Source organism: Neovison vison, chromosome 13 (assembly GCF_020171115.1).
Source record: "Neovison vison isolate M4711 chromosome 13, ASM_NN_V1, whole genome shotgun sequence".
In the NCBI taxonomy this organism is placed as follows: domain Eukaryota; kingdom Metazoa; phylum Chordata; class Mammalia; order Carnivora; family Mustelidae; genus Neogale; species Neogale vison.
Window position 1 is genome coordinate 10473084 of NC_058103.1, and position 144076 is coordinate 10617159.

The window sequence follows — 144076 nt, forward strand, 5'->3', positions numbered from 1 at the left end:
CACAGCCCCGGCTGACCCTGTGTACCGGAGAGCCCACAGAAACGCCCTGGGGGGGTGGAGGTTCCCCCTTGTCTTCTCTAGGTTCTTCTGTCCAAATAAATCACCATCACTGTCAAGGCCAGCAGGTGTGGTTGAAGGGATGAAATGGGACAGGTGACACTCTCCGAATGGCAGCGTGCCACCTTGAGCCCTTGACCATCATGCTGTGGTTACAGGGCATGCCGAAGCCGGGGGAAGGGTGTATGGAAACACTATTGTTTTTGGAAATTTTTATTAGTTTGAAATTATTTCTAGGAAAGGAGGAATCATGCAAGCCCAAACACAACAGAATGACATATTTGAAGTGCTAGGGGGAATGTGGTGACAGCTTCAGAAAAGAAAAAAGGAAGAAACAAAACAATCCTTCAAAAATGAAGGCAAAATGAAGGTTCTTCTCCAGACGAACAAAAGCTGAGAAAGTTCGTCACCTTCCCTAAAGACAATTTTTAAGGCTGGAACGAGATGATTCTAAGGGGAAATTTGGACCTACGCAAAAGAATGAAGAGTCCCGGAAAAGGTATATATGCGAACAAAGAGAAGACGTTGTTTTTAAAAATCTTAAAAATATAATTAACTGTCTAAAGCAAAACTACTGATGGGTTTGTTGCTTCAAGCTCAAGAGCTTCCTTTATCCCTGCTCCGCAAAAACTCGGTGTGGACATGAAGTTAAGCTTTGTCAGTAGAGGGCGCTAGAGAAACATTGCCAGAGGAAGAGGCTTACCCTCCTCATTTGGGGCAAAAAGCATTAACTGAGATAAAGAATTGGATGGATAGATGGATGGATGGATGGATGGATAGATAGATAGATAGATCAATCGATCATTGTATATGGAAGGTATAAACATACCTGAATTCTAAAAGCATCATCTTGCTTAATAAGAAAACACTAAATGCATTCCCACTAAGGTCAAGACTAAGATAAAGCTGCATTATATTCTGCACCATTTCCCATTGTCCTGGGAGTACTAGGCCATGGAGTTAAACAAGAAAGCAGAGGGGTGGAATAGGAAAAAAATGAAATACCACACTCCTTGCAGATGGTCTATAATCCACCTGCAGAACCCTAGCAAATTAGTGATAAAACAAACTCATGTGACAAAAGAATTCAGCAAGCCTGAATATATACAAATATGAGCTTTCATATATACAAATCATGACCAGTTAAATAATAGAGGAGAAAACTCAGGAGCAACCTCCGTCCCAAAAAATACAACACTTAGAAATAAACAAGAAATATGCAAAATCTACATTGAGAAAATTATGACAGGACTCCTTAAAGATGCAAAATTAGACTTGAACAAATGGAAAGATATGCCTTCTTACATAAGATGCCTCAGCATCACTGGGCTATCTGTCTTCTCTGGCTTCATTTAACAATTTGATGGTATTTCAATAAAAATACTAGCAAATATTTTTTTCCTCTGGAGACAGATAAGATGATCCTGAAGTCCATATAGAAAGATAAAGGTAAAGAGCCAGGAAAACACTGACAAGGAAAAGATGGGTGGGGGTGGGGAGGAGGGGACCAGCCTGAGTAGATATTAAAGCAAACCACACAGATCATCTAATTAATTCTGCGGCACTGGAACACGAATCCACGGGAGGTCCAGTGACACAGGTTCAGGAGACTGGAAATAGACACCAGTACACATGGAGATTTAATATTCAAAAAAGAAAGACTTTTAAATAAATGGTATTGGGACAACTCGATAGTCATTGGGGAGGGGGAGATACAGAAGACCGTTCTTCATATTATACATAAGAATAAACTAAGAATCAGAGATTTATGTGAGAAAAAAAAAAGAAGCTACAGGAGTACAAGAAGAGGGGGCCTGGGTGGCTCAGTCACTAAGCATCTGCCTTTGGCTCCAGTCATGATCCCAGGGTCCTGGGATCAAACCCTGCTTTAGGCTCCCTGCTCTGTGGGAAGATCATTTGCTTCTCCCTCTCCCACTCTCCCTGCTTGTGTTCCCTCTCTCACCGTCTCTCTCTCTCTGTCAAATAAAAAAATTTTTTTAAAAGAGGAGTACAAGAAGAAAGCACCAGTTAATTCCTCTACAATGTAGGCGTAGAAGGTTTTCTGCCCATGACTCATAATCCAGATGAAATTAAAGATTGGCTAGTTTGACTACATAAGAAGTATTTTTTTTTAATTGTCTGCTCAAAAACTCATGGGCAAAGTCAACAGAAATGAAAACTGGAGAAAATATATTTGCAAGGTCCATCACTGACAAAGAGCAGCTCTTTCTCATCTGTGCTGCCGGAATATATGAAAACACATTCAACTTCATGTCTAATTTTTAAAAATGCAAATTAAAACTTCACAGCAGTGCCATTCCCTGCCTGTCGGATTGGCCAAGCTGTGAGAGCTTCCCAGTGCACTGCGCTGACGGTGGGGAGACCACGGGGCACGCAGCGCCCTCTGTGCTGTAGGACATTGGCGGTACATAACTTAACTTGCTTCCTACAAACTGATGCACACACGGGATGGCTTCAGAACAGAAATAAATTCTTTTCACAGTTTCGGAGGGTCAGAGTGGGAGCGTAAGGTGTCAGCGGGTTTTTTTTCCACAGGAGGCTGTCCTACAGTCCATCCTGGGCCGATCTCCTAGCTCTGGGGGCTGCTGGTGGTCCCTGGCGTCCCAGAGCTTCCAGACACGTGTCCTAGTCCCTACCTGTCTTCTCAGGTCTTCCTTCCCTGGGCCTTTCTCTTGTAAGGATAGTTTGCCACTGCCGTTAAGCCCTTGATCCAGAAGGATCTTAAGACCCTTAAGCGCCTGGGTGACTCAGTGGGTTGGAGCCTCTGCCTTTGGTTCAGGTCAGTATACCGGGGTCCTGGGATTGGACCCCGCGTTGGGCTCTCTGCTCAGTGGGGCGCCTGCTTTCCCCTGTCTCTCTCTGCCTACTTGTGAACTCCGTCAAATAAATAAATAAAATATTTTTTTAAAAAAAAAGACCCTTGCCTTATTTCCATCTGCAAAGATGCTGTTGCGAAATAAGGTCACAATCCACAGTGACCTAGAGTTAGGACGTGGACAGAGCTTTTCAGGGACCATGATTCAACCCAACACATCTAACAAAAATACAGATGTATTGACTTGGGGCCCAGAAATTCTAGGAATTTAACCTAAAGACAAACCTCTTCAAAATGTCAACATAATGACAGGCACAAGAGCTGAAGAACCATCCCAGATCCAAGGAGACCAAGGCGATGGGCCACCAAATGCAACAGATAGCCCCTGGCGGATTCCTAAAGTGCAAACAGAAACGCCAGGAAGAAAAAAAAAGAAGAAAGAAACACCATGAAGGACATTTGTGGGGCAGTTGGCAACATTAGAGCAGGATCTTAATAGCTTCAAGCATTGTAACAATATTACATTTTTTGGATTTGATCATTTGTTACTATTTATGTAAGAGAATGTTCTTATTCTCCAGGATACTTAATCATTTCACATGGTTCAGAATAAGACAAGGGGGGGGGTGCACCTGCACACACTGAGAGAAGAGAATTGTCAAACACATGGAAAAGGTTTAAAAGTTAGCGATTCTGGGTAAGGGGTTATAGAAGTTCTTTGTAGCTATTCTTGCAATTTTATTTCAAGTTTGAAACCACTTAAAGGTTTTAAGGGGCACTTGGATGGCTCAGTTGGTTAAGTTCTGCCTTCAGCTCAGGGTCCTGGGATTGAGACCCACATCGGGTTAGTCTGCTTCTCTCTCTCCCTCTGCCCTTCTCTACTCATGCTCTCGCTCTCAAATAAATACATACAATCTTTTTTTTAAAAAGGTTTTAAGTTAAAACCAGAAATTAATAATTAATGACCAACAGCATAAAAGGTAAAGAGGGAAAGGCTATAAACCAGACAGATTACAGTTAAGAACAGGTGTGTGCACGCAGACAAGCTGTGGGTGTGCGTGTGTGCACGTGTGTGTACGTGTGTGCGGGTGCGGGAGGGATGGAAAGGGGCTGGATACGTAGTGAGCACCCTAGAAGTGTTCCACTTTTCAGGCAGTCGCCCTCCCGACTCACCTAAAGGCTCTTTCCTCCTCCAGCCCAGGGTCCAGCCTACGCCCCTGTGTCCTGGGTGCTGAAGGCTGGACCGGAAACCTCATGGGATGGCGACCCTCCTGCCACCCTGGGAAGGCAGCCTCTGAGGTTGCGAGTCTGTATCTCAGCTAGGTGAGCTCCCTCAAGATTTTTGGTAACCAGGCAACCATCCCTTCCCATCACCACTCCCCCAAGACCCTTGCATATAGCCCCTGGACACCTGGACAGTCTGTCTGTCCATACCCCTGTCTCAGGCAGGGCCGGGAGTCCTGCTGACAGCAGCCCCCGTTGGTCAGGCCAGGCCCTGGGCTGAGTGCCTGGCACAGACATCCCGTTCCTCTCAGGGCTGAGCAGCGTGGGCTCCCAGCGTCTGCCTGACTTCCTGGCCCAGGAGAGAGGGGCCCGGGGCACAGGCAGGGGGAGCTGTTCTCCTAGGCACCGGGTGGAGGAGGAAGCCGACGTTGGGAAGCCTTATCTTCTCTATGTCGTGCCACTCACCCACCCAAGCTCGGCTCTTGATCCCACGCACACACAGAAAACTCACAGCGGCCTCTCCCATTTCCTCCTCTGTAAAGTGCCCATCTGGGGGCCGCGTTACCTCTGATGTTCCCTCTGGCTCCGGTGTCACACAATGACAATCATTCATTAGCGCATCGGGCCAGACCCCAGGCTTGTTACCCACACTACGCCATGCACTACAGGTAGGCAGCAGTAAGAGCTCATCACGGGAGCCCATTTTATAGATGGGAAAACCGGGGTAGAGTGAGGTTGGGAAAGTAGTTCAGGATTCACAGCTGGGAAGGAACCCCAGGGACGGTGGTCGCACTGAGTGTGGCCTGCTGGGGGCAGTGCAGGACTCCTGTCCTTGCCAAAGGCACAGAGCTTCTGAGCCACACTTCCTGAGGGCCAGCTCCTTGCTGGTTCTGGGTGCTGCTGGAACAGTCATAAAGCAGAGGCTCCATTCTGGCCCTTCCATGGCTATGGGGCGGGGGGTGGGGGAGAAGAGAGCACGGAGAGGCTGAGCTGCATTTCCCAGTGAATACAGTGGGGGAACCAGGGGGGGCTGACGGAAGCCTTCACACACTTTCCAATACATTCTGCCGCCTTCCTTTGGAAAGAGCCATTCTGAAATCCTGGCAGGAGCCTCGCAGAAGGTCAGGTGCTATACGGTGACTTCTATGGGGCTCTGAAGCCCTCCAGGAACACCACGCTCTGGTGTTCAGCCCGCTGGTTCCTCTCAAACATTTGGCAAAACTGAACAACCCCCCTCCACTACCCACCCCCGCCCGGTCTGCAGGAAGGAACCCCTCCTCCGTGGGCTCCAGGACAATGCAGATGGGAAGGCCATGGCTAGCTCCCGCACTGAGCCAGAAGCCCATCTGCAGCCCTCCCCTTGACCTCATCGGGTAGCACTTTTCAACTGAGCAGGTGCTGCTGCAAAGGAACAGTTGGGAAACATGTTGGGGCACTGAGGTTTTCACAGAGATTTGAGGAAATGCAGTTGGCATTTAGTGCATGAGGGTCAGACATGCCAGACATAGTGCAGCACCCAGGACCGTCCCTCACAAAGAAGCAGCCCAGGTCCCACGTGACAGCTGTCGCACCGCACATCCGAACAGGGGAAGACCCCGTCCAAAAGTCATCAGAGTCCAGACCTTCACAGTCCCGCGGATGTTTGACTTCACATTAAAACACAAATTTCCCCCAAGGTTTCCACTCCCACTGACACTCCTGTGAAGACAACTACTATGTAATCAGAGGAAGATTTGCATTTTGTTTCTGGGAACTTTACCAAGCGTGATTCACGTTGCAGGAAACCTTATGGCTGCAATTGGCAGGGTAGATCTCTGCTCCTGCCCCCCATGGGGCTCCCAGCCCTGGGTTGGGGGTCCAGGGGCCTTCACACGAGGTACCTCACACGAGGTACTCAGCCCCTGGAGCAAGTCCGCCCCACGAGGCGCTGGATCCTTCCAGAGCCACAACTGGGGTGGAGAGGCAGGAGTTCTCATGGTAGAATTCCAGTCCCATTCCGGGGTGGAGAAGCAGCTGGGGAACACAGGGAGCCTGTCTCTCTGTCTTTGATTTTGCAGAAACACCACCTCCAGGCAGGGTGTTAATCAGCAACAGTCCCTTGGGGAGCATCCTTTGGAATAGCAAATATTTGCTGCAAACCCTAACCTTTCCTGTCTTTTCTCTGAGTGACAGGCCTTCCCGGGCACCAGGGGGCTGCTGGCTGGTAAGAGCCAGGAGATTAAAGGAGACCTTCAGAAGATCCAACCAGCGAGGTACGGGAGAGAGATGTCCCTGTGGGCTCTGGGTGGGTTCCAAGGTGAGAGGGCGAGCCCTCAGCCTCAGACTGGATGGGAATGGAGTAGCTTCAACATGTGTTCTAGCCCCAGGGCCCTTCCTTTGCAGGACTGTGGCCAGAGGAAAAGGCTTCCAAGGCTTGAGACTTCATGCCCACAACATTCACTGTGCAAACCACACTCACGTCCCTGGCTTTCTTCCCTGAGGCTCTGCTGCCCAGGGGGCTAGCCTGCCCCTCCTCCAGGACAGGGGGCAGGGCTCCTACTCCAGACACAGGTCTGGGGAGTGGCAGGGGAGCAGTTGATTTCTTCCCTCTCGGATTTTATTTAGGTTGATGCATCCTTGGCTCACTTGAGGGCCCCTGGGTGCCTGGAGACGGGAGGGACCCCTGCAGACGTTCTGTTCTGTTCAGCAGATGGACGCAGCCTGTTGGCGTTACATGCAACTGTCCCATACAGGGATGCCCGTGTATCCCGGGATGGCCACTCCAGGCTGGAGGAGGAGTGTCAAGGCAAGACTTAGCGATCGGATGGGGTGATGTCTTCTGGGTGTGACGGGATCGTTTCCTGATCACTGTCACCAAGAGGAGTGACTCAGAATTCAGGAGCAGTCTGCCATGGGATGATGTATTCATTTACAAAGCACGGCCAAATACTATCGTATACGGAAGGCGCAAGCCTGGCGTAGGTCTGGCACGCCCCCGCAGGTCCTTACCCTGCACTTAGGACACAAAAGTGACCCGCCGAACACAGACTGCCATTTAGAATCGCACAGCCTTCCCCAAACACACACATTTAGGAAGCATGGCAGAAGCATTTCACCCAGTAAGGGCGTGATCTTGCGGTTGCAGGAGGAGTGGGGCCCTGAGTTCTAGAGGTCTCGGTTAGCACCAACAAAGAGCCATGTGCCGAGCCCCAGGCTCACTGCTGTTTTCAGTCCTGCACGGACGTGGGCACAGTCCCCTGCATCAGGGAGCACAGGCCTAGGAACTTCTCTCGGGCACATTTTCTCCAGGTGGCCTGGTTCAGAATGAAGGTCTCTGCCCATGGGAGCTGCAGCTTCCCCTCTCCCTAGGGCACTGTGGGTTCCCAGAAGACAGAGAGGGTGCTGTCAGCTGTGGGGACAGCCAGGTGGCACCGCCAGGCCCACAGGTGTTTATTCGGACAGGAACCATGCAGGTGCTCCAGGGCCCGGGGAGCGTGCACGGAGTGCAGAGAGGGGAGGGGCGGCTAGGATGGGGAGTGTGGGGTTTGGAGACATCCACAGGGCCGTAGTGAGAGCCAGGGCCTGGTTCACAGGCACTGTGAGGTTCAGCTTCAAGCATCCCAAGGGAGCTTGGCCCTGACCTGCTGTGGCCAAAGGGAGAGTCTGCCCGGGTACAGTGGAGGCAGGGGCCGCATGTAACTGGGCCCAGGCTGGGTGGAATGCTGAAGGAGGAGGGCGAGGGGGGAAGGAATTCTGATCACAGCAAGGCTCAGGCAGGTTGCTGTCCAGCCCAAGGTTCAAGGGCAATGAACGAAGTGGATAAACCCAAGTTTGACCTCCCCACTCCCCGGTTCTGCTGGAACACTCACCCCGTCGGGCTGGGCCCAGACCTCACTCTCATTAAACCCCACGCCTCTGGGAGGCAGGGGGAGGAGAGGGGAAAGCTGGAGGCCCCTGAGATGCCCCCGGCCTGGCTGGGGACCTGAACAAGAGATTTGTGTGTGTGTGTGTGTGTGTGTGTGTGTGTGTACGCATTTAGTTTTATTGTAACAAAGCAACTTGTACACTTTTAACATTTAAAACTGAGCATCATCTTTCCTTTCCAGTGAAACAAAAAGAAAATTTTAAAAATAAACAGGAACAAATTCCAACCTTCCTTTTTTAATTTTCTTCAGTCCCTGGGAGCAAGTTGCCGTCTTTTTTTTTTTTTTTTCCTTTTGCTTTTTCTTTTCTCCTCTCGTGCTCATTCGCCCTGTGTTCGGAAGTCTCCTTTTTCTCTCCCTTTATACCATGGTTCTCGGCTTATTTGGGGGGGAAATACCTTGAGCAGAATACAGTGGGAAAAGAATCTCTACCCCTTTTTGTTCCAAATTCACTTTTGTCCCTTCCTGTCTCGACGAAAACAAAAACTTTATGGAATCACCACCACCGAGCTCTGTGGGAAAAAAGAAAAACCTTCTGCTCCCTTAGCTCTGCTGGAAGCTGGAGGGTGCTAGGCCCCTGTGTAGTAGTGCATAGAATTCTAGCTTTTTTCCTCCTTTCTCTGTATATTGGGCTCAGAGATTACACTGTGTCTCTATGTGAATATGGACAGTTAGCATTTACCAACATGTACCTGTCTACTTTTTCTTGTTTGAACAAGAGATTTTGCTCGGGGAAATAATGCCGCTCCCTAGGTGAGCAAACGTGACCCCCTACTGGCTCCGGGCAGAACTGCAGCGGGAGGAGACAGACATTGGGACTTAAATACAATCTGTGCCCTCTTTTTGCCAGAGGAGGACTTGGGGCTGAAGGGAGGCGTGCCGGGGGCCTCCCTCGCTGTCCCATGGAGGCCGTACTGAGCCTCCTGCTTCCCTGCCTCCTGCCTGAGATGTGGCTGTGCCGGGCTCAGCCCCAGGTTCCCAGTTCCCAGAGGCCCAGGCAGTGTTGGAGGCTCCACAGACCTGCCACTCCATGCCCTGGGGCCGCCAGCAAGACTGGCCAGGGAGTGGGAGCTGGCGCAGTGGTGGAGGGGGCCAAAGCCTGGCTCACGGGCAGAGGGCGGCCGCTCTCCAAGGAGACCGGATCGATCTCCTCCCGCATGGCCGGGGACGGGGTCTTCACCCTGAGGCTGGGGGCCAGAGGGCTGACTGGGGCCCAGCTGGAGCACAAACCCCTCCTGCAGGCTGGGGGAGCCGGACCCCTCAGGGGAGTCTCACCTTCCTCGCCGAGGATCATGATGTCAAACAGACCGAACTCAGGGTATCCAAGAGGCACTTCCGTACAAGTCCATGACTGAATTTTCCCAATGCCTCACAGGCCTTTATGCTGACAGAGACGGGGGGGGGGAGGGGGCGGATAAAATTCCCAAAGTTTTTGAGGAGATTAATCCCAAAAGCGAGTTAATTCCTGTGGCTTACATCTTGCTCCGAGATGCCTTGACACAATGCCATGGTGCGCTCTCTGTCCGGCTGCTCCTGTCCTCTGTCCCGCCGGCATCTGGCTAATGTCAGAGGATTGTCTCTGCTCGAGCTTTGTTTCATGAACAGACTGCAACATGCATGAAACTGCACAGTGCATCGGGCACAGTGCTGGACAAGTTTTCCTTTGCCGCCTGTGCCCTGGGGACCCCACCTTTCCAGCACCTTCCTGGCACCTGCACCCCATCCTCCCCTGACATTTGGACGCGGTGCATCTATTCGTCCTTGGAAAAAAGCGGGCCTAGCCTCTGAGGTTTAGGGTTGTATCTTTGCTCCTTCTCTGCTTTTGTGACTGGACGCAAGTGACAAGGTCACATGTCCTTGGATTCTTAGTATAGAACATAGGGTCACCCCCCAACACACACACTCTGGCAATGAAGGCAAAGCTCGGAGAGATTAGCTTGACTCAGGCCCGTGATCAATGGCAGAGCCCCAACTCAAACCCGGGCTCCCGACACTCTTCTTTCTGTCCCACCTCCCAAGGGGCCAGGGGATGGGGGAAGGGGCTGGACTCTTGTGGGCAGGGCAGCAGCAAAGCCTGCTGTGACCTTTATAGTGTTCCGAGTCTATGGGTTTTGTCTACATTTCACCATTCTGTCTACTTGTCCTGCAGAAACATGGAAGGTTTCTTCCCAAAGTTCCAGCCAGATCAGAAGTAGGAGATGTGTGAGCTGCTTGAAGGATGGAAATCAGAAGAGTCTTCTCACCCCAGGCTGACCTCTGTGAGCTCTCAGTTACTTCAAGAAACCTGAAAGTCCCCAAGGTTAAGTCAAGATCCTTCAGCAGGGCCCAAATCTCTTAAGTATCAACTGTGACCGAAACCAGCAAATACTTTTGCAAACCATTTAACATCGATAAAATAGCATGTTGTCGTCGAAAAGTTGTAGAAAATCAGATTTAAAATGCAAAAAAAAAAAAAAAAAGAAAAAGAAATAGGACTCAAGTTGTTTTAATAATTTTGAGCTACTTTATTAAAACATTTCACTCATTTAATTCCTCGTATGTGGACCTTTCCCTCTTCCCTCCCAGTGCTCAAGATTTGACCCCACAATGGAACTGGGTCACAGATTCATTAAAATTGCATGAAATGACGCCACTTTCAAGATGAAAGGATCCCCCCCTGGAGGTCATGTGGCCCAATTTCCCACCCCTCATGGGAGTCCCTTCTGGAATATTCCTACAGAACAGCCCCCTCGTTCTCTTTCAGTGCTTCCAATAGTGGAGAACTCCACAATTCTCTAGAAAGCGGCTCAGTCCACAAATGGCTGAAATTCTTTCTGTTCTACACGGCCCCTCCCTGTAATTCCTCGATAATGACCCAGACCCAGACTCTTTGGCCTTAGTTCTGCATCTGGAGCTGCATCAGGGCAAGGTTAGTTGTCTTCCACATGGAGTCCCTCAGAGAATCTTTTCTCAGGGGAAGAGCTGCTGGCATGGAGGGAAGTGGTGGTCTGCTGTCCAGAGCCGTCCTTTGCATCCCGGGGAGCTGGTGAGCTTGCCTGTCCCCTCTGTTGACGGAGGCCAGCAATAGCTCCCCACCATTGCTACAACCAAGATGCTCCGACATTTCTAAATGGCGACGACATCTGACTACAGTCTTGGCCTTATGGAGTTTGATTCCTGTTTTCCCCGTGTGACTGCATTTCCCAAAGCTGAGAGATGTTTAAAAAGGCCTCCACGGAGGCAGGACCCAGTGAGGTCACCAGGACCTGCCTCCGGGCTTTACCCGCTCAGGGGAAGTCAGAAAGAGAAACATGACCAACCTGCACAGTGGCACCTGAAAGAATTTCTGCTGTCAACACGTTTAAAAATGAAGAAATGTGCTGTTTTACTGTCTAAATTGCAAACCATGAAATGATCTCTCCCCTCCCCCCGTTTACTCTGGAAATGTGCACTCCACGAATTGAGAGGATTTCCAGGTATCGGGACACAGATGTTCCCACGATCTTTGCTTATAAAAAAATTATGTCGGTACATCATTTGCCTCGCATGCGGGTTCTGGACAAGAGGCCATTCCCACCATGACAGGCACCCGGGGACCAGGGAGACTCCAGGGACCCGAGGTACTGCCTCAGAGCAGTACGAGGGACCGAGGAACTTCTACAGAAGAGTAACCCAGCCCCTGTCCCCACTGTGCCTGCCCAAAGGAAGGTCAAAGTATTCAGGGTTCCCAAGCGGTGTGGAAACCTCATGGGGGGTGGGAAGAGCATCAGATCATTCAAGAATCATTAGGACAAAACCCATGCTAATTATTTGATTTGAGGCGTGTGTGCTCGAACTGGCTGATGGGAGTCCCCTGGATCCATACCCGCAATGTGGTCTGGGGTCCCCTGGTCTGGTTTTGGCTCCTAAGGCAGTCCCTTGTACAACCTCAGGTCGTTCCTCTCAGCACAGATGAGCCTGTACCACGAAATCTCGGGAAGGGGGGAATGGCCCCACGGGTAGGACCACAGCAAAAACATGTCAAGGGACTCAGTTAATTCCCTCCTCACCACTGCCCCACAAATGGTCTTGCACATTATTTCATTTTCTAGGTTTTGCACAGAGCGGTGGTGACGAAGGCTGATGAAAAAAGAACTGAGGCAGTGACAGGAGCCCTGCGGGAAATTATTGCTTATTCCAGGCCTCCCGTCACCCAAGTGGACCAGACATTTCACTTCATGATCTATAAAGAAACCTCTACAACGTTTCTATTTCTGGACAGTGTGGGGACTCCAGCTCTCCTCTGATTTAAGACATGGGTAAGTACTTAGTGCTCCAGCCGAGGCGGAGTCTGTTGGCCTGGGGTGGCAGAAGAAGAGAGTGTCCCCCTTGTCCTCTGCTGGTCCTAGCCATTCTCAGACAAACCCAACTATTAAATCCAGTTATTTTAAGGAGAGGTCTTACCATCTGTCTGGTATTTTAAGCCTCTCTCTCTGAGCCTTTGTTATTGGCTTAGGACTATCTCAGTAGATACTTTTACCTTTGTCTGTTACTCACGTATCTGACCTTTAAAAAAAATAGTAGACCAGAACTCTATTTCTAGATGAAGCCTTTGGAAGGAAGACACATTCTTCAAGTCAGGGGCTTCGCTCTCTTTACTTTCCTCTAGAGCAAAGGAAGTGTTTTATTTTAATCTATTACAGAACCATTTCTTGCTGACTAAAATAAGAAAACAGCTGTAGGCAGTCCTGACCATGGCCCCAGCCTCGGGCAGCCCTCGCTACCTCGTGGTGGGGCCAACCCTTTGACAGAGGCTTTAACTGAGCCGCAGATCAAGCTCAGTACCTTCATTTCACACAGGAAAGAACCGGGGGACACAGACCAGGTCATGGGTCGTGAGGACATGCACAGGTCCCAGGCAAAAATCTCATCTCAGAGAAAGGAGAACACTTGCCCAAGGTCACCCCACATGGCGTGGCATGGTAGCCAGCGGACTGCCTCTCCTGACCTCAGCCCCCTGGCCCATTTCACTCTTTCCCCCTTCTATCTAAAACACTGATCTAGGGGCGCCTGGATGGCTTAGTGGGTTAAGCCTCTGCCTTCAGCTCAGGTCATGATCCCAGGGTACTGGGATCAAACCCCGCATCAGGCTCTCTGCTCAGGGGGAGGCTGCTTCCCATCTCTCTCTCTCTGCCTGCCTCTCTGCCTATTTGTGATCTCTGTCTGTCAAATGAATAAATAAATAAAATAAAACACTGATCTAAATATACAGGCACCATGCAGTTCCCTGTTACCACTTTGCTTAAACAGAACATAAGCATGGGCTTCATCCCAAGGTTAAAATGAAAATAGCAAATACCTCCAAAATTTTCTTAGTCCTTTTCTGTTACAGAGACAAGAAAATATTTCAGGAGTTAATTCTGAGAAGCATGGATAGAGCTAGCTAATTAGGAGTGTCAAATATGTTGACTAAAAGCCTAATTGGATTTCTGTCTATTTGCTATCCAATGTTTAAATATACCTAAAATGAATTTATTAGTCATCTTGATTAAGAATATAAATCAGAGTAATGTGAATCATACTTAAGGTAGTACTATTGAGCAGCAGTCTAAAGGCTGACATTTCGTCATCCTAAAATCTGCACATTACCTCCTTCCTGAATTCCTCCCACAAGTACTGGCTGAGAGCGGACAATGACCCAGCAATGCTAGGACCTAGAACGAGGCAAACCGACATTCTTAATTGACTTGTTAGTATTCCATCAGTCAAGTGTGTTTGTGAAAAAACAGTGGAAAGATAAAAGAGAGTTCAAATTATCCACCTTTGTAAGAGATGAAATCTAGAAAAGACAGTCTATGAGAACATAATATCCTCTGAAATATATATGGCCAAACCCACCTATAAAAAGTTTCATAGTTATTAAAGGGCTCCTAGGACGTTCAGATCCAACTCGCCCCTCCTCTCCCCTCCCCATGTACACACAAAACAAGGACAGCACATAAAATTATATCTAACCCATTGCCCTGGGAGCCAGAAAATGGCCATATTACCTGCTTAAAAAAAAAACAAAAAAACTTTTGAAAAAAGTTAACACCCATCCCCCACCACATATGCTTGAGGAAGTCCCTAAGGCACTTAGGTTTCAGCTTTTCCAAGTATCTTGTCGTTTAAAAAAAAAAAAAATGCAGACTAATGAAAACTGTAATAGATCTTACCAAAAAAATTCAAGGTTTCAACCGAGGGGGGCTATCAGAACATGGCAACAAGTCTTCACTATATTTACGCGACAGGTTTAACAACTGTTTGGGCACAGACACAGACACTCACCCACACTCACACACTGTCACACACGCTGTCACAACTGAGAACAGACTACAGGGTTGATCGAGTCATCTCATCTTCCCTGCAAAACTCCTACTCAGGCTGCAGAGTCTGGTCTGCTTCAGTCTGAGTGTCTCACAGACGCGCCCCGTCTGCTGGGTTAATGGAGCCGTCCTTGCAGAATAAGACATCCGAACCTAGGAAGTCAGATAATGGAAATGACCTTGGAATGCGTAGGAGGTTATGTCAGAAAGGCTCCATAAGCTCCTCTCTAGTAAGTACAATCCTTTGTGGCCCAGTCTCCATGTCTGCCAGTGAAACCGAGTTCTGCCGGGTCTGTTATTTCACTTGTAACGTGAACTGTGACATTCTAGAACCTGTTCTTAAACATGCAAGTTTCCGTAATGAACAAGAAGATAAAGGAGCCAGCCACCCCTCTTTTGCTGCAGTGACAGATGTCACACAACTAGTCTGAAGGATCTGCGTGGGGAGTTGTTACCCGGAGAACTTTTACTGAGAGTATCAGTCTTGCCTCTGGTGTAAATTGAGATATATGCGGATATCTGTAACTGCCACCAATTTGTTTTTTACTGTTTTTATGTATCTGTCCATGGAAGTATAATCTTAGCAAATAGGTCGACGGTTTTAGAAATCGTGCTCTGTGGGGGAAAAAAGAAAACTCCCGAAAGCAATGTTGATTAGTCATCTTAATTGACAGTTTGGTAAGTAGGAACAAGACTGCAGCTGCTGCCTTGCTGTAACCCTGAACTCTACACGCCGCAGTGACAAAGCACTTGACTCTTCTCCCATGCGCGTGATGGGAAACGAAGCCCCTAACTCTGCTATTGTTATTATTAGTTATTATTGAACAAATAAACTGAAATTCTCCATTTTATTTAAAGCAACAGAGTCAATGCTGAGTATGAAGCAAAATGCTGGCTGTGCCATTATACACCACACATGGTCCCTCCTCATCAGACACTCAGTTCCACGTGACTGGTGCTGACAGTTACATGAAATCCACAAAGAATACTGAATTCACTGAGCCCATGTTGTCCAGTCTCTCAAATCTACCCGTTTTAACTACTACAAAATGAGTAGTTCATCAATTCCATTTCTTGTCCTTAAATGAAAAATGCCAAGAATCACTAAAAATAGCTCAGAAGAGGCCATATGAAAGGAAAAGGGGAAACAAAATGTCCTGGACAAGTCTCCAGCTGAGTAGCTGTCCCCTGAATAATTTATAGTTGATGTTGGTGTGCTTCTCGTTCATTACTTAAAAATGAACTGTCTTACTCTTTACCTGTAGAATAAAAGCTGCAGGAAAGTATTTAAAACTTTTTTCACAAACACTGGTATCTCATTAACCTATGTTTTATTTTGAGTAAATTCATTATTCATTATTTCACATTATAAAAAGTAACCACACACGCATATGCATTCACAAATTAGATCATCTTTATCATACATCAATAGATTTTAAAAAACAAATATTTTCTAATATCAATATAGTTATATGCTGATTGCATTTTGAAATAGAGAAGCTGACAATAGCTTCATACAGTATATCTCAAGAACCGACATTTTAAAATTAAGAATTGTATATGTTCCACAGGCAAATTTGGATGGAAATATTAGCATTAGTACAAATAAATGCTGTTGACATAGCTTAAGCATGATAGCTTGGAATAACAGCTGATTCAAACTAGATTCATCATTTTAAATTAAGTAAGGACAAATACAATCTAAAATGTAAACAAAGTATTTATAAAATAAATTCTTCTAGGAAATGAAATCATCAATCTATTATTTTTAAGGTAGTTGTAGCTAAAAGTTATCAGAAATCTTGATAGAATTTTCATTGCCAAATTGAAATTTCAGAATGTCTAGTTACAACTTTTCACCACAATTGTAGGACTGATAAAATTGCGGACAGCTGTTCGTCTCCTCTGCAGTGTGACTTTTCAATTGGGCTTGGAGATGTGCGAGAAGATGCAATGTCTTTCTTACTCCCCAGACCCTTTCAAGTGATTACCGAAAGCAATTTCAGTTGATTTGGACTTTCATGTAATTTTTGAGTGCTAAAACTCTAGAACAGTTAAATCGATGGTTTCCTGCACGGAGAATGCAGACTGGTCTCGTCTGCAGCAGGGCTAAAAGCGGATTAACTCAAGTTGTTTTCCATTGCACTTCACTATGACATTAGAATTCTGTAACCACATTATTACTCAAGAAATACATAGTATACCTCCTAGGGAATCTAATTTCAAATACGGAAAGTTTATCAACATCAGCTGCCATTATGTGTCTCTCTTTCATTCATTAACCCAAAAAATAAATAAATAAAAATAAAAAAGAAAGAAAGAAAAGAAAAAAGCCCATTGCTTTAGCTTTTGTCCATCAATCACATTATCTCCAGTTGTCTTTGTTTTTGCTTCCTTCATCAAGCAGATGATTTAAGGATTGGATTTTCTCGATTTTCTTTGTCAGGAAAGAAAAGAGGGAGGGGGAGAAGGAGGGAGAAGGAGGGAAAGAGAGAGAGAAGAGAAAAAGAAAAAACAAACCATGAAAAATTTTATCTGTTTAATGCTCACAAATTAAATAAGAAATAAAATCTACTTTAAATAAACAGAATATATGAGGATTCTGATTAAGTGAAAAAGAAATCACACACTAACGATGACTTGGAACTCTTTAATCACCAAACCCTACATACATCTAACATAGCATTCACTTCAATTCAATGACTTTTCCCACTTTTTTGTGTGTAATGACAACAGAAATGAACACAGGCCCAAATATATCAATAGGGCCGTGATGCCTTCCTGTACCTCCTTTAAGACACTGGTACTTCCAAATACCAGAAGGCTCATCTCTAGGACACTAAGAAGCTGGAGAATGTGTTGTGTGCAATTTTTTGGAGAAGCAACATAGAAGTAATACTTCCTGAAATCACTTCATATGCTTATTTTAAGGAAAACGGAGAGATTTTCATTTGGATATAGCACGTCACCGAATCTTGCCTAATACTTTACAGAAACCAGACCAACATAGGAATCAATCCAGCTTTTCCAGTCATGCGGCTGTGCTTTCAGGAGCGAGTCCAGACTAGAACCACAGCATATGGAAACAGAGTTGTGGACTCGATAGCCAGCATCCTGCTAAAAAAAAGCAGCTGTAATACCAACATTTCTTCTCCTTCAGAATATTCAGAAAAGAAAAAAAAAATGATGTGATTTTTTTTAGAGTGTTTCTAGATTCATTTTTTTAAACTCTCAGTTATATGTAATTGATTATATAATTCTATGGATATAATTTTATGTTATATAAAAGATATATCCTGAGCCAGAGGAAATTGAGTCTATAAAAAAGAAAAATGTGCTCAGCAAAGAAAGAACAGATGAAGATAGTAATCTGAAATACAGGAGTATTAGTCTAAATACTAGGTTTTAGCCATCTCTACTTTGAAATGTTCCTATGACATTTAGAAAAATAAGAGAAAGAACTACATTATCGTGTTATTAAATATGTTCTTCGATAGAAGAATTCCAAGCAAACTTTTGAGAGGAAGAGGGCTGAGGGGTGACAGACAGAAGGCCCCTTGAGGGAGGAATCCACCCTCTCGTTGCACAGATGGGTTCCGTGAGGCCCAGATGCCCACCAGACTATACAGAGCACTTCGCTGCCTGCCCTTGACCACAGCACAAGGCGCCAACTCCAGCTCCAAGTTCTCTATAGACCACTACCCCGCCTGCCCTCAAGCCTCAGGACTTTCAAATGGAACTTCAAAGCATGGTCATCTGAGCAATAATCGTAAAGGCAAAGAACCTTCTCTGCAAATAAAAGTACTGTTTGTATTAATGTGCCTAATCTAGAGTATCCATATCATCTTTTATATTTGCTATTGCCTTGTGCTATTATAGTGTCCTTGAGCTCCATTCAGTAAACTCCTAAGTTTTAAATGAATTTGGAATACATCTACATCTATATATACCAAAGGCCAATTAAAATTTAGAAGAAATTATGATATAGTTCAATTCTTTGAAGGGACTAAAGCTTGCAGTTTCTGCAAAAAAGATGCATTTGAGAAATTTCATGAGAAAATCCTCATGAATTCAGTGAAATATGTTTAAAGGGAACCCGAGTCCTATTTAAACTCCCTTCTGATCAGAAGTTTCAGGTGTCTTGTAGGAAAGCACAAAACCTGTCCCTAGGTTTGGGCTTCCTGGCCGATTAGTTCCCCCTCGATACGACCTCTCACCACAGAGATTTGTGGACTCTACCTTGCTAAGTGTTCCAACCACAAGCACCAAAGGCTTCAACAGTTCAAACAGGATATACATAGCGCCCGAAAAGGAACCATGAGGGAAAAGCAGAACAGCGGACCTTTGTAAGCACAAGATGAAAGTGTGAGTACAGTCTGCAGAAATCTCCAGTTTGCGGGGCCCACAGCCCTGGGCTACAGGCTTCAGGAATGTCTCTCCAGGGGCATTAGCTGTAGCCTGTCTCTGAGCACTGGGTAAGGACACACTGCATACGCGAGCCGGATACAACTGTACCCAGCGTCTTCTCAGAGATAAATGGCCTGAATGCAAACACTTCACAGGAGAACAATGGATCTCTGTACTAATGGAAGCCATTTCAAGTTTCTTGTTGATTCCCTAGAGTTCCAGGGTCTTTGTCACATCCCTATCATCTCACATAAAGTAGCCGACATAACAGAGGCACAGGTGAAAATAATTCCTTTTAATTTATACCTTTTCCTCATTACGGACATTGTCTCTTCCTTGGAAAGTATTTAAGTGGGACGGAGAGTGCCTGAGAAAAGAGTAGGACGATCCCCCTGGCCCATCGCTGTGTTACTTACAAGGTAGCCTTTCGTGGTTGCGTGTCTTTACTTCCACTGCTCTTTGGATCAACTGAGTTCCCTGTCCGGGAGGTGCTTGGTAGGGAAGGACCGGGAGAAAAGGAGGTCGGGGTGCTGCTGGCATTGCGGGTGCGGAATGAGTCATCTGAAAGGAATTCAACTACAGTCAGACATGCTGAATGTGAAAGATGAACTTAAGGTTAATGATAGCTTTTTACTTTTAAAACCCATTTTAAATAATAAACAATAAACTGCGCACGTATGTATACACCCATGAAGCCATCACCACCACCAAGAGTGAACACACCCACCCCTCCCTCCTGCACCTTGGCGACCCCTCCCCCACACTCCAGGCAATCTACCTCCGGTCACTAGAAATTAGTTCGCATTTTCTGGAATAGTACATGAATGGAATCCCACAGTACATCTGTCTTCTTTCACTCAGCACAATTGTTTTGAGATGCATCCTTGTTGTGTATATCAATACTTCATTCCCCTTTATTGCTGACTGATATGCCATTGTAGGGATATGCCAAAATTCGTTTCTACATTCTCCTGTTGGTATACACTGGGATAGTTTCCAGTTTTTGACTGTTACAAAGAAGGCTGCTACAAACAATTGTGTACGAATCTGTCTATGAATATATGTTTTAATTTCTTGTCAATAAAAGCCTAGGAGGGAAATTGCTGGACCACATAGTAGGAATATATTTAACTTCATAAGAAACTACCAAATTGTTGTCCAAAGTGGTTGTACCATTTTGCACTTTCACGAGCAATAAACGTTCTGGAGACTGGCTCTGTGTCTTTACACACACGGGACAGTGTTGACTCGTTAGCTCTAAAGATTTTTTTGATTTATCCTGAATGTAAGTCCTTTGTCAGGTATACGTAATACGGTTATTTTCTTACCATCTCTGTCCTGCCTTTTATTTTTTCATGCTCTATTTCAAAGAGCAGTTTTAAATTTGATAAAGTCCAGTATGTTAACTTTTTCTTTTATGATTTAGAGAAAAATTTGTCTATTCCAAAATCACAAAGACATCCTTCTGTGATATTTTCTTCATAAATGTCGTGCTTCGGTTTATCGTGCATGTTGAGATAATTTTGTATGTAGTGTGAGATAAGGACTGAGGTTCAGTTTTTGACTGAGGTCTTTTTTTTTTTTTTAAATAGCTATCCAAAGGACACAAACTTAGTGATTTGAGGGGCACGTGCACCTGAATGTTTATAGCAGCAATGTCCACAACAGCCAAAAAATGGAAAGAGCCCAGATGTCCATCAACAGAAGAATGGATAAGGAAGATGTGGGATATAGATATAGATATTTAGATTATTACTCAGAATATTACTCAGCCATTAAAAAGAAGGAACTCTTGCCATTTGCAACAACATGTATGGAACTAGAGGGTATTATGCGATATGAAATGTGTCAGTTAGAGAAAGACAAATACCGTATGATTTTACTCATATGTGGAATTTAACAAACAAAACAAATGAACATAAGGGAAGGGAAGCAAAAATAAAATAAGATGAAAATTGAGAGGGAGGCAAACCCTAAGAGATGCTGAAGTCCAGGAAACAAACTGAGGGTTGCTGAGGGGGGAGTCTGGTCGGGAGAAGAGATCATTGGTGATGGCATTAAGGAGGGCACTGGATGTAACGAGCACTGGGCGTTATATGCAACTGAGAAATCACTAAATTCTACCTCTGAAACTAATTAAAAAAAAAAGAAAGGATGAATACCCAACTTTTGTAGCAACATGGACGGGACTGGAAGAGATTATGCTGAGTCAAATAAGTCAAGCAGAGAGTCAATTATCATATGGTTTCATTTATTTGTGGAGCATAACAAATAGCATGGAGGACAAGGGGTGTTAGAGAGGAGAAGGGAGTTGGGGTAAATTGGAAGGGGAGGTGAACCACGAGAGACTATGGACTCTGAAAAACAATCTGAGGGGTTTGAAGTGGCGGGGGGGTGGGAGGTTGGGGTACCAGGTAGTGGGTATTATAGAGGGCACAGATTGCATGGAGCACTGGGTGTGGTGAAAAAATAATGAATACTGTTTTTCTGAAAATAAATAAATTGAAAAAAAAAAGCGGATATCCAATTGTTTCAGAATCATATTTTGAAAATACTAACCAATTACTATTGATTCATGTTGGAGCATTTGTGGAAATTCATGACAGTGTAGACACTCCATCTGGACTACTGGAGCTTTCTAGCAAGTGTTGAAATCAAGCAGTTCAAGCTCTCTAAATTTGGTTTTCTTTTGCAAAATGGTTTTGGCTATCCACAGTTCTGTGCATTTCAATTTAGATTTTGGAATCAGCTTATACATTTCTACAGAAAGACTACTGGAATTTTGATGAGGATTCCATCTCTGGATCAATTTAAAAGGAACTGACATCATAACAATATTAAGTTTTTCCATTCACAAACATAATATCTCTATTTAGGTCTTCTTCAATTTCATTCAGCAATATTTTGAATTTTTTAGTGTATATAGAATACACGTTTTGTTAAATTTATCCCTGAAGACTCAGTTTTTTAAGTTACTAAAAATGTTTTTTTTTTAAATACTTTATTTTGTAAAATTTAGATTTATGGAAAAATTGAGAAGATAATTTCCAACCACCCCCTTAACTCAGTTTCCTCTCCTAAAACTTCACTCTAGACTGTTACACTTATTACAAGGAATGAACCAGTAATGAGACATTATATTACTATTAACTAAAATCCATAGTGCATTCAGATTTCCTTAGGTTTTGCCTACTGTCTGCCTCTGTCTCAGGATCTCATTCAGCATACAACATTACCTTCACTTGTCAGCTCTCCTGAGCCTTTCCTTGTTTTTGGTGACCTTACCAGCTTTGAGAGGTATTGGCCAAATGTTTTCCAGGATGCCTCTCAATTAGAATTTAGAGGATGCTCCTCTTAGTATTAGACTAAGTTGTAGGTTTGAAGAAGGATGACAGAGGTAAAGTGCCATTTTCATTACATCATACCAAGGGTTCAAACTATGATATATTTTATGACATTTAATGTATTTTATCCTAGTTTCATAACAGGTCACTAGAAATAGGATTGCTTGAGTCAAAGACTACTTCTTAAAACTAGGATTCTTGAAGAACTTTACCAAACTGGTTTCCAAAAGGGTTCCATGAAGTTTCATACCCACTAACAATGGATACATTGCAGTTTGTGTCCCTGAATCCTTACTGCCGTTCCCTTTCTATCTCCCCCACACAGCCTTGGATGAATGTCGGAATCAATGACAGGCAAAAGTCACCAAACAGTTAACGATGGGTTCATGTTGAGTAAAAACTACTCAATTTGACCTTCCAAGTGATAACTCTGACCTTTCATTTTAGCTTTATTTACCCTGCTCTTTCACACTTAACTCTGCTCCAGCTGAACTGGCCTCCTGCTGCTTCTTCAAGACACTGACCGTCTTATTTATGACTGGTACTCTGAATAGGATATTGTTCCACACCCTTCTCTGCCCATCAGAAATCCCAACATACCTTAGGCTTCATCCCAAATGACATAAACACCTTGGAGCCTGCCTTAAGTCCCAAAGTAAGTACAATCTCTTCTCTATGTGAATATCTCATACTTTTGTTAAGAGATGTTTTGCTCCCTTTTTCTCTTTGTAGATGTGTACTTGTGTGTGACTTCTTCCTCAGTCTGTACTTCATGAAGCAATATATAACAAACTAGAAGAGGTTCCAATCAACAATACTACCTCTCCCCAAAAATAATATTGGGCCCTTAAGACAGAATATTTTGTGAATATTTTAATATTTAACCTTATAAAAGATTTACCTTATAAAATAAATGATTTAAGACTCTGGATGTCAAGTTTTAGGATTCGTAGATCACATACACACTCTTGACTCTCAAGATGACTTAAGAACTAGCAAAGTAAAAACTGAAGAAATCAGTGCACATCATTCAAACTTGTAAAAAAAAAAAAACCACTCTGAATCATTCTTAATGACTTAAGCAAAGAAATTCCTTGGCAAGAATTGTTACAAGTTCATGAATAAATGTGCTCCTTTGAAGTCATCTCTAAGAGGCCAGATTGGATCCATGCAAGTCTGAAGAACCACTTGGGTATAGCAATAATCATCAGCACCATTGAGCTCCAAGCTGAGCTAATTCAAATTGACTTTCCATGTATATTTATAATTCTTAAAGACACTCTGTATTATAAAGTTCATCAACCCTGAATGTTCCCTTAGTGTCTCCTAAAGAATTCACTGATTTAGGGGTTTGAAGTGGCGGGGGGGTGGGAGGTTGGGGTACCAGTTGGTGGGTATTATAGAGGGCACAGCTTGCATGGAGCACTGGGTGTGGTGAAAAAATAATGAATACTGTTTTTCTGAAAATAAATAAATTGGAAAAAAAAAAGAATTCACTGATTTGCTATGATAAAAATAATCAATAGTTTTATTATGTATAGTCCTCACTTCAAGAATTGTTGAGAACTTTAGTTCAAAAACTTCCTATTATCAAATATGTTCAGGTTTCTTAAGCTATTCGTATTCTATCCTGTAGAACCATTTTGTGTACAGCATGTGAATGTCGATGCTTTAATATTAGAAAGGTCTTCCTGATCTGGCAAATGAAAACATACTGCTCACAGAACAGCCCGTGGGCACGTATCTACTCTTCATGAGAGTAAGAACACAGTAAGAGGTAAGAGGAAGACCGAATACTCAAAACATAACCTGAAAGGGAAATGTGACCAAACTTAAAAGAATTCCAGACCTTTAAGTAGATTTGCTGTTCTTTACACTAAAAACTGACCATAGATCAATACTATTAATTTTTAGCTAATATTCTAATGCAAAAACTTAAAAATAGACTTGGAGCCACTAGCAACTTTTAGCAATGTGTTTTCCCTTCTTCATAGGATAATTCTGTGTTCTATATTATAAGCCAGAGGTCAGCAAACTATTAGTCTGTGAACTAAGTCTTGCCTTGCCTGCTTCTGTAAATACAATGTTACTGGGGCAAAACCACACCTATTCATTCTGTACTATTTATGGCTTTTTGCTCAACAGCAGAGTTGAATAATTGTGACAGAAACTGATTTGACCAAAAAAGCTGAAAATATTTACTATCTGGCCCTTTACAGGAAAAGCTTGCTGACCCCTGGTATAAACATTCAAATATATAATATTGTAAATGTGTGGTTGCGTATGATCCACATGAAGCCCTACTATTTTTAGCTTCCTTAAAAATTATGGCAAAAACTTTTCATCTGTGCCCCAGGAGGCCCTTGGCCTACGGAAAAACCTACCCTATCATTGTCTTTTCTCTCTTTCAAAAGCACTGAATGCTGACTCTTGGCTGTGAAAACAATATGACATAGTCAAGTATTTTTTCAGTTGCTAGGGAAAAGTTTAATTATTTGGGCGTTTGATAAAGATGTAAGGTTAGGAAAAACTCTGTATCTAGAAATAAAGAAGTAGGTCATTTAAAGAAAATAACATTTTACTATATGTAGCAATTTTTGGAAGAGCTCAGATTTCTACTTACCAGTCAGTGAAATCACAGAAGTCTTCCCTAACCCTGAGACAGAAGGCGTATATCCTGCCGTAGAACTTTTACTAGAAAAGAACGTGATTTAGTTTAAAATACAAGTATATGCTTCTTTCACTCGTCATTAGGCACTTGGTCTTTTCTAATCTTTTTTAGTGCTTTCTGCTACTTCTGACGATGCACATTTGCTACTTAGAGTACTCATTTATTGTTTACATCCCATGCCTCCCAACAATTCCTCTGTGTTTAACTTAAAAGCATTTTCTTAAAGTTGTTCTCTTGATACTTAGCTACGACAGAGAATATGGGTAAGTTTCACTGGAAATAACTTGTGTTCAGTTCTAATCTCTTTCGCCCGTCTCACAATCACCCTGTTGACTAGGAACTCCAGACAGGTCTACTGAGAATGTCCACAAACATAGCTGAAAATCTAGAGTAAGCTATCTTTAACAAAAGAAAAACATATTCTTCCCGTGCCATGTTATTTTTGTCAATAAATACTTTTTAAAAAAATAATTATGCTTTTTTTTTTTTTAAGATCCCATTTGTTTATTTGACAGACAGAGATCACAGAGAAGCAGGCAGAGAGAGAGAGGAGGAAGCAGGCCTCCTGCTGAGCAGAGAGCCCAATATGGGGCTCGATCCCAGGACCTGGGATCATGACCCGAACCGAAGGCAGAGGCTTTAACCCACTGAGCTACCCAGATGCCCCATTGTCAATAAATACTTTTAAAGACAATTATGTTTACTTAAAATTAGTTTTGTTGATTGGTATGCAGCTATTATGTTATATATGTACAACACTTATAACAAATTGTGGTCACTGAATTTATGCTGATTCTCTCCTCACCTAACTGTTCATAATTCAGTCAGTGGGGCCAAAGGGGAAACCAGACATTCATCTGTTGTAAGAACTGTTGTGATCACTTTACCATAGAAACATGCCAGTGGCTTCTCCATAGAAAGAAACAGTAGCCACAGCATGTGACTGGATGTCCACAAGGGAAGGGGACATGTCCACACCCACTTGGCGGTTGGGTGGCACATGAAATAGAGTACCACCTCCCTCATAAAACAGTACATGGATCCCGTGATGTCACCATATAGCACCACGGTGATCATTTTTCTAGGATGCCACAATATCCATTCTTTTTTTTTTAAGATTTTATTTGTTTGTCAGAGAGAGAGTACAAGCAGGAGAGTGGCAGGCAGAGGCAGGGAGAGAAGCAGTCTCTCCGCTGAGCAAGGAGCCCAGTGTGGGACTCGATCCCAGAACCCTGGATCATGACCTGAGCTGAAGGCAGCTAACCAACTGAGCCACCCAGGCGTCCCCACAATATCTATTCTTACACAAATCGGTAGACTATAGTTTTTCTCACAGAGAATCTTATAGAAGAAAACTTCCAATTTACTGACCTATACAAAACCCCAAATTAATCCTGATTTCACATAAATAAAGACGTATAACTATAAAAGTTGAGTAAAAACATGAAAAGCTGACAGATCATACCTAGGACACTTGTCTAAGTTGCCATACTTTGCATGAAAAGCTTGATTATTAAAAGACTGGCTTCGAATCAGTTTGGATTTCTTGACTTCTTTGCCTGGAATAATAAGCAGAAGGAAAATGCAGCTGCTCAGCACATCTTCAGCTGCTCCAACCCCATCCCCTCGCCAACCTCCTACCGCACTTTCATTAGGCACAAATGTGTCCAGCTTCCTTTCCTTAGTCTGAGCTAACTGGAGTATCCCCTACCCTACTGCCCATCAAGGACTCCCAAAATAATGAATGATAAGAGGTAAAAGGCATTTTAGAATTTCATCTCATGAAGTGACTTTCCCTGCAATTAATTTTTAGAAAAGGGAGACAGGAGACATAAAAAGAAGTTGCTTCTTACTTGTTGATGGGGTGCTTGTTCCAGAAGGTCCAGGAACAGAAATAGGGATGTTCTTGGGCAGAGTTGTTGGTGTCTTAGTGTCTCTACCTAAAACAAACTCTGTTTTAGATTTTTGTCATTTCCTCTGAGCTCCTAGTCTCCATAAACACAAAAGACAACACGGAGAACATGAGTCACTGTCCCTAGCTAAGCAGCATGCTCTTTCCCAAACGGTTCTTACTTTATATATCTACATATTTCAAACTTAGCTATCAGTGACCAATCTCACAATCTTATTGCTGTTATCAGACTTTTAAGTTTTCCTTTGAAGAATCCGAAGGTCCACACTGACTCACACAATTTATTCATGTATTCCTACGTCGGTACCAAACGAAGCAGCCAATTTTTAAAAACAACTTTTAGAAAATGAAAGAAAGAAAAGCAATTTCCCTCATCAAATCCGAAAATCAGCATGAGCTTTCAGAGTGGCAGGATGCAACATTAACTGTATGCCTTAGCGGTGAAGACACAAGGAAACCACTTACGTTTCTTTTCAAAGGTTTTATCACTCATGGGCCTCCCATCATTCTGTTGTTTCTCTTTCTCTAATTGTTCCTATTATGAAAACAGTATGTTAGCATTAAAGGTAAGCACAAATTGATTCAGAAAACTCTTCTAATGAGAAATTATTCTAAGCTTTACAGATGCAAATACAGTTTGCAAAAATGCCTTGAGAAAGAATTATTTTCTCCAAATTACTGTCAAAAGAAGTCAAGGTTCTTTCAGAACCTTGTTCTTTTACTATCTACAGACTTATAGATAGTAAGACTCCTGGGCATCTGTCAGGCTAAAACAATGAGTGTAGTGTCATTGTTGTCATGAGCTTTTATATTCTAGAAGACATCTTCTAATTCTCACCAGCAAAATATTAGTCATATTTTAGTAACATTTTTCTTTGAAAGGACTGAGAGAAAAAGAAATGGCCTTTTGGATATTTTTAAATGTTTAATTGAAGTATAACATACATAAAGTACATAAATTATAAGTGCATAGCTCAATGAATTTTCCCAAAATGAACACACCTATAAAACCAGCTTCCAGATCCAGAAACAAAATGTTACCAGAAGTCAAAGGAGTCCTTTATCCCAACGAACAGAACAAGTAGGCAAGAAAATCAATAAACATACCAAGTTCTGGGCAAACTTAGCTTAACTGACACATATAAAACACTACCCTCAGGGTGCCTGCCTGGCTCAGTCAGTAGAGCATACGACTCTTGATCACGAGTTCAAGCCCCACATTTGTTGCAGAGCTTACTTAAAATTTAAAAACAAAACAAACAAAAAAACACTACATGTGACAACTGAAGAACACGCATTCTTTTTAGTTGCACATATAAAGAAAAACGGAGAAAATAGACAACAGATTAAAAAAAATTCCACTGGTCTGCATAAAAAAAGAACCAAATGGAATCTCTAACACTGAAAATAAAACATGTAAAACTGAAAAACAAAATGTCATTAAGTGGACTCACAAGAAGTTTTATCTATTTTGCCTCCTTTTCCCTCTATTATCTTGACCATGTTGTCTTAAAGTCCTTGTCTGCTAACTCTAATACCAGTATCATCTCCGGGTCTCTTTCTATCACCTGATTTTTGTCTTGGGTTTAGGTCATTGAGTCCTAAACATTTTTAGAGCCTGCTTATGCTCTATAACCTCTATCCTGAACTTCAATCTTTGTCTCAGAAGACTGCTAAAGCAATGTGATTGCTTTTCAAAAGATTTCCACTTAAGTGTTTAATCTCACAGTACAATTCTTCACAGAGAGATAGAACATATAAAGAAGAAATAAATGGGAATTTGAGAACCAAAAAATACACAGTGGGAATAAAAACAATGGATAAGCCCAGAAGCTGAAATGGGGAGGATAGGAGTCACTGACATTGAAGACAGATCAATAGAAATTATTCACTCTGAGTTAACAAAGTTTAAGGAGAAAAAAAAACCAACCTCACAGACCTATGGGCAATATCAAAAGATTTTACATGTGTAATCAAAGACCCAGAAGTAGAAGAATGAACACATATTTATTTTTTAAATGATTTATTTATTTTAAAGAGAGAGCATGTGCACACATGCGTGTGCAAGTAGGGGGAGGGGCAAAGGGAGAGACTCTTCAAGCAGACTCCCCACTGCACCTGGAGCCGGATGCAGGCCTCAGTCTCACAACGCTGAAATTATAACTGAAATCAAGAGTTGGATGCTCAGTCAACTGAGCCACCCAAGCATCCTGAAGAGCGAACACAAATTTAAATAAATAATGGCTCAAAACTTCCCAAATTTGGGAAATAATACACGTTTACAGATTCAGGAAGCTAAGCAAATCCAAAAACAGATAAATTTGAAGCCAATTATGCTTCAAAAGCTAAAACAAGAACAAAAGAAAAAAAAATCTTCAAAGTAGCCAGAGTAAAGCAACATTACACACAGAACGATAATTCGAATGAGAGCTAATATTTTATCAGATGTTCTGGAGACCAGAACACAATTACAAAGTACAGTAAGAGAAAGGTTGTCAAACCAGAATTCTCTGAAAATATCCTTCAGGGATAAAGGCAGATAATACTGTATTTCAGATTAGGGAAAAACTAAGAAAATATGTCAGAAAATACTATACCCCAAAAACAATTAAAGACAGTTCTTCAGGCTGAAGGAGGAAAAAAGAAAACAAAGGGAAGTTTGGATCCTAAGCAATGAATAAGAGTATTAGAAATGGTATAAATAAGAAACACAAAAGTTCACTCTCTTAAATTCTTCAAAGGCACATATCTCACAACTTAGATCAGTTGTCATGAGATGATTGGTGGGGTTTTCAATGCAGATATAATTCACACAAAACTTTTAACATAAAGAAAGGGTAGAAAAGATCTGCATCATTTTTAAATGAAGTGATACAACATTAATAATAGGTAGACTTTGAAAGGTTAAGTATATTGTAACCTCTAGAGAAACCACTAAAAACAATTCTGAAACAGAGAGAGAAAGAAAAAAAGGGGAGAGAGAAAGAACACCAGCCACTAAGATAAGAATGAAACAGGGGTTTTATCACCATGGATCTGATATACATTAGAAGAATATAAGAGTATAAACAACTTTATAGTAACAAATTTGACAGCTTAGATAACATAGAGAATTTTGGGTAGGAAGCAACTTAACAAATTTATAAAAGAAGAAATAGAAAATCTGAACAGTTTTATATCTATTAAAAAGTAGTTGAATCAATTATCAAAATCCATTCTAAAATGGGCACTTTGGACCTTGACTGTTTCACTAGTGAATTCTATCAAACGCTTGAGGAAAAAATAAGACCAATATTATACAAACTCCATCAGAAAATAGAGGGAGTGGTAATATTACACATTTCATTTTATAAGGCCAGAGTAACTCTAATACCAAATTTTAAAGACTCCAAAAATGACAAAAAAGGAAATTATAGACCAATTTCACTATGAATATAGATGAATATTAAAAATTAGCCAAGAATCCAGCAAAAGAGAAAAGGATAAAATATCATCACCAGGTAGAGTTTATCCCTAAAATATAAGATTGATTTAAGCATTGAAAAAAATCAACGTAATTCAATGTTTTAACAGGGTGAAGTAGAAAAAATAAATATCATTTCTAAATATGCAGAAAGAGCATTTGACAAAATTCAATAATCATTCATAAAAACCCTCAGCAGACTAGGAATAGGAGGGAATTCTCACAATTTGATAAAGGGCACCCACATAAAACTTCTTTGTAATAATATAGTTAATGGTGAAAAATTGAGCCCTTTCCCCTTATAATCAGTAAAATGACAAGGATGATGTCTCTTTCACTTTTACTGAACTGGAAGTTTTTTAAAGATTTTTATTTATTTATTTATTTGACACAAAGAGAGAGAAAGCACAAGTAGGCAGAGAGGCAGGCAGAGAGAGAGAGGGAGGCAGGCTCCCTGCTGAGCAGAGAGTTCGATGCGGGGCTCAATCCCAGGACCCTAGGATCATGACCTGAGCTGAAGGCAGCGGCTTAAGCCACTGAGCCACCCAGGAGCCCCTGGAAGTTTTTTATTATACTGGAAGTCCTAGATCTTGCAACTAGACATAAGAAATAAAAGGCATAAACACTGAATAGGAAGAAATAATCTTGCTATACTTAAAGAGAATGTAATGGCTCATGTAGAAAATCTTATTAAATCTAAGAATTCTAGAACAAATACAAGACTAAGATACAAAAACAATAGTAATTGAGAGCAGCAACAAAATTCTAGAAAGTGAAATTAAAAACTATAATTCCATTTATAATAATTCCAAAAACATAATATACCTAGAAATAAATATAACAAAATACTTCCTAAACTCTACATTTAACACTACCAAAAATCATGTAGAAAAAAGCAAAGAAGATTAAATAAATGGAGTGGTAGACAATGTTCATGAACTAGAAAATTCATTGTTAAGATGGCAATTACCTAAATTGATCTATGGATCAATCCTAATTAACATACAACCTAATAAAAATTCCAGCAAATTTTTATGTAAATGTACAACTGGTTCTAAACTTTATATCAAAATGAAAAGGCCTAGACCAGCCAAAGCAATTTCAAAAAGAACAAAGTTGAAAAACTTAACTGACATGATTTCAAGAATTACCAAAATGTTACAGTGATAAAAGACAGTTTGGAATTGCCAAAAAGATAAACATACAAATCAGTGGAACAGAATAGGGAGTCAAAAGATAAACACATACATATATGGACAATTTTTTTTAAAGGTGCTAAAGCAATTCAATAAGACAAGTTTTCAACAAATGATGCTAGAATAATAGAATATTTAGATAGAAAAAAATAGATAAAACTATTTGAAATGGATCACAGACCCAACTGTAAAACCTAAAACTAAAATTTCTGGAAGAAAACATAAGAAAAAGTCTTTGTAATTTTGGGATAGACAAAGGATTCTTGTAACAAACAAGCAGAAACAGTAAGAGAAAATACTGATGAGTCAGACCTCATCAAAATTAAAAAGTGCTCTTCAAAAGGCACTTCAGTGAAAGATAAGCTACAAACTCCAAGAAAATACTCATAAAATGAATATCTGAAAAAGTAGTAGTATTCAGAGTATATAAAAACCCTTATATACCAAAAATTGGAGAAAAACCACTCATTTTAAAATCTAAAAAGAGAGACCCCTGGGTGGTTCAGTCTGTTAAACATCCTGCCTTGGGCTCAGGTCATGATCCCAGGCTCAGGCTATCTATTCAGTGGGAAGCCTGCTCCTCCCTCTCTCCTCTGCTCATGCGCTCTCTCTTGCTATCTCTCTGTCTCTGATAAATAAATAAAACCATTTTCATGATAAAAAAAATTAATAAAAATCTGAAAACAGATTTCATCAAATAAGAGATAAAGATGACCCATAAACAAACAAAAAGGTGTTGAATCATTAGGCATCAGGGATATGCAATTTGAAAGTCCAATGAGACACGACTACGTACCTACCCTATCAAGCTGAGAGGAGATGGGGTAACTGAAGCCCTCCGCCATAGCCAATGGACATGTCAAATGGCCCAGTTTTTGCTTGTTTTTAAGTCAAGCATGCCCCACCATATCACCCAGCCCTTCCATTCCTGGGTATTCCCCCCACCCAAAAATGAAAATATACGCCTCTCCAAAGACTTCTTCATAAATGGTCACAGCAGCTTTATTTCTAACATTCCCAAACTAGAAGTTACCTAAGTGCTTATTAAGGGATGGGTAAGCAAACTGTGGTGTGTCTGTAATAGAGGCTACGACTCAGAAATAAAAAGGCACGACTCTCGATATATACAACAGCATAGATGACTGTCAAAACAATTATGACAGTGGAAAGAAGCATGAGTAGAAAATATTATATATGAATAAATTTATACAAATCCTAGTTACAAGCTAATTTATTGTGACAGAAACTAGATTAGTGGTCTTTGTGGACTGGGGTAGAAGATATGGATTACAAAAGGGCATGGGGAAACTTCTGAAGGAATGGAAATGGCTGGCATGTTGATTGTGGCAATGGGTTCATAAATTATCCATAAGTTAAAATTCATCAAAATGAACACTTTAAATATACAGTTAATCGTATGCCAATTATATGCTTTTTTTAGGGGCTCTCAAATGTAGTTTTCCTTCTAGTTCATAAAAGAGATTTCAAAGGGTCAGGACTCTTCTTTAGTTATTTAGGAAGAAAAACAGCAGTATGAATTGAAGGAAAATACTAATAAGTAACTCATAACAAAGCCCAGCTAATACTGATCAGAAAAATGTGTGTGTGTGTACGTGAAAATAACGTACCATTTCCATAAGAAGTAGTTCTTCTCTTTCTTTCTCTTGATCCAACAAATCTTTTTCATAAAACTTTTTCTGAAACTAAGTTTAAAGTTTAAAATGAAATTATGAGACATTATGTGAGTTTCTGCCGATTTTCAAATATTCTTTCAGCATAAGATAAGGTGTGTGCTTACCGCATCCATGGACATTTCCATTCTGTCCAGCTCTAACACCGTCTGTAAGCAAAGTGGTAAAAATTATTCAGCAGGAATTAAATTAAATCAACCAATCATTTCTCAAAAATACTCTTCTTCCAGAGGGAGGTTCGAAGAGGAGACTTCTCTACTCTGCGGGAGGCTTAATTAGAAAATCTCTTAAGTTCTTCCCAATTTTACGCTGTATTTTTAACCAGCCTCCTAAGGCCAGGATCCGTTTAGACTTGTAAAAGACTTAGACCTTAAGAAGAGCAAGTCTCCAGGTGAACACACAAGTCCACTGTGAACACACTAAACACACGCAAACTAACAAACTTCTAATAACTCCCAGGGCCACTTCTCTGAGTTTTCAGAAACACAAGATAATTTTTGAGTTTTTTTAATTAGTTTTAACTAACTATATATGAAGCAAACTCTCATTTGGCTTTAAATCCTTAGTTCCTTCCCGCAGAAACTTTTGACCATTATGACATTGTAGCCATTAACCAAGACTTTGCCCTAAAAATATTTCTTGATTTAGTATTTCTCCTTCAGAACACATTAGTCTGAAACAAACTGTTCCAATCAAACAAAGATCCAGCTAACTGAGGATTCTGACTCTGATAGAGGAACAATACTGCTCTCCAGGAGTAACTCTGACAGCTCAAATAAAGTACATTTATAGAGTCCTACACCCAAAGCTAGCCATTGCAAATATAATATTTATATGAAGCATTATTTTTATGCTGCAATTTGTGAAAATATTACAATTTATGCCAGGAAATGTCCTCTTTAAATACAATTACTTCTCATCTTAAAAAACTGACTAGCATAAAGCCATACCATTTTTATCCCAAAGCTTTGTATGGCTTCCTCAGAGGTTCCCATGCCAAGATTTCAGTTTGATAAACATTATTCTATAGAATTTTCATGGGATTGATTGACTTTCTCATGTGACATATTCCTAAAGAGCTCTAGTCCAGAATAACCCATTGTAGATTAATAATCCACTAATTTTATCATTTTTGTGCCTACTTACAGGGTTAGTTTGTATTATCTTTTAATAAATTCATAAAGTTAATGAAATTAATAAAATTAATAAAGTTAATTTTATTAAAATTTATTTTATTTTATTTATTAAATTTTGTTTAATTTTAGTTAATAAAATTAATAAAGTTAATAAATTCTTTCAAAAAAGTAACTCACCCTCTTGCGTTTATTATTTTGAAAGTTAACTCTATTGCCTAAATTTTGTCATTAAAAGCAAAGTTTTGTTATTAAATGGTATTAAACGGTTATTAAATGGTAAGGACAGAAATACCTGATGTAAACAAATACATGTAATATATTTTATTTACATATAAATATAAACATTTATCAGACTCTGGGTATTTCTGGTTAGTTTGGTTGGTAAAAGAGGAATTCACGTTTCTGTAAAACAAAGAGAACACTAATACTAAGTCATCAAATCATTTTATTAAGAAGTTTCTCGTGTGACATCTGGCAATGATCTCTAGAAACAAAAGAAAAAAATCAAAAGATCCTTTTTTTTCTCATCATCGATGCTAAGTTAAAGACATTAATAAATTAATTCTTCCCAGTACAAATCAGAAAGCTGAAGTTCACGTTCAGATTCATGAAAATAACCACTTTAATTTGATTTAATCTTATAATAATATTAGTTAAACATTCAGCAAAAAGTTTCTGAAGACTATAAAATATTTTCAGGTTTGTCTTCACCAACCCAGATTTTTACTGTTTTAGGTTCTAACATCCCCCAGCAATTCATCTGAGATCCCATGCTAAAACAAAGCAACCAAAAACCCATAAGACATGATGATACATTACTGAAAAAGGAATGCCCTCAGGGTAAGAGATCTCTATTCCGGCCCCAGCTCTGCCGCTTGCTAATATAATCTCAAGCAGACGTTTACTTTCTCTAGACCTAGAGCTTTTGCAAATCAAACAGATCATGAGGGCCCTCTCAGGGCTAAATTTCCATGAAGTGTGAATTTTCCTGGATTATAATCCCTTATAAATCAAGTCTGGTGGCTGAAGCATTTGGTGGACCAGTACTTACTAAGAATCTCACGTGTTCCAAGCTCTCCTTCATGGCGCGTGTATCACTAGTAACAGAAGCTGAATGTCTGAGTTCCCTTTGGAAGGAACTTGACCGGCTGCGGCACACATCAGCCCAGCCAGTTACGACTACTACTCGAGCAACGATGTAAGTATTTTGACACATTGCTATCCTGCCACGCTAAAACAGGGACGCTAAAACGGACACTCTCTTCGCGCAGACGTGCAGATATGGTGGTAAGTGGGATACTTACTCTTTTGACAATAGCCAGGACATCCTTATCTTTTTCTTGGCAGAGGAGTTTCCGCACACACATTTCTAACTGCTGAAGTAGGTGCTTATCTGCAGGGATCTTCAGGGTAGCTTTCACTTTGGGCAACAAGCAGCAAAGTTTCATTCTATAACAAATTAAATAGTACTTGCTTTTGAACGCATTTAATAACTAAGAATAGGAGTAACATGAAATTGAAAGAAAGTTCAAACTCTGGAAAGCGTGGGAGTCTGTTTCTCACGTAGCACACGTTTATGGAGTGCCTGGCATGAGTCGAGCAGGCATTATTCTGGGTGTGGAGATACAACAGTGAATAAAACCAACAAATCCTCTGCTCTCATGGAGCTTACACTATAGTATGGGGCAGGGAAAAAAGAATAAGGAATTAAGTAAAATGTCCATCGGAGAATGCTAAGTGCTGTGAAGAAAAAGAAACCAGGGAAAGATGAAGGAGGACCAGAGAAGGGGCATTACAATTCTAAAACACGTTTCAGTGACGGTTTCACTGAAAAGATATTGTTCAAGCAGAGACTCGGAGAAAATGAGGGAATGAGTACTGGGAACATCTGGAGCTTTACAGGCAGGGGCCTGCAGTTTGTACAAATGCCCGAGAGGGGGCGCTTGCCTTGGGTGTCACCCCAAGTTGGCCCAAACTGGCAAGAGGAGGCCAGTTGGTTCAGGACCCTGTGGGCCACTGCATGGAGCCTGGCTTTTCCTTTGAGCACCAAAAGAAGCCACAGAGAATTTCGCACAGAGGAGTGAAGTGATCTTCCAGCCCAGTACCAGGCTGAGTGAGAGGAGATGGTAGGTGGCCAGCAATGCAGGGAAACAACAGGAAGGCTCTAGCGGTAACTCGGGCAAGGGATGGTGGCCACCTGAACTGGAGTGGTAGCAGTCAGGCGGCGAGAAGTGGTTGGACTCCGCGTATCTGCAAGCAGCAGCACGTGCTGAGGGACTGCAGGTGGGGTGGCAGAAAGGAGGTTAGGCTTTGACCTGAGCTGGCAGCAAGACAGTGGTCGTTTGCTTGGATGGAGACCACTGCAGAAGGAGCAAGGGCAGGTGTGAGTGCAGGAGACGGGGTTTTACTTTTGGGCAGACTGAGTCTGAGGTGCTTGTGGAACACGCCACGGAAATGCTCAGTGGGCAGCTAGCTCAACGTGGCTCCCGGCCAGGATGGACGTCCATGCTGGAGACATAGCGTCAGGAACCTTCAGCACACAGATGACAGGCAAGCCATGAGACTGAACGGATCGCTGAGGCCATATGTGCACTTTGAGAAGAAAAGGAAAAAGGACAGAGTCTAGGCACCATCCCAGTCTAAACCACATGCATAAGGAAGCAACACAGAGACTGAAGAATGCCAGAGAGGGGAGAGGGGAGAGGAGAATGCCAGGGAGGGACCGAAGAGCCAGTGCAGAAAATGCTCTGCTTTGCTAAGCTACTACTCTACCTCTCTGCCAGGGCTGGTCTTAGAGAGGGATGCTGGGCGGCTTCTATGTTTTGGCTGCTGTATTCATTCGTTCTTCTGAGTGCTCTCCAGGTATTTTTTTTTTTTTTACTCCTATGCCAAACCCGAGACAACCAAGTCCAATTCCTAGAGTTTCCAGGACGTGCTGTCAGCTAAGCTTACAGTGAAGGATTCTTCATACACAGTAAGATTTGCTTTTTAGTCAAGCAAAAAGGTGAGAGAGGCTCTTCCTGCAGAATTTTCAGCTCCATCCAGCGCAAAAATGGTCTCAAACTCATTCAGAGCTCACCACGGATCCTGGAGATGCTTTCTCCAAATTAAGAGGCCCCAGTTGCCCCAAAGAGAATTTTTTGCATTTCTGGCCGAGAGGAAGACTCCTCTGAATGCTGGTAGTCTTTCCAGCCTCCATACTGGCTAGACTCAGTGAATTCAAATTTTAAACATTCACTTATGGAAAAACAAAAACAAAAGACTACGCATACTTCATTCTTCATAACTCAAGGCAGGTCTGGAAAACCTACTATATTCAACAAAAGGTACAGAAGCCACAGGGGTGATTATCTCTGTGAGAATCCTGGGCCCATGAGATGATAAAGATTTTAAGATTAGGTATCACATCTTTCCGGTAATCTAAATTCTTTATGTACATAATCTCAGGTGTTTATCCATCAGAACACCCTATGCATTGGGTAACTAAGGAAATCAGTGCACAGAGAGATTCTGTAACTTGCCCAGAGACACACAACTAGAATGAAGCTGGAAATCAGCTCAGGCAGTGTGGCTTCCAGAAGCCCTCCTCCTAACGGCACGATCCGGCCACTCTGCCTGTGATGGCTTTCCTTCTATCTACACATCTCTATAGAGTGGGACAAATGCTTCTATATTCAAATCCAGTTAGGATATGGTGTTGCTGGTACCATTCATTGGGCTGGCAGCTGCCTGGGCAGAAGAGTGGAAACAGACAAACTGCTATGCAATGATCTCTTACCCCCCAAAACCAACCAACATTCACAGGGCCATGTTCAATTAATCTTCATTTGGTTTTTGAATTGACAGGTTGCTTTCTCTTGAGGGTAATGCTATGCTTTAAAGTCATATTCACCTGAGTAGAGATGATGTCATTTCCTTTCAAATAATTTTTGTCAACTGCTTGGTAAGTGAAAATTCATCACCCCAGGGGCTGCTTTACTAGAGTCCCAACTTTACTTTGCAAAATGTTAACACCGTAGTTGGACTCATTAGAGATTTAACACAGATAAGATGCACCAAAAAAAAAAAAAAAAAAAAAAGATGCACAAAATACTGCAGCCAATGCAGTGGCATTTTCTGTATTTTCTCATACTAAAATAGAAAACAAAAACTAATCATTTGATTGCCCCTAAAAATGGACAGAACTTCACCAAGCCAACTTTGAGTTGTTTTTTCTTTAGTCTTAGAAGATCCATAAATTAAGAATAGCTACTCAACCTTTCCTGATGCCAATATGTCTACCCAAGTGGCAGGAGAAGCCTGCCAGTCTGGCTTTGACTCCTGCCCTCTCGACCCAATAAACAGAAGACCTGGGACAGTGTGAAAAAAAGATTACACTTCTAAGTCCTACTGAGGCTCATCAATTAGGATTACTAGGAATTTCAGAGTAAGTATTAATTATTTACTTGTTTTTTTTAAATTGACTATGAAAAAGAATTTGCATGCTTGTTATAGTACGTAAGTAGATATATTATAGTAGATAAATTTAAAAGTACAATTTTTTCAAGTATTTCCTTGGACTGGTACCATACCTCACATTTGCCACAGGATCATGTGTCAGTTCAATAGCAGGTAGAAAGAAATATTTACAGAAAAATGATTTGGAGAAGATTTCTATAATAAATTCACAGGTATCCAAAAATCGAAGTCTGTTCCAATAACTTTTTCCTTGGCCCAGTTCTAGAAACAATAGTAACAAAAAAGAGAAGTTTAATTTTTTCCTACACGAAATTCTACGTGACAAAATCAAACACACAAAATCCATGACAAGCTTCTTTGTATCCACAATTTGTTTAGAAAATAGAAGAAGAGAAAAAAAATCCTATTATACACTCCAGATTAGTAGACTCCCAAAATAATGACATCTTAAAAACCAGAAAAAAGGTCATTTTTAAGTATTGAATATACATATACTATTTTTGATCACCCATTATGTGCTGAATACTTCACATGTATTATCACATTTAATCCTGAAAAGCAATCCAATAGGATAAGCATAGATTTATCCAAATGAGAGGAGATTTTCAGAGGTTAAAGTCACAGAGCTGGTAGGTGCAGGATTGTAATTCAAATGCAAGTTTGTGTAATTTCAAACTTTGACGTTATATTTGATCAATCAAATCAACTGCTTTCTTTGTCTCATTTCCATAAGAATCCTATGAAGTGGTTAAAGTCATATGTAAACACTGGATTACTGACAATAATTCAGTTGAACATGAAAGGATTATTTTCTCTCTTATCATACAAATATTCAAAAGCAAAATTCTTAAGATTTAAAACCAAACAGAATGTCCTTACAAAATAAAATTGATTCTAATAGTGAGGTCCTACCACTGAGAAATGAAAATTAAATTAAAACAGAGTAAAAAAAGAGAAAGATTAAAGTATACTGAGCATTGGGGCACCTGGGTGGCTCAGTGGGTTAAAGCCTCTGCCTTCGGCTCAGGTCATGATCTCAGGGTCCTGGGATGGAGCCCTGCCTCGGGCTCTCTGTTCAGCGGGGAGCCTGCTTCCCCCCAACTGCCTGCCTCTCTGCCTACTTGTGATCTCTGACTATCAAATAAATAAATACAAAATGTTAAAAAAAAAAAAAAAGTATAGTGAGCATAATTTTTCTTAAATGGAATTTTATATACTCTAATTTTTTGAAAAGTGGTGATCCATACTTAAAAAGGTAAACTTCAGTAACCAGAAAATCCTATTACTCACCTATGCTGGGTAACAGAGCTTAAGAAAAGCATTAAGACATTATGTCAAAGCAAGTATACAGTAATTAAAAAGTAATATATATGTTTGTGCCACTATTTCTAGAATTAACAGTTCAACTTGAGGTTTATATCTTGATTTTAGCCCTTAGTAAATTAAAATAAATTTGCATTTGTTAATTGACTTAATCTTTGAAGACATTATGAACCACCTAAGCTTACCAGATACATATTTATAGGTACTATCAACTCTGCTCAAGGAAACAAACCAAAAACCCCTTCATTCTGTTAATATTTAAAATAAAAACATAAAATAAATTACTACATTCATGGATATTCTACTCATATTTTAGTTTCAAATGCTATTTATCAGGGTAGAAACTAGACTCTCAACATAATTATTTTAATTATTTTTAATAATTAATAATTATTTAATAAATTTAAATAATTTTAATTAAACTATTTAAATAATATTTTGATAGTAATTTAATAAATTTAAAATAATTATTTAATTGATTATTTTAACTTCTCAAGTGTAGAAACTCACTAAAGTAGGCCCAGACTAATTATTACTTCATTCATCATAGACTGATCCTGTCATACAGACTTCAAAAACCAAAAAAAAATTAACCTACAAAACTCAAACACAAACACACTCTGGATATTTACCAATATCAGCCTAACTATTCATGGCAAAATGATAAAGCCAGACAGAGCTAACTAAGGCCAGTTTACTTTCTGTTTTTCAAAATGAGAGGCAATGATTACTTACGTTCAATTAATTTTTGAATGACCTCATGTCTCTGTTCTTGTTTACGATTATAACGTAGAAAAACGCATAGAGTCCGTGAAGCTGCCTTTTGGACAGGTAAGACATTCTTGAAGAAATAGTTAAGAAAGACAATTAAACCAATCAAACAGCAAAATTTTGCTTCACAAATGAATTTTCAGTTTTGGCTAAAAGCAAGAGCAGTGATGTCTGCCTCTCAAATCACTGTGGAAAGTTTCTTCATAATTTCATGTTAATATCACTCAGGCAAATCAGCTAAAGTATCATATTACAAAGTTAATGCAGTTTGGCACGGTCATTTCCAAATCATCCAGATCTGATTTATATTTGACCTTCTTTCTCTGCTACTTCAGTTTACAAGACATTCTCCCCAAATACATCTTCCCAGCCATTCTCTTAGCCTTTCCCCAGCCTTGTGTTAGGTATTGCATGTTCTTGCAAATACTCATTCAGTAAATGAGTAAATATTCATTTACTGAATGAGTATTTGCAAGAACATGCCCTGTGTCAGATACATCACCAAAACAGAAATCTACAGATCCTGTGACCAGCTGTACTTTTCAGTCCTTCTGGCTTCTGTCTCTTCAGCCTCAGAGTCATTCACTGAGATCCCTGGTCTATCCCACAGATAAAGCTTAGAATCCAAAGGACACCATGTCAGTAACTCTTACTAGTGTTCTGTATTCCTTTGTCCTTTGAATTTCTGTCATACCACTGGGTACAACTGATTAATTTAAGTGAACTCAATCATCTATCTTTACTGGATTTGGGTTCAAATTATGTATTAGAGAAAAATCTCTTAAGCAGATATACTATGTCCAGTATAAAATTCACGTTCACCATCTTGGCTTACATAGAAATACTGTAATATTTAATTCTTGAAGATGCAGGTATTATAATGGGGATCCTTGGAATTCGAGTAAAATAAAACTTTACGTTGCTGGGAGTGTGATGCCTGCTACCTCCTCTCGTGTTTTATACACTATTGTGTGGTGTTTTTAATGTGTTAAATGTAAAAGGAGAATATTCATTATGAATTAGAACAGAAAGTTTAAGAAATGTATATAAACAGAAGCATCACTAGAATTTTAAAAAGATGAATTTTAGGTAAATGAATTAAATAAAAACATGTTACTCTTTTCTTTCATTCTGTGTATACTAGTGGAATTTTGAATGCATAAATACTTTAGTCGTAAGAAAATATGTATATTTTGTACCTCACAGTATAACATAAGTTATCTTTTGGGCCAGAAATCAAAGATAAATGTATCAAAAACACCTAAGGGGCAGCCTGAGTAAGTTGTGAAAATTGGAGCACACTAAGAACGACTACAGTTCTTAGGCCATATTTAATATTAGAGAATGAGCCTGAAAGAGAGAATAAAACCAAAAGAAAACTCAGCAATCTCCACTGGAAGTGGCTCCTGCACCAACTCCTAGTTCTGAAAATTGATCATTGGAGGAAAAAACTAAGAATCACATGAGGAAATAGATTTCAGCATCATCAAATTACCCACGTGGATGAAGTAAAGCATCTCTTCATAGAAGAATGCATGAAAAATGTAGAAGGGATAGAATTTTTAAAAATCACTCTTCTGCAAGTTCTAATGAAAACAGATTCAGGAAGGGTCATCGGCGGATGCCAACCCTAATGGGTGTGAGGTTGATGAGAAACTGGTGTCCAAAGGGTTCCAAGGGTCAGCTCGCAATGACAGTGCCCCTTGCAAGGGAGAAGTCATAATTCTGCCGTGGGCTGAGAGCTGACCACCTGGACAAGCACTCCAAGCTCACTTACAGAGGAACATGTGTCCTCTGTTCTGAAGATGATGCGAGATGACGCAAGATAAAATACAAAGAGCATTTATGAAGTACGCTTGGCAAAAATGTTTAAACCTAAAACTCAGCAAGCCCTTAGATCTAATTTTCCATTTACAGGAAATACTGAGAGTAGGTGAACAAGCTAACCCCGTGAGGCAGCAATGTGACAGATACAGAACGGGAATATCCTACAGGATGACAAAGTCTCTTTCACAATTCAAGGTCGTGAAAAAGTGGGGAAAGGGAGAAAAGGGAGTCTGTCCTGAATTAAAAGACAATGAAGAGTTGTAACAGCCAAAGGCAATGTAAAGATCCTAACTGGATCCTATATGGAAAATAGGATCATATAAAATATGGTCGGGAACAATGTCATCTCCATGGATGTGAACTTACACTGAAGAATAACCATCCGTCTTGTAAAATGCAATGATTCTATTGTGATTATACAGGCGGATGTCCTCTCTTAGAGACGAACATTGAAATGTTTAGAGATAAATATAATGATATCTGTAATTTAAAATTCCTCAGCGCAATGAAATAGAAACAATTGTTAACAATTGTTCCGTCTAGCCGGGTTCTACAGGAGGGTTCATCATAGTCTTTTCTCTGCCTATCTGTATCTTTAAACTTTTTTCACAACAAATGCAGAAAAAAGAAGTTAATGTCATTCCTCAAAACCTTCCTAAGATTCTCCTTGTTTCAGGGACCACAAGCTAGACCCCACATCCCGGTCGTCAAAGTGTGCCGCCCAGGCACCCTACTCCCCAGCGCTCGCCACCCCAGCTTCCTGGCGCCTCACACAACCACACCACTCGCTTTGCCCTTGTCCTTCATCCACATGGTAACTCCTTTACTTTGTTCAAGCCTCTGCATGAAGCGTACTTGATCAGAGAGGGTTTTCCCTGACCCCTGTCTCCACAACAGCACCCCACTCCCCTGTCACTCTCCTCACCCTCTACCTGGCTTTGCTCTTCCTCACTGTACTTTCCAACCCTGACATATTATGTACGTATGTTGCTTGACGACAGCCGGTCTCTCAATAGCATCTCAGGCTGCGTGATAAGATGTCCTTTGTCTCTTTGTTCACTGTTGTATCCTGGTACCCAGAATACACTGCTTGGCACGTAGTAAGCACTCAATAAATTTTGCTGAATGAATGAATGGGTATTATGATCATCAGGTATGGAATTAAAAATATAAATCTTTTCTCCATAGAATACTGAAGCAGAATAATGTATCCCTTTGATCATGGGAAATATGCTATAATAATCATGTATCTCCTTTTAACTGGGGAATTACTGCCTTGTAAAAAAAAAAAAACAGTAAAACAAATCTCTTAGGCTTACAGGTACTTTGTTCACATTTTTGTGATAAATCATTTCTCTTTCTTGAGAAGTGAAATTAAAAATACAGAATAACTATGTGTTCTTAGCTTTGTAAACACAGCATGCCTACTAAATCATCGGGCTGAGATAAACAATTAAGATCAAACGTCACAGCACCTACTGGCATCTGTGAATATATTCACTCCTCCTGTGGGGTTATGTATCCTGTCACCGGCCTTTAGAACAAAAGCTCCCTTAAGAGCAGGAGTCCGTCTGTCTTATCCGCTCCTATATCCCTAAGTCCTGAAACAGTGCCTGACACAGAGCAGGCACTCAAACAGATTATTTCTGAATAAAATAATTCATCAATTCTGTGCAATTTTACGTGAAATTTCCTATGTGGCACACTCACAGACTGTCCTCTGATAAGGAGTCATTGATGTCAAAATCATTTCTTAAGACTGTTACAACTATAATGTGACCTTCCTGCTCTAGGCTATGCTTTGATGAATGAAATTAGCCTGTAGAAGTGTTAGTTCATGAAATGTATCCTTATTTTTTTACTTGTGTTATAAATGACACCTTAATCTTTGAAGCTAAACCTGATTTTGGTTTCCTGAAATGACTGTTCGATTTCATTATCTCCCTTTCATTGAGAACAATGAGAATATAAAACGCTTTTTCAACAGTTTCTAAAATACACATGTTATATAGAACTTTTTCGTACCTCAGAATTGGTAGGAAGACATATTAAATGCACAGTGAACTGTGAGCTAAATAAACCTCTGAAATTGTTGTGTCAAAGGTAGACAACTTACTCTCTGGAGGATTTGAGTACAAACCTTTTCCTTCCTGCCCGCCCCTGCTTTTGACTCTAATTTTAGGGATATCCACAGTAGGCTATCATGTTTTTAATATAAGCTTTAACTGTTACACAGCCACTTTTTAGAGATCCTTTAAAAGAAAAAGCAACTCCACTAAGATTTAGGGACTTACAGGATGTCTTGGCAACATGGCACAGTTGAGGTAGGCAGGCTCTGAAGCCAGGACACATAAAATGTGGATGTGAGAGCACCAGGGACTCCGCAGTCGAGATCAGACTCCTGCCAACCTGCCTTTTGAGAACTTATCAAGTTTGAAGTGATGCTATTCCCACTCTCCTTGGCAATAAATGGAAAAACCTAAGTAAAGGTACCTCCTGTTCATTCTTCAATCCAGCTATGTAGGCAATGTTCAAACACAAGCATTAGTGAAGAAGCAGAGGGAATTCTGAGTCTCCCCCTTGGGGACCTGGAAATAAAACATTCTTCTAGGACCAAATGGAATCAACAGAGTTTGTTGTGCTATTCTGAGAATGGGAAGAATCTGGTAATTCTAAAATCAGGTGTGAGTTCAAAAGAATTAGATGAAAGGGGGGCACCTGGGTGGCTCACTGGGTTAAGCCTCTGCCTTCAGCTCAGGTCATGATCCCAGGGTTCTGGGATCGAGCCCCGCATTAGGCTCTCTGCTCAGCAGGGAACCTGCTTTTTCCTCTCTCTGTGCCTGCCTCTCTGCCTACTTGTGATCTCTGTCAAATAAATAAATAAAATCTTAAAAAAAAAAAAGAAGAATTAGATAAAAGGTACTGCGCTCACATTTGTCATCATGATTGTGAACATTCTTTGTAAGAAACGATAATAAATCTGATCACTTGATATGATGTGTGGCAGACAGGCATATTTCTGTAGTAGCTTCTCATGAGTTCTCCATTTCAAGGAGGCTGCCGCTCGCTGCTCAGCCGCTGTGAGGGCTGGGATCAAGTCAGGCAGAGATGATAACTGAAAAAAGTACATCAGAAGATTGATGATAATAAATCAATTGCGGCATTCAGTCAAACTACCCAGTCTTCTAATACACTGGGGAGAGGAATATTCTCACTCACTTCAGAATCTAAGAGGATCTTAGCTGTCACAGGGAGATAATTATCTGGCAAAATCAAATACATTTCAAAAAAAATCCATAAGTAAAATTTATAGTTACTGAAAACAAAATTTCGAAATAGAGAATGAGACTCAATCCTTCTAACCTAAGTACAATGTGTTCTATTTCACTGTTGGAAAATTTTGGCTTTCTACATTCCTACTGCTCTGTCCTCACCAGATGCCATGCTTGGAATAATAATTAATACTAATAAAAACTGAAAATATGAATGCAAACTCCAAGGACAATAAATATGAATCATGGTAATGGAATTGTAGGGGAAATTCAAGCTGTTGAAGCTTCCACAGATATTTACTAATAAGCACCTGCTATTACGGGGCAAACACTACTTTCAATGTTTTCCACACATTCATTGATTCCCCCACAACAACTCTGTAGAGAAAGATCGTATTTAAAACATTCAGCAACTTCTCTGATACATGGGATTTACCTTGTTTTCTTGAACACTGCTTTCACCACCAGTAGACATAAGTTCAAGGATTTCTGGAAGATGATCTATAAGAGCATCTAGTACCTTTTAATAGAGACATCGATTACTGTTATGGCAACTACTGTTTTTCTAATCTTGTATTAGCCTCGTATGTCCATTTCTGTGCAGAAATAGTATTATTTACCAAACAAAATTCAGGGGCTTTCTATTTTCCTACATTGCCATCTTCTTGCTGGAACGTTTTAGAAACATAATCAACTGCCCCAATCGAAACTACCTTTTTGAAAAGAGATTAGTGTATCTGCCCCTTGATCTAGATCTAAGGCAGCTACATCTATACAACCCATATGCTGAAAACTGCCTCTCAACTTTTACAAAGCAATTTAAGTCAGGTAACACCCTCAGCAATGTGCAAATATTGATGAGCTGAGCTTGGACAAGCTAGTAGTCATTTGGGTGAATAGGATACACTAAATGCATCATCAAAACAAAGAATTTCAGTTTCCCCAAGTACACTCCCCAAATAATACTGACAGAAAAAAAGATACAAAATGTGATATAAAACAGGATTGCAATTATGTAAAATACAAACATTTTCATTGCAAAAAAAATAAAAGAAAACTTAAAAATGTAACAAAACAGAAACAGTGACTGGAACTTTTGTCTGTCTACTTTCTGGTATGTCCTAAATTTTTCTTAATAAACAAATATACACTATTTTAAAACCTAATATTTTTTTTTAAATATCTCAACTTCCAGTCTATGATACAATGGCACCTTGTCTTGACGCCTTTGGGGCTAGTCAGCTGAATGAATTCATGCAATTCTGAAGAAGTTTGGGGGGGAACGGGCATCAATAATATTCAGATTAACATAATTATGATAACTATAATAATTAACATAAAATTAACATAAATGAAGTAAAAACCAAATAGTAAGAAGATATTACCTCCAGTGATTCATCTTGTAATAATGTTATTAGTTCTTTATGAATTAAATATACTCCAGAATTTAGAAGTTTAGATACCTGAAATGGAGCAATAAAGTCTCTCAGATTTAAAACTGTTAGACATCTAAAGGATATAATAATTATTTTATAAAATGTACCCCTTTTAGATACTTCTTCTAAAACAAAACTAGGTTACAATATAAATGTAAAAATTAAATTTCTAGAAAAATTAATTCCATAGAAAACCAGCTTTTTTAGTCTGCCTTATAACGCTCTGTGGAGACACGGGGTGGGAAAGCCAGTGCCCAGCAGGGTGTAGAAAGTACAGGATGGATTCATCAGAGTCATAATTTTAGTATCACAAGCAGTAAGTCCATGGACACCTCTAGCTCATATTTTAAAGTCTTAATAGCAGCCAAGAGGGTCTGACAGAACATCGTGGGCATATGAGCTTTCATCCTGGTCCAGCGCCTCCTGAAGAAGGCAAACACTGCAGAAGGTCGGTGTGACACAGGGACAGAGGGGACTCCGAAACAAGCAAGACACTGAAGATATTTCCCATCAAAGACTTTAATCAGCACCAGAGAAGTTGGAAGGGTCTAATCTAGCTTCCCTGTGAACAAATTTGTTTTTCTTCCTCCAGGCAAACTCAGAACCCCCAATGGTAAATTTCCCAGTTTCTACTTCATCTTTTTTTTCTTTTCTTTTTTGGGTTTGGTGTTTTGTTTGTTTGTTTGCTTGTGTTTACATATTGGGCTTCTGGGTAAGATTTTATTTGGTGGGGGGGAAGGTTCCTGGATAAAGAAATTTTTTTTTTTAAGATTTTATTTATTTAACACATAGAGAGAAATAGCAAGTAGGCAGAGAGGCAGGCAGAGAGAGAGAGGGAAGCAGGTTCCCCCATGAGCAGAGAGCTGGATGCGGGGCTCGATCCCAGGACCCTGAGATCATGACCTGAGCCGAAGGCAGAGGCTTAACCCACTGAGCCACCCAGGTGTCCAAAGAAAATGTTTTTAAAAATTTTGCTCTACAGTGTTGTTTCTGACTTGTTCAAAATACTTTCATAATAATGTATTTCTGAAAAACAAGAATAAAGTTAGGACATGGTAAAATAACTACCAGAATTTAACAATAACACTGTGAAAAAACTGTAAATCCACCAGTGGATTCTCACTACTCAAAAGGATAAACCTAGACTAACAAGCTTTTTATGGAGTAACAGCAACAATCTACCTACAAGGTACAACTGAGAGAACACGACAATTAGCCATCCAGCAAAGAGCTAGATCAATGATCCAAACTTCTACCAGTGAAGTATTTTTATGGACACATTTCAAGATGTTTACTTACAGGGTGTTAACATATTACATCCACTATAAAATGTAAAAAAATATGAAATATTAAAGGGATGGATAAAAATAAACATCAGTAAAACCTCTAATATATAAATACTGCTTTCTCAGATACTAAACTCCCGAAACCATCTCTAGGGACCATTCACCTAGCAAGTCCCAGCATGCACGTAACCAATCTGTGCGCCCACTTAACACACAGTGGGGACTGATGGTTTGAGTGATCTACGCCAGCCAGAGTGCTCTGTTCTTTCCCCTCCTCTGAAAGTGTGTTTCTCTCGCTATATTTACAAAGATGACTTAATTCTGTAACACTGGAATTATTTTAATTAATTATTCCATTTAACGGGAAATATTTCCTAGATTTTGCACAGTGATCAGAAAAACTGTTATTCAAAAGAAGCAAAGACTATCAGCAAGCAGCCAAGAGTTATTTATTATTAAGCAAAATAATAGTGAGACTATAGACGCCTCAGGTACTTTTAGCTAATCTAACGATGCTCTGCTTGCTGTAGGAACACAGTACAAGGAAGGGGTTGAATCTTCTCATTGAGACTAAGAATATTTAGGTGCCTCTTATAAAGAAAGGAAGTATTTTAATATGCCATTTATAAACAGGTGTTTCTGTTTTGAAGTTCCCAAGTTATAGTTCATACATCTTTACTACAACTATAGCATACATGTGCTTACTGGGATCATCTAAGACACGAAGCCAAATTTCAACCTCAAGCGTAACAGTTAATGACATTCATCATCAAAGTTTAAATTCATTTTTGCTCTTACATTACAGAAAGTTGTTGTAATAGCTGAACCTAACAGCTATGTTCATGACACATGATCCATTTGCAGTAGAAACAATAAATTTAGGGTGCCTGGATGGCTCAGTTGGTTAAGCATTTGCCTTTGGTTCAGGTCATGATTCTAGGGTCCTGGGATTGAGTCCCTGGCTCAGTGGGGAGTCTGCTTCTCCCTCTCCCTCTGCCCCTTCTCCTGCTCATGCTCTCTTGTACTCTCTCGCTCAAATAAATAAATAAGATCTTTTAAAAAATTTAAATAATCTGTCTCTATATTTTCCATTTATTCTCAAGTTCTTGAGTTTAGACGCAAAGTTAAATATAAATACTATAAAGCATATAAACATTGATTTTATTTCCAAAGTTGCAATACCCATATTCACACCACAATGTCTGGCTTAAAGTAAGCATTTAGTATATGAATGGGTTAATAAATGATAAATGATTATAATGTGCTTATGTAGATGAATTCTATAAACATACTAAGAGAATTATGGGAAATTTAAAATAACATTAAGGATCACAATATGAAAGACATATGGAGTCTATATCTTGTAATAAACCTTTATAAATAGAAGTGTACCCAGTATCAAAAAATCATCTAGCATACATAAGTGGAATTAACAACAAACGTATTACTTCGTCAGACTTACTTCATAAAAGCAAATAGCAATAGTGTATCTGACTGGTACTTCAGGGTCATGACAAAGGCAGAAGAATGTAGAATAGAGTTCCATGTGGAAGTTTTTAGGATCAACAAAAACAATCATGGCCTGGTGAAGGTGGAAGGGAGAAGATGAGTGGGAAGGAGAGAAAAACATGCATCAATACCTAATATTACAATCATTTATACTGAAATCATGCCCTCTGAATAATAATTTAGATAGAGATCATATTTGGAAGATCCAAATGCATGCATACAGTTCTAGTTTATATATAAAGGTAAATATAAATTACACCAATATTACATAGAACCTACTGTATGTACCAGATGTAAGGCTAAGCAGTAGGTGTCATATATGCCCATATTCTTTAATGCTATCTACTCATATATTTTAAAGTTATAATCAAAATGTTTATTCCATACAAATACATAGTTTATTACCGGAAAGTTATAAGCACAGTTCTTCCGGACTGAGATATACTTCTTCTCCTGCTCTAGGATTTGGGGTGGAATCTGATTTTCATTGTGTCCATTTTCTTGTTGCAAACCCAATGTACAGAGTTTCTTATAAAACTCCAAAAATCTCAAGTGTTGATCTGGAGTAAAAATTCCTAAAACAAATGTAAAACCTTTGTTTAACATTTTAATTGAAAACAAAAATAAAGAGAGAAAAGCAAAGTACAATATATACATAATTGGAACCAAATAGTCAAGTGAACGGCTAAAGATCATAAATAAAGGCATCAGTGAGGAAAGAATACCTATTGTGAAGAAACCCAACACTTTTTTTCACCTGATGTTAATTTTAACAGTATTTTAATTTCGATTTTGATAGCATAACCTACACAATGCAGGAATTACAACTTCATTAATTTCTGCCGCATATAACATACCACAGACCACTAACAAGTCATTATTATAGTAATACATCAGGGTCATTACTGCTGTTTATTGTAAATATTCTAAAGCTGTCTGCAGAAAAGGCACATATACATTTCTGCAGAGAAGGTGCTTAAAAACTCAGGTCTAAAAGATGACAAAGTAAACTCAAAATATTTTTGATCAATGGATTGGTTCCATATTCATAAACTATGTTAGGGAGCCAGGAACTCATCATATACTGAAGTACTTATTTTCCACAGCCTGTTAAAAGTCTACAATATACATTTTCAAAAATGCTTTACTATGCCAGATGGTTATAACTTAATTTATGCTTACATTATTATAGTTAGCTAAGAACTGAGTAATGTTCAAAATGCCAAGTTGTATTATGTTGAGTAATATTCAAAATGCCAAGATGTATTATGCTGATTCTAAGCTGAAACACTCACATGATATATTAATTATCCAGCAAATAGTTAATAAGGGTAACTATGTACCAATAGTTAATATAAATGAACTTCTATTATCATATGCCAACTGATACATATTAAAAAAAATTTTTTTTCATATTCAAAAATTTAAAGGGCCATGCCTACTTCATTCTGTCACTGTTCTTTCAAATAGGTTCCATTGGGGGAAAAGTCATTTTTAATGTGTTCTAAATTAAGCTATCAAAAATTTAGGTCTCTTAAGATTTGACACACTGGAAGGGGGTTTTACAACTGGAGAGCCCAAGCTTAGTAAGCTAATATAAAAAAAAAGGAAAAAATTATCTACAATCTTGAAATTCTTAAGATATATCATACCATATAGTCCATGGCATAGTTTTCCTAAATGGAAAGATAAGGAAATAAGAATTGATTCATCTGCTTTGAAAGATTTTTCACAAAATGATTTCACTAGGGGAAGTATAGTTTGACTTCTGTCATCTGGAAAACAAAACAAAACATACTTTAGATCAAGTCACCCACACTGCACATGTAGAAATTAATACATACACACAGATCCCAGAAAGAAAAATTACTGTTAGCCACATAGTAACAGAAGATTTCTGCCAGCAGTGGTGGTGGATGTGGGGCATAGAAGCAGAGAGAGGAGAGTTAAGATCATCAAAAACTTAGAAGTTTAACTCTATATGAATATTAGAAAATAAAAATTAAAAAAGGAATAAACTAAACTAAACTAAAATTTAAAAAAAAATTTAAAAAAGAGAAATGCAAAAGAAAAACACAGGTGTATGTATCAAAAAGTTCAGGTTAGAAGGTTATTATGGAATTTGATGTACTGGACATCTCACTGTGACAGTAAATAGGTTAAAAAATTATCTATATAATAATAAAAAATTAACTATATTAAAAAAATGAGCCAGAATAGTGGGATCGAATTAATAATAAAAATTGTCCTATGAAGTAAAAAAAAAAAAAAAGATCATCAAAAACTTAAATGCCAGGCGAAGAAGTGCAGACTTCCCATATGCCTGTTTACTGAATCTCTTCACTTTTACTTCTTAGAAGACACTTCCTTAAGAAGCTAAGCGATTTTTTTTTTTTTTAAAGTAGGCTCCCCACCCAGCATGGAGCCCAGTGCAGGGCTTGAACTCACAGCCCTGCAATCAAGATCTGAGCTGAAATCAGGAGTTGGACACCCAACTGACTGAGCCATCCAGGCACCTCAGAAGTTAGTGAATATTTTTAAATACGTCTGCTGGCTATAAATTTCTGATATGTTAGCAATATTTACATCTTAATTCTAGATACTCTGAATTTCCCATAGTTCTCTTAAACTTTCAGAAATGCACCACTACTTTATTAAAGGTCTGAGAGGACTAAGTAAAATGCAACAAGAGGTTTATTAGTATTATTATTCCTGTGACTAATACCACAGTTCAGTACAACTACTGTTATAACTAAACAACACTCATCAGACAAACACTTACTGTATTTCACATAGAATAAAAGCATTATATTAAGTAAAAAGAAAAAGGAGTAATACATGGTCTCTGAACTTGAGAAGCTCAGACCAGCAAAGAAGCCAAGGTGATGACGAATGGTACTGGAGCATCATGTACCAGGAGCGGGAAGGAATGGCAGGGAAAGCCGAGAACACAGGTCAGACCCAGATCTGTGACAACCAAGTGTGGGCAGTGAGGGGAAGAGAGCAGAGAGGATGCCAGGACTCCCAGACTGAATGCCCAGGGTGCCCCATAATTAGGACAAGGAGAGTCATTCATTCACCTCTTTTCATGTATTATAGCTTTTCCCCCTCTGGCCAATCAGAGAGCCTAAATGATTATTCTGTAGCAATCATATGTAATTACTGTCCACACTGCAAAAATCTTTAACAGGCTCTCCTAGTTCAGTAAAATGCTCTTAATCCAAGTAAATGTAATCCTATAATTACACAATAGAGTTTTGCACCAAAGTACTTGATATTTACTCCTCCAAATTTCACCATATCAACATGGTTAATGTTTACTGACAAATTAATGTCCAGCATTAGTCAAAGGTCTAGTCATACACTCACAGAGAACCTGTCTCTGTGATTTGACACAACACTAAGGAACGCCTCCTTACACATTCCCACCCAAGTACCTCATCCCAAATTTCTCTTCCTACGGCCACGAGAGTTTTAATAGAAGAACATTAAGGAAGGGAAACTAATTTAGACACTGTTCTAGTCAGCATCTTTCCTAGGGTCAGTTAGTTGAGCAAGTCAGAGGCTAATTAACAAGCCAAATTCTTAGGAAGGCTTAATGTTAATCACAAAACCTAACGTAAGAGATTCTGTCCTTTATCTTCTTTTATTCCCTATCAGTGACACAAAACAAGGAAACACATCGCTTTCAGAAGCAAACAGGTGTGCACGTGAGACTTACCTGCATCAAATACATCAAGCAGATTAACCAAAGTTTCAAAAGCTGCAAGACGTACGCCGCTGCTCTCGTCCCTAGAGAGCTCTATCAGTTCAGGAAGCACCACACTCTTTGTAAGTTCTGTCCTGCACAATAAGCAACGGAAGGAAATAGCTCAATTCAATAAATTATAGCAAGAACTTATTAAGAACAAGTCATGGGGCCAGGTGCTGCAGAAAACAGGAAAAATCACAAGGACGTGGTTCCTGCTCTACAGAAGCTTGCAATCTGGTTGGAGAGAGTGATATAAACCTAAGAAACATTCATAGTAATTGTATAATTACTTAAATCAATTCTAGTTCTACCAGGATAATATTATTACCTACGGAGATCCTAATGACTAGAAGTTTATACTAGACTTTATAAATTTTAAAGTAGTTTTCCATTGTAAGTAACAAGCCAACAATCTGGACTAGTCAGAAAATTTTAACAGTAGTGATTATAGAAACCTTAAACAAAAACATTTTCTCCAGATGTCGAAGGATAAATTATTTTTTCTTTCACCTAAAACATAACGTTACAGGAACGAATTTCTATATGGAAGAATGACATATGATACTAAATATTCCCTCTAAAAGAATGAAACACAATAAACATGCTTTCAGGACATACACGACATTCATAATATAATCACAAATGGTTCTAATTCAAGACTTGACGTTTCTGCTTATTCACCATGAGATGTTATTACAATGACACACGCTGATAAAGTGGAGGCATATAATGTGGCCAGCTTTCTTGGACACATCACAGAAGATGGTATGAATTATAATCTGATAGCATATGAGAAAGTTAACCAGAGCTGCAGAAAACCTTAAAAAATTCAGGGCAGAACACAAAGACTCCAAGACAGCACTGTCAAGCAGAAGGTGTTGCTATGATAGAAATGTCTATAATCTGTTAAGCAGCCACATATGGCTATTGAGCAGTTAAAATAAGGCCAGTATAACTGAGGAACTGAAATTTTAATTGCATTTTACTTAATTTAAATAGCCAAACATGGCTAGTGGCTACCATATTGCAGCACAGCTCGAAGGACTTGAGTGATCAGAGGGCCAAAAACTGCCTTTAAGAAATTAATCTATGAAAGAGGGGAAGGTGGTCAGAAGTTGCAAACCTCCAGTTATTAAATAAATAAGTCATGGGAATGGAATGTGCAGCATAGTGACTATAGTTAACAATATTCTACTGCATATCTGAACGTTGCTAAGAGAATAAATCTTAAAAGTCCTCATCATAAGAAAAAAATATTCTGTAACTATGTAGGGTAACAAGTGGTAGTTACCATGCTAATTATTACCATGCTAGCTAGAATGCTAATTATTTGCAATGTATACAAATATCAAATCATTATGTTGTACACATGAAACTAACATAATGTCATATGTCAATTATACCTCAATAAAATTTCTTTTCGAAATAGTACTTACTCTTCGTATATAAAATACTCATGTGAGATTTTGAGTAAATTGCCAAGAAAATAACAAATACCCATTTCTTTAGCATACAATTAAGAGAAAGGAAAAAAAAGAAATGAATCTAGATCACAGGTGTAAAGGTTAGCATTACCAGTAGTTCACAAACATTCATCAAACACGGGAAGTAGGGTAGGTAAAGGAGTAAAACAGGAGAGAATATGTTCTGACCCAAAGGTCATAAAAATTTATTTCATACAAATCTTCCTCAGGACTATTTGCTTACCACTGAAAACCTTGAATTTATTAAGAATGAAAAATAAGAGTTTAAAATTAAGATTTCACCACTATTTACAGTCAAAACTTATCTCCATTCAATCTTTCAACAGACTTTCCTTTTCTTCCCCAAAGTAGTACACTGATGCAATCCCAAATTAATTATGTGGATGTTAAAAATAATCAGAAGCAAAAGGTCTTTAACAGTTGTACAATGATTTCTTAATGCTGAAAAGGCAAAGAGAATAAATCAAATCTGTATTTCATTAGTGGTTCCTAGGGCCATTTCAATTTCAACCTACCAACACAAATGGGGACTTCTCCTCTCCCACTAGGTTAAAGCCATGAAAAACTACTGCACTGTGTATTAAAACAGTACTTTTATATGATCATTATCAAAATTTTTAAAATATAAGAAGCATAAAAATAAGTTAAAATAACCTGTAATGCTCTACTTAGAGAAACTTTGAAAGTTTCTGATAATGTATGGTCTTTTCAGACTTCTTTCCTGTTCATATTATATAACATCCTCTTTGGGCTTCAGCTTCCCCACCATCTGTAAAAATGGAACGATACTATCCACCCAAGAGGTGTTTGTGAGGATATTAAGTTCATCCATGTGAAGTGCTTAGAACATACAGTAAATATTACCTAAGTGTACACACTTCGATTATTCATCAATGTTACTATAAACTAGTTCCTTAAACTCATCTCTCAAAATCCAATAATATAGGTAAAATATAAGCAAAAATTTTCCCTATATTGTAGAACTCGAATGGACTCTAAGTTTATGCTTTCCCAGTAGGACATGAAGATGTTCCCTGTGCCTTTGCTAATACTGAAGAATTATCATTAACTTTTCCAATTTCATTGGCAAAGTAGCATTTCACTATTGTTTTTGTAAATATCACATACTATTCAATAACTGTCTGCCTACTTGACTACATCTGTTATCAAATTCCAAGCACCTGGAGGCAGGACTGTATCTTTTTCATTACTACATCTACCATACGTAATCCAGTGCTTACGGTAGATGCTCAATATATATTCATTAAATGAATACATATCTCTTCAACCAATGAGTTTGAACAAAGAGGTTGAATCTACTTATTAGAGACTTGTATTTCTTCTTTAGGATATATATATGTTTTCTTTGCCCATCTGTCACATTATAAAAGTTAAGTGGGAAGAAGGCATCATGGCAGACCCACACTAAGATGCAAATACTCTCTATTAATTCTTCTAAACAAACTGGATTATAGCTGAGTAACTTTTTCAAGAAGTCAATGTGGGTTTTACCCTGCCTGTGCTAGTGTATCTATAATAATATCTTTCTTGATTTTAAATGTAAACTCCACCCCAGCTAGGGCAGAACTCTAGGTCATTATCCTTTCTACTAAAAACCCTTCTGGCATTTCAATAATTGGAACAAAAATCTTGGGACAGCCTGATCCTATGATTTGTGTAGAAGTCTGGTTTTTTCAGCCAAGATACTAGCAATTACAATCTAGCGCTCCCATGACGTCAGAGGAGAGGTGCCCAAAATATAGGGTGAAGGATAACAAGATGAATGAAACAAGCAAGCTTGCCCCGACAGCCAAACCGGAATCTGGGGTCTGGCTGCATGATACAAATCGACCCAGGTACTGGCCATGATTCAGCAGCATCTGATGGCTTGTCTGCTTCAGCGAAATACTAATGAAGATAATCCTGAGTTCCACGGTGGGCCAGGACAGCAACAGCAATTCAAGGAAACTTCTCATTTGTTTGTGCCCTTTCCACTGGCCTGTTTTAAGAAGCCTAGGCTTAAAGAAATACTGGGGACCAATCATCTCCATCTCTTTGTTAAGAAGATAGAAGGTGCTTCTAGTGTTCTTGCTTGGCCCTCCCCCTACATGGCTCCCCTTCATCATTGACCTTCCAATCCGACAAAAGAGAAAAATCATGGGCAGAGAACAAAAACCAATCATCAGTCCCATTGTATCTGAATTCTACAATCCACCTCTGACAAAGGCAATCATGGATCTTCTTTTTGTCACTATAGTTTGTATTTTATAATACGGTGTATACTCTTTTGCATTGGGGTTATTAACCTTAACATACTGATTGTGAGATGTATCCATGATGTCATATTGCATGTATCAGCACTATGTTCCTTTTTCTTGCTAAACAGTATTTCACTGTATGGACATACCGCATTTATTTTTCCCTTCACCTATAGGTAGACATTTGGAATACTCCAGTTTGGGTTATTACAAATAAAGCTGCTATAAACATGTATATATAATATAATTCTTATTGTGGACATAAATTCTTATTTGATTATATTCAAGAATGTGATAAATTTCAAATTAGTCTTTATGTAGGGTATAAGGTGAGAATCAATGTTCACTGTTTTCTGTCATGAATATTATTATCCCAGTGCTGTATTTTGAAAAGATTTTCTTCCTTGAACTGTTTTGGCACTCTGCTAAAAGTCAACTCACCATGTATACGTGGGTCCATTTCTGGCCTCCTCTCTCCCACTGATCTATTTTTTTTTTTTGTATGTATCCTGAAATACCCTTAAATCCATTTGTTAGTTCTAATAATTGTTGTATAAATTACTGAGGATTTTCTATGTAAATGGTGATGTCATCTACAAGTAGAAATCATTTCACTTCTCCCTTTCAGATCCTCAGACCTTTTAGGATTTTGTTTTCTTGCCTTATTGCAATAGCTGGAGCCTCCGGAACAGTGTGAGATACAAGTGATGAAAACTACCCTGGACTAGTTCTTACCTTAAAGGAAAAGCATTCAACCTACCATTAACTATGATGTTAACTGTAGGTTTTTCATATCTGCTCTGTATCAGATTAGGGAAGTGCATTTTATCCCAGCTTCCTGAAAGTTTTTATCATGAGTGGATACTAAATTTTGTCAGATGTTCATAAGCAGCATTTCTAAGTTCTCTTATTTGCCATATCATCAGAATTAGAAGTTTGAGCAACTTCTTCAAAAGTGTGTTCCTCCTTTCCAGTCTGAGCGCTGTGTATGTTCTTCCCCTCTAACACTGAAGGCTATTTTTGTAGGTCCCATATTTGTTTCTTATTTTTCTCTTTAGTCATCCCTGTATTCCATACAGTTGTTCTCCTACAAACAAATGTGCATTACCTCTTCATTATACTATTTGTTATTCATCTGATTATTCTAAGAACTGTCCTCTTTGACCCTAAGCTGGTGCACAATCCACAGTTATCTTTCTAGTGTTGTGTAGCCTTTATTTCATATGGATATGCTAGCTTGACAAGAATCTCTCAATTTTGCCTTATTAATGGATACAATTTCTGGTGCTCATTTCTGATTAAACTAAAGTGGTCAGGGCGCCTGGGTGGCTCAGTGGGTTAAAGCCTCTGCCTTCAGCTCAGGTCATGATCCCAGAGTCCTGGGATCAAGCCCCATATCGGGCTCTCTGCTCAGCAGGGAGCCTGCTTCCCCCTCTCTCTCTGCCTGCCTCTCTGCCTATTTGTGCTCTCTCTCGCTCTCTCTCCGTCAAATAAATAAATAAAATCTTAAAAATAAAATAAAGTGGTCGGTAATTGTTCTCTCGCCAGCCGCAGCAAACAGGAGATTACAAACCCACATCTGCACCATGCTTGGGCCTCCTCCCAGCACTTCTCATCCCCAAATGCCTTAGAATACAACTCCCAATGCAGAGGTGGGCAGCCTCTCTCTTCAATCAGTAGCAATCTCTGAAATGTCTGTTCCCACCTCCTTCCACCCATCTCAGAGATTCTTCTAGCCTTGAGTGTAGGAATTTCCTGTTGGTGGTTATCAGATCCTATCAATAGTCCTGATTTCCAATGCCAAAAGAAAAGACAGTGTACCTCTCTTTAGTTTCATGTACTTATCAAAGGGAGAAAAAGAATATGAATCAGATATTAGCAGGGCTCAGCCATCACACCATGGAAGTCCTATGATTATGTTCTAATAGTATGTGAGAATTCAAATTGAAATGAATATGCATTTAATCAGGCAAATTAGTTTATTACATGAATTCTAAGTTAACAAGCTAGGTAGAGTCTAGTTTTGCTTTTGTAAATTAATCCTTAAGCAATGATCCAGTATTAATTTTCAGAAGACTAATTGGAACATACTTGACCTGGATGGGTTTTTTTGTTTCTTTTTTTGGGGGGGGGTTGTTTTTAAAGATCTTATTTATTTTAGAGAGAGAGTGAGCGAGCTGGAGGAGGGGCAGAGGAAGAGAAAGAACCCCAAGCAGTCTCTCCACTGAGCATGGAGCCCAAGGCAGGGCTCAATCTCAGCACTCTGAGATCATGACCTGAGGCAAAATCAAGAGTCGGACACTTAGCTAAGTCACCGAGGCACCCAACTGACCAGGGTGTTTTTAACAGTGGCAAAATGTCAGATGAAAAAAAATGGAATACAAAAAGATGGTGGTATATTCTCCTGATAGGTTCTGATCCTGGTTAAGGAACACAGAACTGGGCAAGACTGAATTATTCATGGTCTACAATGATCCAGAGTCAGCCTAGCTTTGAAAGATCTATCAGAAAGAAGTTGGTTCTGAAATCAAAATTAGAGAAATGATTCCTCTGTTGAAATGTTAAGCTTCCCACACAACACTTAAATCCAACTCAGCAAGGTCGAGAGGACACAGGACCTGAATCTGTGTGACATTCTGAGGGCATCCTGAAGCCTTAACTACTGGTCCCCAATTGTTTTTTTTTTTTTTTAACAGTTGTGCAAATGGCAACAACCTGATTGTCCCTGCTTGTGAAACAAAGAACCAGATGAAAACAGTGCAACTTCTACTAAAAATGAGTGGTCCAATATTTTTTGTGTCAATTTAGGATCTTAAAAAAACAAAAAACTATTTCCCAAGATGATTCTTAGATAAAACTTCCTTTAATATATATTGACATAAAATCAGTTTTTATGGAGAAGAGACTACCTGCCCTATCGGTCTCTTTCCTAAGCTTCACACTTCCAAAACGCAAAAGGAGCAACAAAACAGATAGTGCAAGTGCAGAGTGTACAGGAAACAAAGACTTCAACTGAGTAATCCCATCTGATATGACCCAATAATACGCTGCTAGCCCAAAGAAATGCTATTGCAATAGACCAAGCATGGTTTGTATCAGGACATTTTCCCTTCCTAAATCTGGGAAACTAACAAGCAACTGAAGGTAAGAGAGAAATTAGCATGAAATGAATGCTAACATTCTTCACTTTAATCTCTCTTAATCCAGACACATAAGGAGGTACTTGTTACAATCATTTTTAAAGATCATATAAAGCTTAGCCTTTTAACACCATGTTTTCATGGAATACAGGAATAAGATACGAATATTTGACAAATCAGAAGAATATGAAATAAGTTATTAAAACTGTACTTACCCAATGCCCTGAGCTATGTTTTCTAATTGCCGACACATACAAGACCGAACTTCATATTCTACATCTTGACAGAGTGATTTTACCAGAGGAAGTATTTCTCTTTTAATGCTAGAAGGGAAGGAGAGGAACATGCAAGTGGGTGTTTTAGAATAATTAAAATTTTCAAACAATTATTATCAAAATCTTAGCTTAACTTAATAAAAACAAATATGCTTTAATAGAAAGCTTTATACTTTACATGGTATTTTCACATATCTTACTACATTTGGATGTTATCTTTCGTGACTTGTAAATTATATATATGCCTGGCTCTTTCTAAAGTAATGGTTAATTTTGGATTGACAGTTAAACATCTTAGCTAAAATGAAAGGCTACAAGGAAATGGAATGGTCTAACAACCATCGACCAAAATATTCTTCAATTTTATGTTTTCCTCTTGCGTCAAAACTATACATTTCATTCTTTCCACTTGGGATTTATCATCTGGGCAGAGAGTAACATATAAACTATTAAGATTCTCCATAAAACCTCAAATTTTTCAAATTCTAAATAATGAATTCATAACAATAATGGAAGAAACCAGAAAGTCTATCTTTAGGTAGGTTTGACAATTTTTGAAGTCTATAGAATAATACCATTTTATGTTCAAAATTACATTAGGTGTGTGAAAGAGAAGATTAAGATGATAAATAGAAAAAAAGTTAACCATATTGATTTTGAAATGCCATGAGATCAGAAGAAATGCATCTGAATAAGTACACTTTTAAGAATTCTATGAATTTAAAACAACTAAGCTTACATGAGTATGGAATGATATGTCTAATATAATTATTAATCATATGACTGTCATACATTTTAAATCAATTTAATTGAATATAAAGTAAACAAAAATTATATACAAATACTCACGTATGGGCATCAAATTTGTTGGTCAATTTTCCTAAAATTTTACAACTAACTAAACGAGACTGGACTGTTTGGGAAAGTTGTGCCTTGGAAACAAGTGGGTTCAAAATCTAAAGAGAAAAAATTCAGAGAACAAATTCACAAAGTTTTATATATTCTTGCCACTAATGTCAGCTATTTTCCTCAAGAAATATTTTAGGGTCTTAAGTGTTTTTAAAGAACCTGAATTACAATGTGAAGTGCTCACAACCTGAATCATCTTGTTTGCCTTCTGGCTTACTAAGGTAAAGTTGATGAAAAAATATATAATTAAAAACCACTCGGGCACATAAAAACTGAATTAAAGCTTAAGGTGAATTCTGCAATGATCTGTACAAACATAGAGTATCATTGTGAAATGTACATTTTCAAAAGAAAAAAAGATAATTACCACATATCTGAAATTTATTTTTATTTCATATAAAATTTTTATATTTATCTTAAAGAGATGCAAAACAATATAGCTTCAAATATATTCTATTAAATAATTCTGTCATTTGAATGCACTTCTGATACTGTATTATGTACATGCTGGACACGCAACAACACAACACAATGAAAGACTGTAAAGAACTATGAAGGTCAAAACCACGATTCTGGGGTGCCGGGGTGGCTCAGTGGGTTAAAGTCTCTGCCTTCGGCTCAGGTCATGATCCCAGGGTCCTGGGATGGAGCCCTGCATCAGGCTTTCTGCTCCGCAGGGAACCTGATTCCTCCTCTCTCTCTCTGCCTGCCTCTGCCTACTTGTGATCTCTCTCTCTGTCAAATAAATAAATAAAATCCTTAAAAAATAACAACAACAACAAACAAACAAAACAAAAAAAACCATGATTCTGGCCCCTGCTCTTACCCTCCCCCTTGCTCATGCTCTCACTCTCTCTCAAATGAATAAATAAAAAATCCTTAGAAATCAATCAATCAAATTGGAACATTATTGCTGAGTAAAGTCCAGGGAAACAGGCATTTCCACATATTGCTAGTAAGAGTCTTAAGAATATGAATGTCCTCACATTGGGGAGGGTATGTGCTTTTGGGTAAATTGGAAGGGGAGATGAACCATGAGAGACTATGGACTCTGAAAAACAATCTGAGGGGTTTGAAGTGGCGGGGGGGGGGGGTGGGAGGTTGGGGTACCAGGTGATGGGTATTATAGAGGGCACAGCTTGCATGGAGCACTGGGTGTGGTGAAAAAATAATGAATACTGTTTTTCTGAAAATAAATAAATTGGAAAAAAAAAAAAAAGAATATGAATGTCCTCTAACCTCCTAAGTCCACTTTTTTGGAAGGTAGAGTTAAGAAAATTATCTGAAAAACTTAAATAGTTCTACATAGATGCTCGCTAATACCTTATTTTAATAATAATGTTGAAAGTAGGTTTAAATGTTTAACAAGTAAAATATTTTGTATCTACTACCAGTGAGTTTAAAATAACATAGGAAAATAATGCTAAGTGAAAAGTAACCAACCACATACAAATTCACCATGATTACTAGTATGTCCAATAAAAAACATGTATAGGGAAAAAAATCTGAAATGATTTTTCAGATTTTGGTTAAGTCCAGAACCATGCTTTTTCTTCCTACTGTTTTCTGTATTACTCATATTTTCCATAATGAACATGTGTTGCTTTCAGAGTGGGAAATAACCTTATTTTTCTTTTTAAATGTGACTTTTTATCAAAAACAAAAACAAAAAGCCTTAGAGTGGCTTACGTAATAGTATTTACTGAAAAAATAAATAAATAAAAAAGGAAGAAAGGATTACCTCATGTCTTAGGGTTTCTTTGGGCAATACTTCTATCACAGACAGAAGAGTTTCCAGCCATGCATTGCTGACACCTGATCGACACAGAAAAAACACACCCAACTAAATGTCTTACAGATTTAGTTTCAACTCAGCCATTAAGTTAAACAATACTTAATGATAAAATGGAATGATAATTTTTATTACTATTTGAAGAAGTTTCTCTTTTTTTTTTCTTTCTTTTTTTTTTTTTTTTGCCTCCCCAACATCTAGAAAACATCTCTATCTTTAAAAATAATATGGGGAGGAATATCTTTCAGCTAAAATGTGTATTTTTCACTGTACAATGATACTATTGCATGAATACTATAAAATTCAAAAATTCTAAGAAAAAAGTATAGCTCATAAGATGAATTAATGAGTCTTCAGCTTTCAAGGCCACTGAATTTCATGGGCTTTGGAAGGAAAGAGCCGTGGCTGGTTTTAGTCACACTAATGACCACCATGGCCTCATTCAGTTATCCTCATCAGGCTAACAGGATTCGAAAACCATCATGGGCTGCATCCAAGGCACGATAAACAGGTACAGAATGAAGACCGCCGGGCTGCTGACCTGCATCCCTGTGCTCTAGGTGTAGCAGAATGACTTGGAGGAAGGCGTGGGCATAAGTATGAATTGACACCGATTCTTCCTGTAGAATGGTCAGGAACGACACTGCAGCTGTTAACTGCATTTCCACTCCTGCAACATGCAGGACTTCCTGCGCAATCACAAAGAGTTTACAGAGATGAGAGATCAGAAACTCGAAGTTTTAAAATCCAAGGTCAGAGAAACTAAACATAGTCACATTCCACAAAATAACTGTATATGACCTAGAAGGGTATGCGCTTCCTCTTATTACTTTTAGAAAACTCTATTAATCTGCTCCTTATTGCTTAACTCATTACACCACAAAAAAGTTTAAATGTCTTAGGCATTTACAAAATAAGATAAGATTCCATTGTCTTTTTAAATGAAAACTATAAATATAGATAAACCTCTGAATAATAGAATAGGGATTTTTGATAGCTCTCAATGTCTAATTTTGCTTTTTGTCTTGTACAGTTTGCCATCATACCAAGAGCAATAATGTCAAAGGTCAATCACATGTATCTTCATTACTTGTATTTCTGCTTCAAAAAATAAACATTATGCATTTACTATAAAAAAGGAATACACTTAAGGTTATACAAATATATTTTCCCCCTTAAAAACACTGATGAGTACATAAATGACCATGCAGTAAACTGTTTTTAAAAGGAATTTTTTTAAATATAAGAATGTTCCTAAAACTTGACTGAATTCATAACCACCTCCATTCAACATTTTTTAAAAATTAACATATATTCAAAGTTAAAAACCTATTAGTTTTCAACACATCAAAAAGTAAAAAAAAAAAAAATCTTTCATATAAACCTCATCAAAGATATTACTTCTTTAGAAGAGAAAGTGTATGCGTGTGTGTGTGTGTGTGTGTGTAAAATGTAAAGTTAGTTAAAAGTCCTACTTTGCTTAATCAGTTATGTCAATTGTGGGAATTGCCCTTGAACTCCTATTTTATAACTAACATAATAAAGTTGGTAGAACAATGTAGAACTGGCAGCCATAAAACAAAGCTTCATATCTGTGACCTTAAGAAAATTAATCTCTCGGGGCGCCTGGGTGGCTCAGTGGGTTAAAGCCTCTACCTTCGGCCCAGGTCATGATCCCAGGGTCCTGGGATGGAGCCCCACATCGGGCTCTCTGCTCTGCGGGGAGCCTGCTTCCCCTCCTCTCTCTGCCTGCCTCTCTGTCTACTTGTGATCTCTGTCTGTCAAATAAATGAATAAAATCTTAAAAAAAAAAAAGAAAAGAAAATCAATCTCTCTATATTACTTCCTAATCTACAAAATGTGAATTGTAGTTGAATTGTAGTACCATCTTCTCAGAGATTTAAGTCATATAAGCCAAGTTATTATGACTTAGCAACTCGTGTAAACTGGGCATTTAAATAATGACCACTGGCCATCCACAGGCTCCTCTGCATCTGGTTATCTAAGAGGAATCTCATCTTGTCCTCACCTGAACTGATCTCTTCCCAAAACCTGCTCCTCCTCCAGTCTTCACCTTGGTCAGCAGTGAATGATAGCCCTGCCCTTTTGGTCGCCAACCCCAAAACTCTGAGGCTAGTCCTCAGCTCCTCTCGGTCCCTCACTCGCCACAGATGGCCGACCAGTCCTGATCCGGAATCTGACCACTTGCTACCTCCACGGCCACCACCCGGATCCAAGCCACCATCACCTCCAGCCTGAATTATCCCAGTAACCTGTTCACTAGTCCCTGCTGCCATCATTGCCCCTCTACCGTCTAGTCTCTACATAGTAGCCAGAGAGATTCTTATAAAAAATAAGACGGATCATGGCACTTTTCAGCTCAACACTCTCCAGGGGCTTTCTGGCACTCAGAAAAGTCAGTCCTTGCAATGACTTCCCAGATCTGTTCCCACTTTCCACTTTTCCCAGATTTCCATGTGATGGGCTCCCTGATCTCTCCCAAGCCTCTATTCAAGTATCACCTTTCCAAGAAGCTCCTCCCCAATGACCCGATTTTATACTGAAAGCCCCTCCCCCACTCACGCTCTCACCACCTCCTTTTTCCATGGATGCCTTATCTCTACTCTCCCAACATGCTCACGTGCTTATGGCCAGTCTTGCACCCTGAAACACCAGCTTCAGGGCAGCAAGAGTTTCTGGCTGCTGTGCTCACAGCTGCGCCCACCTCCTGGCACGCAGCAGCCATTCAGGAAGAAATTGCCAGATGACTGAGCAGCTCTTATCCTTTGACCTAAACTTCCTGCTCTTGACATTCTCTCCCTTCACAAACATTTTCCACATCTCCTAATAGGTGGCTTCAAGAGATTTTGAGGAGAGTCCTAAAGATTAGGGATTGGGAGAATGAGACAAAGGCAAACCAAAAAGATCACACACAAATGCATTCTCCATCCTCTATCACGTCAATAAGGAGACATTCCTGCCACCTTCTCCCCCAGCATCTCTGCAGCTGGGATGCACAACAAGAACTCAGACGTCTTGATTCATAGGGTGGACACATGGCCAGTGATTGTTCCGGGACATAACACGTCATTTCAAAGCAGAAGAACCAGACTCGGGATTGTCCATGTTCTGCGAGCTAGTGACCGGCAACTCTGAAGACTTAACCCTTGTCTGCCTGATGCCAAAGCTAAGTTTTGAAATTCTTCCTCATGGATTCTGCACTTCCGTTCGTCACTTACTAAGGCCTGGCCAAAATCAATCCCAAGCCTTCACGTGACCGTGCAGGAGATCTGGCAGCGGCCTTCCCGTGGCAAATGTTGAAGCGGTATGGTTAATTCCCAGGAAACCTACTGCACATTCAGACTTTGGTATCACACACACACAAACGTCACTTTACAAGGTTTTTCAACCAATAGCCAATTACATATCTTAAGAGTTCTTTGCTGAAAGAAAAAGAGAAGGAATGATGGGCGTGAAGCATAAAGCAGCGTAAAGCAGCGAGAGGTCTCTGAAGTCAGCCCTCCCCTGTCTCCTTGTTTTACCGTTTCTAAACCAAACATCTGTTCCACAGTAATCATTCTGGATTTGAAAAACACTCCTAATTTAAAAGATTTGATGTGGCCAGTATACATCATTTGCAGGTTTCAGAACACACAGCTTTTATTTAGAAACACAAAGTATGGTGCAGGGAAATATTAAACTATATCATGAGGGCCAGAGTGTACATTCCGGGTCACAGGAGTCTGCGGTTTTAAGTTCCAAGAGATGTAATTCTGCCCCTCTGAAAGCCATTACAGTCTTGGTTTTGTGCATATGCGAACTTTATGCAAAAGAAGAACATGAGAAGCTCTCCAACTTCGTATCTTCTTACTGCATTATTTAGTCTTGACTCCCGCAGGAACATGTGCCCCAACTAGTCTGCACTTAATTTTCGAAAAATCCTCAAGTCTTATCAGGATTTGGGTTTTTCTCTTGTTGTGCTGACTTCAACATCGGGGACTGTCCACTGTTAAGAAACCAGCACAGACTAAGAGATTTTATCACTGCTAAAAGTTCATTTCTAAACATGTTTTTCTGAAATATAATACAATAAGAGTTTGACACTTACCAGTAAGTGTTCTCCTCCACAGAGTCACACCCTCTGGACAAACAGAGTGAGATCCATACTCTGGGTAAATAAGTGTGCATCCTCATGGACCTTGGAAGACACTGAAAAGGAAATTCCTCTATTGCTTAAGTGCATGCCTTAATGCCAGTCAGGTTCCTCTTACAGAATACGTCTGGCTGGCATTCCAACCTGAAGTCCTCCAAAATGAAATGAGACATTTGATAAATGAGTACATGGTACATCTCCAAATTTTAAAAACTATTCCCACTTGAGGAAGGAGAACGTCCTAGACACTTCGCTGTTTAAATTCATTCTGTAGTTAGCAGGACTCGTACGAGAGGGGGTTTTGTAAAACCGCAGAATACAGTCCTTGCCTAGAGGGCGACTGCTCGGTCTCCAGCAAACCCACACTGTGTACATCAGGAAGATACTCCTCCTTACAAGGCACGACATCGAGAACATTAAATAAATCACTGGCGTATTCCAAAAGAACAAATATTTTGGATTCACACATTTGGAGACTAAACTTACTGATTTAAACTGGTAAATATATTTACCACAAATGGTGCTGCCTAAAGGTAAAGGAGCCCTAACATTATAAAGTATCTTTGTATATTTTTTAGAGAGAATATCATTGATTGTTTTGAAATTAAATAATAGGAATCTAAATACTAAAACATTGAAGACTTGGGACATGTAAAATACCTGGGTTTTGAGGGTCACAGTTGTGAGAACTTTTATGACAAACAATAATGATAAACAACTCTTTTCACTATTAAATGATAATATTTATGACTTTAAAACTGAGTTAAATATGAATAATTGGAACATACCAACTTGGGTACCTTTAACAATTCACTCTGCCTTTTTTTTTCCCCTATCACTGGCTGCCATGCTGTACTCTAAAATAAAGTGGGGGGAGAACTAGTTGAGAGCCCCGAAATCAGACTCTGAGAGCGAAAAAGGGAAAATAAAGTGGAGACAGGAACAGGACTAAGAGGGATGTTTTTCCCTTATTTAAATCTGTGTTTCAGTGATTAGCAAGGTTCATGAGGAGGTACACGTAACAATATCCCAAAGATCTCTTTCCGTAAAGGAAATACCAATGCCAATCGTAACTGTCATATGGCTACTGACATGTGACCACACACCATTCCCCGCAAGATCATGACAACACCTAACAAAGAAAAACATTTCACGACAGTGGTTTTAAAACTGAAGTTCTAATTGGACTACTCTGCCCAAAAAAGTCATTTTTACATATAATAATTAGAATCATGTAATCTTACAAGTTAGGCCTAGAATGTAAATAAAGAGCTATATAGGGGGCCCCAGGTGGCTCAGTCAGTTAAGCATCAGCCTTCAGCTTGGGTCATGATCCCAGGGTCCTTGAACTGAGCCCCACGTTGGCTCCCTGCTCAGCAAGGAGTCTATGTCTCCCACCCTCTGCCCTTCCCCACCACTTGTGTGTTCTCTCTCTCACTCAAATAAATACAATCTTTAAAAAAAAAAAAAAAGCTATATAACACTGCAAAGAAAAGATGTGCTTATCAAAGAAATATCTATTTGCTAGGTAGTACTGTCAGTAACCATATCAAATCATCCACTGTAGCCATATTTAATTAGTCAAATATATTTTGAAAAATTATAAGTTGTTTTCTTGGATGTGGGAAGCAGCACTGGAAAGTGGCAAATGTCTATAAGCAAGTGGAAATAGGGCTTTCACTCTTGTCAGTCTATACTAATCTAGTCCCTTCTAATATTCTTCTTAAAGTAGCCCAACGAAGATCTAAATCTGATAACAATATGATTTTAATTTCATTCACAGCTATTTATTAAGCATCATACAAAGTATTCTGAGAAACTGGAGAAAAGTCAAACATTGTGCCCCTACCTTTGAAGGACCCCTCTTGCTTCTTTATATTCACAAACATTCAACAAATATTTAGTGACATTCGAGGCACTGTGCCAGGTGCTGGAGACTCAGAAATGAGCAGGGCTAACAGTGTGCCTGTTAACACCGTAGTTACAACTGTGACAAGAGCTGAGGATAAGGAGCACGGATGGTATAAGAACATCTAACAGGTGACCTGATCTCTTCTGAGAGAGGATCATTGAGAAGTGACAACTGACTTATAAGAAAAGAAAGGATAATTAGACAAAAGTTGGGGTAAAGAGAGATAGACAAGCAAGAAGAATTAGCAAAAGCGAGCACTAAGAAGTAAGAAGAAGCATGGCAGATTCAGAAACTGAAAGATCAGTGTCCCTAGAGCAGAGTGAGAGAAGGAGCTGAGGAGGGTAAAGTAGAAGGAGCCCCAACGACGCAGGGCCTCAGATGCATTCAGCAAGAGAATACTCTTAGTCTTACATGCTTCGAAATAGCATGCTGACTCTTAAGAAGAGAATGAGTCAGAAAGTAGTAAGTTACGGTGGAATGGGAGGGAAGTGGTAGGCAGGGATCACCTGGGAAGCAATCACCCTCATCCGAGGAAATCCGCATAGTTTGGACGAGGGCAGAGCTGGTGTGGTTGGAGAGGTGGGTGGATTCAACAGAATACCGAAGACCTAACATAACGGGACTGCAGAAGCGAGTAGTAAAAGAAGAGATGGTATCAAGGACGACTCCCAAAATTCCGCCTTGAAAACCAGGGGGATAATAATGTTACACATTAGGACAGGGGACACTGGAGGAACCCCAGGTGGTGAGGGGAAGTGGCAGAAGCTGAGTTTTGGATTTGTTAACTCTGAGAGGCCTCTCGGGCATCCAAGTAGAGACTGGGAACAGAAAACTGCATATACAGATCTGTTGCTCTGACAGGTCACTGTAAATAAGAGAATATATAGAATAGATGCAACCTATATAGATAATATATAAAGACTTGGGCGTAGATGAGATTGTAGATGAGACTAAGAGTGGAGATCTGCTACTTTTAACATAATTTCATCCCAACAAAATAAAGGGATTGAAGAACTCAGAGTTTAAAAAAAGAGATCGATCACAAATGTTTTGGTGAATATTTAAAGTGCAAGATTATTCCTAACACATCACTGGAAAACAATCAATTTTTTTTGTACGGGGGTAAAGGTGATGGCAGGTCGTGGTTGAAGGGTATATGCAGGTACATGAACAGAAACATTTTAGTTAATATCATTTCAAGATTCAACCAAGAAGAAGAGAAGTGAAGGGAACTTCGTAATGGCAGACTAGATCATTCTAACACCTCTGATGATAATTAGTAAAAACTGGACAAAATACAAAATTCATCTGCATAAAGGTATATGGAAACTAACAAGGCTACCCATGCAAAACTAAAAAAATTACCCATACTATATTACCCACCACTGGAATAATTACCCACCCAAAATCTAAGAGACAATGGCGTTCCAGGAAGATAAGCATGTAATTTGGGGCCTGTTTTCCTCTAGGGTCACTTGCTAATTCGAGAAAAGGCTCCTGAGAGGCTAAGAGCTTAAGTGACTTTTTTGAGTCTTGTGGAGGTCTCAATAAGAGCCCTGGGAATGGATAAGAATGATCCTGAAGCAGATTGGCCTTTGTAGGAAGGGCAGCCCAGCTGTAAACCATCCCCTATCTGTCACTGGATTAACTGAGACTATATTGATAGTGCAGATAAATAGCTCCCAGAAGAAAATATATTCCTTTCCAGAGGAAGGTTTCATCCTAGGGCTCAATCTATTTCTACAAACAATTTATCAAATACAAGATCAAACACACAATCAAGAATATGCAGACACATGAAGAGATAAGATTATATGAATGAGAACCAGCAGAAGCAGAAAACAGAAATGCACTAAAAAGTGCTCTGGGTATTGATGTTATCTGACACATATGTGGTTCAAGATGTGGCAGATTTTTTAAAGAGCTAATTAGAAATTCTAGACCTGAAAAGTGTAATAATCAAAATCAGATTAGACACAAATGAATCGGTGAATTAAACCATGGGTCAGGATAAATCAATTGGACCGAGTCACAAAGAGAAAAGAATGGAAAAGAAGGTAAAAGACATAGAAGATACCATGAATGCGAAATTCAAGTCACAGAAGAAGAGCATTAGGCAGAAGCATATTAGAAAATGTCTGAAAAGATAACGGTCAGGGTTTTTCAGTGCAAATATTCTAACAAGTGTATAGATTCATCTGCATGTATCTAATGAGATTTTTCTTATGCATACTGGCCATCCATAAATCTTCTTTAGTGAAGCATATGTTCAAATTTTTTTGTCCATTTTTTTTAAAATCAGGGTTTTCCCTCGTTATTGAATTTGGAGAGTTGTTTATGTATTCTGAACACATGTCCTTCATCAGATATGTGATCCATGAGTATTTTCTCCCATTCTAGGTTTTCTCTTTTCATTCTGTTAACAGTTTCTTCTGAAGAGCAGAAGCTTAAAATTTTCATGAGGTCAAACATACCAATTTTTTCTTCTATGGATCATGCTTTCAGTGCCATATGTAAAAACCTCTGACTGACCCAAGGTCACAAAGATTTTGTTTTCTTCTAGAAGTTTTTTGCAACTTTAGTGTTTAAGATTTAGATTTACAGTCTATTTTGAATTAAATTTTTGTACATGGTGTGAGGTATGGACTTTTTCCCCAATTAACCTAGTACCATTTCTTGAAAAGACTCTCTACACTAAACTGCCTTTGCACCTGTACTGAAATCCACTGGCAATGTGAACATGGGTTTTATTTCTCCTCTGTATGTGTCACACTGATTTATCTTTATATAATTATCACATGGTCTTAACTGCTGTAGATATATATTGTAGCTCAAAAATCAGACAGCAAAAAGTCCTCCAACTTTGCTTCTCTTTTTCAAAGTTGTATTGGCTATTTTTGGTCTTGTGTATTTTCATATGCATCTTAGTATTGGCTTGTCATTTCCTACCAAAAGCAAATAAATAAAAACAAAGCATAACCTGTTAGAATTTCTGTTATCTTACATTAAATATATAGATTGATATGGGAAGAACTGACATCTTAACAATATGGAGTCTTCTGATCCATGAACATGGTGTTTTGATTCACTTAGTCCTTATATGATTTCTCTCAGCAATGTTCTACCATTTTCTGTATATAGGTCTTACATATCATTTTTCCAATTGGTCCTCAGGTATTATGTACTTTAATGCAACTGTGGTAGTTTAGAAAAACTTCAGTGTCCAGTTGTTTGCTGCTTGTGTAGAAATACAATTGATTTGTATATTCATCTGGTATCCTCCAACCTTTCTATACTTATTTAGTTCGATTGTTTTTCTTTTGTAGATTCCATCATAGATAATGTTATTCTTTTAAAAGGCCATTATTACTTTTTTCTCTGCAATGTGAGTGCCTTTTATTAATTTTGTTGCCATACTACATATGTCCAGTGTAACACTGAACAAGGCGGTAAGAGTGGACACTCTTGGCTTATTCCTGATCTTAGGGGAAAGAATTCAGTCTTTCACCCTTAAGTGAATTCAGTCTTTTCACCCTTGCCTATACATTTTTCAGAGAAAGCCCTCCTCTATTCCTAGTTTGCTGGGTTTGTTTTGTTTTGTTTTTCAGGAATGACAGATTTTTATCAAATGCTTTTCTTAAATCTACTGAGATGATTGAATGGTGGTGTATTTTTTTTCTTTTTAGTTTGTTGATATAAAAACTCACATCGATTCATTTTTTAATTTTGAACCAACTCTAAATTCCTGAGATAAACTCCAACTGGTCATGATATATTATCCTTTTTTATGTTGTTGAATTTGATTTGCTGTTTTTCAGATGTTTCATGTAAGCTCATGAGGGATATGCATCTATAGCTTTTCGGTTTTGTAATGTCTATGTCTCATTTGGGTACTAGGGTAATGTCTACCTCATAGAATGACTTACTCTGACTTCCTCTCTTTTCTGAAGAATTTGTGTTGCATTGTTACTTCATTTACATTTACCCAAATTTTTACCATTTCTGGTGCTCTTTATTTCTTCAGGTAAATTCAACGTCCATCTCTTATCACGTTACTTCTACCTGAAAACATCCCTTAGCATTTCTTGTAGAATAAGTCTGGTACAAAGAACCCTTTCAATTTCTGTTTGACTAAAGAAAATAGCATTTTAGTTTCATCCTTGAAAGATATTTTCACTGGGCACAGATTTCTTGTTGACATTCTTTTCTTGCTTTTAGTACTTCTAACATTCCACTGCCCTTTAATCTGCATTATTTCTGACCAGAAGTCTGCTTTACTCTCACATTTATTCCTCTGTTTGTAATGTTTATTTCATCTGTGGCTGTTCCCAAGATTGTCTTTTTATATTGAGCAGTTTGGTCATAATATACCTAGAGGTGTGGGGTGTGTGTGTGTGTATCAGCTTTAGATCCTCTGGGCTTTTGGATCTTTGGGTTGTTCTTGTTTATTAACTTCAGAAAAGCCTTGGCCATTATTCCTTCAAATAGTTCTTCTCTATTCTCTCTTTCCTCATTCTGAGACTCCAATTGCACATATATTAGATCACCTGACATTGTCTCAAAGCCATTTGATATGCTTTCCTATTTTTTCATTGTTATTAGCACAGGAGTAATGTTTTCTTGCACATTTCTATACCTTAGGTAGAAATGGAACTGATTGCTTTGATTTTGAGCCCTAATAGTCCTTTCTCCCTAACAGGCTTAACTAAACATTTAAAAGAATGCTTGCTGTATTTTATCTAGAGCTTCTAGATATTCTAATTTGAGAAATTTCTAGGATATTTAGTTCACCACTGCCAAAAGGTTAGTTAATCCATAAAGTTTTAATCAAACATTACAGATCTGTATTACAGTATAATCTGCAAATATTTTCTAGGTTTATATTTTTGCAAGGATTGTAAATAAAAATATCTATAAACGATCCTAAATATTACTCAAATGCCTTAAATAGAAACAATATTCAAGTAGTAACAGTGGTCCCACTATCAGAGAAATGAAGGATTTCCTAATTAAGAATTTTAAAAGTTCTAGTTCATTTTTATGGTAAGCAGGGTAAAAATAACAAATGAATGAGAAACTCATGTCTCTAACAGAATTTACTGAAAGGCAATATTTTTAGGTTTATTAGGAATATTAGCTGATCTAACATTTTATATGCCCAGAAAACGATACACTCAATAAATGTTTCCACTGAATTTAATTGCTGTAAAATAATGAATGATATTAATCTATTTTATCCTTAAGCACAAATAGATTTAAAAAAAACACAACATAAACATTATTTTCAAAATGAGTGTGGGTCAATGTACTTTTATTTTTGAACCATAAACCCCAGGAGAAAGAGTGCTTTGTATCGTCTGTTCATATTCCCTAACTTCTTTAGTTAATACTGCCTCTCTCTTCCTTTTTCTTTCTTTTTTTTTTAATAAATGAACTAGAAAAAAATGTTATGTAATTTTATGCTTTCTAGCCCAAAAAAGCCTCCTAGTAAGGTCAATTCTAACCCCAATGGTTGTTTTCCATTAGCTTACATTAGAGGCATTATTTCATTTTCTTCCTTTACGTTAGAGTGTCACTAAATGTTTAGCCTGTCAAGACACTTCTACACTTCTACACTGTGCACTTTTTAGGACTGGTAGGGTGTCTGGAACACCATGTTCTGTTTATTATGTATAAATGTGTTGCTTCCACAAAATCCTTTTGCTTTTCTCAGGATGTAATTTTTAACTTATCTCAGAAAACATCACCTTCCGCGAGGAAGACAAGTACTTTTACTTTTAAGCTGCAAATCAAAGAAAAAATCAATTTGTATCATCTGTTTATGCTCTTTAATACTTTTAGTTATGAACACCTGGGTGGCTCAGTGGGTTAAACCTCTGCCTTTGGCTCAGGTCACAGTCTCAGGGTCCTTGGATGGAGGACCGCCATCGGGCTCTCTGCTCAGCAGGGAACCTGCCTCCCCCCTCCCTCTGCCTGCCTCTCTGCCTACTTGTGATCTCTCTCCCATATGAAAAAATAAAAATTTTTTTTCCAATTTATTTATTTTCAGAAAAACAGTATTCATTATTTTTTCACCACACCCAGTGCTCCATGCAAGCTGTGCCCTCTATAATACCCACCACCTGGTACCCCAACCTCCCACCCCCCGAAAAAATAAAATATTTTAAAAAACGCTTTTAGTTAAAACTATTTCTCTTTTTCTTGGTGAACTTTTCTTTTTTTTTTCTTTTTTTTTTTTTTAACTTCTTTTTATCCCCTTTCTTCCCCCCACAATTTGGGGTCTCTTCTGATTTGGTTAACACACATTTTTCTGGGGTCTTTGCCACCCTTTTAGTATTCTATTTTCTCCTTCGTATACTCTTAAAGTAAGTTATGTAATTTCGTGCTTCTTAGAAAACTCCCAACAAAATATTCATAGTCAATAAATTTTTTAAGCCTGGATCTTATCAATTATGAAATGAGAATAAATACATCAGGTAGAGTTGTGACGAGATGTTTAAAAGGGCGTGATAAAGCAGTAAGCACAGTACCTAACCCACAGAATGTGTTCCTTATGTTATTATTGTTTATCCACACCTCTGTGCCACTTGAAATAAGACTTTAATAGTAAGTAAAGTTTTTAAATTTATATTTATCTATATTTACACAGTAAAGGTTTTCCTCAAAAATCTGAAAATGAAATCTTTAAAAAAAAATCTACCTACATTCAGTAGATACAAAGTACTCTAAAAAATAATCACATTGGCAGAAACTTATGATATTTTTCTATTATTACCATTAATGAAAATAATGCCACGTAAAATTAATAAAAGTAAAATGAACAAATTTTTTCTGAATCAGTTTGGTAGACCACATCTGCTAATCCCAAATGACAAAATTTCATCTTGATTATGTCTCTGTCCTTCTTTCCTTATTATGCATCTTTCTCCTACTTCCCAAGAAAGGTCTCTCTGGGACTGAAAATCATCATCATACCACTGTACTGATATCTGTTTTTACTTTTTATCCAAGAATGCTATCAGTGGATCAGGCCAGTGTGTCACTGGACTTTCAGACAGATGCTTAACTGTCTTAAAATATTAAGTTCTAACAATGCTCATTTTTAAATCATTGTTGAGTGCCTTTTGTTTGCCAAGCACTGTTTTAGGTTCTGGGGAGACTGGGATAAATGAGACCATTAAGGATACAACCATTAAGGAAGAAAGAGAAGAGAATGGTAGGGGATGAGTTCAGAAAGCTCGACAAAGTCCTTTAAGGACATAATAAGTTTTATTCTACCTGAAATGGGAAGTTACTTTTATTAGTTTCTTGTGGCTGCTATAATAAATTAGAATAAACTGAGTGGCTCAAAACAACAGAAATGTATTTTTTTCATGGTTCTGAAGGCCATAAGTCTTAAATCAGTATTTTTTAGCCAAAATCAAAATGCAAAATGTTGGCAAAGCCATGTTCCTTCGGGAGGTCCTAGGGTAGAATCCATTCCTTGCCTCTTCCAGCTTCTAGTGGTTTTGGGCATTCTTTGTCTTGTGGTCATATCACTCCCCTCTCTGCCTCCTCTTCACATGGCCTTCTCCTCCCCTGTGTCGCATTTACTGCCGCTTTCCTCTTATAAGGATGCATGTGATGACATTAGGACCTACCCAGACAATCCAGGATAATCTTCCTATCTCCGGACCCTTCACTACATCTGCAGAAATTCTTTTCCTAATTAAGGGAATATTTATAGGCCCCTGATCTCTTTGGGAGGCTGTATTCTGCTTGCCACACCACTTAATTTTCATGCAAGAAGATATTATTGATGATTTTAAAAGATCTCTCTGAAGAAAAAAAGATAACTATGTGAGATGATGGATGCATTAATTAACTTGACTGCAATAATCATTTCACAATGTATAAATATATTAAATTGTAATGTTGTACACTATACACAATTTTGTCAAAAAATTATATATTGTCCCTACATAAATGAAATTTATTTATAATTTATTATAATAATATAATAACAATAATATTTATTATTTAAATAAATAAAATTTTATTTAAATATAAATACAGGTCCTTGCTGGATCTTGCTGGACCTATAAAAATGACAGGTCCAGCAAGGAAGCTGCTGTGTAACCAGACGAGAGATGGCTAAGGCTTGAGAAGTAAAATTACACATTATATATCTGCTGCAGTCATGATCAGCTAATGAGGAGGTTGTGTAATAGTTAAGAGGGAAGACTTGGAAGCCAGACTTCCTGTTCAAACCTGATTATGCCACTTGCCAGCTTTGTGACCTCCGGCAAATTATTTAACTAAGTTTCTTCTTCCTCTCTCGACTGACCCTTATAGAACTGCTGTGAGCATTCAAAAAATAAAAATGCACAAAGTGTTCCACAGAGTATAGTTCCTGACACATAGTAAGACCTCAAGAAATGTTAGCTGTATTTACTTTTATCTGTTCCTGACATGGCACATTTTCTAATATATAATTTTATACCGTAAATTTGGGGTTCCCAAAATAAGTGGAAAAACAATTAAAAGAATTCAATAACTCAACAGGCAGAGACATTTTTCATAATTCATTATAAAAGGAGTCACTGGAGCACCTGGGTGGCTCAGTTGTTTAGCGTCTGCCCTCGTCTCGGGTCATGATCCCAGGGTCCTGGGATAGAGCCCTGCATCCGGCTCCCTGCTCAGCAGGAAACCTGTTTCTTCCTCTCCCACTCCCTCTGTTTATATTCCCTCTCTCAATGTCTATCAAATAGATAAATAAAATCTTTTTTTTAAAAAAAGGAATCACGAATGTTACATGGTATGATTATATCACTACCACTTCAAATTTTATAAAAGACCATAGTATTTTAGAAATTTATCTTGAAAGTCAAATTCTTTCACTTCTAAGTAACCAGAAGTTCAAGTCAAATATTGAAATCTAACATCTAAGATCCCAATTTATTATACCGTGGAAAAGAACTCAGACTATTTTAATAAAGACAACAGGAAAAAAATTTCTTTACAAAAGCTACCCTATGATTAACACGTAGAACATGAATACATTATAACAACTATATTTAAACGTTCTCTAATCTAGGAAATTTAAGTTGGAGGTCAAAATACTTCCTTCCTGGATTGTTATTTAAACTTAACCTTGAGATGAGTGACCTGGTAGCATTATCATTCATTGCACACTTCAGATATAATTTACAAAGTAAATTGCAGAAATACTGTGGATTAGCTCAATTCTAGTCCTGACTCTGTTTCTGCCATTTTTTAAAAAAGATTTTATTTATTTATTTGACAGAGATCACAAGTAGGCAGAGAGGCAGGCAGAGAGAGGGGGAGAAGCAGGCTCCCCGCTGAGTTGAGACCCTGATGTGGGGCTCGATCCCAGGACTCTGGGATCATGACCTGAGCCGAAGGCAGAGGCTTTAACCGGCTGAGCCACCCAGGAGCCCTGTTTCTGCCATTTTTTAATCTTAAATTCCTTTACCTCTAAAACAGTGAAAATAGCAACCCGTATTAAAAGCCATTGTTCAGGAACACCGGGGTGGCTCACCCAACCGGTTAAGCGTCTGCCTTCGGCTCAGGTCATGATTGCAGGGTCCTGGGATTAAGCCCCGCATCTGGCTCTCTGCTCAGCAGGGAGCCTGCCTCTCCCTCTCCCACTCCCTGTTGCTCTGCCTACCTGTGCTCTCTCTCTCTACCAAATACATAAATAAACTCTTTTTTAAAAAAGTTGTTCAGTTAATATATTATTTTAAGGATGAAATGCAAATGTAATTACAACAACAACAAAAAATACACCAGTGAAATTTTATAAGAACTTCCTCATCACTGTCTGATGCTCTTTAAAGTGAAAATAAGTTAAAGGTGAGTTCTAAAAGCTGCTTATCTTCCTCTTGTGAATGTGCCAACCATCTCAGGAATGATTAGCTTCTTACACATAGAATATTGGTTGTTTGTATCTTTAAATTCTCTAAAAGTAAATCATCCACAGATTAGTAAGTATGCAAACTACTGTTCCCATGGATTTAATAAGCAACCAGCCAAAACACTCAGAACCTGCAGAACCATACAGATGCTCAACCCAGAAATCCAGAAGGTATCTCCCACCTCCCACAACCAATTCATAGAAAGTTGTGTGCATTTCGCCTCAGTAACTATGTCTCTAATATAGCCACTACTCCCCTCTGTCCCAGCTAGCTGGCCTAATCCAAGCCACCCTCACATATCACAAGGACAATTGCTGTATTTTCCTAATTCTCCCGCTCCAAGCTACTCGCCACACAATTATCAAAATGATCAGCATAGTAAAATGTAAACGGAATAAGCCACCACTCTGCTCAAAGGGTTTCCACTGTCCTAAGAAAGAACGCCTCCTGCGTGCTCTGTCACTGAGGATCTCTCTAACCTCTTTTCAAGTCACACCCTGCCCATGCCCGCTGCATTCCAACCACACGTGTCTTCCGGTTCCAACCTAGGGCTCTCTGCTACCTCGTCTGCCTGGACCATTCCTTCCTGACTCTTCAAATGGCTGCTTCCTCCTATACCTTTGATTTTCAGCTCTGAAAGAGGCTTTCTTTGACTTCCCAATGCACAGCAGATAAGCCTGTCCCTTTATGCTGTTCTTTAAGTCACTTACATGTTTTATGTCTGTTTCCCCCACTCTGGACGGGACGCTCTTTGAGGGCAAGTTCTGTTTGGTTCACCTCTATCTTCCCACTGCTTACAACAGTGCCTGGGCTCAGTCAACATTCACAAATGAATGAGAATGCCATTATTACTAAATGCTCACTTTGGGATATGGGACTGCTCTTTTTCTTTTATAAAATCAACTAAGGAATCATGGCCATAGCAAAAGAAATAAAGTGGCTAAGTGTGATTTTTGTCACAGTTTTATCACTTGAATGTGACCATTCACAGAAGCAAGGCAGAACTGAAGAAGGTGCTAACTATGAGTACCAGTAAATCTGAACAGTATCTGAATATGGTAATTTAAAAATGATTTACACAGGGGCACCTGGGTGGCTCAGTCATTAAGCATCTGCCATCGGCTCAGGTAATGATCCCAGGGCCCTAGGATCCAGCCCTCATGGGCTCCCTTCTTAGCGGGAAGCCTGTTTCTCTCCCCTGCGCCCCGCTTGTATTCTCTCCCTTGCTCTCTGTCAAATAGATAAATAAAATATTTTTTTAAAAAATGATTTGCATGAAATATAGGTTTTACAATTTGAAATGGAGTTGCTTAAATGTTTAGCTGCCCATAATATATACTAAACCTTCTATAAGTCATTATTATTACTCTCATAAAGTCTTTCAAATATACTTAATTCTTCACTATTTTTACACAAAGTCACACTCACACAATTAAATATTCTCCTATGACTGTTCTTTAATTGTTTTCCATAGTCTTTAGGCCGCCCTGACATAGACTCTAATCTGGGATGGCTTCTACTCTTTTGGTATCTTTTTTAGGACAAAACAGGATAAATGAGAATCCTAAATACGTGGCTGTTTGTTGATTGAAGAAAGGAATGAAAATTGTCAGCATAAATAAAGGCTTTCTTAGTACATATTCATCAATATACATTTTCTTTATATCCATTTATTTAGTTAACCTTCTATATTATGGATTAACTTTAATTACCTTAAAAGCTGATTAAAATCTTATCTTCTATAACTCAATTATATAGTTTCAGCAAATACATTTGATTCTTTGTATAAATATGCTATATATATGAGTGTATAATATTCTTTACACATTCCCATGAAATCAAGATTTTTCAGGAGTTATACTTGACTTTACTATGAACTCATTAACAAAAGGATTTTTTCAAAATAATTTTGAAACCTCTAAAGGCCAACCTTCATCTTTTATTCTTGCTTTAAGAAACTATGGATGCTCAATAGACTGTTCATGAACCAGATTTAGCCTGCTCCACAGACTGTATAGCAGGTTCGATATTTTTAGCTTTAAATCAAATTCACTTACCTACAATAATTTCTTAGTCAAGGGGGCCTAGCCACTTGTTCCCTTCTACTATCAATTAACGGGCACTTCCAGTAGTCATGCCAAGAAGCTTAGATCAGCTGCTATCACTGAAATTGAATGTGAAATTAAACCTGGATGGGGGACACTTAATGCCATTGAAAATACAGCATGATTCTGGGAAAAATAGCTATGAAAAACTGATTCACTTTTGAATCACATGCAAAGCCAAAAGAAACATTTTTTCAATTTACTATCGTAACCAGTAAAAAGAAATTCATAATGCCTGCATAGAAATGTGGGCATCTTGTAGAAATAACATGCTATATCCCTGACCTAAATCACAGTGACCAGAACCATGATGCGTATGGCTAAAAATGAAACTCAAGAACACACTATCTACAGTATTTTAAACACATAAATTAATAAAAAATTATGAACCTATAACCAATCGGAAAGCCAATGCAAAATATAAAAAATTCACTATCAGCAAACATAGTCCCCATTAGTCTATAACCTCCCTGACCCTAAATAGTGGGTAAGTTCCCTGAGGACACGTAGGCTGTTATCCGTGTTGCTCATTCAGGTACAAATAAGAAAAATACTTTGTACACAGCCACAGACATAAATAACAAATACTATGTATCAAATATGTAATATTATATATTAATAATCAATAAATATTAAATATCAGTGAAAAATGTTCAAATAAATCAAAGATTTTTGTTTAAAGCAGGCAAACTAATTCGGAGGGAATTTAGGAAGCAATAAGTGAATATAAAACTAAAACTGTAAAGGCCACAATTCAATCTTTATTTGGTGATTCTTTAGAAGTCACCGGAAGGTGGATAAGGAATATTAAATTTCATTATCCGTGTTGTAGAACTGCTATTAATATAAATTTAAGTCAACAGAATACCAAATAAGATAGCTATGATTTCATAAGACTAATGAAGTTTTGGTTTGTTTTTGATTTGGTTTTTTTTTGAGCTACCGAAAAGCTAACTTTACTAAATAAAACGTCTTGGGGCACCTGGGTGGTGCAGTCAATGAAGTGTTCAACTTTTGATTTAGGATCAGGTCATGATCTCGGTCATCTCATCAAGCCCAGCATCTGGCTCCACACCTGGCAAGGAGTCTGCTTGAGACTCTCTCCCTCTCCCTCTGCCCCTCCTCTCTCTTCCCATCCCCATGGGTGCATGCACTCTCTCTCTAAAATAAATAAATCGTTTTAAAAAATAAATAGAATAAATAAAATGTCTCTACCGGGAAAATGACTAAATACAACTTGAGATTTGGATTTTCCCATTTTCATTAGCTAAGCCTAAATATTTTCAATATAATTCAAAATGTGTACCATAATACTTCCTCCATGCCACAATTAGAACAAAAGATCAGCCATTCAAAACTCTGAAATCTCCTCTTAATAATGACAATGTGTGACTGGAAAAATGGTAAATTCAAACCTTATTTTGCACCAACTTACTCTAACTTTCGGCAAGACTCTCCGAAGTGTCTCAGCAGGATTCTGTCGCATCAGAAATGGAAGATTTGCAATCACACTTGTTCCTTGGATATCTTGGCCAGCACTTACAAAGAAAACACAAATTCAAAATTTGTAATTATAAGCCAAGTGCCTAGTTTACAACTATAAAAAGCAGGAATTAATCTGCTTTTAATGATACATGCTCAGACATCTGACAAAGTTTTAATCTTTAAACACACATTTAGATATAAAAATAAAACCAGACCTGACACTTCATTAAGTAAGTCTTATAACAAATGCATGAAGATGTTAATTATGCTTATGCTAAAACAAGACTCTACATATGTGTCTTAAGTCTAAAAGTCTCGAGGCAATTTTCAAATACTTCCTTTAAAACACTACCTTATTTTTTCCTGTGATCTGCCAGTTTGCTGTATTTTATTTTATTTTTTTTAATATTTTATTTATTTATTTGACAGAGATCACAAGTAGGCAGAGAGGCAGGCAGAGAGAGAGAGGAGAAAGCAGGCTCCCCGCCGGGCAGAGAGCCCGATGTGGCACTTGATCGCGGACCCTGGGAGCATGACCTGAGCCGAAGGCAGAGGTTTTAACCCACTGAGCCACCCAGGCGCCCCTGCTGTATTTTATTTTTAAAAAGTATGGATGTTGTAAAAGTTCACTATGATAAAATATTAATAACCATTAACAACAGCAGGGACAGCAATAAAATCGACTACCACAGAATCGCGCAACTTTCTTCTGGTACAGTGAAACCACTGTTGGACTAGCTGGACTCTAAATGTGGCCAGAAACTTCTTAAAGACTGTTCATTATCCCCAAAGTTCAGTGAGGTATATTTACGTGGTACCTTTGTATATAACATTATTTCATTAGGTCAGTAAGACTTAACCAAAATAATCTTGGTGACATGGTAGGGGCCCAACTACCCTGGAAAAGGTGTTCAAATTCTTCTGAAAAACTATTTCCACACAGAAAAGTCTTCGAAAACATTAACTAAGCGACCTATGCACATACTTGAAACATACATTAGAAAGATGCTAATCAATGTGGCACCACTTGAGATGGAAATGCTACCTTTTCTTGACTGCAATACCAATTTAAATGTTAATTCCGACACCATGATATTGATTTTAATTAAAATTATTTTTATTTACCAACCCAAATATAACTTTTGTGATTATCTGTACATAAGACTTTAACATGTTTTCTTAAAGAATTTCATAAGGTATTACATTTATTGGCTTCAGAGTTTAATAACATCTGTTAATAAGAAGCATATCCTAAGAAAATGCCATATGATTTCACTCATATGAAATAAACAAAAGAGAAGGGGAAGAAAGAGAGAAAGAGGGAAGGAAACCATAAGAGACTCTCAGCCATAGTGAACAAATTGAGGGCTGATGGAGGATGGGTATCAAGGAGAGTACTTGTTATGATGAGCATTGGGAGTTATATGTAAGTAATGAATTACTAAATTCTACTCCTGAAACCAATATTACACTGTATGTTGACTAATTAGAATTTAAATAAAAGTTTGGGGGCGGGGAGAAGCATATCCTGATGCTAAATGGAGCTGCCCCATTGTGAAGAAAGGCTTTTCCCTCTGTTGCAACATGGCAATGAAATATAGGTCAGTACAATCTTTTCACATCCTTGACACTCTCAAAGTGAATACTTGAAAAGACAAACCCAAAAAGGAAATGAGAAAAGAGTAAAAGAGGAGACCCATGCCACGATGGGAAGAAGACAAAAAAGGGGAAATTAAAGTTGCATATACTACAGGTGACCCTTGAACAATATGGGGTTAGGGTTGCTGTCCCCCCATTCAGTCAAAAACCTGCATGTAACTTTCAACTCCCTCAAAACGTAACTATTGCTGATGGGACGCCTAACTGATAACATAGTAGATTAATAAATATTTTGTATACATATCATATAATATAATGTTACAAATAGAGAAAATAAAATGTTACAAATAACTCCATAAGATAAAAATACATGTATGCACTGCATTTACTGAAAAAAAAAATGCATATAAGCCAACCTGTTGTGCATATAAGCCATCAAACCCACGTTGTTCAAAGATCAACTACCCTTCTAGCAGGTCAAATGGCAGCCCCTCCATAAGATATGTCTGCATCCTAATCCCGGAACCTGGGAATGTTACATTAATTTGACAAAGGATCTCAAAACTAAGAGATTATCCTGGATAATCCAAGTAGGCTATAAACCCAAGAACAAATGTCCTTAAAAAAGACACTTAGAGAAGGTGGCAGACCAAACAGAAGAAGGGAATCTGATTGCAGAGCAGAGATGGGAACGCAGCCGCCAACAGTCAGGGAATGGCAACCACCACCAGAAACCAGAAGAGACAAAGAACAGATTCCCCCTTAGAGACCCGCTGACACCTTCATTTCCACTTGGTGATACTGATTTCAGACTTCTGGCCTCCAGAACAGTGAGAGAATAAATTTCTGTCATTTTAGTCTATCCAGGTAGTGGTGATTTCCCACGCAGCCAGAGGAAACATGCCACCAAAGAACTGGGATAGAAAAGAAATATCTGAGAAAGTAATGCTTCGTAAGACAATTCCTGCCCAGAGCAGAGGTTCAGTGTCTCTTGAAAGGATGGATGAATGGATGACTCATTAGATGAACTAATGCCAGGAATATTTAATATTGAACAGAACTTTGGTGGGTTTCATCCACTAATTTTGCAATTGGGCAAAAAACAATATGCTATTAGAAATCTAATAGATGTGAATACCAAACATGGCATTGAGGAAACATAAAAACAAACAGAAAACAAAAACTAAATGGCAGATTAGCCCAAAATATCAATAATTACATAAGATGTAGTAGTCTAAACTCATCAATTAAAGGACAGGAATTGGCAGAGTGGACTTAAAAACATGACTCAACTAAATGCAGCCTATAAGAAACTAATCTCCAGTAGAATAATAGCAGCACATTGAAAATAAAGGGCAGAAACACAAAGCAGAAGAAAGCAGGAGTCTCTAGATTAGTACCAGATAAAAGTAAACTTCAGAGGAAAGAAAATCACCAGAAATATTAACACTGTGTCATGATAACAGAGACCATCCACCAGGAAGACATAGCAATCCTAAACATGTGTATGCCAAATGTGGGAAACAAAAGTCTACATAACTCAAGAGAGAAATAAGCACATTACACAGGTAGATGGACATTTCCATAACCCTCTTTCAACAACCATGGGACAAGGAAACAGAAAATTATCAAGGACATAGAAGAACTCAACAACAGCATCAGCCAACAAGACCTAACTGATACTTAGAGCACACTCTGTCCAACAACAGATTACACATTCAAGTGCCCAAAGGATGTATGTCTAAAAAGACCACATCCTGAGCCATAACACAATCCTCAACAAATACTTAAAACTTGAAATCAGAGTCCCTTGAATGGCTCAGCTGGTTAAGCATCTGCCTTAAGCTCAGGTCATGATCTCAGGGTCCTGGGATCCATCCCGGTGGCGTGGCGGGCTCAGTGGGGAGTCTGCTTATCCCTCTCCCTTTGTTTCTTCCCATGCTTATGCTCTCTCTGTCTGTCTGTCTCTCTCTCTCTCAAATAAAATCTTTAAAAAAATTGAAATCATACATAATTTTCTCTGACCATAACAGAATCAAACTAGAAGTCAATAATAGATAACTTAAAAATCTAAAACTCTTGGAAACTACCACACTTCTACATGACGCATGGGTCAAAGAAGGAGTCCAGGAAAATAAAAAAATACATCGACCAGAATGAAAATGAAAGTGCCACATATTAAAATGTGTGGGACACAGTGAAAGCAGTGCAGTGAGGGAAATTTATAATACTAAATGTATACATTAGAAAAGAGGAAAAATCTAAAATAATAATCTAACTTCCAACCACGAGAACCTAGAAGAACAAAGGAATCACAATACAAACAGAAGGAAATAGTAAATGGAAGAAAGTAATACATAAATACAGAAAATGATACAGAAAATAAATAAAGACCTCATTCTTTTAAATGATCAATAAAATTGGGGCACCCAGCTGGCTCATTCAGTTAAGTAAGCATCAGACTCTTGATTTCAGCTCAGGTCATAATCTCAGGGTCATGAGATCCAGCCCTGCATCAGGCTCCATGCTGAGCTTAAGATTCTCTCTTTCCCTTTGCCCCTTCCTCCTATTCATTCCTTCTCTTTCCTAAGGAAATAAAAGGGGAAATAAAGGGTCAATAAAATGGACTACATTCTAGTTAAGACTGGCAAATTAAAAATGAGAGAAAACACAAATTATCATTCTCAGGATTGAAACAGCATATCACTACAAACCCTACAGACAGCAAAAGGATAATAAGAGAGTGCTACAAATAATTTGACATAAATAAATTTGAGAACTTAGACCAAATGGGCCAGTTCCTTAAAAAAAAAAAAAAAACCCACAAACCATCATAACTAACCCAATTCAAAATAGATCATTTGAATAGTCCTATAACCATTAAGGACATTGAATTTTTGTCAAACTCCTTAAAGAAATCTTCAAATCCAGAGATTTTCACTGGCGAAGACTTCTACCAAACATTTAAGGACTAACACCATTCTACACAATCTCTTTCAGAAAACGGAAGAATGGGGAACATTTCCTAATTACTTTATGAAGCTAATATTATAAAAATACCAAAACCAGGCAAAGACCAAAAAGAAAAATTACAGAACAATATCCTTCATAAATTCAGATGCAAAAAAATTTTCTTCAGATGCAAAAAATCTTAACAAAATACTAGCAAATAAAATAGTAATATGTAAAATGAAAAGTTATACACCATGATCAAATGGAGTTTACTCCAGAGATGTGAGGCTAGTTCATTATTCAGAATCAGTGCAGTCCATCATATTAACAGGTTAAAGAAGAAAAATATCCATGACCACATCAAGCAGTGCATAAAAAACATTTGTCCAAATTCAACACAAGAACACTGAAATTACAAACACAATGTCACTTGGAAAATGAAATACAAAAGTAGAGGTTTAACACAATTCATATCAAAAATCTAAAGATTCTGGGACACACAGACATTTTTCTAAAACTTACATGGAATGGCGAAGGAACTAGAATTCTTGAAAAGACAAAGATTACACAAATGGAGAACCAGATTAGTGGTTTCCAGGGTTTGTTAAAGATGGGTGTGGGAAGGGAAATGAATGTGATTAGGCAGTGATAAAAATCCTACCTATCTTGATCACATCAATATCAATATCCTGGTTGTGCATGTACTATAGTTTTTCAAGATGATATTATAGGGGGAAACTAGAAGGGGTGTACATGGGTATCTCTGTATTATTTCTTACAATTGTATATGAATCTATATTATCTCAAAATAGAAAGTTACTCTTAATCTCACAAAACAAACTGAGGGTTGCTGGGGGGAGGGGGGTTGGGGTTATGGACACTGGGGAGGGTAGGTGCTTTGGTGAGTGCCGTGAAGTGTGTAAACCTGGCGATTCACAGACCTGTACCCCTGGGGATAAAAATATATGTTTATAAAAAATAAAAAATAAAAAATAAATAAAAAGTTAAATTTTTTAAAAACTCAATATGACAGAATTCTTTAAAAACACATATGAGCATCGCAATAGATATAGAAATCTGACAAATCTAGCATTGACTCATGATTTAAAACTATCAGCAAACCAAAAATTCCTAGGTAAAGAATGCTCTTTAGATAAAGGGCATCTATGAAAATTGTACAGCTTTCTTCATATTTAATGGTAAAAAAATGAATGCTTTCTCTATAATCAGGAATAAGATAAAGATGTTCACTATTACCATTTCTATTCAACATAGTGTTGGAGGCTTGGTTTGTGCCAGGGAAATAAGCAATAAAAAGAAATTAAAGGCTTATGGATTGCAAAGGAAAGAGTCAAATTGGCTTTAGTCACAGATGACATTATTGTCTACAGCAAAAACAAAACTTATACGGAAATGCAAAAGATCTAGAATAGCCAAAACAAATTTGAATACAAATAAGGTTATAGTAGGGCAAATATTATCTTATTTCACAACTTATTAAAAAGCTAAAATAATAAAGTTAATAAAAATAAATAATAAAGCTAATAAAAAAGTGTGACACCAGCATAAAGACAGTCCTATAGATCAATGAAAAAGAATCAAGTGTCCAGGAAATAGACACAAACATAAATACATGATTGATTTTTGACAAAGGTGACAAGATAATTCAATGAGGAAGTGATCATCTTTCCAACAATGATGCTGGAACAAATGGATAGCCATATACAAAACATAATGAATCTTTCCCCAACCTGAAGCAATACACAAAAAATTAACTCAGTGTAGATTACAGGCCTGAATGTAAGAGAGCCAATACTATAAAACTTCCAGAGCAAAACTTAGTAGACAATCTTAGTGACCTTGGGTTTGACAAATATTTCTTAAATAGGACACAAAAGACATAAATTATGAAAGAAAAAATATAACAAAAAGAACTTCATCAAAATTAAAAACATTTGCTGGTATTAAGAAGGGCACTTGTTGTGATGAGCACTGGGTGCTATATATAAATGATGAATCACTAAATTCTGCTCCTGCAACCAATATTACACTGCATATAACTAGAGTAAATAAAAATTCTTTTTTTTTTTAATTTTTAAAAAAAATTTTTTAATTGAAAACATTTGCTTTCCAAAGACATTGATTGCTACAAAAACAAAAAGGCAAGCCACAGCCTGGCATAAAATATTTGCAAGATATATATTCAACAAATAACTCATATCTAGAATACATAAAGCCCTCAAACTATATAAGAAGAACATCCAATAAAAAAAATGGACAAAAGATTTCAAAACTTCACCAAAGAAAATATACAAATGGCAAACAAGCACAAGAAAAGGATGCTCAACAAAATTAATCATTAGGTAAATTCAGGTTATAACTATAATAAGATATCACTACACATCCAATAGAATGACTAAATTTATAAAGATCGAACATACCAAATGTTGGCAATCATATACTACTAGTGGCATCACATACTACTGGTAGAAATGGAAACTGGTACAATACTTTGAAAAAGATTGACAATCCCTTAAAAATTTACACCTACCAAAACCTAGACATTCCACTCTTATTTACTCAAAAGAAACAAAAGCATATGTTCACAGAAACGCGTGAACACAAATACTTATTACAGCTTTGTTTGTAATAGACAAAAACTGAAACAACACAAATGTTCACTAATAAGTGGGTAGATGACCAAATTCTGTTATATTTATACAGTGGAATACTTTTAGCAATAAAAAGGAAGGAGCTATTGATACACACAACAACATGGGTGAATTTCAAAGTAATTATGCTGAATGAAAGAAGCCACAATACTGTATGATTCCACTCATCTAAAATTACAGGGAATGCACATTAAACTACAGTGACAGAAAGGAGATCAGCTGTTGCCTGGAGAATGAGAAAAAAATGAACTTAGGATTGCAAAGGGGCATGAGAAAAGCTTCAGTGGTAATTGATAGGTTTATTATCTTGATCATGGTGAGGATTTCATGGCCATATACCTATGCCAAAACTCATGAGACTACATTTTAAATATGTGCAGCTTCTTTGTATGCCAATAATACCTCAATAAATATGAACAAAATGAAGTATATAAATACAAAAAGACTGACAGAAGGTTATCTAGGAAGGCAGCAACAGTAGACACATGGCTTTTGAAATTTCCTGAATTCCCCACAAAAACAGAGCAACAAGGATAGTAAAATTAAAAACTCAAACACAACAATGACAACATAACCAAGTGATGAGATTTCCCACATGAAATCGTTGAACACTACATCAAAAATTTATGAGGCACTATATGTTGGCTAATTGAGCATAATTAAAAAAGATTTCCCACATAAACCCAAGATCTTGGATGTATGGACAACAGTTAAAACTATAAATGATTTTGTGCACTCTGATAATTGATAAGTTCAATGTGTCTACAATAATATCTGAAGGAGCTAAACCAGTCTTATCCCTATTAACCCTCAAAACATCTAGAACAAAGGCCCGCTCTGAAGAAAAATTCTAGGAAATAGTATATGAACAGAACGGATAGAAACAAAATACCACAAAGGGAAGACAAGGTCCAAACAAATGTAGAGAAATAGAGCCCAGAAACCTCAGAAAGTAAAGCATCCTATTTTAAAATTAGGTATAAAGGGTAAAAAATAATAATAATAATAATAAATAAGAAGGAGCTCTAGAATCACAAAATTAGAAAAGCTACCCTGAACTACACTGCCTTCTAGGGTTTATGAAATTAGTTTCACATAAAAAGGAGAAACATAGACTGATCATGATATAATTCCATATACAACTACCAAAAGAAAAAGAGCATAAAGAATGGACTAACATCCCTAAAGACAATGAAAGACAGACATGCCCATAAAACAGCAAACTATAACTATTATTTCCCCCACAGCTTCTGAGGGAGCTGTCCAAAAGAAAGAAAGAAAGAGAGAGAGAGAAAAGGAAGGAAGGAAGGATGGTGAGGGAGGGAGGAAGGAAGGAAGGGAGAGAGAGTATAAGATACTGGAAAAAAAATCATAATTATGAAAACTTAGAAATAAGGTGATAGAATTCAGGAAAGAAATGAAGAAAATATTTCAAAAAACACTAAACTTGAAAGAACACAAGGGTGAATGAATACAATAAATAATGCCTTAAGAGGGACGCCTGGGTGGCTCAGTTGGTTAAGCAGCTGCCTTCGGCTCAGGTCATGATCCCAGCATCCTAGGATCAAGTCCCACATCGGGCTCCTTGCTCGGCGGGGAGCCTGCTTCTCCCTCTACCTCTGCCTGCCATTCTGTCTGCCTGTGCTCGCTCTCTCCCCCACTCTCTCTCTGATAAATAAATGAAATCTTTAAAAATAATAATAATAATAATAATGCCTTAAGAAAAAAAAAGGTGAAAAGAAAATTTTTAAATATAAAAAGATTTGAGAAAGTGATATAAAAGATAGGCAAAAAAAGACCAGCTCCTACTTTTTTTTTAAATTTTATTTTTTCAGAGTTCTAAGACTCATTGTTTATGCACCACACCCAGTGCTCCATGCAATATGTGCCCTCCTTAATACCCACCACAAGGCCCTCTCAATACCCCACCCCCCTCCCCTCCAAAACCCTCAGTTTGTTTCTCAGAGTCCACAGCCTTTCATGGTTTGTATCCCCCTCCGATTTCCCCAACTCACTTCTCCTCTCCTTCACCCAATGTCCTCTGTGTTATTCCTTATGCTCCACAAGTAAAAGAAACCATATAATTGACTCTCTCTGCTTGACTTATTTCACTCAGCATAATCTCCTCTAGTCCCATCCATGCTGATACAAAAGTTGGGTATTCATCCTTTCTGATGGAGGCATAATACTCCATTGTATATATGGACCACATCTTCCTTATCTTTTCATCTGTTGAAGGGCATCTCGGCTCTTTCCACAGTTCGGCGACTGTAGCCATTGCTGCTATGAACACTGAGGTACAGATGGACCTTCTATTCACTACGTCTGTATCTTTGGGGTAAATACCCAGTAGTGCAATTACAGGGTCATAGGGTAGCTCTATTTCTAATTTCTTATAAGGAATCGCCACACTGCTCTCCAAAGAGGCTGCACCAACTTGCATTCGCACCAACAGTGGAGCAGGGTTCCCCTTTCTCCACATCCTCTCCAACACTTGTTGTTTACTGTCTTGTTGATTTTGGCCATTCTAACTGGTGTAAGTTGGTATCTCAACTGTGGTTTTGATTTGAATCTCCCTGAGGGCTAATGATGATGAATATTTTTTCATGTGTCTGTTAGTCATCTGTATGTCTTCTTTGGAGAAGTGTCTGTTCATGTCTTCTGACCAGTGGAACAGACTAGAGAGCCCACATATGGACCCGCAACTCTATGGTCAAATAATCTTCCACAAAGCAGGAAAAAAAATCCATTCAATAAATGGTGCTGGGAAAATTGGATAGCTATATAAAGAAGAATGAAACTTGACCATTCTCTTACACCATACACAAAGATAAACTTGAAATGGATAAAAGACCTCAACGTGAAGCAGGAATCCATCAAAATCCTAGAGGACAACATAGGCAGTAACCTCTTCAACATTGGCTACAGCAACTTCTTTCAAGACATGTCTCCAAAGGCCAAGTAAACAAAAGCAAAAGTGAACTTTTGGGACTTCATCAAGATCAGAAGCTTCTGCACAGCAAAGGAAACAGTCAACAAAACAAAGAGGCAACACAGAGAATGGGAGAAGGTATTTGCAAATGACACCACAGAAAAGGGGCTGATATCCAGGATCTATAAAGAACTCCTCGAACTCAACTCACACAAAACAGATAATCACATCAAAAAATGGGCATAAGACATGAAGAGAAACTTCTCCAAAGGAGACAAACAAATGGCTAAGAGACACATGAAAAACTGTTCAGCTCCTACTTTTAATAGGAGTCCTCAAAGAAAAAAAATCCAAAACAAGGGAAGTGTTTAAAGAAGAAAAACTTATAAAATGAAAACTTCCTTTAAATTAAAAAAAAAGGGGGAGGCGTGCTTGGGTGGCTCTGTTGGTTTGAGCGACTCCTTCTGCTCAGGTCATGATCCTGGAATCCAGGATCAAATCTCGCATCAGGCTCCCTGGTTGGCAGGGAGTCTGCTTCTCCCTCTGACCCTCTCCCTTCTCATGCTCTCTCTCTTTTCTATCTCTCTCTCTCTCAAATAAATAAATAAAATCTTTAAAAATTTGTAAAATAAATTTAAAAGAAAAAGATTTAAAAGAGCACACCATATACCTGAGAAAAGGCATCTAACATAACCAACACTGAGATATGCTAGACTTTAGAGAAGAAGACATTCCTTTGGGAAAATCAGCCAATTACTGAGAAACAAAATCAGAGTGCCATTAGACTTTGACAGCAGTAAGATATTAGAAAACTAAGTAATAGTGTATAGGTAATACTGCTTACCATAAACAGGACATGAAGAAACATACAAAGAAAGTGAACTTAAATTGTAATTACCATAATCTCTATCAAATATAAAATCTAAATTTAATTTCTACAGTTAATTAATGTCCATCCCTTCTCCCTCACAGGGAGAAAAATGCATATATCATGTATATAATGAACATTATTGCTTAAAAGGAAAAGTGGCCGGGTTAGCTAATGGTTCTCAATAAGGAGTGATCCCCGAACCACCCAGCACCGGTAAACATATGACAAAGTCTGGAGACATTTTTGATCATCACACAAGTTCACAGATGCTACCATAATTCAGTAGAGAGGATCCAGGGATGCTGCTAAACCTTCTACAATGCACAGGACCGCTACCCACAGCTAAGAATATCAACAACTGAACAAAAAATGTCTAAGAACATTTTGGTTGGTTTACACAAAGTAGCTCTTAGCTGAACCCATATGAGATCACCAACATTAGATAATTGTGGACCTAGGATAATGGCAATTTCATATTTACAACTTACACACTGAGCTTAGCAGAAGTATATTAAGTCAAAGACTTCAAGGAAGAGTACCGACCTTTACAGATTGGTAACCACAAATATGCTAAAGCAATGGTTCTCAAATTCTACCATATACCAGAATCACCCAGAAGCACCTGTTAAAACTAGTCCTTACTCTGAGAGATTCAGGTTCAGAAGATCTTGGTGAGGCCTGAAAATCTGATTTCTAACAAGTTCCCAGGTGACCCTAATGCCATGGATCAGGGGACGATACCATGAGAGCTACCACAATAGAGAAAGAATTAAAAAAAAAAAATAGACTGCAAAGTTCTTTACATTTTTAGGACTAATGAATGAATGAGCCAAGTGCACAGTAGCGGTTTGCCCAAATGAAGCAGAAGGTCCATCTGATGAGGAATGCATTTGATCGCTACTGCTATCAGTCCTGGCAACAGGGTTCCCCATCACAATAACAATGTTCAAAGCTATGTGGCAAAGAACAGCAGAGGTGGAAAAACACGTAATCTGCTCAAACACACATTAAAGAAAAGCAGGAGAAGGAGCATGGGAAGGGGTCGTGCATGAGACAAAAGAGACACTGACAACAGTAGATGTGGCCAGATGCTCAAGTGAGTTACTGAGTCTGCATGCCTGGAAACTTCCTGGGTGCCGTGGCCCTGCTACTATCTCCTGTTTGGTAAATAAACCAAATATGCATAGATCTCCATGAGCATCACTGATTGAAATGAACCCAAAACAACCTGCATAGGCTGAAATCGATAGTATAAAACTTACTTTATTGCTATTTGGTATAATAAATATAATTTTTTTCCAAAGATCTTTTATTTATGTATTTGACAGAGAGAGATACAAGTAGGCAGAGAAGCAGGCAGAGAGAGGAGGAAACAGGCTCCCCACGGATCAGAGAGCCCGATGCGGGACTCGATTCCAGGATCCTGAGATCATGACCCAAGCCAAAGGCAGAGGCTTAACCCACTGAGCCACCCAGGCGCCCAATAAATGTAATTTTAAAATAAATGTTGATCCAAAATTATACTTTTTTTTTTTTAATCAAGTAAGCTTCCTAGACTTCAAACCTACAACTTTCAACTGAAAGGCACACGGAACCATCATCCTGGCTACAAAATGCCTCTGTTCCTTTTTGCTCCAGTTGTGCTATTTCTTGGGACGTGCTCCCTTTCTAGGATACTCGCTGAGAAAGAAAAAGGATGCAAGCCCACACAGCAAACCCTTCCTCTAAAACTAAAAAGAACTGGGTTAATCATCTAATATGTACACTAGTGGCTAAAAAAAAAAGAGGAAGGAAAAAAAGGACTAGGTAAATAAGTGGATTTAGGACAGCGACCTTCTAAATTCTAAATTAATGTCACTAATTATTTTATTCCCATTGGGAGATGCCCCTATTTTAAAGAGCTATTTATAGTAATATCATCAACCAATGAAAAACAAGTCAATCCACTGAAGCACTTTTCACTGTAATAAAGTTTCAGTCTTCCTTGTCACCCGAGCTCCTGCCATTGTCATAGATCACCTCAGCATTCAGGTGAAAGGTGAACAACAAGCTCTTGACCCCTCTAATCCAGTGATGCTTTGCCCAAATTCTATAGTCCCCAATGCCTAGCGCAATACCTCACATGCAAGAAAGGCTCCATAACTCTTTGTTGATTTAAACTGAATTTGTCTCCACATCAGCAACCCCTGTCACCACTGAATCTTACCCTCACCTGGAGATGCTCATCTCTAGAATCTCAAACTCTGGGAACTCACTTGCTGGCTATAAACTCTTTATCTTTCTATTTCTTTATCACTAAATCCATTTTTTTAACTTTCATCCCATTTCTATCCTATCAATTCCTTCTTATTCTCTAGTTTCTAATATTCCTCCTTGTGCCTCTTTCTCTCCCAGCAGCCTGAATGTGCCAGGCTCTTCCTCCAACCACATTCACTAACCAACTCCTTCTTCAATTCTCCTCCTCCTGCACAGCAACAACAACAAAAATACTATCTAATACACTGCATGCCAGGCATTATGCTAAACGAGCACTTTACTTATATCATTTAATTCTCATAATCTTATGAGGTAGAGTAGATACTTTTATTAGCTCCATTTTATAGATGAGGTTAACTTGGGCTTAGAAAGATTACTGCCCAGAGTTACCCAGACTTACAACTCCACAAATCATGCACAATACTGTTGCCTCTCTTCCAACCTAAGTGCCCAGGCAATACCAAACCCATCCAGTTGTGCTTTCTTGCCCACTCCTGCTCCTATGCTATGGAGAATTATGAGAGAAAACTGTACAACTATGCTGTGCAATGCTTTTAAAAACATGATTTCAAGGGACGCCTGGGTGGCTCAGTTGGTTAAGCCTTCGGCTCAGGTCATGATTCCAGCGTCTTGGGATCAAGTCCCACATCGGGCTCCTTGCTTGGCGGGGAAGCCTGCTTCTCCCTCTGCCTCTGCCTGCCATTCCGCCTGCCTGTGCTCACTCTTTTGCTCTCTCGCTCTCTCTCACAAATAAATAAATAAAATAAAATAAAATTTAAAAAACATGATTTCAAAAAGAGCTGGTCCTCAGCGAGGCTGGGGGGGAACAAAATGATGATCAATTAGTGGTAAATCAAGAAAAGAACCAGGAATTCTTAGTACATCATATTGCCAAAGCAATTTCAGAGACGTTATCTTAGGTCTCCAAAACTGAGGCTCCCTGTGGTAGTTTATGAAACCCACGCCCTTCCCACAAACAAGAGAGCCTTATGTTAGAACAGATCTGGAGACTGGCAGTACTACCTTTCTCTATCCTTGTACCTTTGTTCAACCTTCAAAGAGTTCCAACTCTAATGAGGAAGACAGATACAAACACTAAGAATTCTGACTAGCAAAAAGTCTCCTTTTCTAGCAGGCCATCCTCATTGTTTATTTAATCTTAAGCCACTGGGGAAAGAGAAAGGGGAAGAAATAGATACTATCCAAAAATGATGACGTAACATGGTCAGTCACTACCAGCGAAATCAATCTGAGGACTCTAGCTTCGCTACTGTTAAACTACGTGTAGGATTTGCGTATACACAGTCTGTGACCCTAATCCTAGCAGCTCTCATTTCACACTCAAAAATACAAAACTGCTGATGCTGTGTTTGAATTTATAACAATGAAGCAGATCCCATAAGGGCCTTGTTTTGAGTTTGCAATGAAAAGTAAACTTCGGGTAGTTGACATTTAATTATTTCTTGACCCAAAGTAAATTATAAAACAGTATATTTTAATGAATGGAGCAAGATAAATTAAATGGTTAGCTCAAGGAATTAAAACTTCCAAGAAAGACAAAAACTTCTTTTAAGACAAAGATGACTCAGGAATCTTTGTCAGAAGATACAGAATATCAACCCACAACAGCAGTCATCTTTCAAATGTGGCGTATTTTCTTATGTTAGTACCAGAAAATAGAATCCTGAACAATGTTAAGTCTTCCAAGTACTACCTTTTATGTCGTTGGGGAAACATTCAACCCTGCTTAATCATTATGCTTAGAACCATAAAGAAAGGTATTACATTTTTGAATAGTACCAAAGGAGGGTTAAAGAAAGATTAACATTTAAAGATTTACAATGTACCAAGCAAGATACTTCACATAATCACATTAATCTTTGCAAACATGAGCAATATCTTTCTATTCTTACTTTACAATTAAGGAAACTGAGGCCCAGAAAAATAAAATGCAACTTACCCAAAGCCAATCAACTACTAAAGATTAGAACCCGGCAGGATTCCAACTATGATCTCTAAGCCCATACCTAACCTAGGGCCACTATACCCAGGATAACATCATATCATAAGAAGTGGCTAAACTCTCAGCCTAAAAATGTCTGTAAGTTGAAAATGCTGCAAGACAAAAATTCTCACATGATTTATTTAGAAACATTCGTGTTACAATAAATTAGCTGACAATTTCCACTCTGTATCTTCTACTACCACAGTATCACATCAACAGAGCATGCACAAGGTGTGTGTTCATTGTGACAAAAAGAAGAACCCCTCTCTTGATTGAACTAGAATACACAGAGAGCATTTCCTCTTGAGTAGCTCTCCAACTTCATGGATCAATGAGTGAGCTCCTTTCCCCTTCAGTCTACCAACAGAGGGACAAAGAGCCCTCTGACTCTCCAGGTATACATCTTGGAATTACTTTTACTTCCCTTTCTCCCTCATACCCCACAGCAAATCTCACAGCTGTTTACAAGATGAACATTATTATCCTCACTTGTCCTGGGGCGGAATGAAATGATTATGGGGCAATTATTAACTAAATCAAGACTCTCTTTGATGCTAAGTTTGGTATGGTTTTATTTTATCACACATAGAAGGATAACGATTATCAAAATTTAGTTGCAGTTATACGCATTCATACATATATATTACATATACACACACAGGCAAATGTGTGTGTACATGCCAGGTCACAATTTAAAATTTTGTAGGTCATGGTTTTAAAAAAAAAAAAAAAAAGGGGGTAGAAAATCACTGCTCCACAGTATTTTGCAAAGAGTAAAAGGAGAGATTACCAAGCTTTCCCCTATATAAGAAACAAGCTACAGCACTCATGTCAAAAGGTATGCAAAATATAAGTTCAGGAATAACTGTACAAACTTGGAAGATTTCTGCAAACACTGAAATCTCTGATAATTTTTGTGATCCATCTTTCCATTTCCCCATTAACACAGTAGTAAAAACCTTTTTTTAAAACTCTTTTTAAAGACTTTATAGACATATCAGGACACAGCGGGAGAGAAGGGATAGCTAGAAGATTCGGATTACATAGGTGCCAACCCAGTAAGAGAGGAACCCAGGAGGGAAAATAGAAGAGATAAAAAGCAGGCCAAATCCCTGGTACCTACAGGAAGAAAAGATGATAAATTGCCCTCATCTGAGGGGGAAGAGACCTGATTACTTAACCTCTAGAACACAGGAGGATTGATACGTTCAGTCAGTCAGGGAGTTCTTAATCAGGACCTGCTGGTGCCAGGCACTGGTTCCCGATTCTCCACCACCATCTAATGATGCTTTATGCCGAGCCACAGAACTTGTCAGACAGCAAGGACTGACTCAGTGCCTATTACAGACTGAGCAGTGAACTAAGCCCTGGGATGTGACGGTGCAGCAGACACGGCCCTTGCCTTATTAGAGCTTCACAGTCAGAGAAGACAAGCATTCAATGACAATCAATTAAATCATCTCGAGTGTGCAAAGACCTATCAAGGGAACAGTACATTTGAGAACATCACTTAATTTAGAGGCCAAGGGAGGGCTTCCTTGAACAGTTGAGACCTGAAAATGAGTAGGAATAGGTGAAAAGAGAGAGTTGAAGGAACAGTGTGTTCAAAGGTTCCACGCCAGATGGGATTCAGGCAATCATTTTATAATGATGTACTGAACACTTATGATTTGCCAGTCACTGTGCTCTGGAAGTAAAAAGAAAACAATAAAAACAAAGCATTTGCATTCTGTGTCTCTGAATTAGAGTGGAAAGAGAAGAAATGGCTTCTTGCAGAAATAAAATCAATAGGACTCGATATAAAACCAATTACTGAGCGAAAAAGGAAGAGTAAAAAATCATTCCCAGATTTCCCTCCAGGATGATTTGAAAGGATGGTCAGGCTCCAATGACAAGTGAAGGCACATTTAGATTAAAAAGTGATGAATTCGGTTTTGGGCACACTAAGTTTGAAAAGCCAGCTAGGTTTTCTGGTAGAGACATCCCAGTGGAGACACCCAGCAGGGAGACCTGGCCCAAAGTTCACAAGAAAAACCCAAAGCTATAGTCACAGATATGGAAAGTATGTCACAGAGATAATCACCGAAATCTAGGGGTGGATAATATGACCCAGAAAGAGAGTCCCAAACAACAGACAGGGGCTCCTGTCTGCTTGATGGATATTACTGCAAATGAAGCACCACATCAGAAGAAACGTAACACAAACAAATCGATCACAAAATGTAAAGGTTAACCCAAAATCAACATGCAAAATCTGCCTGAAATGGCTCCTTTCCTCTCATGCAAATGACAGGATAGAACGGAGGGCGTTGAAGAGGGCCTGAAGCAGTGATCATCTCCGTGACATAATTTCCAAACCTATGGAAACATAATTCACTTCCTCACGTTGTGACAATGAAGACCCCAACATCTGTAAAGACTATGGAAGTTGTTCAAGTCAACCAGGTAATTACTGTCAGGGTTAGGACAGGATCTCCATAAAGTAAGAATCTAATTTAAATAAAACAACAGAACTACTGGTCCTAGAGTATTTCTTATGAGTTCCTAAATAACTACTAAATTAATTTCAGGGGATGGGGGGTGGCTGGCTGAATCAGTGGAACATGTGACTCTTGATCCTGGGATTATAAACTCAAGTCCCACGTTGAGTATAGAGATTACTTAAAAATAAAATCCATTTTTAAAAAACTTAATTAATTGGGGTACCTGAGTAACTCAGTCACTTAAGTGTCTGCCTTTGGCTCAGGTCATGATCACGGAATCCTGAGACTGAGCCCTAAGTCGGGCTCTCTGCTCAGTGGGGAATCTGCTTCTCCCTCTCCCCCTCTGCCCCAGTAATGCGCTGTCAATCTCTCTCTCTCTCCTCCCCTCTCTCTTAAATCAAGAAGTAAAATGTGCTTTAAATAAATAAATAATAAAAATTTTAATTGATTAATTTCATGCACATATTTTCTTCTTTAAGAAAACCAAAGTCAATTTTATCCTTGCTGTTCCTTAAAGAATTATTTGACATTCCTACCATTCCTTCGAACAATATATGAATTACCAGTCCTCTAATTATTTTAAAAGGCAAATACTGTCTAAGGAAATATAATTGCTAATTAGACCACCTGTAATTCAATGAGTAAATATGAATACATATGAGTAAATTTACTCATATATATGAGTAAAAAATGATATACTTCTTACCTAAATTATTTTAATATGTTGTCCACAAGACTAGGTCCATGTGCTACTTATGTGGAAATCATTGACACTAAGCAGTAAGTGGACTTTTAAAATCACAATATGTAATGATTTTTACTACAAAATAAAAATTTGGGGCACCTGGGTGGCTCAGTCAGTTAAGCAGCTGCCTTTGGCTCAGGTCATGATCCCAGGGTCCTGGGATTGAGCCCTGCATAGGGCTCTCTGCTTGGTGGAGAGCCTGCTTCTCCCTCTACTTCTGCTGGCTGCTCTGCCTACTTGTACTCTCTCTCTCTCTGTGTGTCAAATAAATAAAACCTTTATAAAATGAGGATTTGATGAAATAACAAGTCATTCTATTCTTTTTTACTGAGTATTTTTATAAAGATTTTATTTATTTGAGAAAAAGAATGAGAGAGAGAGAGCCTGAGATGAGAGAGGGTCAGAGGGAGAAGCAGGCTCCCCACTGAGCAGGGAGCCCAATGTGGGACTCAATCCTGGGACTCCAGGATCATGACCTGAGCTGAAGGCAGTTGCTTAACCAATTGAGCCCCCCAGGAACCCAAGTCATTCTATTCTTATTTATAACTCTTTACCTGCACAAAACGATTTAGAGAAGCACACATTTAAACATGCAAGATATTGAACATATAATTTTTTTTTAAATACCAGTCAAAAGAATCAGAGTTGATTTGTATACCCTGAGCTTTTTTGTTTTTTAAAGATTTAAAGAGAGAGAGAGAGATGGCACAGTGTAGGGTGGGGGGTGGAGCTGTGCGGAGCAGCAGAGAGAGAAGGACAAGCAGACTCAGTGCAGCGTGCCAAGCTTGTTGCAGGGCTCGATCTGAGAACACTGAGATCCTGACCTGAGCCGAAACCAAGAGTCTGACCCTGAAAGCTGAGCCACCCAGGCGCCCTTATCCCGAGCTTTTTTTAAACTACAAATAAGTAAATATTTTTCAAGGAATAGAGAAATGAAGGTAACTGCACTGAGCATTGAATTAAGTATACAGTCACGATGCAAGAAAGGGTCTTAACAGCATGACTAAGCGCATCTCCCTCACTTTACTAACAGAATTGAGATGCTAAATGATGTTCCCAAGGTCACACAGCTGGTTAGAGACAGATCTCTTAGCAACAAGGATTAAAAGAAAAGCACAAGTTTTATAGCTTTCACTGCTTAATAAAGAAACAAAATTAGGCTCAACTAATTTTATATATACATGTAAATACATATATTTAAAAACATATTTATATTTCTGTATAACAATTAAGAAACTTGAGCCAAACTAAAAAAATACATGCTGTTTTGGAACATTAAGAAAATTCTTCCTGAAGAAAAAAAGAGGCCACATCTATTTACCCACTAAGGTACCAAAAGAAATGACTAAAACACTGGAATTCTGACCCCTCAGCAGGTTTCTACTAATCCAGTATTTAAAAACCATCTTGAATAAAGAAATGTGGGAGTTCTTTAATGTCAATATCAAAAAACTACAGAAACCTTGTGAACATTCCTATTTTGTAAAAGAAAGATTTAATTTGCTTAAATATCAGATGAGGAACAGGAAAGACTGAGAATACTCACAGGTTTTTAACTTGTGACATGAAGCAGAGGATGGTGCCATTTATCTGAGATAAACAAGCAACCCACATATGTGTAAAGATGTGAAGGAAATAATAAACCTAGCAGTGCAGATATGTGAGGAAAACATATTAAAAGCAGAAGGAACAGCAAGTGCAAAATCCGAGGTAGGTGCAGACCTGGCATGTTTAATGAATAGCAAAGATGGCCGGAGGACACATCAAGCAAAGAAGGGAAGAGTAAGAAATTAAATCGTAAGAAATTATGGGAAAGGAAGAGGTAGTCACAGAAATCAGGTGAAGTACATTCTTAAACTGTAATGGAACTAAACAAGAAATCAATAACAAAAAGATACCTGGAAAATCCCCCAATATTTGGAAATTAAGCAATGTACTTCTCAGTGACTCATGAGTCAAAGAAGTCTTGAAAGAATGTTTGGTTGTTTTTTTCCTTTTTAAAGCTTTTATTTAGAGAGAGAGAGCACATGTGCCCAGATGAACAAAGGGAGCAGCAGAGGGAAGGGGAGACAGTCAAGCAGATTCCGGGCTGGGCTCAGAGCCCAAGGCAGGGCTCAATCTCAGCACCCTGAGATCATGACCTGAGCTGAAATCAAGATTCAGACATGAAAGCTTCACCAAGTGAGCGACCCGCATGCCCGTGAAAGAAAGGTTTTTTATTTCAACTAAATGACAATGGAGACACAGAACATCAAAATTTGTGGAATGCAGTTAAAGCAGTCCTTAGAGGGAAATACATAGCATTAAAATGCTACTGATCTAAAAGCAATAAAAATGCATGTACTAAAATAAAAGATCTAAAATCAATAAACTGCGATTCCACCTCAAGAAATGAAAGAAGGGAAAACTAAATGCAGAGTAAACAGAATGAAGAAATATTGAATACAGAATAAAATCAATGAAATTGAAACAGAAAACATTACAATACAGAAAAACATTACAGAAAAATGAAACCAAAAGCTGGTTCTTTTAAAAGACCAATAAAATTGATAAACTTCAAATGTAAACAAGAAAAAAAAAGTGAAAAAATACAAATTACGATATCAGCTATCAAAGAAGGGACATCAGTTCAGATCCCACAAACATTAAAATACTAGCCTAATTCAATAATTTTAGATGGAATACAGTTAAGTAGTTGAAAGTCAAAAACTACCAAAACCTACTCAAGAAGAAATAGACAACTCACACAGCTCTTTATCTATTAAATAATTGAATTTTTAGCTAAAACCTTTCAAAAATCAAAATCCCAGGCCCGATGGTTTCACTGGTAACTTCTACCTCATATTTAATGAAAAAATATGGAGCACTTGGCAACTCAGCCCATGGAACATGTGACTTTTGATCTCAGGGTTGTGAGTTCAAGCCCCTAGTTGAGGGTAGAGATTACATTAAAAAAAAAAATTTAACATTTAAGGGAGAAATAATACCAATTCTACACAACCTCTTCCAGAAAATAGGAAACTACTTTGCAAGTCATTTCATGAGCATCCTCCAAAAACCAAAACTGGGCAAAGATAAAAGAAAATTGTAGATCAATATTATATTAGATGAAAAAATCCTCAAAAATGTAATAGCAAATAGAGCCCAGAAACACTGAAAAAAGACTAATACATCATGATCAAGTAAATTTCATCCCAAGAATGCAAGGCTGGTTCATCATTTGAAAACTGATCAATGTAATTCAACATATTAACAAAATTAAGTTAGAAAAGCCATACATCATATCAATAGATTGAGAAAAATAAATTTATAAGATTCACCACCCATTCATCATAAAAACTTTCAGCAAATTAGGAATACTTACATCATATTTAATGGTGAGAGACTGAATGCCTTCCCCCTAAGATCAGAAACAAGGGAGGTCTTCTCTCACGACTCCTACAAGGGAGGAACCTGGCAGAGACTACTTTAACCAAGTAATCAAGATTATCACCCCCAGTGATAATCGTGTTACTAGCATGTACCCCCCGAAATCATGGGTGAAAAAATCATTTCACCTCTATGGTATTCTTCCCAAAAGCCCATAAGCCCAATCTAATAATGAGAAAAACATTAGGAAAATAGAACTTGGTAAACTCTATGGAATACATGACCAGCACTCTTCAAAGCTATCAAAATCCTGAAAAGCAGGGGAAGACTAGGAAAGCATCACAGCCAAGAGGAGACTACGGAGATATGGCAACTACGTACAATGCGGTATCCTGGAGGAAAAGAACATTAATGAAAAAAACTGGTAAAATCCAAATAGTCTATAGTTTAGCTAATAGTGATGTACTAATGTTAATTTCTTAGTTTTGACAAAAGTACCGAGGTTATGTAAGATATTAACTTTAGAGTAAACTGGTGAAAGGCATATGGAAACTCTCTGAACTATTTTTATGACTTTTATGGAAACCTAAAATAATTCCTTCCAAAATGATCTTTTTAAAAAAAGCAAAAGGTCAGGGGTGCCTGAGTGGCTCAGTCAGTTAAGCACCTGCCTTCGGACTGTCTGCTCAGCGGGGAGCCTGCCTCTCCCTCTCCTCTCTCTTTCTCTCTCTGGGCTCTCTCTGGGCTCTCTCTGGGCTCTCTCTAAAATAAATAAAATTTAAAAATCAAGTTAAATTGTTTGAAAAAGCAAAGGGTCAGAAAAAGATACAGTGTGTACACACTAGCCAAAAGAATGCTGGAGTGAGTATATTAATATCAGATAATGACTGATAAAAACAAAAGACTATTTCTAGGGATAAAGACTATTTCTAGGGATAAAGACAAATATTACATAACTATAAAGGAGCTAAATCACCAAGAAAACATAGCAATCCTAACAGCGTATGTACCTAAATACAGAAATCAAAATACCCGAACTACTACTAGAACTGACAGATTTGAAAGGAGTAGGCAAATCCGCATTTATAGAGACTTTAAACTGGAGTTTACTCCAGTCTTCGTCATCAGTAGAATAAGTAAATAGAAAATAAAAGAAATCTAGAACTCTTGAAAAATACCATCAGCCTATGTGATCTAATTCATATTTATAGTACCTTATACCCAACAACAGAATGCACACGTTTTTCAAGTACACATGGAACATTCACCAAGGTCAACCATGTTCTGGGCCATAAAACAGACCTCAGAAAAGTTAAAAGAACTTAGGTCAAGCAGAGTAAAGTATGTCCTGTGACCATTACAGAACTAAACTAGAAGCCAATATCATAAAGATATCTGGGAAAACCCCCAAATAACTGGAAAATTCTGTGAGGCACACATGCACACCAACCACACGTATAAACCATCCCCCTTCCCTCCCCACCATTATCAGAGCTGCAGGGAGAGATGTCCTCTCCTGTACAAGCCCAGGCTGCACTTTTGTGAATCCTTTCCCTCTTCAAAACTACCTACTTTCCAAGTAAGTATTTTCCAATTTCATTACCAGAGAATTTCTAAGCAAATACAGTTTATAAACTTATTACCAAGAGAATTTATATGACAATTCTAAGCCAGCCGGACTTCTCAGTCTGATTTTTCATGCATGAACATGTAAATATTTTTACACTAGCCATGTAACTCTCATTCTGCCCAAAATAGACTCAAAAGAAATCTACAATGTGCACAACTCTTTAAAGAAAAAATACTTGGATATTCAACAAAATGAACAGTGTTGTTTCTCTAATCATAATATTATTGCATGCAATCCTTAATGAAACACAGGCACTTTCTGAATTATGACTATTTGCCTTGCAAATGAAACTTTTTGTTTAAAAAGGCTGTGGAACTCTTCACCTCTCCAAGGACCTTCCACCCTACAGGGATAACCATTAGCACCACCTAGTGGATGAAATAATAAACTGGGATTCAACATCTCTTTATCTTAAAATTGAGGATACCCTGCTGAAGCAAGATGTTACCTTAAATTCTGTCAGGCCCAACCCATGGTATTCTATGGAGGGAATGGGGGGAAACAGTGCCTGAAAAACTTAAGTGACTTGAACGTGATCACAGACAAAAACGCCACGTCTGCTCACTCGCAAACTAGCCCTTTTCTAGTGCATGTTATAGCCATGTGCAAAAAAAGTAACCTCAAACCTTACCTTCGTCATATGCAAAATTTGCCTGGAAATGGATCAGAGACCTAAAATTAAGAACTAACACCTTAAAACTGCTAAAAGAAAACAAAGGAAAAAAAAATCCCCCTGACCTAGAAGTTGATAATCAATAAATTAGACCTCATCAAAACTAGACCACAGCAAAGCAAATACCCTTTGCTCTCTGAAAAATACTTTTATAAAAATTAAAAAGCCACAGACTGGGAGAAAATATCTACGAAACACATATCCAACCAAAGGGCAAAAGCTTTGAACAGATACGTACCTAAACAAGGTCTGAGGCTGGCTTATAAACACGTGTAAAGGTGCTCAACAGCCATTGGTCATTTGGGAAAGCCAAATTACAAATACAATGAAACACCATTACACTGGACCACCAGAAACACCATTCAATGGCTTAAAACTAAAAAGACTGATCATACCAAATGTCAACGAGTATTATGGAGCAAGCTTTCATACACTGCCTGGAAATTTTAAGTTCACTTTGGAAACAGTTCAGCAGTTTCTTAAAATTTATAGATACACATTTACTATGGGACTCAACCACTGCACTCCTAGCTGTCTACCATAGAAGGAAGAGAGCATGTGTCCACCAAAGATCTGTACATGAATATTTATACCCGCTTAAGTCTGTAGTAGCCAAAAACTGGAAATTACCCAAATGTCCATTAGCAGATGAATGGATAAGCAAAATATATTATATCCTTAAAATGTAATAATTATCAACACCAAACAGAAATAAACTATTGACTCATACAACATTATACATGAACTTCACAATAATTGAGTAAAAGATGTCACAAAATAGCAGATATTCTAATTCATTTCTATAAAATTCTAGAAATTGCAAACTAATCTATAGTGACAGAAAGTATATCAGTGGTTGCCTACGTGGGAGATCAGAGGAAAGGGAGAGGATATTAAAAAGGGACACAAAGTTACTTTTTTTAAGATTTTATTTATTTATTTGACAGAGAGATCACAAGTAGGCAGAGCGGCAGGCAGAGGGAGTGAGGGCAGCAGGCTCCCTGCTGAGCAAAGAGCCCGATACAGGACTCAATTCCAGGACCCTGAGATCATGACCTGAGCTGAAGGCAGATGCTTAATCCACTGAGCCACACTGGTGCCCCTACAAAGTTACTTTTGAGGGTGATGAATATGCTCATTATCTGAGTTGTGATGATAGCTTTATGGGTGTGTGTGCGGAGATATATATATATATACACACACATATATATTATATATACATATATATGTCAAAACTTATCAAATCATACAATTAAATGCAGTTCAGTGAATATCAGTTATACCTCAAGAAAACTATAAAAAATGAAAAACCATATAAATTTACCACATAACCCAGCATTCTATTTTTAGGCATTCATCCAAGAGATATGAAAAAGTATGTCTACATTCTAGAACAGGAAAAACCAATCTATAGTGACAAAAAGCAGATCACTGGTTGCCTAGGGTCACAGTGGAAGATTAATTGCAAAGAGGCACCATCTGGAAAGAAAACTTTACAACTACAGGAAGTTTCCAGATGGGAATTTTCCCATATATTCTATACATATACCTATAAAATACATTCTGAATTACAAACAGGTGATTAAAAAGACCAATAAACCCTGAAACAAATTATAAATTATATGTTAATTAATTTAATTTAAATTTTAAAATAAATAAATAAAAATAAAATTTAAAAAGACCAATAACAACTATCCTTCCCTAAACATAACCCTGCACCAAGCACTGTGCCTTCCACATACATCTCCTCCAATCTTACTTTTCTGTAGTCTAGGTATTATTATTTCCATTTTAGAAAAGGAGGCTTGAACTCAAAGAAGCTAAGCAACTTACCCAAGGTGTCTCACTAATTAAATGAGTGAACCCCAGTCTCTAAGAATAAATCTGGGTTTGTCTTAATACAAAGTATTTCTGACACAATGTCCTGCCGTCTCAACATCCAACACACTTGTTAACCAGGGATGAACTCTATTCTACTGAACTCTAAGAAAAATGCTTTTACTTCCTTCAACAGGTACTTCCTTGAACAAAAGTACCTGCTGGTACAATGTCATTCGTTCCCCAGGTGATGCCTAACACATAAAAGTACTCAATAAATATTCCATACCTTTTAGCTTTAACTTATAAGATTTATTCTAAAGTAACTATTAGTTGCATTACAAATCTTTTCCATTATTAATATCTCCAACTATACTTAACAAGATAAGAACTGCCCAAATTTCTCATAATTGTGTCATTAGTAAGCTCAGAACTTTCCAATGATAAGATATGGGTCACTTTTACATTGATGAAAATAGTTTACTCTTTGTTACGCTTTTCGTACAGATCCCATGAGAGCATTCTGCTTTCTACTGATGTCACAGAGAGAGCCTTCTGAGGCTTCAGTAAATAAGAAAAAAGAAGCAGATGCCATTGTTACGCTCATTACAAAAAGCAAGGAAAGGGAGGTAGAAATAATCACCAAACCCCTTATAATCAGTGACCTAGTACTTTTCCAAAACAGGGAATTCGAGGTTTGCCAAGGACTTAAGTAACTTGGCCTGAGCAATAATGTAAGATATACAACTGGAATCCATTATATACTGCTCTTTATATGTGAAGCACTAGTCCCTCTATCTTAAAACATGAAAATGGAGGTGCTTCCTAGTTCTCTGTAGAAAGGCAAGTCATTCAAGAATCACCTTCTCCAAGTAAGATAATTTGGGCAATTTTTTTTTTTTTTAAATGGGACCTCTCATTGGGAACAGTCTTATAGGAAAATAAAAACATTCAATGGTATAAGTAAATCCAGCGCCAGAAAAGAGAAACCTCTTCAGGCTATTAGTAGGCAGTTCCTTATAAATATGCTAGGAAATTTACATCCTAGAAGGTTTGTCCCTTTCTTTCCTTAAAAATAAGGGCTGGACCACTCATACACTACAGATAGAAGTTTAAATTGGCACAATTTGGAAAATTGTTTAGCCATATCTTTTAAGCCAGACATATGCATATACTAATGACCAATAATTCTACTTTATGAGTTTAACTAAAAGAAATGCACACACATATTCATCAAAGACTTGTACATGAATGTTCCTAGCAGCATTATTTATAACAGCAAAAAACTGGAAACAAGCCGAATGTCCATCAACAGTAGAAAGAATAAATTGTGACTTATAATGGAATACTATACAGCAAAAAAAAAAAAAGAATGATCTATTTCTCCATGCAACAATATGGACCAATCTCTTTTTGAAAAGGTTCAATAAAAGCTAAGCACAAAACAGTACATTCCATGGTTCCTACTTTACAAAGTTCAAAATCAAGTAAACTAATCTATGATGTTAAAAGTCAGGATGGTAGTTACCCTTTGCAGGGAGCAGGAGGAACTGGACAGGGGTACGAGGGAGGTACTAGAGTAATACAGTAGATTGTGTTCTATTTCTTAATTTTTGTGCTGATTACATGGGTGTGTTTACTCATGAAAATTCAACAAGCTATAAATTTAGGGTTTGTGCACATTTCTGCAGATGTTCAAAAAGCTTGTTTTAAAAAAATAAAACAAAAAATATGTCTCTTTGGGGAACCTAAGTGGCTCAGTTAGTTAAGCATCTGGTTTTTTATTTCAGCTCAGGTCATGATCTCAGGGTCCTGGAGACTAAGCCCCACACTGGGCATGAGGCCTGCTTAATATTCTCTCCTTCCCCCTCTGCTCCTCCATCTTGCTGCCACGGAAGGAAGGAAGAAAGGAAGAGGAAAGGGAAGGAAGGAAGAAAAAGGGAAGGAAAGGAAGGGAGGGAAGGGGAAGAGAGGGGAGGGGAAGAAAGAGACTCTTCACCTGAGATTCCTGATTCATTATTTTTTTTTTAAGTATGCAGAAGTAAAGGAATAACAGACCAGACCGTGGTTCAAACTCAATGCAGAAACAAGAGAGAAATATCATGGATAACAAAGGACGAAGAAAGGTCATCATAGTGCATGCTTTGAAAAAGGATAATACCTCTCTCAACACGGTATTAAAGGACTCTTCCAACTAAACAACACTCTCCAGTTCCTTGCCAAAGGCAGACTGAAAGCTCATAGCTAACAGGCTACTTTCTAGAATGTTCACAGGCTTCCACTCTAGCGGATTTATAATGAAGAGTTGGCTGCATTTGTTCTCAGATCAGTTAATCCCAATGTCCCTGGCTACTGCAATTACATATTTAATTAAATACTGCAGAAACATATAATGCAAAAAGAGAGTTATTTCTATGAAAGGTAAATTGGAGGTTTAGAAACACTCAGTCAAGACAACTTACCAAAGAAAATTGCTATTGAAATAGGAAGAACTAGACAATTTGCAAAAGATGAGTAGAAAATCACAAAATTCTAAGACCATGCTTTCCAAAAGCTTCCTAAGCCATCTTCAAATTCTCACTCAGCTTTAAAGAAACATAAACTTGACATTATAAGTGCATTATGGGGGTAATCAGTGCAAGAAAGCAGATCCTGAACTGTAATCAGCAGACCTATACTCCAAGAAAAGGCAGTGGACCTACAACAAAAGAGTGGCAAACAAATCCATTTTTTTTTAAAGATTTTATTTATGTATTTGACAGAGAGAAATTACAAGTAGATGGAGAGGCAGGCAGAGAGAGAGAGAGAGGGAAGCAGGCTCCCTGCTGAGCAGAGAGTCCGATGCGGGACTCGATCCCAGGACCCTGAGACCATGACCTGAGCCGAAGGCAGCGGCTTAACCCACTGAGCCACCCAGGCGCCCCCAAATCCATTTTTTTATACACTAAAATAAAATGTTGAAATGATGCCTACATTCAACAAATCCATTTTTTTATACACTAAAATAAAATGTTGAATGTAGGCATCATTTTTATGATTCCCCATGCTGACCAATTTTTTTAGGATGAACTAACCAACTATCCATTCCACTTGTGAGGGATTAAAAAGGCTCTTCTGGGGGGCATGTGGGTGGCTCAGTCATGAGCATCTGTCTTTGGCTCAGGTCATGATCTCAGGGTCCTGGGACCAAGTCCTGTGCTGGGCTCTGCCCTCAGTGAGGAGTCTACTTGGGATTCTCTGCCTCTCCCTCTCCTTCTGCCCCTCACCCAGCTCATGCATGCTCATGTGCTCCCTCTCTTGTAAGTTCTCTGTCTCTCTAAAATAAATAAATAACCCTTTTTAAAAAATCCATAGTGTAAAGTGACAATGAAAGTAATAGACTTAAAAGTGAGGTTAACACTAACCAATCCACAAAATGCATACATAACATTAAGAGAAAATATTACTTAAGATAAGGTCATTTGGTAAGAAAATATAAATCTGTAAAACTCAAGCTTAAAAATGTTTAATTATTATTTGTGAAGATTCTGGTTTCTGATAGATACTATTAGAAAAGGAAGTTAATAGGTATCTTTCATAAACTTCAGGTGACATATTTTATTTCCCAGTTGCTTTACTAAATTCTTGGGAGGCAAAATTAATATTGTTATCTTCTTTTAAAAGTTTGAAATGTAACTTGAGAACCTAAGCAACAAAGAAGTAGGGACGGGGGAAAGAGACAGAAGGAAATTAACATTAATTGGGCACCTATTCTGGGTTAGGGCTCCAATCATAATACAACCTTGGGAAACAGGTATTGCTATTTCCATTTTACAGATGAAAAGAGAGCTTAACCACCATAAATAATGTGTGGTTATTAGATAATAATCACATAGATAATAATGAGTAGAATAAGCTATGACCTAAATGTCTGATTCTATATCCTATAATACCAAAAAAAAGAAAAATCAGAAGTATCTTAATTCATCTAGCATTTTGGTCATCTAAAATTAAATAATAGGGCGCCTGGGTGGCTCAGTGGGTTGAGCCGCTGCCTTCGGCTCGGGTCATGATCTCAGGGTCCTGGGATCAGGTCCCGCATCTGGCTCTGCTCAGCGGGGAGCCTGCTTCCCTCTCTCTCTCTGCCTGCCTCCCTGTCTACTTGTGAGCTCTCTCTGTCAAATAAATAAATAAAATCTTTAAAAAAAAATTAAATAATATACTTTAGAAGAGGTATATACTTATATCACAGCACAAAACAAGGAAGACCAAAACAGCAACAACATAAGGGATGCTTGCCCTCCAGGAGCTTACAATTAAAGAAAATGAGCCTGTGCACACACAGTTAAGAAATACATTGTAGTGATTAATCCCTTCTTGAGGGAGGCCATCCATAAGTGATATGGGAGCAGCTCCATGGGGCTTCAGCAGTTCAGAAAGGCTTTATGTAAGATCATAGCTGGATCCTGGTGATGGAGAATGTTGAACAGGTGTAATGAAAGCTCCTCCAGGACAGGGAAAAGCATAGGTAAGATAAGAGGTGAGGGAAAAGCAGAGGTGACATGATGAATATGAGTAACAGTGAAGAGGCCAGCAGGACGGCTTCAAAAAGTAAAGGACTAAGTAAGTGGAAACAAGCCAAGTAAGTGTCCATCAACTGATGAATGAATAAGCAAAATGGGATATACCCACACCACGTAATACTATTCAACAATAAAAAGGACTGACACCTGCTACAACATGGGTGAGCCTTGAGAACATTATGCTAAATGAAAAAAGTCAGTCACAAAAGGCCACATATTGTATAATGTCATTTACATGAAATGTCCAGAGAATAAGCAAATCCATAGAGACAGGAAGTAGACTAATGATTCCCAAAGGCTGGAAGGGGCGGAAAGAAGTGAGGAGTGACCGCTTATAAGTACAGGGTTTCTTTGGGGGATGATGAAAATGTTCTCAAATTGATTGTGGCAATGGTTGCACAACTCTGTGAACACGCAAAAAACCACTGAACTGCACACTTTAAATGGGTGAAGCGTACGGCAAATGAACTACATCTCAATCAAGTCGTTAAAAAAAAAAATGTTGAGCCATCACACTGCATGGCTAAGATAGAGTCCCTTGTGCCAAGTTTGAGAGTCTGGAATTTATGTGGTAGGCAATTAGAGATATGTAAGTAAAGACTTAACCTAATAACTTAACCTAAAGACTTAACCTAATAACTTAACCCTAAGTTAACAAACTTAGGGCTCTTCTCTAGCAAAATTATTCACATATTTTCAGTACATTCCTAAAATATATGCCCAAATCACAAAGAAGACAGAGAACAGGAAAAAGATGATGTGATCGGATTTTGACAAAGCCACCAGCTGTAACTATTAGGAAAGCTGTCTTGCTTCAGCACTAAATGCCACAGATGGGTGTATCAGCATCATATTTAGGCAAAACCACAAATTCATCTGTGTCGTGTCTTCAAATACCGTAATGGTCTAAGCTTAATTATGGAAACTGCATTAACAATTGATCCGCCATATTTTAGAGAGAGATAATGAACTGTGTAATTAGTTTTTCATTGGATGACAGTACTCTACAGATAATGTTTTATATATTAGATTCAATTTAAATGCTATCAGAACCTCCACTGAGATAAAGCATGTGTGTGGCAAACACATTTGTCTGAATTCTAATTTAACCTAAGATTCCAAAAGAGTTTTACTATACAGAATAAGAAAACTAAAGAGACAAATCTGACATTCAAAGATGGGGGGGAATCTGGATATTAAATAATCAATACAAAAGAAAAGGCAAAGCATTCAAAAATCAATCTGAAAATCAAAGAAAAAAAAAAAAGCAGGGGGCACCTCGGTGGCTCAGTGGGTTGACATTAAACTCTTGGTTTCAGCTGAGGTCATGATCTCAGGGTCCTGGGACCTAACTCCACAGGCTCTGTGCTCCATGCTCAGTCCCTCTCTCTCCCCACCTGTTCCTCTTCCTCGCCCCCCCCCATCCTATGCTCTCTCTCTTTCTAATAAATAAATAAAATCTTTAAAAAAAAAAACGGCAGGGGAACAGGTCTCTGTATGAGGTTCTATAGCATAGCATTGGGAAGTACAACGAAAAAAAAAAAAAGGAACAGAGTACATTTAAAATAAAAGGCTCAAAATAAAATAGCAGAAGAGTCTGCAACAGAGGCCAAGTTTGGAATCCATCTATACGGCATTCCCACACCTTCCCTGGAATCCCAGGGAAGAAAGAATCTTTCAGACAGTATGCATATGTTATCCCTGCAGAAGCTGGCCTAAAAGTGAAATCCCCCTTTCCCCCAGGAGGTGGTGAGCTGGTAGGAATACAAAGAACTCCGCCAGAGAACCCATACACAACCAAACCAGTGTTCCTGAGTCACCTTGCAAACCTCCTTCAAGGTAGACAAGCCACAAGAAACTAAAAGAGATACCAGATCTCTTTGAAAACTCCTGTCTAAAAATGAGAGGACCTATCTGTCTCTGAAGGACTTTGTAAATTCCAGAAGAGGATGAAAATTGTGTTGTGTGTCTGAGAAATACAGACAACTTAGATGACCCGGTTCACTAACAAACAATAAAAGCAAAATAGAAAACAAGTAAGCCCTCCTAAAAAAGAAGTCCTGTCACTGATATCTAGAATAAGGTATCTGCTGTCACAAGTAAGTAGAGCAAGACTCTTCATTACCTAATTGTAAGCCAGAGTTTATGCAAAAGAAGAGAATTCAGTAGGAGTATCAGGTAGGAACTTATTACAAATCATTAACTGCTGTATGTTAAAAGAAACTTATCCAAACTCTCATCAATTGTCTACCTACTCCAAACAAAAGAACTGAGGGAAAAGGCAGAAGTTTACAACTATTGTTCACTGTATTGGACGTGTTAATTACTAAGGAATAAAGTACTTCAAATATAACAAAAGAGGTTAAACATTGCATTATTCTCTATGTAAACATCAAAAACATATTACTACTAATTTATACATAAATAAAAGGTTTTTTTTAAACAGGTAGGGAGAAATAATGATAGCATTCTACCCAAGATCACCAAAGGAGGGTAAATAACACCAACATAAGATCTAATACCCAGAAACATGTTCAAGTGATAGAATTATTAGAATGGTCTAAATTATAAGCATGCTACAATTCTGACTAAACTAAGAACAGAAACCCAAGAAGCCATGAATAGGCTAAAAAATAATTAAGAGAATGGAAGTCATGTGGAGGGGTTTTTTATTTTTTTTTTACAGGATCCTCCACTGAAGAACATGGAACTAGAAGCATGACCTATAAATTAGAAAGGAGAACAAGAAACTTGCCAGCGCCTGAAAATGGCAAAGCTGACCTAAGCTAAGGAAACGAGGAAGATAAATATCTCAGTAGGTAAATAACACCAGTTCTCAAAATCTGTTCTAAAAAACAAAAGTAAAAACTAATTGGCCAGAGGGAAAAGCATGTGGTTGTAAGTTAAAGAAAAATTTTAAAACAAACATACACGAAGTACTTTAGGAAAATTTCTGCCTCTGCAGTATTTTCACAGATAAGCTCATCAATGTTCACTGCATTAGCTTTTAAGAAGTTAAATCTAAAGGTTTTTTTAGTTGAAAGAAATTTTATAAATATTTGCAATAACCACCTGCATTAAGCAATTCTGCAGAGCTGTGAGATTAAACGACAGTCGGCTCAATTACATTTAAAATCTTTCAGACAAAATTACAAAGCTTACATAGCAAAACTAATATAAACAGAATATCCTGAACAACAAATTGAGCTACTCGATTTGTGTGTGGGGGGGGTTCCATATAGCAAATAGCATATCAGTTCATATTCTATGATTAACTTAAGTCTCATCTAAACTTGCTGATCTAAGGGAGAACCATCAAAGCTGGAAAATAAAAAAAAAAGAATGAGATCCGATTCAAATCCTTTGCTGTTCTCTTCCTCCTCCCGCTAGAAATACTCTTGAAGTTGGTGGTCTTACTTGATTTCAGCTCTCAAACATGTAAGTCCATACCAAAATCTTAACTTACAACATAATTAAGTGCTGTGCATGCCAAAGTACTCCGTTCAAGCCGTTCAGTGAATCTGAACATAACCGTAACGACATTTCACAACGCGTCCATCCTGCTGCCACAGGGAACGAGCAACAAATTCACAGAAAGACTTGGAGCAATACCTGAGCAGATAAACAGCCCTTTCAATATCACTGAGGTCTTCATCAACTGTCAATCTTTCTATTTCTTCTGGTGTCTGTCAAGTGCAAAATACAAATTATGCATACAAACGTGGATTAGTCTTGCCACCCCCACCCCCACCCGCCCCCCAGTGACCCTCCGGGAACCCCATATGAGTAGAGACTAATGCAAAAGTTTCACAATTAAGCAGTATCACTGAAAACTCATCAAGAGGACTCGAGGTGCCTATTTGTGTGGGGGTCAACCCACATAAATCGACCACAGAGGTCTCCTTCTCGAATCGCTGGGTTGGGGTGGTAAAGTCTGGGGGTTTGGGGGGGTTTGGGGGGTTTGGGGGGGTTTGGAGGGGTTTGGAGGGGTTTTGTTTTGGTTTTTTCTTTCTTTCTTTTTTAAACTGTTCTAGCTTGAGAATTACATTGTGGCTTCAGAATATTGCCGAACTCGGTTTTATATGCACATATGAAATACATACGTACGTACTTTTAAATCTCTAATACCCCAAGGCTGTTTCTCCAGCATTTTCCACCCCAGGAAATGCTAGAAGGGGGGGGGATGGAGGCAAACTGCAGCCGAGAGAGAATGAAAAAGACGAAATGTGGAGTGGGGGAAGGGAAGGGAATAAACTCTGGGGCTGGAAGGAAATCAAAGATTCGCGATATTGCGGCAGGTGGGAGTGAGAAGAGCTCAACTGAGCTTTGGAGAGGACGGCGGGGGGAGGGGGTGGTCCGAAAACTAGGTTTGCAGGCAGTGAGGGTTGGAGGCTGGGTCGAAGATGACTCTGCGGGGTGGGGGAGCAAACTGAAGGTTGACTCCCTCCAGGCGGGGAGTGGGGATCAGGGTCCCAGCTGGAGTCCTGGAGGGGCTGGGAAGAAAGGACGTGCGGTGACTCAGGATGGGGGTGAAGGGTCGAGAGGGCTTTGAAAACCCGTAGTGGGACGACCGTAGCCTGGGTGCTGGGTGGGAGGTGAAGGGAGGCCTGGCGGACGAGGGGGCAGAGGCACGCGAGCTTGCTCGGATGGAGGAAGGGGAAAGCGGGATCCGCCGTGTCTCCGGGAGGGGGGTGGGGGCGGAGCTGTGTAGACCGAGGAGTGGTACGGGGTCCGGCGGGGTGGGGGGGGGCACTCAGGAGGGGACAAGGCGGCGGCGGTCTCGAGGGGCAGCTCCCGCAGGGCGGAAGGAAGAGGGGCCACGACCGTCCAGGAGGGGCGGCTCGGGGGACGACGCTGGACCGGCCGTTCCTGGGGGCAGGTTAGGGAAGGGGCCCGTGCGGGGCTGGGCCGGGGTACTAGGGGGCCCAGGGCGTCCGAAGGGCCAGTCCCTCGGGGATGGGGGTCCAAGCTGGGAGAACCGAAGCTGCGTCGAAGCAGGGGCGGGCTTAGGGTGACACGGCGACCGCGGGTCCAGCCCGACTCCGAGAGGGTCCCGGGCCGCCTCGGGAAGGAGAAGGGGACGCGACGGGGTCGGGGCCCGGGCCAGTCGCCAGGCGCCCTGCGGACAGTTGCTCCTCCCCGGGGCGCACCTTGAGGCTCCGGCGGACCGGCCTCTCGATGATGGTGAGCTCCTGCAGGTCCTCCATGTAGCCGAACAGGCTGTTCTGACTGAAATCCATCGCGGCAGCTGCGGGCGGAGGGGGATGCATGGACCGCCGGGCCCCCTCGCCGCCCGGGCCGGAGCGGCCCCGGGATGCCGGACGCTCGCAGCACCGCGGCCGCCCACCAGCAGGACTTTCTCCCGCTCTCGGCCGCGGGAGCCGGGCGGGAGGGTAGCTGGCGGCGGGAGAAGGAGCGCGGCCGCCGGTGGGGGGGCGGGGCGGGTAAGGCGAGGGGGCGGGGCGAGGCGCGCGGGCGGGCTGCGGGGGCGGGGCCAGAGGCGGGGGAGGTGCCACAAGCCCGCCTCAGCCCCGCCCCCCCAGGCTCCGAGCGCACGCGAGCCAGACGCAACTGCCGCGCCACGCCGTGGCTGCCCCCTCCGCCCCTCTGCGCCCTCCTCTCCCCTTGCCCCGCCCCCGGCCGAACGCGCCCCGCCCTATGGCGCGTGCGCAGAACCTTCCGCCTCCAGCAGCTTCTGGAGGCGGGCTGGGAGCGGGGGTGGGGGCCGGGGTTGGGGCGGGGGTCGGGAGCGGAGGCCTGAACTAATGTCAGGGGAAGCGAAGGAGAAGGAGGTGGGCTGCTGTCGTGTTTAACCTGCTGTAATAACCTAACGAAAAATCGTAATTGCCCACACCAGCAGGCGAGCTGTGTACGTGGGGACTACCCTAGCTCAGCCTTAGCCCCGGGGGAGGCATGTGTACCCCCAATCAGCGATTACTGCGTGATGTGTGCTCGAGTAATAGGGGAAAGGGTGTGTGGGTATACAGTCCTGGAGGGGCTTGCACTTGGATAAGGCTGAAGCCAGAAAAGGACTCCCGGAGGGGAAACATTTAAACTGAATCTTAAACAATCGAACTTTCCTAGAGAAATAAAAGTAAGCCCACTTCGAATCGCAGTCTGGGCTTGTTTTGATTTGATTGTGGGACGTACTGCCAGGAGTGCGAGGAAGCAAAGTGCTTGGCGAGGTGGATGGAAGGGAGAGGAGGTCCCTTTTAGAGAAAGGCCCGCTCTGGGCAGCCACACCGAGTCGCTTGCATCCGATTCTGCTAAGAATAGGAAGCGATGCGAAGGGGATTGAGGCGATTTTTCTGGACCTCAGGGACAAAAGTTATGTTGAGCATACTCTTCAGCTCCTAGAAGAGCTCTTTTTAATTTTATTTTTATTTTATTTTCCACTCGTTCCCTCCCCACCGTCTCGTTTCTCTACCAGCCTTGCGCACCCTCTCTTGTGTGTTTCCGTCCCAGTACATGTGTATATCCTCCAGAGAGACTGCTAGTTTCTGTATTGTTTTTAAAACACATGAAAGGCACTGTGCGAAGAACTCGTTCTGTTTCTTGTTTTTCCCTCAACATAACGTCTTAGGGATTTATCTAGGCTGCGATCTATATATTCCAGGTATTCATTAGTCCTGACCACTAATAGCATTCAGTTTGTGCATCTACGCATTTTACTTATCAATTCCTTAAAAAATGGAGAGTTAGGTTGCCAGCAGTTCCTTGCAACCACAGACAACACTGGAGTGAGATTAGACGTGTCCCTGATGGACCGTAAGAAAGAAATGCAATTGCCTGGTCATGGAGTCTGCAATGCTTGTTTTCACTCTGCCAAGCTGCCCTCTAGAGTGGCTTTCTCAGTTCGCCCTCCCACCAGTGGTACATGAAGAATGAAAGATTCCTATTTTCCCACTTCATATGCTAACATTTGGTATTATCTGATGTCCTAATTTAAATCACTCTGATATCACCAAAGTAGTATCACATTGTAATTTCATTTAATTTTATTGTTAATAAAGTGATGTTACCCGTTTTTCTGTATATTGAAGAACCACTGAGATTTTTTCCCTTCTGTGAATTAACTACATACTCTGCCTATTTTTCGGCTAAATTTCCTATTATTTTTCTGAATGAATTAAAGTAGTTTCCTATATATTCTAAATTCTAATCTCATGTCAGTCTTGGACAATGCAAGTATTTCTCCCAATTTTTCCTGATAGCTTGGCCTTTGCTATCCTACAGTATAGGGGAAATTCTTATTTTGATGTAAACAAATGCATTTAATTTTAGCCTTGTGGAGTGGAGTTTTTTGGATTTCATTGAAGAATCTTTTCCTAATCAAAATATTGTCCTACACCTTCCCCTACTTAATAACTTCATACCTTTATCTATCACAGTTAGGTCGTTTTTATTATTATTCATTTATTTGACAGAGATCCCAAGCAGGCAGAGAGGCAGGCAGAGAGAGGGGGGGGAAAGCAGGCTCCCTGCCGAGGAGAGAGCCCGATGCGGGGCTCGATCCCAGGACCCTGGGATCATAACCAGAGCTGAAGGCAGAGACTTTAACCCACTGAGCCACCCAGCCACCTAACTGTGCCCTTCACAGTTAGGTCTTAATTCATCTGTAGTTAACCTGGCATATGGTATAACCAGGAATACAATATTCTTTTCTCTGCATAGTGAGCCAATTTGCCCAGCAGTACCCACCAAACAAACCATCTTTTCTCCACTGATGTGTAATGGCATCTCTGTCCTATACCAGGTCTTAATAGACACACATCCCTGTTTCAGGGCTCTAACTACTGCTCTGTTGATCTAGATCTGTTCCTTATAACAGCACTACACTGATTTTCTTGCTACGTCTTTGTTATATGTTATTTGTTTTTGTTACATGTTACATGTCCTAATATCTGGTAGCGTGAGTCCTTCCCCACTCCCCTCTCCTTTTATTTAGTATTGCCTCTGAAGTTCAAAACAAAAATGGTCAGTGGTTGCCCCATCGCTAAATCCAGGTATTCTGATCTCTGCTCCATATTAAGGAAAAAGGGGGAGGTTGGAGAGAGGATGGAGAAGAGGCAGAGACGCGGGGGAGGTGGTTTTCCTTAGCAATACCTTGCAGCCTCCCTTGCCTGTCAATTTTTGAAATTGTCCTCTTTTCCCCTTGATTCGTAACTGATAGATCATATTTGTAAACTTTATCCTGTTTCAGCTAAGAAGTATTATCTCATGTTTAGCTTTTGTAACACCACCACTTGAGACTTGATGACATTCTTAAATGACAAACTGGTTAAATACACAGATATAGCTTTGATGTTGGCTGCTACAGGGCAGGAGACTGATGAAGTCAGTTTGGTGACTAGACTCTGTAACTGTTGTGCTTACTATCCTGTGCTAGAAATAGCCTACCCCAGCCTGGCTGCCAGGAAACCTTGGTTTCAGTCCCAGCTCTGCCAGTGACATGCAATGGAAGGAGTCTTGCCGCCCTGTTTTTCTTATCTGAATTGTTTTCTTATGACTTGTCTCAATGTGTCCAAGAAGCAACCCCATGAAGTACAGATGAGATGCACCACTATTACAATACTATAGATAGTGAAAGTGAGGCTCAGAGAGGTTACATGTCTTTAGGCATAAGCACACAGTTAAGAGAAGCTAGATTTACTCATTTCCTGTATTCATTCAACAAAAGCATGGTGGTTAAATGCGCGGACCTCAGAGTCCAACTGCCTGGATTGGCTCTGACCAACCCCCTAGAATCCTGGCTTTACTACTTCCTGCTGTGGGCAAGGTACTTAACCACTCTGTCCCTCACTTTACTCATCTCTGAGGTCAGAATAACAGTAGTACTCAGCACAGCCTCTTAAATGACTTAAATGAGATAATATGTATACAACGCTTAGAGGAATTCCTGGCATATACCAAGCATTATTACCAACAGTGTTCCCCTGTCCCCAGGCTCAGAAAAGATTTAATACACTTTGTGCTGAATCTGTTGATTCTTGTGCTTGAATCTGTTGAATCTATGATTCTAGAATAATATTCTAGGTCCTTATCCCCCCGAATCTGTGACTATGTTACCTTACTTGGCAAAAGAGGCTTTAAAGATGAGCCTCATTTAAGGATCTTGAGATGGGGAGATTACCTTGGATTATCCAGGTAAAGCCAATATAATCATAAGGGTCCTTATGAGCAAAAGAGGGAGGCAGAAAAGTCAGCACCACACCTTGAGAAAACTTGACCATTGCAAGCTTTGAAAACAGAAGCAGTCCATAAGAAGACAACCTTTAGAAGCTGGAAAATGAATACAAGAAATAAATAAACTCTCGTAGGGCCCTTCGATGGGAATTTAGCCCCGATGACACCTTGATTTTAGCCCACTGAAACCCAGATCTAGCTTTTAGAACAGTAATAAAATAAATTTGTGTGCTTTTGAGCCACTACATGGGTTGAAATTTGCTAGAACAGCAAAACTAAAACTAAGCAATTATCTCTATGAGGAAAATGTTAAAATTAAATGACTACTTCAGACCATACGTAAAAATCAATGTCCTGTGAATTAAAAACCTAAACAAGGCTCTCTGGGCTTGGACCTATAGGTATCCACTCAGCTAAAAGCACCAAGAAGGTCAGAAACTGTCAGAAAATAAACAGGATCCATGAGGGCATCTCCCTCAGGAAAATGGTGAAGAAAACAGAAATGAACTAGCATACCAAATGCATTTTTTCCTTCTGAGGCAAAACCAAGATGGAGAGATGAGCTGTGAGGCTCTGGCACTGTGGTTCCTGAAGGAAAATGGTGCACGGACCTACCTCACCTATCCCGCCATCATGTGATCAGTTGCAAGACCAGTTGAAGGTAGCCTAAGCCAGTTCACTAGGTCATCACAACAGCAACAGCAAAACCTAAACGCTAAAGACAGATGTTCCAAACTTTTCCAAGAAAATACACAAGGGAAGTTTTATGACATCCCAAAGACTGAGCGTTTTCTTAAACAAAACAAAATGCACAGGCTATAAAATACAAGACTGATAAATCTAACGACTTGAAAATTCAGAACTGGTATTCGTCAGAAGAGACACCACAAAGACAGTGTGACAAGACAAACGATCAACTGGAAAAAGATATTCATAACAAATTAATCAAAGAAAGATTGCTGCCCAGAATTAAGAACTCCAAAAAATCAGTAGGAGGACAACTGATAGAAAAAGGAGCGAAATACCCACCCGAACGACCACTTTACAGAAGGGGAACCGCCCATAAACCTATGAAAAGAAGCGCAACCTTATGTTAATCATCAGGAAAGGGTAAATGGACACACCTGGGCAAAAATTTTCAAGTCTGATCACATCAAGTGTTTGAAGGAGATAGAACATGAGCAAATCTTGCAGAGCAATGGTGCTCATGCAAATTGGTACAACTGCTTTAGAAGTCATTTTGGAAGATAATTTGGTATTAACTTGCCTAATGGAATAAATCTCTTCAAGGCATGTACTGTACCACACCTGCAGAGAGGGACCTGTGCGAGAAGGTTCACAGCACCAAAATCCTGGTAGCAACTCAAATGCCTCTCTTACAGGAGAATAGATAGCTTAGTTGTTGCATACTCAAATCAATGGAAAACTGATGGTGAAAATGAACCACAAGTACATAATCCAACAAAGATAAATCTCATGAACATATTGAGCAATAAATGCAAATTGCCCAAGATTATCTGCAGTATGAAACTCTTACATAATGTTCAAAAGCAGTAATATGTATATAATATCCCTATGTGGTTAAAATGGCCAAGAAAAGAAAAGGAGATGATTTACATAAAAACATAGCGTATTGTTGGGGATGCTAGGTGGCTCAGTGAGTTCAGTCTCCAACTCTTGATTTCAGCTCGGGTCATGATCTCAGGGGTCATGAGATATGCCCCGTGTCAGGCTCTGCGCTCTGCGTAGCACCTGCCTGAGATTTTCTCTCTCCCTCTCCCTCTGCCCCTCCCACTCACGCTTGCGCACATGCTCTCTCTCTCTCTCTCAAATAAATTAATAAAATCTCTAAAAACAAAACAAAACATAGCATATTATTAATCTGTAGGACCAAGATGGGATCAGGGAGGGGCAGAGAAGTCATAGGTGATGTGTTCTTTTCTGAACTGGATAGTGATACATACTTGTTTTATTGTTATGCTTCAAATATACATATGCAGTCTGTAAAATGTTTTATGCATGAAATACTTTAGAAGTCTTGACATCAGGAAGATTATGTGGTTTCCAGTTCTAATTTAGCACTGCCTTCCATCCATTCATTCAAAATGTATTTCAGGAATTCTGGCTACATTATAAGCATTGTTCTAGGCTAGGTCTACAGAGATGAAGCAAGCCAGGTACAGGCCCTCCCACCACAGAGTACACATCTTAAGAACAATGGAAATTGACCCGGTAATCATCTATTGGGATTAAATATCTGATACAAGCTATGATAACTGCTATGGAAAAAATACAGGTGGTGGGATATTGATGGAGAAGGACCTTTAGGAATGGTGTGAACAGGTGCACATATTCAGGGACGGCTCCATCCATGATATATACTGGGGGCGGGAGGGGGGTGGAGGTCAAAGAGGCAGAGGCAGTAAGGATGAGTTCCACGTTTTGGGCTTATGCCGTTGGATGGATAGAGACATTACCCACCCAGTGCTCGCCCTGTGCCTTCTGCAGTGTCTGAGTAGAAAGCAACTTCTGACAACAGGCACAGAACAGAACTCTACCCACTGCCCCAAGGGGACGGGCCACCTGCTCCCCGCACCCTGGCCCAGTCAGGGACCCTGTAGCTTCCTCCTCTTCAGCTTGGTTCTGGGTGAGCTAGATGAGGTTCCTAGTGGACCACGTCTGCCAGAATCTACCCAGCGCCGGACAGGATAGTTAGCACCCACTAAGGGCTCTGTTCATGTTTATTGAGAAACAGAAAGAGGCAGGAGGCAGGGAGGCTGGAACAGGAGGAGATCAACCACTGGGGTCCAAGCCACCCTTATTTCTCACCTGGATAACAGAACCTCCGTTTCTGTCCTTCGGCTTTTAAAGGCCTTACCAACACAGCCAGAGTGATCCTGTTACCACGAAAGTCAGACTCAGTTACCTCAGGCTCTAAAACAAGCCTTTTCAACCCTGTTACTCTGTGGCCCCTGGTGATTCTTTGTGGGGGAGGGGAGAGAAATGCTGGCCTGTGCCTTATTTAGCAGCACCCCTGGCCTCTCCTCGCTAGATGCCCATATCCTGTCCTGACTTCTCCTCACCTACCCCCTCCCAGTTGAAAATGGAAGTGTCTTCAGACATTGCCAAATGCCCACTGGGAGCAAAATGACAACCCCCCCCCCCCGCCGACTCCACCGCCCCCCACCCCGCCCAAGCTGGCCATTGAAAACCACTGCTCTCAACTCCACAGTAACTCCCCATCTCACACGGAGGACGTCCTCCCACACCCCCTCACCTCTTCCACCTCCTCCTGTTTTCAGCCCTCCCACTCTCCTCTTGCCAGGCCCTCTGGCCTCCTGGCTATTCCTCCAACGCTGGAGGTCTGATCCCCGTCAGAGCCTCGGAGCCTGCCCTCCCATCTGCCTGGAATGTTCTTCCTTAGGATTGTCAGGTAACTCCCTCTATCACATTCTCCGGGTTTATTACTCAAACGTCATCAACTCAGTGAGGCCAGCTCGGGATGCCTTGTTTGAAATCAAAATCTTACCGTGTTAGTCTGCTCGTGCAGCCATCACCAAATACCACAGATCCAGCAACTTAGACAACAACAGAAATGTATCGTCTCACGGTTCTGGAGGCTGGAATTCCAAGATCAAGGTGCAGGCAGGGTTGGTTTCTCCTGAGGCTTGTACCTAGTGGCCTCCTGCTCTGTCCTCAATGGTCTTCCCCCTGTGTTCACCTCCCTGGGGACTCTGTGTGTCTGAATTTCCTCTTTTTGTAAGGACACCAGTCATCTTGGATTAGGGCTGGCTCTAATGCTTCATTTTGACTTTAGCACCTCTAATGGCCCGATCTCCAAATATGGTCACATTGGGACATCCCAGGGTGGGGGGTGGGTTAGGGCTTCAACATATGAATTTTGGGGGAAGGGAACACCATTCACCCCTGTAACACCTACCAGCCCCCCCCCACCAGCCCTGATTAGTCTAACATTCTGAATACTTTACTTATTCATCTCATTTATAGTCTTTTTCTTCTCCCATCTTCCATTCAAATGTTATGTTCCATAAAGGCAGAGATTTTGTTTATTTTATTCACCTCTACATTCCCAGTACCTAGAATAATGCCTGGCACATAGTAGGTGCTCATTAATTATTTGCTAAAGTAATGTGTAGGCATAAAGTAATGAATAATGGCATCATGAATCTCCACTCACTGGCAGTAACCTTGGTGAAATCACTTAACTTCTCTGGGCCTCGGCTCCCTCTAACAAAGGAGAGAACTAGGCTAACTGATCTGCTCTATCTGGATCTCAGCGCTAACTTAGCCCAGATTCCCTAGAAAAGTCTGAGGGGAGTCATAAGTGCTGACACTTCCTTAAGAGGTGTAATCCCAGGGTAGCCAGAGTGAGGGACAGTGAGGTGATGGGGGGGCAGGATGGGAAATAAATACAAGGACAGCAGCCTGCCACCAGGCAGACCCCCAGTTCAGGGAGGAGCCCAGCCAGGTCCCATATAGGACCTCTCTAGACAGGCTCTGAAGAAGCCCAGGATTGAGACCCGTCCGTGGAAATAAGGCAAAAATCTACGTCCTGCCTTTTGCTTCCCACAGGTCAACGTTGGCTCATTGCAGGGCTAACTCTCTTGCACTTTAAAGTTCTCAGTGGGCCCTTTCAAGCAGCTCCAAGGGTTGCCAGAGCCCAGGTCCTGGGGGGGGGGGGGAGGCTTCCGCCCAGTCATGAAATGGGGCAGATGTCTGAAGGGGCTGGCCTCAGGCTGTAGGGAATGCGGAAAGGAGAGTAATCAGGACAGCAATCCTTGGTCCCTAGGGCTCTGCATAGGCTCATAGGCTCAGGGCTCAGGTCCCTAGGGCTCTGCAGGTCCCTAGGGCTCAAGGGCTTAGGTCCCTAAGGCTCAGGGCTCAGGTCCCTAGGGCTCTGCATAGGCTCATAGGCTCAGGGCCTATGAGACAGGGGAGAGACAGGAGGAAGGAGGGAAGGAAGAAGTGGGGAAGGAAACAGCTGGTCCCTGTAAAGTCCTGACAGGGACCCCAGCGCCCCAACAGCCCGTCCTCCTGGAACTGTTCTGAGGCGGGTTTGGAAGAAGGGCACGCAACTGCATCGTCTGCAGGATCAGACTCCAGGTGTCTGCGGTGGCAGAGGGGCTCCAATGTTCTGGGCAGGGAGCCTCTTCCTTAGCAGCAGGATCTGACCCCCAGCCCCCCCCCACCCCCTCCTTGGCCATGCGGCCCCTCCCCTCATCATCACTTGGCAAACCATTCCCAGACTCCAGCTGCCCCTTCACTGTCTCTGGAGGGAGAGACAGCATTCACCGCCGCGGCTTCCTTCCTCCTCGCAGGGGCTGTTTTTCCTCCTGTGTGGGCCGCGCGTGTTGGGCTGTGTCCCAACTGGAGGGCAGATTCCTCCCTCCAGAGGTGATGATACACGCTGGGAGCAGATTGCACATTTGTCTCCTGGGAGGCAGTGGGCGGGGGAAGCAGAGCTCAGCGTGTGAGCGTGGGGAGGGGTGTCTGCAGAACTGTGACGGGGTGAGGGGCCCAGAGAGCGGGGAGCTGATGCTGCGGGCTGTCTACAGAGGCAGCGGGATGCTGATTATAGGGCTGGGTCCCGCAGCCCTGGATGTGGGTGCAAGAAGCTGTGTACGCACTTGACTGTCAAGGTGGGAGTGATGGTTACCCTGGTGACCGGGCGAGGAAGTGGGTTGGCCCGGCAGGCAGAAATGCTGGAAAGAAAATATAGTAAGCCCCAGTGAGGGCTTCTGTCTTTCTTTTTTCTTTTTCTTGATTGGAGCACCCGTTAGATGGAGCCTCGTCATCGTAAGTCAAGGGCAACTTTCAGCGGTTGTGTCCTGCGTCCTCTCTTCTGGTTCCCTGGGAACACACCCCCTCCACACTCTAAGCTGGCACAGAGGTCCCAGACCCTGGTGCTAACCAGCCCTGGGACAGAAGGCAAGTGGCTTCCTCGCTAAGCCTCTCTCAGCCCAGGCGGCCTCCAAGGTCCATTGGTGCTCTGATTCCTCGACCCCACCTCCAGATATTTTGATGCAGCAGGTCTGGGGCCGTGCCCAGGAATCTGGATTGGGGCCGTGCCCAGGAATCTGGATTGTGGCCACACCCCCAGGAATTCTGCACCTGCTATTCAGAATCCCTGCCTCTCAACGTGGGCGTCTCTCCCCCAGGCGTGGGAATCAGACAAGCGCAGATTCCCACCTTAGCTTGGCCCCTCTGAACCTGTTTCTTTGCCTCCTTGATGGGGAAAGGACACAGGGGTATTATGAGAAGGGGCTGAGAAGCGGCTACCACATACAGCATAGTAGCACCGCGCACGACAAGGGGCCAGTGAGTGGTCGGCTTTTCAGCTTCTCATTCTGTCCGAATCTGTAGGGTCTCTACGACCCTCTCCCCTGCCTGGCAGCCGCCTTCCATCGGCTTGTTCACCTCCAGCCAAATCCCGCATCCAGGAAACCGATCCAATGTTAAGCCAAGACTCCTCAGGGGAGGACCCAGGCAGAGGGAGGAGAGGGTATGCTCACAGCAGGGGTGCCCACACCCAGTTCCAGCTCATCTGTTGTCATGACGACCAGCTTACCAGCCTCTGTGGGGTGCCATGGCTTCCTCCAGCATCTGGGGGCTCTGGCTGTGAACGGTCATTTCAGCAAGGTGCCAGGAGATGGGAGAACCCCAAGCCCACCCCATCCCGACCACCACATTGTCATTTCAGGATAAACCGAGGGCTTCTCTGGGGATGAGGACTTGGCCAAATCTCACTCCAAAGCCTCGGGACCTAAACACAATGTCAGGCATACAGTAGGCACTCAACAAATAGTGGTTGAGTGAATAAATAAGTAAACGTGATATGTTTCTGATTCTCCTAAATCTCTTTACCAACAATGAGTTTCATTTAGGAAAGAAGCAAAATAAAAGGAGGACTTCGGGCATCTGCTGTTTGGGGTCTTCCCACCTATTCCCTTTGGAAAAACTGCACTCCTGCCCCTCTCCGTGCCATCAACATGTGAACACGTAGCAGGTAGAACTCTCCAGCCCCTCAAAGTGTGGCAGTAGCATTGCCTCAACAAATTTGTTCCCAGGGGTGTGAGAATCAGCTGTAATATACAGCACCGTGGTTATTAATAGATCAAATTATACATACCACGAGAATTCATCTTTCTGTAGCGGGGACTTGCTTCCCCCCAACCATGAATTTTTCATGTCCCATCAATTTCTGTCCTCCTCTCTCTTGAGGCCCTGTTCTCTCTAGTGAAGGACAGAATTGATTAAACAAATCTGCTCAGTATTGCTGCTGATTAACAAAACTCATAGGAGAGAAAGAGATTAAAACTCTTGGCTCAGAAGTTCTTTTTAAAAATCATCTGAGAGACCAATATATCTATTCTGTCTGCCATTCATAGACCATTGTGAGCTAATAGAGAATATGTGCCTTGGTCTCTCTGCCCCCGGCTCCTGGCACAGAGCTCCTAAAAGCCTTGGAAATTCCTAAGTGATAAGAGCACCAGGAGCCTCTTTGGTCCTATGGAGGCAGCTCTGGGTGGGCTCCTGGGAAGCTCCTGGAGGGGAGCTGGTCCTCAGAAAGACCAAGATAGGGTTAGAAGCGTGGGATTTTCGGCCCCACCCCTCATTCTCCAGGGAGGGAAAGATAGAAGAGGAATTTATAATTGATCATGCCTAAGTAAGAAAACTTCCCTAAGATCCCAGTGACGGGGGTTCGGAGAGCTTCCAGCTTGGTGAGCAGGTGCAGGTGTGGGAGGAGAACAGGTGGACTGAGCACGGAAGCTCCATGCCCCTGCCCATGTAGCTTGCTCTCCACATCTCTTCCACCTGCCTGTTCGTCTGCATCCTCCATCCCATGCCTTTACCAGAAACCCACAAACGGAAGTAAACTATTTCCCTGAGTTCCGTGAATCACTCTAGCAAATTAATCGAAACCAAAGAGGGGCTTGTGGGAACCTCTGATTTATAGCTGACCCATCAGAATCACAGCGACATCCTGGACAGAACTTGCCATCTGATGTGAGGGGGCAGTCTCGTGGGCCCGAGCCCTTAACCTGCAGGATCTGATGCTGCCTCCCACCGGGCAGGCAGAATTTAACTCAGAATCGAGTTAAATTGTAGGACCCCCCCACAGCTGATATCGTGGGGAGTTGCCTGCTGGGAGGTGGGAGGGAAGCTCCTCGCCCCCCACCGTTGTAACTGGGTCCTAGACTAATTTTGATAATTGAGGTTTGGTTGATGAGATGCCTATGCTTAAGATGATATTCATTCATTCATTCACCAAATGTTTATTGAGTACTTACTATGGGCTAGGCAGGGCCAGCTTCATGGGGCAGCTGCCTGGACAGTCTCCCAGGGAGGGCCCAGCACTCAGAAGGGCCCTCCACTCAAGGCTGGGTGCTCTCCTGTCACCTTCATGAAGTCCTTAACAACTTCACCATTTTTTTAAAAGATTTTATTTATTTATTTGACACAGAGAGAGATCACAAGTAGGCAGAATGGCAGGCAGAGGGAGAAGGAGAAACAGGCTCTGCGCTAAGCAGAGAGCCCAATTTGGGGTTCGACCCCAGGACTCTGGGATCTTGACCTGAGCAGAAGGCAGACGCTTAACGACGGAGCCACTCAGGCATCCCAACAGCTTTATCTTCGAACTGACGCTTCGTAAACCCAGTCCGAAGGGACCCAGCATGCCCATGAGCAGAGCAGATTAGCCCAATATGTGTGTGAAGGCAATGTTTCGTGGGCATCTGAGGCTGGGGTTCTGTGCTTGTTGGCCAGCACAATATTTTGTTTTGTTTTGTCATTTGCATTTCAAAGCCATGAAGGGAAGAAGGGCCAGCCAGTGGCTTCCAGCCTCACAGGTCCCCTGCTGGCGTATACCTGGCCACCTTACACCTTTGTGACTGGGCTACGTTTTTACCTTGGATTCATTCGTTGATTCCTTCAACACAGACATGAAAGCTATCTAGGGTTCCTGTCCCGCGTGCTCAGCTCTGTTGTATAAGGGAAGGGACTCCTTTATTCAGGCCCAAGATGAAAAACTTGTTTGATGGAACAAGAACATGAATAAAGCGTCACTGTGCTTGTCTAGCACCATGTTTGGAGCCAAGAGAAAAAAAGAGGGCGTTAGGCAATGAACCCTCTGTCTGTATGAGCTTATGATCTAAGAGGAGAAAGAGGGCTGCCTGGGTGGCTCAGTTGCTTGAGTGTCTGCCTCCGGCTCAGGTCATGATCCCAGGGTCCTGGAATGGAGCCCCTCATCATCAGGCACCCTGCTCAGCAGGGAGCCTGCTTCTCCCTCCCTCTCTGCCCCTCCCCCACCCCTGCTGATGCTCTCTCTCTGGCTCACTCTCTCTCACAAATAAATAAACAAAAACTTTAAGAGGAGGAAGAAGGTGAGCAAACTGTTAACAAGCACAGGTTCACGTAATGACCCTGACAGTGCTTTAAAACCCAAACTGATTGTAGTTACGCAAGAGCTATTTCTCAGGCAAAACTGGGGAGTGTGGGGTGTGACTTAGATCTATGGGCAAATCAAATCTTTACGCTGCTCACTCCTTCCCCTGAAAAAGACAGGGAGGAGAGGGAATAGGACCCAAGGGAGGGACTTGCGGTTCTAGAAGATCGCGTCAGTCAATCTCCAGCCATCTAATGTAGTCCTTGAATTATCTGGGTGGGAGGGGGCAGGAATGAAAGTCCCCCCAGCTGAGAGAAAGAGAAGAGTGGGGCAGCCAAAACACAAGGCATGGGAGTAGAAAGACTTTTAAAGACGGTGATGTCCAACATTCAGTGTTGAGTTGTTGGCATTGCTGAGTTGTAAAGGCTCCTTCTCTGCCAATAAATTTAAATCCGATCTGCCCCAGTGACCAAGGCATGGTACCCCACGAGTGGGACTTCTTCACCATGAAGAATGACATTCACTTTCGCATCTCCCCGTGTGCCTGGCACTTGGCAAAAAATGGATGAGTATTTATTATAAGAGAGAACAAACAGACACGTTTAATGAATGGACACAAATTAGAGCAGGAATAATGTTCCACCAGCGCTCTGGATCTCCCAACTGGGTGCAAGCTGGAGACCCAGAGTGCACAAAGAAGGGCTTCCAGCTGCTGTGGGTTGGATGGGGAGGTGAAGCGAGCTTTGGTTCATTTATACTTGGAGACCCCACTATAAGCAGACACTGTGGCCCTAAAGACTCCAAGCACCTTGGAAGGAAGCCTGGGTGAAACGGCTCACATTCAGGATGAAATGGATCCAGCTGATATCAGATGCTTCTACACAGTTTCTCAGTAAGACCGTGCGAGGATCTCCAACGCTGTGTGCCGTGATCACATTTGCCTTGGCAAACAAAGTGAGGCAGACCGTTGCCACCTGTTTGCAATAATACTCACTAATGCTCATTCCTGACTCATGCTGGCTCACTGTTTCATAAGAGGGGGCAGCTCCGTTTCTCTCCCTGTGTCACCACAATAATTATTGAGAACAATAATTTGAACAATGGCAACTTATAATTCTCCAGTAACATGCAAAAGTACCATTGTTTACAGCAAAATAATCTCCCGAGTTTGGGTAATGGAAACCATTATGTGCTGCTTCAGTGTGTGGGGCAAGTGGGAACCTTTGCTGAGAATGGACTTGGACTCATTCACTCATTCATTCATTTATGCAATCATTCATTCATTCAGCAACCCCAAAAGATTACCAATGATGGGGCAGGCAGTGTGGCCCATGGTGTCTGGAATCTGGAGTCTGGCTTTATTCCCTCCCACATCTTAGCCTACAGGTAGGGTCTGCTAGAACAATGATCATCTGATGGTCACAGACACCCAAAAACATTCTGGCCACCATGTTTGAGGAGTCACACTATATATACGGGTCCAAGTTTCAGAAACCTCCTACCTTCCCCACCAACATGGCATGTGGGCTGATCTGGGTCTGAGTCCTAGTCCTGACCAAGGGGTATGGGACTGCTCCTTTCCCAGGCTCTAGTGCAGGAGGTAAAATGGAAGTAAACCATGTCCATGAAGATCGTTCGAGCAACAGAAAGTAGGAGGGATTGATGGATTTAGAAACTAAGGCAGGTCTTCAGAATAAGTATTCCCTGCTACACGAGGCAAATTGTTAAAACTCAAAACATAGCACGCATTAAATGGTAAACATAAGCAGATAAGATTAGATTCTCTTAAAATACTACAGTCTTTGAAACTCTTTGTTAGGTAACTACATTGCAATGGCGTTGAGAGAAGATATCAACAAACGCACAGAATGTCCGTCTACATTCAGCAGTGACCACACAGCTACCGATACACAGGAGCCCAGACACAAACAAGACCTACTTCACAGTTTCTAGTTTGTTGCTAAGAAACCCTGACTGCCTGGTACGGGTGTATGACCACTCTGCGTCTTGTGTCAACTCATTATGCCCACGTGATTGGAGTGAACTTCATATTGGAGAATGGAATGTGGCAATGACTTTTCATCACCTACACAGTGAGTCTACTATTGTCCCAAGGCCTGAGAAATCTTTTCCAGAGCTAGTGAGAGAACAGAGAGGTCAAGGAAGAATTGAGATCATGTGGAGGAAGTACAAAAGATTCTTCACATGCCGATCCACAAAGGCCTACCCACCGGCTGACAGCAGGTCATCGTTCTTTCCCTTTCCAATACCGGGTTGTCATGTTGGTCAAGCGTGGACACGTGTCACTGGACACCATTATGTCAGGAGAGCAGAAGAGTGAGGCGACACATTCCCATGACTGTGGTCATGTCCCCCTAAGCCACGCTCCTCTCCTGCTCATAGGAGAATGAAGCGTGATGGGTACATGGCTGCATTTCTCCTCCCCCGCAGTGAGAGGGTCAAAGGTGATTGGTGTTTCCTCCTAGTAGCTCTGCCACACTGTCCAGCCTGCCCCAGGTGACCGAGTTTCCATTAACCTGTCAGTGGCTGCAGCTTCCCAGAATTCCACAATCACCCGGAGCCCCAAAATACACGAGATGGTTTCTTTCTGAGCTTTCTAGAGGGTAGTTATTAAATCACTTCTCTTAGGAAAGCAAATGGTCTTAAGATAATATCATTTATTCACTCCCTCCATTGGGCTTAAATTCCCTTACCCCATTTCACCAGTCCACCAATTTTTTTTTAAAACATTGATCCAAGCAATGGCACACAGCACTGGTGAGAGCATGGGAGACAGAGCAAGGGACAATCCGGTATAAGGAACAATGTGACCAATAGAACACATGGGGTTGTGGGGTCCCAGAAAAGGAACATATTCCTGTAGGGGACAGGTATGTGTGTGGCAGAGAGGGGGTCCTTGAAGAAGTGATGACAAAGGACTCAGATTGTGGCTTCCCCATCCCAGAGGAGACTTGGCCTCACTGGCCATCCAACCCCACCCAGCACAGAGCCTCATTCTCAGCGGACACGGAATCACCATGGCCTCGGACCACCACCCACTCAGGCATCTCAGAGGACCCCTCACCATCTCAACGCCTGCTTCCGCCCCTCTGTAGCCTGCTCACTTCCAGAGCCCTGTAGGAGGCTTGTTTATGCTCCTTTAACTTTGATTTAACAATCTGATAAAAAAAAAAAAAAAACCACTTCCAGGCTCTCACCATATCTCAGAAGAGGAGCTCTTCCACTGTGGGTCTAAGCAGAGCCTGGCACCCTGGGATGGCATCAGACCCTGAAGATTCTCAGACCAAACCCTCCTTTTCCGCACCTGCTGGGGTCAGGTCAGTCAGGGGCAGAGGTCAGGGTGCCGGCCACCAGCGCCCACCACGTCTATTGTCAAAGCCACAGGGCTCCTCTCACAGCTCTGTGGGCACACAGACTTGTAGGTTTTATGGGGAGGGGAGTAGTTTTCCAGAAGAGCAATATAAGCATCAGTTAAAACTCATTAAGTCAGAAAAAGGGAAAAACAACTACTTTATGTGTTGGCTACATTTGGAATGACGTATAGCCCTTTATAAGCTATACCTGGGGCTAGAGGCAAAATACACGATGACTGGGTTTGGAAGTCACCTGCTAGTAACACCGATTTATAGAGCCTCAGCACCTGCACCCTTCAGAGCCCCATCTGCGGGGGGTCAACTGAGTAACCTGGATTTCAATCTTCCTTAAATCACTGCTTCCATCCCTTTGCATTTCTTTCTTTTTTTTTTTAAGATTTTATTTATTTATTTGACAGAGATCACAGAGAGAGAGGAGGAAGCAGGCTCCCCACTGAGCGGAGAGCCTGATGCGGGGCTCGATCCCAAGACCCTGGGATCATGACCTGAGCTGAAGGCAGAGGCTTTAACCCACTGAGCCACCCAGGCACACCCCCTTTGCATTTCTGTTAAGAAGTTGAGCCACGGCCGATGGCGGACTGCTGGAGGCCAGTCCACCATCTTGCCACCATAATTTTTACTGCAAGCCCCTCCCCCCTCCCAGCTGAGCCTCCTGCTCTCACCAGGACTGCTGTCTCTGCTTGCGCTAGACACCACTCCTGTCCCAGCATCCGTGTACTTGGTTATGCTGTTCCCTCACCAGGAATGCTTTTCCCTTCGCTCCACTCATAGCAATTCACCTTGCCCTTCCAAGTTCAATTTATGCCTGCTTTCCTCCTGCAACCATCTCAGATGGCCTTAAGGCTCCTCCCCGCCTCAGTCTGGGTCCCCCATTGTGTATGCACACGGTCTGTTCCAGGCTTCTGCTCCGTGTGCTTTGTGTCTCTGTTAGGTGTGGAAGACAACATAGGGTAATACGAAGCTTATAGGGTTTGAAATTGAGCCTTGGCTCTGCCACTATTAGCTGTGTGACCTTGGGCAAGTTACTTCACCTCTCTATTAAAAAAAGGACAACAACGTCTACTTTGCAGGATTGTGACGATTACTTGAGATAATGAGCACTGACAGACCTGGCAAACAGCGACCTTAAGGATGGTGGCCACCATTGGTATGAATGACCTCCAAGCCCTCCCTCTTCAGGCCTTTCCTAAAGGACCCGAATAAAGACAGTTGGCTCCGGCGCCTGGTTGGTTCCATTGGGGTTGAGTGTAGGACTCTTGGCTTTGGCTCAGGTCATGATCTAGGGGTTGTGACACTGAGCCCCCTGTCGGGCTCTGCCCTGCACGTGGAGTCTACTTAAGACTCCCTCTCCCTCTGCCCCTGCCCCCCCCACCGCTCACCCACGCTCTCCCTAAAATAAATAAGTAAATCTTCAAAAAGAGAGAGAGAGAGAGCGCAAACTTGCTGGCTGCAGCAGAGGCAGGAAGGCAGGCTTCTTCCTCATCCCAACCCTGTCTGAACACGCAAACCCCTCCTCCCCCGCCCCCCGGCCCTCCCTCCTGCGCACCCAGGAAATGCCACACTGCATTGTTGGTTACTGGGACAAATTGTGTGCTTTGGTCCAGGAGTGTTGTTTGCGCACTCACACGTGTCCTCTTCAAGCAACTCCAAGTAGCAGGGACCTGCTCAGGTCCACTTCCTCCCTTGTCGCTTTAATCCAAAGTGGTTTAGAATGCCTCCTTATCCTCACCTAGCTTAGGCTTTACTGGCCCTTTGCTTGGGCCACAAGGATTAAATCAGTTACCCTGTGAAAAACCCTCAGGACAGTTCTCTGGGCTGAGCCTAGCCCCGCCCCTCACCCTCTCAGCAACTCCCCCCGTGTTACTAGCTCCAAAATACAGCGGGGTCCCTTTATTAAAGTCTCCAGAAATCACCCCAATTGACTGTTTCTTTTCTTTTTTTTTTTTTTTAAGATTTTATTTATTTAATGACACAGAGAGAGAGAGACAGTGAGAGAGGGAACACAAGCTGGGGGAGTAGGAGAGGGAGAAGCAGGCTCCCCGCTGAGCAGGGAGACCGATGTGGGGCTCGATCCTAGGACCCTGACACCATGACCTGAGCCAAAGGCAGTTGCCCAACGACTGAGCCACCGAGGCGTCCCTCAAATTCACTCTGTTTCTTGCCAGGCTCCTGACTGGGACATCTCCTTTGTAAGTATTGCATATAACTACGCATGGTTCAGTCCAGTGTCATAGGTCAGTGTCCCTGAGGCTCTGTTAAATTTATTTTTTAAAAGACTATTTTAAATATATATTTTTTTTAAGATCATTATTAGTGTGAACTTAAAAATTCATACTATTTTTTAAAATCTTTTTATAAAGATTTTATTAGAGAGAGTGCAAATGCACCCACGCATAAGCGGAGGAAGGCAGGGGCAGAGGGAGAGGGAGAGGGAGAAGCAGGCTCCCCACTGAGCAGGGAGCCCCACGCAGGGCCTGATCCCAGGACCCTGAGATCATGACCTGAGCCGAAGGCAGATGCTTAACTGACGGAGCCACCCAGGCGGCCCCAAGAATTCATACTAATTTTAAATATTTGATCTTGAGGCTCCTAGACTAGATCAGGGACCCCTGGGATTTGGTTCCTCAAGAATGCCATGTGATGCCCTGAAGCAACGGCCTCAGATGAGGGGCGCTGGGGGATGCTGAACAGGCCATTCTAGGAAGGCTGTGACCTTCACGGCAGGGGCAGAGTCCCACAGGCGGGCCTTCAGGAAAGAGTAGCTTCTGTCCCCTCCTCAGAGCCACAGAGTCCCCCAGAGATCAGAGAGCCACCCTGGTCATCTGCCCTGGGCACCAAGGGAATACCAGCACACACCAAGTGTCACTCCACACATAGCTCTGGAAAACAGATCCGGGGTGTGCTGGAGGGAGCCCCACACTTGATTTGTTCCAAGAAAAAATAAAGAAATGAGACAGTTCTTGAATTTCATGGTTGTGGCTGTGACTATAACCATCACCCCTCTTATTCTGTAGGAGAGGCTGGAGACAAGGGCCATCCAGAACAAAGGTCCTAGTTCCCTGATCCCTCACAGTTAGATGTGAGCAGAGTTTTGAGGTCCTGCTCTTAAGGAAAGGGACATAATCACAGGGGAGGACTCTCCCTGAGTTCTGCTCTGTGCCATCTCGGGGGCCATGCTCCTTCTTTCCCTAGGGTGGTGCCCTCCTCTGCACCATCTGAGTTGGCTCCCCACTTATGTCTGCCTACTAGGCGTAGTGGGGGGTTCTGGATGGGGCACGGAAGGGAGAGGAGGGAGCGAGTTCATTGGAGTGACGGATCTGTTCTATATCTTGCTTATGGTGAGGGTTATGCCAACCTATATGAGTGTTAAAATTCACAGAACTCTACACCAAAAAGGAGAAAAAGTTAATTTTACAGCATAATTTAAGGAATGGAATTAATTGTCTCCATGTATATGTGTGGTGCGCGCACGCACGCACACACACACACACACAGTGCTTAGTGGTGTGCTTGATGCACAGAAGTGCTAGAACAGGGATCCCGGTGTGTGGTCCACAGATCCTGTGGGTCCTTGAGGACACAGAACCTGGTGCAAGAAGATAGATCAGCTACTTTGCTCAGCACAAGCCCCAGGGCTACTGCAGACTTTTCTTTCTCATAGTGACTTTCTCGGGGGCACGACGGGTGTGTTGGCTTACACTCTGGTGCAAGCTCCTTTTGTGGAAGCGGACGGGGGCTCTGAGGAGCATCACTCTAGAACGAGGTTCCGAGCATGTTATTTATACACAAGCATTGCAACAACAGTCACCCAGGGCAGAGACCATTGCCTTGACCTCTGGGTGGCCAGCACCATGCCCAGGACTGGCTGGCGGACGGGAGACGTCATGTCTGGTTTCTCAGCGAAGAAACAGAGGAAAGGGAGGAATGGCCTGAGCACACAGCTCATCCAGTCCTCGGACCGATGGTGTTTACGGAGGGGCAGGCAAATAAATGACACACTGTAACTCGAGGAACACTGAAATGGCAGCCGAACAGTGGCCCGAGAAAGGAGACCAAAAGGGGTGACGACCGGTCGAACCAGTGTCTTTCCCTGATGCCGGAAACCTTGCCTTTCTCTAGGTGCTCCCTGTGAATGAGCCCTTCTCTCCAAGACCGTGCAGGCTGCTCCCCACTGCCCCCCCGCAACCCCAATTTGAATCCGGAGCCCTTTCTCCTGCTTAAGAAAGTCAGACAAAAGCTGGTCCATGAAAATGCAAAGAGGCGAAGCAAGAGGAAAAACTGGAGGTCATGGTCGGGAAACCAGCACGCTGGACCCAGCGCTGCCCTCAAGAAGCCAGGTGGTCTCAGGCAAATGTCCCTGTCTAGGGCCCTCTGTTTCCCCAGCTGCACAGTGGCTGGGCTGGGCTTTCAGCTTCTCTGGCCTCCTTACCCGACATCTTCATATTCAATGGACCCAAAATCATCACTCACAAATTGGACCCTTTTCCACCTTCTTGCCCACGACCTGCAACTCTGAGAATGTAGGTCCTTTGCCAAAGGCCAGCAAGCTTTGGCCGAAGAGGAAAGTACAAGGGTCTGCTGACAGGAAATGCAGAAGTTGGACACCTGGCTTCAACCTCCGCTCTGTTCTCGAGTTCTCTCTCAGCAATCACCCCACCCCCCAGCCCAGCACCGCCCGCCACTCCCCAGCAAGGCAATCCGTCATCTCTGCCATCGCTAGACCGTCTGGCAGACTGCAGCAGAATGTATATTATTTCCGTGTATAATTTATACGGCCCACTTCCGTGGCCAAGGACAGCCCACAAAGCACACCCGATCTTGCACAGGGAAACCGGGAGCTTGCCCTCTGAGATGCACGTGCTCTCCCCCGACGGCCACTCACCTCTCCTCTGAAAGCTTTCATTTTACTGGGGCACCTCAGTAGGCCAGGAACAATGCGACCTCAGAATAATAGGACAGTCCCCTCAGTTTCAAGGCTGCTCTCAGAGGCAGGGGTGTGGGTGACATCAAACACATCCTCGGTGGTTTAAGGTAGCTACAGAGCTGTGTGCCTGGCAGGCCCATGGCTTCAGGCCATCCCGTCCTCCTAGTCGAGCAGCGTAAACCAGGTATCGAGCTGCTGATCAGAAAACTGGGTTCCAGGACACCTGAGTGGCTCAGTGGGTTAAAGCCTCTGCCTTCAGCTCAGGTCATGATCCCAGGGTCCTGGGTTCGAGCCCCGCATCGGGCTCTCTGCTTAGCAGGGAGCCTGCTTCCCCCTCCACCCCCCCCCCCCCGCCGTCTCTGCCTGCCTCTCTGTGTACTTATGATCTCTGTCAAATAAATAAATAAAATCTTTAAAAAAAAAAAAAAAGAAGGAAAAGAAAACTGGGTTCTGATTCCTTGACGTTACCCAGGCGGCTCCCAACGCAGTCCTGCCCGCTCCCCGATCCTTAGCCTCTAGCACTGGGGCCACCTTGCCGGCCCTTCTGGGTGGTGGCAAGGAACAAGAAGAGTCATCCATGCAGGAGACCTTTGTAGAATACGGAGCTCTGGCTCCGCTCCGCAAAGTGCGGTCCAAGGACCAGCACCATCCGGAAGCTCAATAGAAACCCATGCACCCTCTCCAGACCTGAATCTGATCTCCTCACGCAGGCAGGAACACCACCCTGCTGCCGTAGGAGAATGTGGAGCGAAGAGGGGAGCATGCAGAGGACGGGAGGGCGGGGAGAACTTTTCAGGTGTGGTGACAGGAAAGAAAGGAGCCAGGGAGGGATTTGGAGGAGAATTAGAGAAGAAGAGAAAAGATGGAGAAAAACAGGAAAGAGCTGGGTGCGACCTTCTGCCTGCCCCGTCACTTTCACCGTCTTCTCCCCAGCCACCAAAGCCTCTTGACTGATTCCCCAGCGAGCTGTTGACCGAAGGCAGCTGGGTAGCCCTCGCTTGACTTGCAGATAACCAAAGGGGACAACCTATACCAATGGAAAGCGATGTTCCGAGGCTCAGGGCTGTGAGGGTCTCCCGTTCCTCCAGGAGGTTTGGGGGGGGGGCTCAGCCTGCTTCCAGACCACAGAGCACCCCATGCATGGGTCCTAGAGACCCAAGACAGGCGTCAGCCAATGTTGGGAGAAGCACAAAGCAGGCCCATCCTCCAAGTTGCAAAGAGGACAGATGAGGTCTTGCTGGCTGTCACTGAGGCATGGCCGGCTCACTTAATGGAGATAATCTTATGACACTAGCTTTTCTATTAAGCAAGCTTCCTGATAGAACTTGAAGGTGACGGTACTTGACCTATGTTTCAAAATTTTCCAGCAATGCTGGGAAATGGACAGCAATCACATACAACAAACTCCCATTCAAGCAATAACCCAGGGAGAGGTATTATAATCGCCCAAATATAAGTGCTCCATTTCGTGGGTTTCAAAACACCACTTTCCAGGGCTGCGGCCAGCATTAAATGAGATAATGTGTGGTCCGCTCTTGGCACAGGCTCCTATGAGTCTTTCCCTGGCAGTCTTGTAGAGGAATCAAAAGCTTCACGCAGGCCCAGAGGCCTCTTCCTTGACCTCAGCCCTGGCCGCTGCACGCTAATGGCCCTACTAATGGAAGTTTCAGGTCCACAGGGATGGAGCCTCAGACCTGGATCTTAAAACCCCCACGTCATGCTGGAGGAGGTTTTTCAGTTTTTGTTATTTTTCAGAAAGAGCTCTTCTGTCTTTCTCAAGTACCACAAACAGATCAGCCCCCTATGCTCCCAGCGGCCAACAGCAGTCCCTTGAGGAAATCAAATTCAAGCCCTTGCAGACACACAGTTTTAAATTCTCCTGGGGGCACATTCAAAACCCAGGGAATGTACATGGTGACACACAGGATGAACGACTCGTACTGAGCACTGACCAGGTGTGGATTGAATTACTGGCCCTGATTCTTACCCCCTGCCCTGTATCCACACCCTCGCAGTGGCTTCTTTTTGGGCAGGGTAATCCCATACTCCTTGATTTGAGCCTTGACCACGTGACTTGCTTCAGCCACTGGAAGGCACAGAAGTACCAGCAAGCCAGATGCAAGCACAGGTCTCCTGGGGCCTCACGTGTTTTTGCCCTTCCCCTACAAAGAACTTCCTCTGGGCAGCCACTTCCCCGTCAGAATGAACTACAGAAGGGACACACGTAGACCAGAGCGGCCCCTGCTAACCCGGGAGCCATGAATGAAAAGCAAAGCTGCTGCTGTCACCACTTGAAGCGGTCACCCAGTCCAGCCAAGCCTGAATTCACAGAAGTGCCCTGGCCTGCCTACAGAGCCACAAGGAGGGAAGAAAGATTGCTGTTTTGAGCCCCCATAGTCAGGGAGAGCTTATTCTGCAGCATTCTGGAGGTTACAGCAAAGCAATCCAGCATGTGAGAGAATCAAAAAACTAGAATCAGAGGAAAAGAAATAGGGAGGGAGAAAAGGAGACCAGGACTGAGAGAAGAAATCCTTCTACCCTGTTCACTCTCGGCAGCTCAAGACTGGCGTGGCCCGTGCGTGGGCTGTGCGCAGCTCCAGGTGCCTATAGTGAGAACGTACTTTGGGGCCGTGCAGCCCAGTTGGAACAGCTGCTCAGAATCCTGAGAAATAAAGGTCAGACGGAACCCAGAAGGAGTGGAGTCTCAGGGATGCAGGAAAGCAGCCACAGAGCTGGGAGCAGGACCACGGGGATCTGCCAGGACCTGAACTGTGCCGGAGGGGGCAGAAGATCAGGGATCAGAAGTTACACCATACAGAGACACCGGCTCAGGTTTGGAAGGCTGGACAGGGCCAAAGCAAGACAGGGCCAAAGCAGCAAGGGAGAATCAGACCTGAACGCATCTCCTATGGCAGGAACAAGACAGGTGCCGGCTTTTAGGAGGCAGGTCTTTGAGAGAGCAGGAAGAAGTCAAATAAAGAGAGTGGATTCACCAGGCTTTTCCAGGGAGACAGAACACACAGGAGATATCCGTAAATAGACAGAGGAGGAATGTATGATAGGAAATGGCTATGGTCTCCATGACTATGGTCATGGAGACCGGAAAGTCCCCAGATCTACAATCTACAAGCTGGAGACCCAGGACGTGGTATGATTTAGTCTGATTCCAAAGTCCCAAGACCGGGGACCACCGACATCCAAGGGCATAAGAAGGTGAAGGTCTCAGCTTTGATCTGTTCAAGCCCTCAGCAGACTGTGTGATGCCACCCACACAGGCGAGAGCCCCCTTCTCTTCTCCTTCCACCAATCTCTCCCAGAGATGCCTTCACAGACACACCCAGAAAGAGTGCTTTACCAGCTCCCTGGGCATCCC

The 144076-nt window shown here is 40.6% G+C and overlaps 1 protein-coding gene across 6 annotated transcripts; it reads right to left on the minus strand.

The window, feature by feature from the left end:
• Window positions 1-15656: 15656 nt before the first annotated feature.
• PPP4R4 (protein phosphatase 4 regulatory subunit 4) lies at window positions 15657-119145 on the minus strand. Of its 6 annotated transcripts, none has more exons than XM_044230870.1 (25): window positions 118943-119145; window positions 117405-117478; window positions 83176-83278; window positions 64195-64342; window positions 63603-63676; window positions 61802-61908; window positions 60893-61000; window positions 53766-53887; window positions 51697-51819; window positions 50450-50619; window positions 49998-50117; window positions 47199-47276; window positions 46250-46333; window positions 45474-45656; window positions 40679-40784; window positions 38734-38881; window positions 35467-35611; window positions 33134-33175; window positions 32964-33038; window positions 27142-27211; window positions 26618-26704; window positions 26230-26323; window positions 24717-24787; window positions 19166-19310; window positions 15657-16779 (listed from the first exon to the last, which is right to left on the minus strand). In XM_044230870.1, the coding sequence occupies exons 1-25, from the start codon at window positions 119060-119062 to the stop codon at window positions 16755-16757; spliced, it is 2622 nt and encodes an 873-aa protein (XP_044086805.1). In that variant the 5' UTR covers window positions 119063-119145; the 3' UTR covers window positions 15657-16754. The 6 variants fall into 6 exon arrangements, with proteins under 6 accessions (XP_044086805.1, XP_044086804.1, XP_044086803.1 ...); XM_044230869.1 differs by lacking the exon at window positions 15657-16779 and adding an exon at window positions 16814-17456; XM_044230868.1 differs by lacking the exon at window positions 15657-16779 and adding an exon at window positions 16814-17459.
• Window positions 119146-144076: the final 24931 nt, after the last annotated feature.

Bases quoted from the DNA above. Each gene is read 5' to 3' on its own strand.
- PPP4R4 (XM_044230868.1), bottom strand. From the start codon at position 119,062: ATGCATCCCCCTCCGCCCGCAGCTGCCGCGATGGATTTCAGTCAGAAC. The intron at 61,001-61,801 runs GTGAGTATTTGT...CTTCCCTTCTAG, and splicing joins AACAAATTTGATGCCCATAC to CATTAAAAGAGAAATACTTC. The intron at 50,620-51,696 runs GTATGATATATC...CATTTGTTTTAG, and splicing joins ACTATGCCATGGACTATATG to GAATTTTTACTCCAGATCAA.